The 127,331-nt window shown below is 42.1% G+C and overlaps 1 protein-coding gene across 2 annotated transcripts; it reads right to left on the bottom strand.

Annotated features, from left to right (window-relative positions):
- Positions 1-14,060: 14,060 nt before the first annotated feature.
- On the bottom strand, positions 14,061-103,416 carry LOC149278728 (protein sidekick-2-like). 2 transcript variants are annotated; one of them, XM_089501774.1, is made up of 44 exons: positions 103,337-103,416; positions 67,364-67,470; positions 57,545-57,692; positions 55,063-55,196; positions 52,859-52,970; positions 52,482-52,672; positions 49,282-49,365; positions 47,886-48,080; positions 47,096-47,212; positions 45,643-45,810; positions 43,304-43,406; positions 41,308-41,484; positions 40,608-40,744; positions 38,684-38,831; positions 37,670-37,810; positions 36,459-36,640; positions 36,209-36,324; positions 32,482-32,677; positions 32,172-32,270; positions 31,758-31,949; positions 31,314-31,435; positions 31,094-31,203; positions 30,777-30,927; positions 30,423-30,660; positions 30,086-30,201; positions 29,700-29,886; positions 29,389-29,487; positions 28,996-29,190; positions 27,976-28,177; positions 27,421-27,524; positions 27,122-27,192; positions 26,650-26,785; positions 26,141-26,197; positions 25,419-25,520; positions 25,177-25,292; positions 24,182-24,368; positions 22,827-22,964; positions 22,566-22,727; positions 22,212-22,337; positions 21,946-22,110; positions 21,319-21,459; positions 21,097-21,235; positions 19,206-19,332; positions 14,061-14,414 (listed from the first exon to the last, which is right to left on the bottom strand). In XM_089501774.1, the coding sequence occupies exons 1-44, from the start codon at positions 103,414-103,416 to the stop codon at positions 14,061-14,063; spliced, it is 6,372 nt and encodes a 2,123-aa protein (XP_089357900.1). The 2 variants fall into 2 exon arrangements, with proteins under 2 accessions (XP_089357900.1, XP_089357901.1); XM_089501775.1 differs by lacking the exons at positions 26,141-26,197; positions 103,337-103,416 and having other exon boundaries at positions 67,364-67,406.
- Positions 103,417-127,331: the final 23,915 nt, after the last annotated feature.

The raw sequence follows: 127,331 nt of genomic DNA, 5'->3' as shown, positions 1-127,331 counted from the left end.
ACACCACCACTCCCACTGGCTATTTAAATTTTTTTTAAAAAAAGCTCTTTCAGACAAAAACTGGGGTTTTGGTATAAAAACTGAACTTTTTGAAAGACTTGAATATCCCTATAAATGCTGTGCCCTCTCCGGGGTGTTATATTAAGCCGTACCACCTCCGCTGGGCTGCTCTTCCATGTTATGAAGGTAACATTGAGGGAAGGAGAGCCGTTTGTTGCATCTCTAGAAGCAGAGAATGATGTAATAGCGTTCCTCTGCAATGAGGCGAAGCCGACCCGGCTACAACATATCAATCCCCTGAGTCACGGCCCGCAGGAATAAACACTCTACCCGCGCAGGATACATCAGTACCGAGTAAAACCACCCCCCCACACACACCGACCCGCATTAATTAAACAAATCTGGAAAGGTTATACTCCAGAGCCCTCCCATAACGGATAATGTAAACACCGAGTGCAAGCTCTGGGGATCACAAAGGATTATTGAATTTAGTAGCCAGGCAGAAAAACACAGGAGCCAAACAAACAAAGGAGACCGAGGAAAAGAACGCATGTTTTTTTCCACCCCATTTAGGGGGGGGGAAAAGAGAATTCGGACCTTTAACGTAAAATATTTGATCTATACATCCCTATACAAATGTATAGGACCTTAATCCGTCTTAGAGTCAGGAGCCATATGCCTATCCCATGGATTTATTAGCCTCTACCACTTCTGCTGGGAGCCTGTTCCACCTATCTACTAGCTTCTCAGTAAAGTAAACCAACATTTCCGTTACATTTATAGTAAGTTTTTTTGGAGAAGGCGCGTAAGAAAGTGCGAGACGTCAATGCTTAGGTGATAGTGCCCCTTTAAAAAGGTCTCCCAAACGAGGCCTCCAGCTTAAAATAAAAGACAGAGGGGAGGCCTGTTCGCTCCGTACACCGACGCGCGCCCCACCTCCCAGCAGAATAGGTCTGGAGAGCATCAAATTCACGCGTCACGCGGAAACACGCCGGTGAAGCCTTAAGATTTTAGATCATGTGACCGTTCGGCGTGAAAGGAGTTTTTTTATACTCCGTATCCATCTAGCAAACCGCCGAAACCACCAAATACCTCGAACAACAACAATTCTACTACAAGAGCCCAGTGTGTGGGCAGAGGTGCCGGCCAAGGAAGGGTTAAGGATACCTCCTCAGGTGTGACGTGTGCCACGCCAACTGCGTGTAATAAACCGCGTGTTTCATGTCACCCTAATATTACATTAATGGTATTCATTTTACACGAAAAGCGCCTGATCTCCACGTGTCTGGCTTGGGGGAAAGGAGAGAGAGGGGAGAAATAGAGAGAGAGAGAGAGAGAGAGGGGGGAGAAAGAGAGAGGGGGGGGGGAGAAAGAGAGAGAGAGGGGGGGGAGAAAGAGAGAGAGAGGGGGGGGAGAAAGAGAGAGAGAGGGGGGAGAAAGAGAGAGAGAGGAGAGAGGGGAGAAAGAGAGGAGAGAGGGGAGAAAGAGAGAGAGAGAGGGGAGAAAGAGAGAGAGAGAGGGGAGAAAGAGAGAGAGAGAGAGGGGAGAAAGAGAGAGAGAGAGGGGAGAAAGAGAGAGAGAGAGGGGAGAGAGAGAGAGAGAGAGAGAGAGAGAGAGAGAGAGAGAGAGAGAGAGAGGGGGGGGGAGAGGGGAGAGAGGGGGGAGAAAGAGAGAGAGAGGGGAGAAAGAGAGAGAGGGGGGGGGAGAAAGAGAGAGAGAGGGGGGAGAAAGAGAGAGAGAGGGGGGAGAAAGAGAGAGAGAGGGGGGAGAAAGAGAGAGAGAGGGGGGGAGAAAGAGAGAGAGAGGGGGGAGAAAGAGAGAGAGAGGGGGGAGAAAGAGAGAGAGAGGGGGGAGAAAGAGAGAGAGAGGGGGGAGAAAGAGAGAGAGAGGGGGGAGAAAGAGAGAGGGGGGGGAGAAAGAGAGAGAGGAGAGAGGGGGAGAAAGAGAGAGAGAGGGGAGAAAGAGAGAGAAACAAGAGACCAGAACTAGTAGATCAGAGGCTTAGTCGTACTTTACTGAGAGGGTGGTAGATAAGTGGAACAGCCTCCCAGCAGAAGTGATAGAGGATAATACAGTGAGGGAATGTATAGATGCACAGGATAGGCATACGGCTCCTGAATCCGAGTTTACTGGGGGGGGGGGGGGTGTTTAGCCAGGTCTCTCTATGCACCCTTGGAGTTGCGGTTCCACAGCAGCAGCTCTACCTCTTAGCTGTTCCCGTCTTAGACCAAGTCGCCCAAACGCAGCGACGTACTTCATGAGGATTAAAAAAAAAAAATGTAAAAAAAAACCCTTTTTTTTACCTTAAATTTAAAATAATGCACATGACATCATTGTGAGGTAATTAGGCTTCCAAAAATACCATTCAGCCATCACTCTTCATCCAAAGAATTAAGTTGCTAAACACCGAAAGAAAGGGAATTACTGATCACGTTTTACCTTTGGAAGGCCAGAGTCCCCGAAACAATATTAAATATACCTGAAAACTCCCAAAAAAATTCTATATTAATTATATGCTGAGCCATAACAAATAAACACAACATAAGAGTTTTTGTCACCGCTGTTTAACGGGACAGTGTTTACCCATCTACCAACTCTGCTGGCAGGCCATTCCACGGGAGCACTGCCTTTATTTGCCCCGTACGCTGTAGTCTTTTGTTGGAACATGACCTTTTGTTGTAGAAAGCTTGGAATATTCTGTAGCTGACAGCTGATGGAAGGGATGACATCACACACAGAACAGAGCAGCAATTAAAAAAAGTCCCGTGTCTTCTCAACAGAGGAGGGGGTTTAGGTGATCTCCAAAAAAAGTTGTGAAACCCTTTACAGCTCATCCATACATCTGGAGGCAGAATCCCGACACCCTAACGTAAAGACAAGTCCCCAATTATCACTACCCCTGCACGCTACACATTCCCCACCGTTTCCGTAAATGCTTGAGGCTTGCCCAAGGGCCACATGATGTCACAACAATTTGAGCAACCAGGTGATGTCATCTTTTTGGAATCGTGTCAACTCCTGCAAAGCTTCACAAAAACTCAAGAAAAGCACCGTAGGAATCGTCGACCCGTAACATCTCTTACATCGATGATCCCATTTACGTGTCTGCATTGTGTCATCTAGAATAACTATTGTCCAAATCACCATCTGGAATCCAGGTGCTCCGAGAATCTGCCTAAATCTGGGCCTCCAAGGGTATCAAGCAATTTACCCATCAACGTCATCTTCCAGACCCTCAGACTCTTGAGGCCATCAACCAGAAGCTCCATGACCTCCACAGAACTAAACCCATTCTGGGTCAGGAAAAGCCATGACATCTTCTTGTAGGTCACCATGGGTTCTTCAGACCTTAGAGTACCGATGGACACCAATACCTACGCCAGACCTGCTGGGTTACATTACGTGCCGATACGTTGATGATGTATGTTTTAGGATGTGGCCTGTCCTTCTAATAAAGTCTACTTTGTCTCATCCCACCAGAAAGCGGACAAAGGTGGTGACAACATCTCAGGTGACAGATGGCTTATTCACAGTCTGTTCTAGATGGATCACCGCTAGGAGAAGCGATTTTAATTGACCTGCTCTACATTTACCGATATCATATCAGCCAGTCTAGAAAAAAAAACTTTGGACCCTGGGCCATAGAACATACATTCGCTTAACTCCGTGCCAATTCCACTATGAACAAGTCACAGGTAACCCTTTGATTGCCAACTATGCACAAAGCTTTCTCCTGTAGGGATAACAAGAAGCACTACATGATGGTAACTTCCATTATATTCTCCTTTTATAAAATAACATTTTTGTCCATTGCGATAAAATAGGATTTCCAGCGAAAATGCAACACATTCTAAAATCGACACTACTAGACTGAAAGATTAACCCTTTAATGTGTGCCTTTAACCCCCCCTTTTGGTCCCTAAGTGGTTAAAGATGCCGGATAGTCCCCTTGTCATCTTCAGTCTGCAAATCATGACTTTATTAGGGCATTTATATAAATATTTACAATTCCTGTTTGTTTTGTAGCAACACAAATCCATCAGGATACAAAGTAACGTGTGTTTTGCTTTCTTACTCCAGAACATGCCCCCTGATTCCATTCCATGATCACTCAATGTTAAAAATACACTTTATTTTTACACCCCCATCAAGATGCTCCTTACAAAATATTTAGCATTTGGAACAAAATCAGCAGAATAACCAAGATGCAGAAAGTGTTAAAAAAGAAAGAAAATGGTTAAAAAAAAAAAAAAAAAAAAAAAAAAAAAAAAAGAGAGAAGAAACCCCCCTGCAGGTCCCATTAGGAAACCTTGTACAGCAATCCTTGTGAATGGTTGGGAGAAGCCCCCCCTCCCCACACAATGAAGGAGACAGTTGGATGGAGAAGCTGGGAGGCCTTTTGTGTTCCTTCAAACACATGAGGACCTCATCTGGACCAATGGGGCACCATGAATAGCCCAGCCACTGCCCTGCCTCCCAACAACCCCCAGTACACCCAGCAGCCACCACTGCAGTGCTGATCAGTGCTTGGCACTGCTGCCATGTGTTATAACTGCCACCCCCACTGGATTTAACCTCTTAGCTGCCATGGGGTGAACACCACCCTGCCCAAAACAGAACCCTCAAAGGCAGATCCTTCTCAGCACAGCATAATGGAAAGGTTTGAGCTACTATTAACCCTTTGCAGCTGCTTGCCCCAAACCCATAGCATAAAAGGAGCACAGACACACATTGCTAGAGAACATGAGAAATCATGGGAAAAGTAGCTTTTGTCTTTGCATGGGGGGGGGGGGGGGATCCATGAGGATGTTTTTACTGACCTGCTCAGGAGTGCTGCTCCAGATTTACAGTCCACAGACGCCCAGCAGAGATCCCTAATCCCAGCAATCTGTGCCACACACATATACACCCTCCCTGCAGATCTCCCTGTGTGAGTCTGTGCCAGCCCAGCACACACAGTCACATAAAGACCTGCAGTACAATGCAAGCTCCTCCTACCCCAGCAAAACCCCGCCCTGCACGTGAAACCCCGCCCCCATCTGGACTTTAAATCTCTTTAAAGCAGCAGCAGTAGTACTAATGGCGTTAACATTGTATCTATAGCTACCTACTGTCTGGGGATCCGATAACAATAGAGCTGATACAATGTATCCAATTCAATTAGCGGCACAATAACTAGAGTTCTCTCTATAAAGCACTTTGTAAAGTGACTTTTAATGTTATCTCATCTAAGAAAAGAAAAACTCTGTGATAAAAGTGAAAAAAAGAAAGCCTCTTTTAAATAACCAAATTAAAGTATGTACAATGGTTTATATTTATTAAGAACAATGATGGGAGAAATTCCAAAAAAAGAGAAGAAAAAAAAAAAGCACTCAAATTGTCATGCTGATTGCATCACAGTTAGAATGTTGTGCAGTAATTGGTATGGTTAAACGCACTCTTTATAGTAATTGAGGGTTCTACAGCCCTGAAAGTCACAATAATGTGTATTAAAAACAGCAGAAAATGACATCATAATAAAAAAATACATCATTCTTCTAAATGTTGAGCCTTGTAAATGAGTCATAAGTCACATAAAAAAGTCCCCCACCCCTGCCATGACTGTAAAGCAAAAGTAGTCCTTGGGAAAGGGGGATTTCAGGCCCAAAGAGGGGCTGTCCCTGTGGAGATTACATAGAAATGTTCATGCAGATTAACCCCGTCTAGTCTGCCGGCTTCTCCTGCTGTAAAGATTCAAACCATAATCAGTTGTTGGTCTCGTCTTAGATTCAGGAGCCATTTGTTTCAATTTCTTCACCGTATTAGCCTCTACCACTTCTACTGGGAGGCTGTTCCACTTATCTACCACTCTGTCAGTAAAGTAAAACTTCCTTACATTACATCTAATCCTCTGACCCTCTAGTTTTAGATTATGGCATTTAGAAATAAACTTTCCTCCTGTGTTTTTTTAAATCCATTTACGCATTTAAATATCTCTCTCTCTTCTCTCTTATTTACTGATAGTAGTATGTGCTTTAATCCCCCCCCCCCCCCGAGTGGTAAAACATCAGGGGTAGAAAATGGGGGGGGCAGCTGCTACTGGATCTGAATCTGAAAGGCATCTCTATACTCTTTGAAGTCTGGTGTAGTGGAGACCTCTGTGTCCCTTACCTACCCTTAGCCGCTGAGTCACTGTGTGATGTCATACACTGGCATGGTGTGCTCATAGGGATAGTGAGAATTACCCCTATGGAGATCAGATTAATATATATATATATATATATATATGTATTCTGATTCAATAAAATGGGGAAAAGACTATTATAAAATCATCAACACAAAAAGCTCCAACCTGTCACCCATTCCAAACCCTAATGGCTGAGCCGCGTGTGTTCTGTATAATTAAATGCTTCAGGAGAACGCCCTGTAATTCAATCGCCCGCTGAACGCTGCATGTACTTGTTGTGTAAAGATTGCGGGGTGCGGGACACACAGACTAATCCAATTAACCCAAGAAACAATCAGATCCGGTCTCTTACCCCTTGAGCCAAGAACTGCTCGGCTTCACACCAGGTCATCTAGCACACCGCACACCGGGCACGTGCCGGGCCGACAGCGCCACACTCTCACCTGGTACGGCGCTTCGGGTGCTGCAGAGCGCTGCCGGCCGTCGACTGCACTAATGGCCCCAGTGCCAGGGTTTCCCCCTCGCCATCGCCTGCCTATGGATTGACTGGCTGTCCGGTACTTAGAGAGTTAAACTACCTGATTTGGATGTTCTGCGCTTGTTTTTATGTTGTTTTTATGAATGGATTTCAAGGACTTCAACGCTGAAGCTTCCTTCTCTCCCCCGGAATCTCCACGGAGTGTCACCGAGATCCACGAACATCACACAGGTCAGGAAGCGGAAGGATAATAAAGTTTAAAACTCCCCCATATACAAAACGAGTTTCTTTATTACAGAATTATAACCGGACGCAGGGGTTCTCCTCCCGAGCAGGAGACCAAACGCCTAACGCGTTTCACTCCCCGTAACCCAACATCCCCCCTATAGACTCCAGAACTGAAAAGGTTAAAGATTCTTGCACATATCTATAAATCCGGAATGAGCCGAAAGGAAAGCCTCGTCTTCCCGCAGGGATTCTGCCGAGATATAACGATGAGTCTGCAGGAGACGGGCCCGTCAGAACGATTTCCCCGACGGTTCTCCGATTCTCCGACGGGCTTCATCAGCGCCGAGCAGTCAAGTGTATAACCGGTACCAAATGTGTTACTAAGTCATCACGTCGGATGATATCTTGGGGAGGGAGGAAAATGTCTTCCACTTCTTAAATGTAATGATGGCAACCTTCAAAAATCCCGCTCAACGTCCAATCATTCCCCACGACCTATAATTATGTCGTACAAAGTTTATGGCGGTAATAAAACGTTTTGTTGTTATATAGATTTTTTTTTTTACTGTATACAGACAAGGGCCGGCCCTACAGACTCAGCCTGGCCGCGCACGAGTGTAAGATGTATCCGGCCTTCGGCATGTTGGGTAACCAAGCGGCCGCTGACCTTAAAGTGCCAGGCCCGCTCCGCGATTGCCAGGCCGTTGGCGTTCAGGCCGCCGAGACAAAATCCCTTGAACTAATCTGTCATTGAAAATGTCTACGACCCCAAACATGAGATACGGGAAAAACGCTACCGAGGCCAGCATCCTTTGAAGTTACTATGGTAACGCTTCAATTCAAGGCCGTGAGATCATCTCGTCTCGGAAAGAAATGGCATTTGGAAAAAACTCCCAAACAAGTCTTTCAAAATATTACTGGGAAGCATGATTACCCCCCCCCAAAAAAAATATAGGGAAAAAAAAGGGTTTTCTAACGATCGATTAGCCTTTTAAAGGAGTGATGGGAGTGATAAAGGGCCATTGGAACACAGGAGTGATGGGAGTGATAAAGGGCCATTGGAACACAGGAGTGATAAAGGAGTGATGGGAGTGATAAAGGAGTGATGGGAGTGATAAAGGGCCTCTGTACTCCTGTGAAGAGATTCCATTAAAAATCAGCCGTTTCCAGCTACAATGGTCATTTACAACATTAACCCCGTCTGCGCTGGACTTCTGACCCATTTCATGTTATTTTAATGGACAAAATTTGCTTTTCTTTCAAAAACAAGTGCATTTTTAACCCTAAACTTTTTTTGGTGGTGGAGTTAGAACAGTAGTGTATGTAGTATAAATATACAGTGTGTATATATATATATATATATATATATATATATATATATATATATATTTATATATATAATGTTACATTTCGCATTGTTACCTTCCGTCACAAAGTGTCAGTCATCTCTCGCTCTTCAGTCTCCACACAAATAACGCAATAAAAGAAAAGCGACACGTGGCGTTTTACAATTAATTTTTTTTTATTAAAAAACGTATAATTTTTTGCTCTTCAATTTCTTGCCCATCGTTTGGCAGATACATAGTTAATTTACATATCAGTTTATATGACCTGATATCGATAGTTTAACCCCTGATTGGATGCACAGGATACGAGCTGCAATGTATTTCTACGAAAATAACTGCAAGTCGTCTGCTGTTGCAAAGCAAGGGTTAAACATCAGCAGTTTGTGTTAGTAGGATTCCACCCCAGCAGCGTTTATCCCTCTAAGTGCCAGAGGGATGCTGGGTAAGGCCAACCCACGTGGCATAGTAGGGGTTAAACAAGTATAATGCTTTAATTCCTGTTTTTTAACACAAAAATAAAAGAAATCATCCTCCAAGAATAATTCATCTCATAGTTTGGCATATTTTTTAAATCATTTTCCTAAAGTTTCATATTTGGTGGGTAATAAAAAATATAGAACACTTTAGCATTTAATTAAAGGCAACTTTGTAACGTGGATATACGCCCCCTGCACCCCCTAACCAGACACGTACATGTTCTAGGTGCTCCATTTACTCCATGTTCTAGGCTTGTCAACTTTTTGTACTGCTTGGATGATCAGGTATTGTCTGACACTACAGGCGTGTACCCCAACTCCCATTATGCTCAGCTGCAGATCCCCGGGGCAATTCTAAGCTGATTGGAACACTTTGAATCAATAGTATCATAAACTCTGGTGTCTGTCACCAAAACATATGTGAATAGAGTGTTAGAAATAACCAAACAAAGGGTTACGAGGGGCAACCGCTTTTACTTAGTGACATCAGATGAGTAGCAGAGATTCGGCACCGGAACTGGCATAGCATATTTTTGTCACTTAATGGGTTAAATTAGCCTAGAAGATTTATACTTTAAGTTTTTACTTCTGGTTGCCATGGTTTTGTGCAAGAGACTTGCAATGTGATCTCTGAAGCTCATCCATAATTTGATCCGGGTATAAAGATCCAGAAGTGACCGGTGCCGGTGCAGCTACTGCTACGCCCTGGCGATGATGAGGAGCCCCTGGCCCCTTTGGCCAACGACCGCCCCGATGGCATAAGTGCAGCCAATTCCTGGATATTTATGATTTTATGCTCATGCAGCACATCCGGACGGTGGCGGAACGCTATAACACCCGATCTGCCCCTGGGGCATTTGCCCGCTGTGTCTGATGGCCAGTCTGGGCATGCGCTGGAGCACAGCGAGAAACCGCGTCCTCTACTGGAAAAACCGAGCCTATACCCTATAATTACCTATTATTGTTTTTTTTATTCTTTATGGCAACATTAATAAAAATAACTCTTGACTGTGAAATGTCGGCTTTACTCTAGAATGGTGTTAAAGTTCCTTTTAATGGATTTTGTTACAAAAATATTCATACGATTGGATTATGTTCTGCGTGACGCTCTTTTTCTAAAGCATTTCTTCTGAAAGCGACCGGTTTAGTAACGCCGGTAAAACCTTTTAAATAAAAAGGTCTCTATGAATTAGAAAGATGAATCTAGAACACGCTCGGGTACGTAGTTTCTTAGGTTATGTGGCAGGTAATTGCTACATTTCCTACTGAGTTAAAGCCTACTGAGACGCAACGTGGAGTAGGACAGAGTGCTTCTAATGACCAATTGGAATATTGTGTGCATTCTGTCCTCGTCACGTCATTAAGATCAAAATAAAACATATCGATTAACCACGTCCGCTCGCGATTCCATCCCCCCCCATCCGTAAAGAAACATACATCAACCCCGCCGTACTTTCATTATTCCACCTTTAGGCATCAATCTTTTTTACATTCTACGTTAATTTACCTTAAAAAATAAATACTATTTGGACTGTAAATTTGGAAAAATAAAAAAATAAAAAATAATAAAACAAAATGAAACAAAAACAAAGATTTTTTTTTTTTTGGTTTAGAAAACATTAAGGAGAAAAAAATGATTTGAAATTATACTTTGTGATGAGTTCAGATATCTCTAGCGTTACCGCCAAAATGTAGGCCTATGGGTCAGATAAAGTCACCAAGGGCCCCGTAGGCTCTTGAAGGTCCAGAATTTTAACCTATTTATGACCTGAGCCCCATCCCACCTGAAGACCACAGAGGTCTTCTTCTTCTACGATGATCACTATCGACCAACTCATCTCCAAAAATCTCCGGAGAACTCATGACAAATTCTGGGGATTTAATAGTGTCTGGGGCCCTGGTTTTTGGGGGTATGTGGCCCGCAACTTTAAAAAGATAAGTAACATTTCTTAAAACACTGATTAAAAAATGAGTGCCAACCCCCACCCCATCTCAGCTTTTGGTAACATCTTGGACACCATCGTTCTAGAGCAAGAGGAACCTAGAACACAATTTTTATCCATACAAAGGGTTGGGTCCTTATAGCGAAGTCATAGTGTCTGGGGCCCTAGCTAATATTTTTTTGGGGTATGTGGCCCTAAACTTTTAAAAAGATAAGTAACATATCTTAAAACACTGATTTAAACATGTCCCCCCCCTCCCCCACCCGAGATTCTGAGTGTTACGTAGATTTTGGTAACATTTTGGACAGTGTCGTTCTAGAGCAACAGGAATCTAGAACACGATTCTGATTCATACAAGCTCATTTCTGTTTTTTAACCCCTTAAGGACAATGGGCGGTCCCTAAACCCATTGAAAACAATGCATATTGAGCCTATGCATGTACGGGCTTTGTCATTAAGGGGTTAAAACTGTCAATGGCAGATTTGATCCAGACCTACGCACATGCGCATGTGCCGGCTCTAACCTCAGTAATGGGTTATGAATCACGCAGGATCCTGGGCAAGGATCCATCGGGATGCAGTTCTTACTCACGCCCTCCTACGAGACATCGGGTCTCATTAAAAGTTCAACAAATGTTTCACTAATTAAAATTCAAACAATTAACCCATTTAAGGACAATGGGCTTTGTCAGGAAGGGGTTAATATATATTGGGACCGGTATAGTCCTTAGCCATAACCAAAAAAACATCAAAATGTACAACCGGGGAGGACTTATTACCCCGGCGGAGTGTTTCACATAAAAAAAAATAAAAACACATTTAAAAAATTGACAATTTCAACAATAAGCAAGAATAAAGAATTAAAAAGAAAATGCACTTAGTATCCCAAATTATTTGTTAAATAACTCCCGGATATACAGTATTTATTTATATAAATGATTCCATGTCTGAACGGATTTTCGTGAATGCTGGACAATTTTTTTTTTATGTGCGGTTTAAAAAAAAACAAAAATGCAGCTTTAATACACTGCCCAATATGGGCAAGAAACACAATTTTTATATAAAAAGTCACACACTGCATATCACTTTGAGTACAAAAAGAAAAAAAAATCACAATGTGATGCATGCATAGAGGTGGAGAGGCTTCTACTAATGGTTACTCCACCTGTGCCGAAGCAGTGATCTGTATGGGGATTACGATCATTTCAACGCAGCACCTTTTATGCTTTCAATGTCAGGGAAGTTATGGTTATGGGGAGGAACATGCCCCCCCCATAATAATTTAGCCCCTAGACCCCATCGGTCACTGGTGACAAGGGGGGGGCGACAGGAATTCTCCTCTGGACACACGGATGGTGCGGCTGGTTGGGTTCTCCTGGTGGGGAGTTAAAGCCCCAGATTGTATTGTGGGGCGCTTTTATACCCTTGTTTTTAAATAATAATAAAGTAATTTTTAAAGGCTATGTATCCAAAGTTTAAGGATAAGGCTGTGGGGTAGAGATCTTTGACGCCAGTTACGGAATCCTCCCCAGTTGTTCTACAGAACCCAGATCGGTGGGATGTGAAGGCCCTCTATAATTCAATACATAATATCGACCTAAAAGCCAGAGAAATTCTCTCTACGGAGGGTCCATGGAACCAAAGGGGGTCCGGATTTTCACATCAAAGTAGATCCTTAGTGAGACTTTGTCAAAGCTAGGGGTCTACTTTTGGACAGCAAATGCCCCTAAGAGTGTCAACTCTGACACCTACAACCCCCCCCCCATGCTACTTTGCTAAACTGAGGCCGGTTTGGCCCTTTGTCCCCAAAAGACAATATAATCTGTAACAGACGGTGTTCTCTGATATAATTCACCAGGAACACAACGATACTTAACACTTATTTAAGTGCCGGAAGAATCGAGTGCCCTCCTGCTCTAACCCTATTACCCCTCCTTGCATTAGATAGAGATAATGGGGTATTTATGATTTAAATTTTTTGTTTAATTAAGCAAATTGTTCTTTAACAATATAGAATGGGAGTAATAAAAAAAAACCAACTCTACTAGTGCCCCAATGAGCGTCGCCCCCCTCTCTGGCGTCAAAGGGTTGAGTCCTTATAGTGAAGGAAGCCCCTTGCCGGGGAAGCCCCTGTATTGGAGTTCTAGGTAACCAAATGACCAGGACGGGACGCCCAATCTTACACAAAACCAACTTTTATAAAGAGACATCTTATTGTAGCCATTATCCTGTAGGACATAAGCCAAGTGACTCTTTAATGTGCCTCCTACACTCACCAGCCACTCAGATATCTAACAGTCTTCTTGGAGAGCGCGGCCACTTTGGTCATGTCTTGTTCCTCTTTAATAATGGTTCTTCTCAACCTATCTAGCATCACCATCAAAGCATCACTTCAACCCCTACAAACAAGGTTATGCATAATTTGGCAAGCAAAAACTAAATAAAAAAATAAAAAAATAAAAATACAAAATCAGTCATTTATTTTTACCTTTTTTTTTAACCAATGTGCTAAAAAATATATATATATATATATCAGCTCATTCTGATATGAAAACGCAACTTCCTATTCTCCATATTTTAATACTGCAAACTAGACCACCATTTTGATGGCCAAATTACACCTTGACCTCCATGATATCAAACTTTGCCCCGAATGGATCCAAACAATACTCTATATAATTACTATGAACTATTATAACTTCTGGCGGCCCTGCGCACCTTCAAGTTCTTAAATATGGTTAAAGAATATGGTGAGGTGACCTCCTCTTGCATGGGCCTCTTTGGTGGGCGAAGGTTTTTACGGATGATACCCTCTGTTGTGGTGGATATTTGGTGCCCAAGTTGGGATTGTTGAGTTGTGGACATCCTTAACCCAAGTAAATCCATGTCTGGGATATCTGTTGGCTGTCCTGGCTGTTCTGCTCCATGTTCTTCACATCAAAATTAAGGCTCCAGATCTACTCTGATCCACGTCCGTCCAATGATGACCTTTTTCTATTATCGTTCCAAGATCAGCTAGTTATGGCACCCGGTCTTTTAAAATGGAGGTTGCCGTCTTCCCAATCAATTTGTAGGAACAACAACTCTCCAGCCAAAATCATCCTCCTAACAGAAGCTTTGCTATATCAAAGTACCACCATTTGGCAGCCATTTTCCTTTTGGGGACTATTTCCATTATATGGAAATTTTTCTTTGTCCATCAAGTTTTTTTTTCAGTTTTGAATCCCAAAAACACCTTTGGAATAACGGAATTGAAGCAGCAAAAAAAGATCCCAATCCACAACTGATTGTCTCCCAAAACAGTATTATTTCTGTGTTTTCTCTCTTGATAGATTTATATCTGTATTTATTTGTATATATCTGCTCCTTTTTTTTTTTTTCTCCCCCCCCCCCCTGAATTATAAGTGGTGCGAACGTTTATTGTCAAACGAAGGAAGAAAACCCAGCGATGGGGGGGCGCGACACCGGGGCAAGACTGCTAGGGGGTCGGTAGATAGGGTTTGGTGGGGTCGGAAGGCTGGGGGGCTGTTGAGGTGTAGGAGTCCGGCTGGTTTTTGTTCTATACAGACTGCCTTGCTGGCTGCTGTTGCAGTTAGGAATAATACAATTTTCGGTGTCCTCGGGATCCGTCTCGCTGTAGTTGTAGGCGTGGGCCCGGGAAATCCCTTTCTGTTGTCGCCTCCAGGAGTTGTAGTAAGTCGGGTCACTGATGTAATGGTTGACGAATGAATGGGCTTTCGGTTGGGTTTGATCCACCTCATACTCGCTGTCACTTCCCTAAAGACAGAGGAAAGAACATTAGAACTCATTAGATACATCTCCAACACTCCAAATGATCAGACATCTTCCTTGTAACTGACCCATACACACTATAGAGCACTGTGCCTAACCTTACCCCACGTCAGGACATGACATCATATCCCGGCATGGTAGACGCTGGCCGTGGAGGTACTGTAAGCGGTAAGGGGTGGTTGGGGCAATGCCCCAGGTCAGGCTTAGGGGAACGCCCAGCCATTCTGGTCCGGTCAACCTGGTATTAGTATAACTCTTCATACACACGTGTGTTTAATTTGTTTTTAATGAGCATGACATGTAGTCCCGGGTATTCATGTAATTATATGAATTATTCGTGTCTGTTTATTAGAAGCGTGAGCTGTCACCAACCCGACAAGCAGATACCTGCAAACCGTAGATATTACATGTAAATGTCTTTTCTGGTCTCTCGGTGAAAAGCCAGGGATTAACTCTATGCAAAGGACTCCACTCAGGCTGCTCCCTATTTGCCTTGGAGAAGGTGCGGTCTGTTTACGCAGCCAGGCTGTAGAAAACATTGGTGTTCCTATGGCAACGGCATTTTGAACGGGCTGAAAAGTAGCGAGGGACCTGGGAGCCATGCCCACTGTCCGCTCTGCCGAATGCCTGTCGCTATGAGAAGAGCTCTTGTGAATTTTACTTTGTAGGACTTTTCCTCTACAACGTTCTTTGAAGACCGTAATTGGTTTCTCCCTGCGGTTGTTGTCAGATTTTATAGTCTTATCTGTTATGACAATGGTGGACACACTGGCGGTGGGAATAAAGAAAGTCTGTTTGTATGTGTGACCCAGAGCACCTCTCTTTACAGACATACACAGTCTCTATTTACATGTGCTGGGTCCATTGGCCATTGTGTGACTTCAGATTGCCAACCTACATTGTAAAGTCTTCCCCCAGAGATAATTGACCTTCTAGAAGGTGTGGACACCTACAACATTATGGTCTTCAAACCTCAGGGCTGGGTATTGAAGCCAACAGGAGCTGGGGTGCTGGAGGTTTTCCCATTTTGTCTTGGGGGTTCATCCCCTGTTGGTGCAGGACCATGGCCATTAAGGAAGTAAAGGAGGAAGATAGCACTTGGTAACCACCAGAAGGTATTTTTAATCTAGATTTGATGGGAAGCAGAAAAACTGCCTGGACAAAAATGAAGAGGAGAAAAAAGAGAGGACAGATGAAAGGAGAGAAAAGCAGAGACAGGGAAGAGAGACACACTTGCGGAGAAGGAGAAGACACGGGCTGACAGGGCCAAGGAGAAGAGACAGACACACAGACAACACGAAGAAAGATAAGACAGGAGACAGGGTCTAGCTGAGACAGAAACTGGCAAAAGCAAAGAGAGACACAGAGACAAGGGAGAGAGAGAGAGACAAAGAACACAACGGGAGATAATACTGGCAGAGACGAGACAGACTCTGACAGAACAGGGAGGACAGGCAGAGATTAGAGAGGACAGAGAGGGAGGGGATGAAAATGAAAGATATCAAGGCGAAGAAAGCAAAATCAGCAAAGAACACAGAACTCTACGACAATTTACATCATCCGGAGGAATCCCATTTATCCCAAGTAACAGGACAGGTCTAATGAAATCACGTCAGTTATGGAGAGCCTCGGCACCCTTCCACGGCAGGTTTATATACTGCGGAGCTACAGAACCGCCACAGATCCCCTAAAACCAAGTGCCATTCAGACTGTTACATTATTACCTCCGCCAAACACAGGGCTTCACAACCATGGCGGCATTTACTGCTTGCATTAATCCGCCAACCACTATATATTTATGAAGTTATTTAGTGTATAGAGTCCTGAGGTGTAAGGAGGCAGGTAAAGGGTCATGCGCTGCTTTACAATCTGAGCTCATACTCACTTTTGACATTTTTTTACTGAAACCTCCCCAAAAAAAAGTCACCGCAGGGTCACATTCCAGACACTTCAACCATGAAAAAAAAAGTGTCACGAACCCCATACCTCTTGGCGCATCAAAAGTCACTGTAAGCAATGGCATTCGCCACGTTTCCATTAACCCTTTCTCGGCTGGAAGAACACAATGCTGGCTCTTCTAGCAATAACCGGGTTAAGGCGTCTAACTGTACGAAGACAAAGCCCCGTTTCTCTATTCACCTCCTTTTGTATTGTCTGCGCAGAGTACACTGTCACCTACATAGAAGTACTTTGCCGGCAGCTGAAAGAGATGTCTGGCCCGTTTGTCCTGAGCATTCTTTGTCTAACTGGAATATCTGCGCGTTAAACCCTTTTATTTATTATCGTGTGACTTCGTATCACACCCCGTACAATGCGCTGTTATACGGGACACTCCCTATAAACTAAAAAGATTATCTTTCGCGGTGACAATCGCCTTGTTGGTGTCGCCCCGAGGACAGCCGGGTCTGTGTTTGGATACGTGAGAAAGCTTTGCAGACATCTTCATGGGATTCTACACATAAAGGAAGGAAATAAAAGACAAAACTACTTCTCTGCAGCCTTTAAAAAAAATATTTTAAACAATGAGATAGAATGGCTCAGTCTTAATCACCCAGTTGGGCACTGTAAATAATAAATAATGGAAGTCTATGAATGGACTTCATTAGTATTGCCATAAAGCATTAGCTCAGTGTGGTGTTTGAGCCGGAAAAGTCTTGAGGGTTCAGTGCTGGGGTCATCCTCACGAAGATTTTTTTCCCATGAGATGCCCCCTTTAAGACACACTAGCTGCCCTCTGAAGTTACCTTTCCAATGGGGACAGATAGAATGTAACACAAATCTGAACCCATTAGCACTTCAAAGGCACCTTGAAAATACACCCCCCCCCCATCTGTACAATAAAAAATAAAGAGAAGCAGCTGAGATTTTTAACCTTTTGTGCAAAAATGATTTCAGATCGCACACAGAGGTTCCGGAATCATTCCTGGCACTCGAGCGACCTCAACAGTACTTTATGATCCAATAAACATTACCAGAAGGATGTTAGAGAACCCGGCAGCCTCGCATTTTCATTGTGATTAGGCGTTTATTTCGTTATTATAGGGAAGTTATTTTGCTTAACTTTTGTCCTTTTCTAAAGAAAAAGCTGAAATGCTATTATTTTTAAGGGGGAAGTGTTGCCATGGCAGATTTTCTCATCACTAAATGGTGTTTTTTGGAACGGCCATACAGCCCGGGCTTTGTATTTCGCAATAAGTGTGACTGTTCTGGAGACACACGGCTGAAAATATCACGTAATAGCAGTTTAAATCCATGTGTGAATGTAGCAGAACCAGACGTTCTCTCCCTTCTTCTCCCCTCCTGCCCCTATGAAGGCTGCCTGAACCAATCAGCAACAATCAGCAACTTGACAGCAGCGGAGAGATAACTCAGTGGGGAGGAATAATCACGCAGATCCCGAGAACAGCTGCTCTTATGGTATACACAGGGCCGGCCTTAGGGGTGTGCGACCTGTGCGACCGCACAGGGCGCCATGGTAGCAGGGGCGCCTGCCCGGGACTTAAAACATCGGGGGTTTTTTTGTTTGTTTTTTTTTTAAACTTTATTTATCATTCATGTTAAATAAAGTTTAAAAAAAAAACAATTAAAAAACGATGCTTTAATCTAAGTCCCGGGCAGGGGCGCCGAGCGGTTTCTCGTGAAGTTCTCAGCAGCCGCTCGGCGCCCCTTACTCTCCGTGACTCCGTCACGTTGCCGGCATCTCATGTTGAGCGGCGGACTATCTCACCGCAGGACTCCGGCAACAAGGTAAGTGTGGGGGGGTGTAGTTTGAAGGGGCAGAGGGGAGGGTGTAGTTTGAAGGGGCAGAGGGGAGGGGTAGTTTGAAGGGGCAGTGGGGGGGGCGCCAGAGGAGTAGTCCGCACAGGGCGCCACAACGCCTAAGGCCGGCTCTGGGTATACAGATACAATGAGTGTCTTATACACAGGTATTGCTTATTTTAATACATAATCGGTCTTACATGGATTTATTAAGTGCATAAAACTGTAATATATATAGGATTTGGAAAGGTCATCCATACATCGTCACTCTGCGCTGTAGCCCGAGGCAAAATCCTTTCTGCTTCCTTTTATTTACTTGTTTACTGCTAATAACGCAAGCACGGTCTTGTGCCGTTGCATCACATGCCTGCATAGCCTTCGGTGATAGTACTAAAAACAACTGGGACTAATGAGATCAACTGGTGGTGGTTTCATATGTTTAGTCTGAAAATATGGAGATTTGAAGAGAAGAAATGGGTTCTTCATCAGCGAAATGTCCGCGGGCAGAAGACATAAGCTGATAAACAATGAAGTGTAAAATATCTTTGTTAACCTCTAATTAGTCCAGAATAAACCTAGTGGGCGAATGTTACCCGTAGGTTAGTCTAAATCAAAGGAGTAGTTGCTGGTGGGTCTGAAAGCTTCCACTAAAGGGAATGTTCCTTATCTAACTTTCCTAAAGTGTTTCCTTCCTCTGTATCAGTCTCGGGCTTCAGTTGTTACATTGTGACAGTCGGGCTGAAAGGTAACCTTTGGTACCAATCCAAGCCGACGACTTCTATGGAATATGAATACGTTTAGGACATCCCTTGTGGAGGTTCCTACAAGCCAGAGAGCTTCCTTGAGTGTCTTCCACACATGATGGAGATGATCGGTGGAGAGCGACAATGTCCTTTATTCTAGAGGTAGCAAGACTTTAGGTCTCTAAGCCTGGATTTAGTACATTTTGGGTGTTTTACCTGCAAACAGCGGTTGAGATCCCAACCCTTCAACAGTGACATGGATGGTGTGTCTCACCTGTGAGTCTGATACTTCGGAAGGTTTTTCGGTCAGGCTCCCGCTCTCCGTAGGAATCAGATCATTGTACTTGGCAACGTCCTCGTCAGAATAATGCAAGCTTCCCGGACTAGGGCGTGGGGGAGACCTGCGAGAAACGGACCCATCTCCATTAAAGCGGACTTGGTTCAGTTCAGATATGGCGTAATGGACAATGGATTTTTACTGGGAATGCCCTTTTATTATTGGGTTACAAACTGTGTTTATGTCTTTTATTGGTTTTACCCAATTTATAAAAACCATTCAAATCTTATCTTGCAAACAGCAGTAATCCAGAATATTCCAGTTATGTCTCTGTTGGAATACATTGTTTACGAGTCCCCGTTTACTACCTGTGATGAAGAATCTGTCTTCAAGGGAGACTGCCATGATTTCTCTTTTTTTATATAATTTTACGCTTGGATTAAATTGAATTCGCTTTCTAAGCAATATAGCCTGGTTGCCAGGACTGCCATGTCACATTTGGGACTGTTAGCTACTATGTAACCATACTGAGCTTTTCATTTTTTTATTAATATTTATATTAGCAGCTAAAACTTTTATATACCAGATTTATACCACCTTAGTACATATAGGGTTTGGACAGGAGGAGGCTAATTACAAAATCAACCTTGTTAACCCAAATACTCTTCATAAAGCTTTTATTATTATTATTATTATTATTATTATTATTATTGTAATTATTAATATTATTGTTATTATTATTATTATTATTATTATTGTTATTATTATTATTATACTGGAACACAAGCCTCTGTCGTTATTGTCTATAGCTCCTGGGCTTGTGGTTATGGGAGTTGTAGCTCCCAGCAGTGGCAGTAGTTGGTTAATCCCCGACGCGTTTTCAGTACTGTAATTCAATAACCTGACGTTGGCCGTGCCAGGACTGACCCCCCCCCCAGCTCCTGCACACAGTCTAATGAAGGCGATTATTTATATGTCCAATACAGGACTATTTCATCAGACATTGAAATCCCTCCCTATGCCAGCTTGTAACATTCAGCAAGCCACCTCCTTAGCCCTTCTCTCCCCCTTCCTTCAAAAGCTCCATAGAGAACTCCTTGTACTTCGGCGTAAGTAACAGAGCAACCTTTGTGATGCAGCCAACAGGAGAAGTGAATTGTAGTCAGCTGGAACGAGCAGGGAATATAAAAAAGCAGAAGGAGAGGCTTCTTTTCTTTTTGGTTTCTAATAAAAACAGTCACTTAGCAGTAAAGTGAAGGCTCTCGTCCCTAAAACCCTCTCTTCTACGGCCAATACTTGTGATTTTTTAAAACAGTCATAAAAAAGTTATAAAAGGGCAGGTTAGGTGCAAACTGATTAAGGTGTAAACTATTTTTTTTTTTTTTAAAAACTATCTTCTTTTTTTTAAAACTAAATTTTTTTAAAAAAATGGAATATTTAAAAAAAATAGATTATTGAAAAAAAAAACATTATTTTAAAAACATTATTTTTAATAATTTTAATAATGACATTATTATTTTAATTTTAATTAAATTATTTTTTCAATGTATACATTTTTTTTTTTTGCTATTTTAGAGGGCTACTTTTTTATTTTCACTTGATAAAAGTCCTAGTACATTGTGTCATGATGACAGATATAGCTCTTGATGAAACCAAATGACTAACAGGAAGCGAGGACAGCAAGGATCCCCATAAAACGTCGCTGCCTGGCAAAATAATTTCACAATTTAAAGGGGAAATCCCTCTATAAAATGTAAAATTACTAGTACGTCGTCACATACAGCCTTAAACAGTTCTGTCGAAGGTTGGAGCGATGATAACGCCTAGAGAACTATATCAAAAACAGTCATTTTCCAAGCCCATCGCGTTGGGTGCTTGCTCTCCTCACCGTGTGTAGATGCCGTTCTTCCTGCAGAAGGAGTTCTTGACTGACAGCCGTCGGTTGTTAAGTTCTAGAGCAGGGAATCGGCTTTCGTCCAGACTGACCATTTCGCCGTGCCCCAGAGCGGTGGTTTTGGGATTGCATCCTGCGTGGATATAAAGGTGAGGTTATCTGGTATCTGGGTAGGTTCCCGGCTGAAACCTGTGGTCACAGGACCTGGTATCTCACCTGAGTCCGACTTTTTGGCGTACTTCTTGCTTTGCCCGCGGATGATCAGGGCAAAAACCAGGAGAAGAATGAAGATGAGGCCGATGAGAGCAATGACGACGAGGAACCACCACTCCTCATAGAAAGGATTTGCCTTCTGAGCTGCAGTGTGGAACAGATACATGGGGTCAGACCCATCCCCTACAGGACCACAACCACCGGCCACCCATTTCAACCATACTGTGTCCAGCCCTGTCTGAAACTAGTTTGTCAAGAATAATTTAACCACCACACTGAAGACCTGGCCCGGTGAACAAATTGAGAATTAAAATAGTATTTATTTTTGGTCAAGCGCAGAGTGATTGGGACGGCTTTTCTGTAGCAGAACATTATTTTCTTATTTGTGAGAAGGTACGTTAGCTTAGAATGTCTGAATCATTCATCGTTTCAGCAAATGGGCCATAATGCAGAAGGTCACAGATCTACTGGGTCTACAGAAAGGATCAAGGATTGTGTGTGGCCCACCACAGTGGTCACAATTCCTTTAACCAGGAACAGCCCAGTGTGAAATACGCCAATCCTCACTTCATTAATACAATCAAGATCTTGAGCAAACGTTTGGAGGACTATTCTTGTACAGCGTCATACCTGAGACCGACGTAGTGGGCGCACTGGGAGTCCCGTATCCGTAGTCATTTACAGCAATCACTCGGAAGTCATAGTTCAATCCCTGTTTCAAGATGTCTATGCTGAACGTGTATGAAGTCGCCTCTTTGGGGATGTCTTTTATAAGAATGTCCCACAGCCCTTCATCTGTGGACGGCAGACACAACACTTCCTCACTCGTATTCGGAATATGAAGAGAAGACATTCACTGGAGCATGTAGGACACATCTTAGAATCACTTTACATACCCGACGGTCTTGCTTCTATGATGTATCTGGTGATAGGGCTCTTCCCTGGATCTCCGCTTGACCAGTGAATGGTGATCGCTGAGCTGTATCTAGTTATAAAAGGCTCTCCGGGAGGTCCTGGCGCACCTTGTAAGAACATTTTCATTGTTAAAGGTTACAGCAGTTTTAAAACTAGATGTAATACAGATTTAAAATAACAAAATGAGCATATTTGTCTCTTGTAGGCACCTTGAAAGTTCATTGTTATTGATATGGATGGAATTTCACTCAAGTGAGCTACATTAGAGAAACCCAACGTCAGGCTTATATTTACAGTAGATATGCTGCCCTTAGTGAAGACACATGGACACATACCTTCACCAGGCCCTGTGGTGACATTGGCTTCAAGCTCTGGACCATATGTGAAGGTCTTGGCCCGGATACGGAATCGATAAGTCACCCCTTCTGCCAGATCTTTCAGCTTCATCCAGAGGGGGCTATTAGCCTTCACATCCACGGTCACCACCTTGCTCACCCCTAAAGAACAGGAGGAATCAAAGAAATGCAGAATTATGGTGATTTAGAAGTGGGAACTCATCCATAGCAACACTTCAACCGGACCACGACTCCCCTTACCATCTACTGGAGTACAAGGCTCATAGACCAGCCGGTATCCCTCCAGTATGCCATTTGGGTAAAGAGGGGCTTCCCATGAGACGTTAACAGAAGTGGTGGTTAACTCGCTGAACCTGATGGATGCCGGAGCACTGGGTGCTGGGAAGGAGAAACAGTTTTGGTGATTTAGGATACTCAATGTAGACACAAAAGAAGAGAAAGATGGGGGTCTTCTCTGCTTTGAATTTACATCAAGCACAAACTTTGATACCCCCCATTAGATACTTGACTGTTGCGATTGCAAGGGTATGGCGGATATGGTCCTCTTTAAGGGTATATACCAAGTTGTTTTCAACTTAAGTTTTATCGCATCAATCAGCTACGACTTTAACTAAGACCCTGCAAGTGGTGAGAACAGCGTGCGAGAAGACATGTGCTAGAAGAAAGGAGGTGAAGATGGCGATGATGGGTAAGCAAAAGCATTTGCTGCTGTAAGCAACATCCTCGACTATTTGTCGGGTTACATTCTGCCTGTTCACGGTTAGACCGGCATGAACTACACCTTTCATCCAGTTGTTTGCACCTGGACTGTTTACATCCAACCGCATGCCTTCTACCGGGAAGGAATCCAGCCGAACCTGTTTGCCCTCAAAGAATCCGGTACTAAAACGACTCCATAACGAGCGAGACTGACGGCGGTGGCAGGGGATGTGACACACGCGGTCACGCTTGCATTCTATGTTTAGAAGTGTGAATTCTATGTGAAAACCTGATATGTCTCGGGTGGGTTATGGATGCCTGGTGCCACCACTTATCTGCTCCAAAATCCCCAAAGTGCATCTTTTTCCCTTAGCAACACGAAAAGGACTATTAAAAAGTGTTCAGAAAATAACCTGGCCTCGTGTAACCACTTTGACTGACCCAGTTGGAACTGGTAAGTGGGATAAACTGGGGAGGGGAGACTGGGTTGTCGCAAGGGATAAAATTCAAAGACTGTTAGGAGCAGCGAACAACATAATGTCACTTGGTGTTTTCAAACCAGAGACGTGATGGGGACGTTTTTCCCGAGGGGGCGCTCTCTGCTTTGTGGAAAACGAAGATCCTAAAAGTGCGGGGGTTAAAGAAATGTAACCATTTACAGGAACATCAACCAATGGGTTGATATTCGCCATCAATAGTAAAGAGCGACAGGGACCTCCATTTTTCAACAGCGTTGTAGGAGGGTCCTAGATGTAAATGGGAGGAGCTTGGATGAAAATGGGTTTGGTTCCGCACCCCACGGTACTGTACTCACTCCACACCCCACGGTGCTGTACCCACTCTGTACCCCAAAATCCTCATTAATAGTAATGGAAAGACGCGTCGTAGCAACTCACCAGCTTGCTGGGTCTGAGTGCGAATAGGCTCGCTCCGGGGCCCGTCTCCTGCGGTGTTAAATGCCACCACGCTAATCAGGTACGTGGTATATCCCGTTAGGTTCTTGAGTTTAACCCCACTCTCCGGCAGGAACAATGTTCTCACCTTCTCTGTCTCGTTCTTACGCATCGCTTCCCAGTAATATATCTGTAAGTATCATAAATCAGATTTAATTTAAGATCTGCATATATATATATATATATATATAATTACATATATAAGTCCGAAAACCACCGTATTCTTATGATATCCTTTCTTTAGTCTACTAGATATCACGCGGGTCATCTGTAGGATTATCCGTCCTTTGACTAATAGCAGAGAAATATTTATTAAATTCTGCCATACAACAATCGGCACAGTGAGGGTTAATGATAACTTAATTCATCGATTTATTCCATACTGTGGTTAATGGTTAGAAGAAGTCTTTTCCTCCTTTTTTATTATTAATCATCTAAGTGTAACGTTTTAACACACATTACATATTACACGGTGTACGGAATATGTATCCGCCGTATTTATGCGCCGTCGGAGATAACGGAATTCTATCGACGGCATAAAAGGAGAAGGGCTCCCTCTGCTGGTCATAGCCGGAATAACGTCTCACCCAATAACAGACGAATGGAGTATTGGAGAACTAGGAATATTTCACAAATTAATATGCAAAATTTTGTCAGAATAGGGTCTGCAATATGTCCTGAACAAAACGCTGATTTTTTTTTCATGAAAAAAGGGACTTTTAATGACAATAATTCCTTAATTGTCAAATTCTGCCTCATTCATGTTATTTTGTAGGGAAATGCTTAATTGTCATGTGACACGTAAGCAGCTGCTGATTGCTTGCTTCAGTTCTAATCATCCCAGGGATCTCATCTGTTGTTTCAATTATGTGCTACACCGTAACAAGCATATGGAAAGTCAAACATCTGTCTGGATGCGGTTTGGGTAATCTCGGTACCTTGTATCCCTGAATGTCTCCGTTCTGAGCCTCCAGAGGTGGGGGGTCCCACGTCACATCAAGTTGAAAAGCCGTGGCAGTCTGGATAGCCACGTTCTGTGGTGAAGCTGTGGGAACTAAAACACAAAGGAAAAAACCAAAAGTCAAAATAATTAAAGTCTGAAAAACCCCCACGCACATTTCAAGGAACGTAAAGAATATAAAGGTAGCAGAATCTACATTATGAACCTGTGAGGGCTCACCTGCCTCTCCGACAAACACCTCCTGGGGGGTACTGGTAGGCCCTTCTCCTGCTGCATTGTACACGCTCACCCGGATCTCATAACGTTTGTGTTTGGTCAGATCTAAAGAGGAAGAGAGAATTGAGATATTTTGGAGTCTACATTTTTTTGGCAAATATTCTTTGAAATCACATTAATTTCAATTTTATGGTCAGTTGTCAGCTTTAACATCACCATTCTGGAAGTTATCCAGTGTGTGTAAAACTTGCTGACTTAAATCACTCTATTCAGATGCATAGGAACCTCTGGATTTATCACTTTTGCCCAGTGTACATTGAAGTGACACCAAGTGCCTCGTTGACATGCCTCGGAGAGCAGACATTTAAACTGTGTGGTTCAGGTGCGAGCCACAAAAATGTTCCACGCTGTCCTAACAGTTTAATTGTGACTCGAGTACATGGCGGTCAGGTAGAAGAGATCCAGGGACTTCCTAACAATGCTCTGTCATCTGTAGTAACATAAGAGCCGCGCTCCTCTAACCAAGGAGAACCAAGCGCTCCATCTACTCCTTATTCATGCTCAGACATACTTGCCCTCAACTCAATATGCTGTATTTCATATAGTAGTCAAGTCGGGGGCGCCATGCTGACCTCCCTAATGTCATCAGGACAAAGATGAATGTGAAGGACGGATGAGTCTACCAAGCCAGAGGTTGGCCTCCAGGGTTAATGGTGCAAACTTACTGTCCAACTCGTACTGGGTGAGAGATGGTTCACTCAGGTTCCGGATCATGTAGCCAGCTATCCAGACAGGGAAGAGGAACAAGGGGAGGTGGTGGTGGGAGGAGAACAGTGAGGGACTGTTAGTATACGCAGAACAGGACGAACAGACAAACATAAGAAGGCCTACGTATCATCAGCCTGGCACCATGGAAGTGACGTTGACGCACGCAGCACAGACGCTGAGAAATCTAGCAAACTGGTCTGGGGTCTGTCTGTAAAATGGACAGAATTAACACTGACGTGATCTGAGATCAGATTGGTGGATTACTCCAGACAATAAGATCTATCCTGATTCTAGCTCGCAAGATGACGTTACAGCACAACCAGCATGCGCATCACGCAGACAAGCACGATATTAATTAACACAGCGTGGCAAACAACATTCACGCGTTTAAGAACTGCGAAGCACTTTTAAACTCTCTTTACAAAACCCTCACATCACAGAATTGTCCGATTTAATTGATACTTACAGTTTAACTCTGCCCATTTCGCACTTGGGTTATTGATGCTCCGTACGGTGAAACTACGCAGCCCATCGTATGCAAGTTCACGGTATCGGACGTGATAGCCTAGAAGAATCCCGTTTATCTTGTCTTCAGCCGGCGCCTGTGCAAAGAGAGGAGCATGGGTCAGATATTTTCCGCATTCTATTTTATATAGTATCAAGCCTGTATATACGCTTTAACTGTAATTCCTCATTTGACCACAGATGGTGCCCATTAATAATGTCACCAGCTCCATTCACGGCCCTCTCTATCCAGTCCTGCTTTGGCAAATTCTTGTCGACTTTGGCTTAGACTGGTCAGTCTGTATTGAACCTTTAGGGGTTATTCCGTCTCACATTGAATTATTAGGCTGCCGGATGCCATTTGTAGGGTTTGCCCGGGATGAACATTGCCAGTCGGCCGCCATTGTAAAAAAAAAAAAAAAAACACCCCTTACCTGCCACCGTATTAACACGGAGGTTGTTGTGTGAGGTGTCACAGAGACAATTGATGGTGCGTCATCAGGCGCTGCAATAAACCAGAACACAATGAGGTCGTAAATCTCCATTGTACAAAAAAAGTAGCAAAATAAAAAGAAACGGTAAAAGTCAACAGCGAAACCCCCAACCACAACATAAAAGAGCTTAGGTTTTTGCAAGTGAAACTTCGTCACATAGTCACGCTAAAGTCAGTGAGGAGTCGGGTCGGGTCACCGGTAGCGTTTACTAAAAGTATTTGTAAAAGGAAGCCACTCACCGGCCTGCAGGGTCGTTAACGACTCGGATTCCTCGCTGTATCTGCTGTCCCCGATGTCGTTAGTTGCCTTGGCGCGGAATTTATATGAAGTGAACGGCTTTAATCTAAGATGAAAGAATAGGCACAGGGTGATAAGAACAAAAAGATCAGAGGTAACCAGCATGATGGATGAGGAAGTTTTAAGTAAATCCGCAAGGTGAAGCTACCACGGAACCCGCCAACGAGTCAATGGGCTCCTTCCATACCTGAATATTAATGACAATGGCGAGGATTTTATCGACATCCTCCAAATTGGCTGGGATTAGGGGATTTACAATTTAAGGGGTCTACTGCCCCTATATTTTCGGGATGATTGTAAATAAGTAATTAGGCATTCGGTCTAAGGCTTTGTTGACTCTTAATCCAACACCAAGAGGACTACAACTCCAACAAACCTTTCCAAATCAAAAATATGAGAGTTATGAGAGTTGTAGTCCAATAATCGCGGGCAGGAGGTGTCTATATTTAATAAATCCCACCCCAAACTGAGTCTTTATCTTCCTCCAGCCCTCTTACCGATTAACAATGGTGGAGGTTGCGTTGTGGCTGACCGAGGCAGAATGTACCACCCAGTGCCCCTTGGGCAGTTCCCGTGTCTGGATGGTATAGTAACGTATAGGAGAGAGGCCATCGCTGCCTGGTTCCCATGACAACAGCACGCTACGTGATTTTACGTCTTCTTGTAGAACAAACGGCTTGCCCGGCGGCTGAGGACGATCTGTTAGTAGGGAGACAGCACATTAAGCAACTCGCTTCGGATACAATACCCCGCAAAATGCCAAAGGGGATCCCCTCTTAATACACAGTAATCCTCAAAAAGTGCCATCTACGGAAAGTGATTTTACACCATAAACTTTGATGGCAGCCACCTGCGAGGAAATTACTTGAAACGTGAATAGTTAATAGCCCAGAAATAGATGAATATAAAGTAAATTAACAGAAACTGTACAACAACGTCCCTCGTGGATATAAATCGCGTTAGTTTGTGAATAAACGGCGTTACTAATCAGCATGATATAGCAGCACCTGGAAAGTATCAGGAAGACGTTAAACAGGCTAATAAAATAAGCTGCTTCGGATAAAATAAAGCATATTTGTAAGGTGCCCATAACGGAAATTGTGTCCAATGTACAGATAACAGAGCCGCCAAATCTTAGAGGGACAAAAACTCAGCTGAGTGAAGCTGGCAAACTTTGTTTCCCAGTAGTCATTTGCTCGTAGGGAACACAACTTGGTCTGGGGATCAAAACAAGTGCTGAGAGGGTGCAAATATTACAACTCCTATCAAGGCTGGACAGCTGATGACAGGGCAGCTCTGGCACTTTAAGACCAGCAGCCGACGGAGGACAAAAGATGGCAGATGGCCAACCTGGGTCTGATTCCTACTGTCTTCAGGAGTGTGAGAAGAAGTTTCTCCTGCTGACTGTGATCATATTTGGAATGGGATAAGTGAAAAAAAAATCCATATCTCAGAACTAGAGCTGACTCCATATTCTATTTAAATGTAGGGATGGAGATTGAGACCACCCTACTGACCTCTCTTCTCTGTAGTCACTACCAGGGCTTCCGCGGCTTCTCCCCATCCCTTTCGCGTCTGGGCCGTGATGCGAAACAGGTAGACAGACTCTGGTCGGAGGCCGGCGGCCGTATACTGCCTCACACTGGGGTTCAGGACCTCCACCGTGGCTGTGTTAGCATTAGTAGTGTTGAGACGGTGAGTGATCTGATAAGCTGAGGGAGAAAGATTCAGGAGGGGAAATTATCACCAAAACTAAAGAGCATTTCCCAAGTTTAACCAACACGTTTTTTTTAATTGTCTTACAAGAACTTCCTTTGGAGGAAGAGGTTTTAAGGCTTAGCAGGAAGTGCTGTGTGCAAAGCATAATAGTTTCCCCCCAGTAACACCCAGTCAACCTTCACAAGTCTTACCTAAAATAATCCCGTTGGGATTTGCAGGTGGCTGCCAGATGAGACGCACAGATGTATTTCTCACCTCTGGAAAGAAAATTCCCACCGGGGCACCCGGGACTGAAAACAAAATACAAACAAGAATGCTTTATTTTCTCATAATACTGTCACTGACCGAGGTCTCTTTCCACCAGCGTTCTATAAATCCTTCACAAGGCAGAGGGTAAGGGGCAGTTTCACATCTCCTGAATACGTCGTCAATGTATCTTTTGAGCTCTGATCCCCTATTGGGGTTTGTGACAATAAAGCGCCTGATCGGCTGGCGTTCTCACCATCATCCAGGGTCCTTTCAAAGATAGCAGAACTGGCAGCTCCATCCCCGATTCTGGTGAAGGCCAGGACCTGGATCTCGTAGAGGACGTATTTTCCCAGGCCGGAAAGCTGGACGCTACGGGACGAGTTACCCTCTACCAGCCAGAACTGAGAGGGGCTGTCAGAGTCCTTTTCTTTATAGAGAACCTGAATAAGAGGTAGGTGATGGTAAAATGGTGAGAGGCATAAATACTGGGGATGCTGTGATGTTTCCACTATATAACCATGGGGCCAGGATCTCTGCATTATAATGGTTTCCCTGAAGTAGACTGTTGACGTGACCACATTTTTGCAATAATGGAAGGCCCATCAGGATTGCAATCATTAGAAAATCTGCCACACTCACCTTGTATCCCAATATGAGTCCGTTGCGTTCTGCCTCGGGGATCTCGCTCCAGCGCACCAGGATGCTGCTTGAAGTTGTTGCCAGAGCAGAGACATTTGTTGGACCAGAGGAAGGGACTGTCGACGAAGAAAAATATTTTTTTATGACCACAATATCTTCCATCAGATCCCACACAGATATGAAACCAGGGTCAAGATGCACTAAGATAGTAAGGGCCAATCTCTCCAATTAACCTCTTGTTCTATGGAGCCTGCTTCACCTGGTACTGGAGAACTTCTAAAATTTGGAACTCTTATATCCAAATACAAACTAAATTATATAATATATTTATATGCACCTGATTCTCGAGTCCTGGAAAGTGCGACAGGGCTCCAGGGTCCGGCTCCGATAGCATTGAAGGCTTGAACCTGCACCTTATACTCCGTCCACTCCTCCAGGTCTTCGATCGTGTACTCTCTCTCTATCCGGTCATGGATAACGTGAGTGAAGGATTTCCCTTTGCCATCAGACCGCAAACATCGGATCTTGTACCCCACAGACTCTGGATTGCCATTGTATGCCTGCTCGGGCAAGGGCTATGGAAGGAAGAAACAGTAATGTAGCCCACCGCTTAACATCTGATTCAGTCTATCTTCCATACAAAAGGAGAAAACTGATCATGCCTTGACAATTAAGGGAGGTTGGTACTCACCAGCCAGCGCACCCACAGGCTGGTCTGACTGGCCGTTCTTAGCGTCACATTGGCTGGGAACATATCCGGTGCAGCTTGTAATGTCTGTATTTTTCGGGATGGTGCACTTGGGGGACTGGTACCCACAATATTCACCTGTCTCATGCGGAAGCTGGGGGGAGACATCAGCCATCATCAGCGTCAGCAAATTTAACCGAGCCAATGTCAGAACATTTTGGTACTTCTTCTTCTGTACAAATCATCTCTCCACCACAGTCTGTCACCCACCCCTCATAGATCCCTATCATCAGGTTATAGTTAGAATGCCTTCTGCTTACCTGTAAAAGGTATAAGGGCTCAATCCTGGGACCACCAGGGATCTTGCGTTAGGTTCGTTTGCCACTTGATGTAAAAGGACCCAGTCCTCCGATTCTGCTGGTGTCCCGATCTACAACATCCACACCAGGAATGTTATGGCATTTTTATGGGGGAATCTTGAATATATTAACATTATCTTTCAAACAGTAACTCAAATTAAAAGTATCTCAGCAGTGTTACCTGGGCTTCCACTTGCCACCTGGAGATTGAGGTCTTTCCATCATATCCTGGTCGGAACTGAAGCGTAACAGAGCGGGCGCCAATATTAGTGATTCCCAAGTTAGTTGGAGCACCGGGTAGCTCTGAAAAAAAAAGAATATCATAAAAAAAACACTATAATATTATGCAAATGGAATGTTCCCCAAGAGAGCAAACAATATGCCTTCACATGAATACAGATGTAACAAACTGAGTTCATGAAAAGATCCTAAATTTTTGAGGTCAGACTTTGAAAAGTCTTTATCTGTCTTTATTTGACTTTTATCTGCAATGTCTTTAATGTTGTGGTTTGCTACAAAGTTTTCAGCATCAGTAAAGAGACCCGATACTTCCGTAACAAATGTCTACCGCTTCAACTGTTGCGCTGGGCTTCGTGGACCACTGGAGATCCTGTAATGTACTGACCTGGTGGAACTCCTGAAGAGATGGTGGATGAAGACACAGCTCCTTGACCTTTGGAGGTCATCCCGGCCACCTGGATGGTATATGTGGTGAGTGAAGTGAGCCCGGTGACTCGATACTCTAGGGTAAGGTTGGGTAGGTAGTGGGTGACTCTGGTGTTGGTCTGGTTAAACTCCTCCCAGGAGATCTTGTAACCTGGAAGGAAAGTCTTGAGGTGAGTCTGAGACCTTTGGTCAGGAATGAGTAGAACACTCAAGTCTGATTCTAAGAGTTAAGGTCAGTGCTTAACATCACCCGCTACACACTCCTTTATCCAAGACTCCACACACTACTACTCATTCCAATTTACCTTCCTATCATCTGAAACTACTAAGGCACAAACACTGACCATCGCAACCACAAGCCTTCAGGGCCTACCTGTCAGAATTCCATTCTTCTCTGTAGGTTCCTTCCAGGTCACCCTCAGAGACGTGTCCAAGATGTCATCAAAGCTGAGATCCCCCACTGGGCCGGGAACTGGCAAAGAAGAGATGAAATTTAATAAATCTAGACTGGATTCTTCTGAAAATGAGAATCATGGATCAAACCTCCTATTTTCTTGCCTCGTGTCTCTTAAACCATCATATGTCGCTGGTAAAAATGCATTTTATAGTAATTTTACTCTTCCCTAATTTAATGATATTGTGATTGCGATATTGTGATATTGAATGCGACAAAGTGTGTGTACCATCCTCGTGGGTCCAGACTGGCTGGGGGGTGCTGCCCGGCCCGTCTCCAGGGGTGGTAAAGCACAGGACAGATGCCATGTACTTGGTAAACTTCTTCATGCCGGGGATGAAGCCCTCGTGCACACTGTCTTGGAAGTTGGGGCGCACGGTCACAACAGTGACGTCGTCCTCCTGCGCCGGGTCCCACGTTATCAGCTGCGGAGAGAAGAGATGAGTGAGCGTTCCTGCTGCGTAGGAAAGGAAAAACTCTTCGGCGAGTGCTGTACTCGCTGTCTGAAATAGCTGCCATACTGCCGAGGGCATAACCGGGTCTGTGCTATACGCTGCTCTGCATTATACATTGGTCTGAATTATACTCTTCTCTGCATTATATATTGCACAACATTATACGCTGCTCTGCATTATATATTGCACAACATTATACGCTGCTCTGCATTATATATTGCACTACATTATACACTGCTCTGCATTATACATTGATCTGAATTATGCTCTGCTTTGTATTATATGCTGCTTTGCATTATATATTGTGCTGCATTACAGGATGCTCTGCATTACTTATCGATCTGATTTATACGCTGCTCTGCATTTTATATTGCGCTGCATTATATGCTGCTACATATTATATATAAATCTGAAGTATTCTCTTCTGTGCATTAAATGCTGATCTACATTATATATTGCGCTGCATTATAGTCTGCTCTGCATTATACGCTGCTCTGCATTATAGATTGTGCTCCATTATATGACCTTTTCCATTTTAAGACATCTCGGACAACTTGCTGAATAAATCATTTCAAACAGAACAAACGTAATCATTAAAAATGTATACCTTAACTTTAATCCTAAACTTTAAAGCCTTCTAATCATTGGAAAATCCCTATTAAGTCTTTTACATTATGACATCGTCTTCGCCTCTCTGTACTTTTATACAGCAAGTTTTTTTTTTATTATTAGAGCTCATGGCATATAATGAATAAAATAAACATCACTGTTGAGTATGTGGGCATTGGGGTAACTAGGGGTGGGTTAGAGGGGCACATGCCCAAAGAACAGGGTTGCAGAATAAAGGGTCTCGGTGCTTTTTTTTTTATAGCAGGGTAAAAGTTTGAAGGACTGCACGGCATTTCCTTTTTTTTTTTTAAATATACATTTTTCAAAAAGGCGCTGCAGCAAATCCGTTCCTGTTTCTTTTGCAAATCCCGGTGTATCCTTGAGCGCATGAGACGCGTGCTCGGCAAGCTCTGCTGCTCTCGCTATTACAGATTAGTGGCATTAGACGGATTGTTGGAGCTTATTATTATATTACAGGGACAAGTGACTACATCTGGTGAGGTTTCTCACAGTTCCTGTTTAATCCACCGGGTGGCAGTGCTGCGACAGGAAATGCAAACGCTCTACGGGGGAAGCAGCCAATGAAATTATATATATATATAAATATATAGATACAAAGTATAAGTAGGCCAATTAGCTCATGGGCCCCGTATTTAAAACAGAGTTTATTGCAGAAAAAGCATTTCAGATCTACATTGTATTGAAGACCCGAGAGTTCTCCATCAGCCGCCATTAAATAGCAGCCCCTCTGCATCGAATCGGCCCCTGGAGAACCTGACAGAAGACGTACTATGGAGAATGAGAAGACATAACTCTGACCTGTCTGGCCACGTGGATTTGCAATCCGAGGCGGTTCATATATCCAGGTTTATTTTGCATCGGGTTCACGCTCATTAAAATATATATATATGCCTCTGACATTTTGTGCGTAATGAAGATTCAAGAAAAGACAGTAATTTAAAGTTTGCTGCACTCGCGAAAGGGCACGGTGCTGTGTCTTCCATATCTCACAATGACGACACTTCCACAACTGTATCAACACTTAGAAATAGAGCAGTGGGATTATTGGCGTACCCTAGGTCCCCGGAGCCCATGATGGACCCCTAAGGCTTCTTGGTACACTCATAGGTCATTTGCCGCTTCCACCAATGACATCTGCTTCGAATGGCTTGTGTTTTATTGGAACGCATGCGCAAGGTGTGAATTATCATCTCACTGGCTTATTTTTGTGCAAAAGTGGCACCTAATTGACTCTGTAATATAACGGAATATCAGCGAGTATCAGTTGCACATGTTTCAAGATGCAGACGATTAGATCCAAAACAGGATTCAAGCATGGGGCCCTTAATATAACCTGAGGGCCCAACAGTTTGGGTCGGGAGTGCCACTTAGACCCCTTTACCTTGTGATCCCAATTACCCTAACTAGTTGGGCACCCATAAAATGTGGCCCTAAACAATGGTTTTGCAACGGAAGGGCCTCAAGAGAACAGCCCTCCCTTGGTTATGTGGCTCCTGCACCTTATGTATTTCCTTGAGAACCGGTGCAGGACTCAAGGAATACTACACCAGCGGCATAGCGAGTTCCAAGAGCTACATCCAAAACACCCTTTAAACTGGAGATACAAGAAGTGTTACTTTTTCTCTGGACACACAATGATCTAACTCCTCGGCTTCGCTGTTATCTCCTGATTTACGACAGGCATGAAGCTATATAACCGCCAGGACTCCAACAGGCCAAGAACATCTTAATTAGACAGCGATTTCAGAACAGAATTTCTTAATCAGAAATACTAATTAGAACTTAATATGGAAGTTAAATATCTCCATAGTTATCAAGCTCTTGGCCAATTAAAAGCACAGACTCCATTGTACAAGAGTCATGTAAATGAGTTTAATGTAGATTAATTGCAGCCAGAAGTAATCACGCGGCCATTAGGACAGCCCTGCCCTGTCTGTATTGAATAACAATAATTCTTTGTTGATGGCATCTAGAAATTAATTGGCACTAAAAAGTCAGAAGTGTAAAAAGCAGAGATGGAGGGGGTCGTCCAGTGCAATTAGGTCTTAGGGAAATATAAGAACTGAGCCACAGTGGCAATTGAGAAAGTGGACTGTGAAGGACCAGGCCCCTGGGAATCAGCGTAGCTAAATGGACAGGGAGCATGTATGTGTGTGGGTTAGTGCATGCTCGGGGCATGTGCGTGTTTTGATTGGGGTATGTTAATTGAGGGGCGGGAGACCCTAGGTGATATAAGGTGCCCTCTGGGTGACCCCGGTCACTGTCCTTTTTACAGACACGGCCAACAGTCTTACCTGCTTCCCACCCTCCCTCCCTATTTTATGTGTACTGACTTTCTTTTGTCGCAGCTGGCGGTTTGCGTGTCCTTGCCGGTCTGGTTTTGGTAAGTGATGGAGTTTGGATGCTGGTGGAATGGAAGGCTCAGTCCTCCCCTAACCTCTGGTGTTTTATTGGACGTGCCCACCGAGCCGATGGACGGCTGGTGGTTAGCATTGGTGGTGGGACAGCGAAAGGTAGCTGTCAATTTTGTTTGGACGAGGGGGAAGGTGAGTACCCGTGGTCTGGATTGTGCAGTGTGAGAGGCCGGCAAGGACGGGGTTAATTTGGTTCCTGTGTTGGTTATGTTTGAATATGTTATGGTAATGTGTTATGTATATTTGTATTTATTATTTATCGGTTATTGTATATTCTTGTTTATTGGTTTATGGTGTTTTGGGCCAACACAGTGTTTTATGGTTTATAATAAAATTGTGCTGTGGCCTGCTTTATCCAATTTCAGTCTCCGTCTCGTTATTTGGTGGGTTAAATGGTATCGGGTTTGCAATGCACGGTACACACTACCTACATACATGAGCAGCTTGTAGGTTATACCTTGTAACCTTGGTTAATCCCATTCACAAACTGCGGGCTTGGTGGAGTCCAGGTGAAGCGAATGGTGGTAGAATTCACAGCCTCGACCTTCACGTTCCCGGGGGGTACAGTGGGCACTGAAAGAGAAACATGAGGTCAAGCGCTAGACGTGGACAGCCCACATTTAACTGTGGTTTACGTTTATTTAAAACAGCCAAAATACCCCAATAGTATTAAATATCCAGTGTCCCTACATCCCACTGCAACCCACCTCCTTGCAGGGTCCACTCGGTGACCTTCGGGCTGTATACTCCCAGCCCAGCGTTGTTGAACGCAGCCACCTCAATTTCATAGTTGGTCCAGATGATGAGGTCCTCCAGCAGGAAGCTGGTAATGTCAGGACTGGACAAGTTTTTATACTGGTATCCGACAGGCAGACCAGAGAGACAGTACCTGGAAGACGGAGAGGGAAGAATAAGAAAGGTAGGAAAAAGAGGAGCCCTAGAGGAAGATCGGGAGAAAAATATCCAGGTTCTTCTCACAACCTATGGATGTGTATGTTTAATCACTTCTGTTTCCTTCTCACCATCATCCACTTTCTATTTACTAAACCTCTCTTTTTGACGATTAGGAGTCACTATGTGTAACACATCAGCTATGAGATGATCAGCCCTTTGGTGCCATGTAGGGTTTGTAAATTATTGTGATTTTATCTGCTGGCCGGTTTTATGAAATGACTCCGACATCCTGGTCTTTGACGATGGGACCTTTGATTTTGTAGCTGAGCACTGCTGAATACTTTGTTTCTCAGACTGATGAATGTTGCGGTTTGAGGACTGAGAATTGTCCTCCGTGTTTCTCTGCCAACACATGGCATTCGTTTGTTCTCTTTCTTGATGTCCCTCCCTATCTAGCTGCTATCATTGCCCTTGATATCCATTCTCAATTTACATTTTTCAATCCATGCCATTCGTGCTATCTCTGTCCTAATCCTATTCGTCATCTGTCTGCCCCTCACAAAGCCTTTCTCCATCTATCTCTAACCTACCCCCATCTATCTAACACTCTTCTCTCCTGTCCCTCAAAGTAAATACCCAATGCCCATTCTCACACCATGAGCTCTTACCTTCACCCCTTCATTCTTCTCATTATCCCATAACTCTTCCCCATTCCTTCACTAATCCCTCTATCCAATACACCACACCGCTTTCTCTCTCTGACCTTGTCCCCGATATGACTTTCACCTTTCCTCCTTTCGCTGTAACACTCTCAGTCACTAATCCCGTATCCACTTGCAATCCCTTTGTCTCCTGATAATCCTCTCTACACAAGCCCTGTATTACTCCTCTCGTTATGTCTGCACAGCACCGTGTACATGGCTGGAATGTAATGTAATGTAATGTAAAACGGCTGGAGACACCAGGACAAAAGTTTTCTCATGGCAAGTCTTTAGATTTATTCGCTTGCCTCTGTGGCTCTCACCTGATGACATATCCCTTCAGGATGCCATTTTGATGGTTTTCAGGGGGCGGCTGCCACTGGATCATAATGGACTGGTTAGTGCGGCCGTTGGCTATTACATTTTGGGGAGAAGCGCTAGGAGGCTCTTCGGGGAGGCCCACACTGCAGGGAGAAGGACATTTTATTGATCAAGACATAATGGGTCAAAGCCACCGACATGGCTACAAACATACTGTAGAAACCTCATAAATTAAAACATTTACCATACTTTCTGAACTCTGCAAGAAGCCTGCCATCTGGGATGTGATTAGGTAAAGCTAAGAATCTTAAGTGTATCTTGTAGTGCAGATAAATATAGAGTCTCGTCCAGCTGACAAATGACAGAGGAGCACATAAAGGGTCGCGTTTTTAAACTACTAAAAAAGAGACACATGATTTACCGTTGCCCGATTTAATATATGCGTCCCCTGACACCCTAACCATAGGCTCTAAAACTCACTGTGGCAGCCGCATGCAATCCGGGATAATCCACCGAGGGAACGCTTCAGTTACTGAATCTTTTACTCAAAAAAAAAAATACGCGAAAATAAAACGAGAGAGTTTGCGGAGAGGTAACCCAACTTCAAACACTCGTCAGAAAACGTATTTTTGCAGAATATGCTCATTTCTTGTCGCTGCAGCCGGTTAATTTGTCTGACAATTTCTATTTCCTTGAAATGGGAAACCCCAGATGTACTTGAAACAAATCCCGCTTCCCAGTTTAGCTTCCCTCATGAGAAATTAAAGAACAGGTGGAACTGATGCCCTGAATTTCGTTTCCTTACCGGCTTTGGACGCCTCGGCAGGGAAGCTCTGCCATGAAGCCCCCCAATCGCCAGCTTTTAGCAAGGGGTTCTCAGAGGACGCTTCCCTGATCCTGACAAGACACCAGAATGTTGGCGGTCAATCTATCCTTCGACCTGATCTGTTTTTTCGCCCCCCCCTGGGTAGAATCGGCTTTGTGTGCTCATGTATCCCAGTGACACCGGGTCTTACCGTTTGGTTTCTTTGCTGAACTGTCCTTTCCCAACATCGTTCGCTGCACAGAGACGGAACCGGTACGAGCGTGCGGGGGTGAGATTTCTAACCACGGTGGAGGTGAGATCCGGATCCACGTTGGCCAACAGGATGGTCCAGGGAGCATCTGTGAGGACACGGTGTACAGTCCATCAATCCCACCCAAGTAGCACCTCCTGCTACCCAACTCTTTCTCCAACCCGAACAAAAAAGAACCCCACCGTTTCACAATTACTTTTATCTCGGTATTTTCCACCATCCCATCACATGATTAACCCTTCTTCTCACCCCAAACCATTTCATACAATTCTCGATGTCTTGATATTTAAAGTGTTGCCCATAAAAGTATCCCTTTCCGTTCCCTCACGGGGGCATCAGGGGAGGAACAAGGGGAACCGGAATTTGGGTCCCAAATGGAGGAACTGGTCCTTCTAAACAAGGTCACTTAGACTGCATGAATCCCATGACTTTCAAGAAGTTGGGAGAAAAGACAGTCCACCCCATCTGTGACACCAATTCCCGTCCATCCCCGGTTATCATCACCTTCTTGTCTTACAGGGGACACTCCAATGACACAGGTAAAAACATCTTTGGGTTTTTTTTCACGCACAAGTTCGGAGAGAAGATAAATGAAGTCTACGGTGTATGGAAATCAGAGAGGGGTCTGCTCTAGGGGTTTGGTCCTTTGGGGTGTTAGATAGGATATAAGATCTGCATATGATATGCGCAGGCAGGCGAAAGACATGCTAAATCTCTCTGAAGGAGCCTCATAAATATGGAATAACAGCTTGCAAGGCAGAGATGCCTGCAAATAAGATAGGGTTTGGTTAACACCTTTGTGGCCATATAGAAGGAACACATCACTGGCCCTTCTGGTTGCAAAAGGGTTAATACACTATGGTAGTAACTGTTTCACCTGCTGCGGGGATCCTATATATATATATATATATATATATATATATATATAATATCATATTGTTAATAGACTCAATTGTATTAAAGAATCAGTATTTAAGTGCCAGGTTTGGATCTTGAGATACCGAGTCTTAAGGGGGAAAAAAAAAAGATAAAAAAAGAGAAAAGTGTCAGAATAAAGTAACAGTGGCATTGAAAGGGTTAGTGTCATGATCTGCTTTGCTATTCCGTGCCGCGTCTTGATGCTAAGCCATCTCCAGGACGTGCTTATCTGCACAATACAATGTAACCCGGTGCTGTGGTTTTCATACCAAGTAAGTTTGTGTGCCATAAAAATGGAAAAATTCAATTTGCAGGGAAAAAGGGAAGCAGGCGCGCGAGTGTGAGCGGGGGGGGCGCCTTAAAGGAGCAATGAGATAAAATAATATGGTTATTGCTGCTTTTCCATTACATTATGGGGAAAAGGTTTCTTTTAACTATTTCTGTGTGTGTGCAGTATAGAAAAAAACCTTCTAATTTAAGATACGTTGGGCTACAAAAAGAGGGAGAATTATGACCTAAATGCTGGTTTGAAAGGGACGATGTGTAATATTGACTAATCACACACACACACACACATATATATATATATATATATACACACATATATATAGGGGTAAGCCATTCCCGGACTCCACAATGCTTTCTATATCTCTAGATGGGACTCGGAGTCTCCGGGTGAAGCTCTATTCTCTGGATCACCTTTCTCTGGGCAGGGCAGTGGTGTTGGCCACACCCATTCCATGCCCACTCCTCAACACGAAAGGATATCAGGGCCTAGCCCCGCCTCTATGCATGATAAGTCCCGCCCACACACTGCTATTACCACCTGCAAGCATGATTAGCACCTTCACAAAGGCCAGCCATCAGAAGAGGGAGAGCTCCGGGAAGTCTCTCTTGGTAGGATCCCAGTTATGGATATCTTCCCCATGCTTAAAAGTCCACTTACTGTTCTCGGAGACTTCCAGAATATACCGGATTAGCGGGCTGTTCCCGTCAAAAGGCCTGGCCCATGTCAGATTAATGGCTCTTTGCTCAGTGGTGCTTAGCAGGGCCACTGGGTTCTCAGGAGCATGAGGGAGTTGCCTGCAAAAGCCATGAATTCAACCTTTAATGTATCTCTTCCTTTAACAAACCCCGGCTGATCACAAAAACTGTCATCGTTCACCCTGGAAGGGTAAATGACTATTATAGCTGGAAACGACTTATTTTTAACTAAATATCTTCACAGGTGTACAGAGGCCCTTTATCACTCCCATCACTCCTTAATCACTCCCATCACTCCTGTGTTCCAATGGCCCATTATCACTTTCCATGAAAACAGCTCAGTGACCCCAAACTTTTGAACGGTACTTTAAGTACAAACAGGACGTGGAGATATCACAATACACATATCTGGCACATCCCCAAAGTTGGGATATCAAGCAGCCAGCAACGAGTCCTAAAAATTAACATTTTAATAGATTTTTTGCAAATTTCCCTAGTGTTTTAGATCCCAACATTGAAGGTATTGTACTGACTCATGGAAAAAAAATTAGCATAATGCTCTCGAATGCTATTTTGTTTAATCGAGGCGGTATTTATGAAGCTGCACTTTAATTACATCTGACCCTCGCTGGAAAGTAGGAGTAAAAAAAGAATGCCTATACCTGACCCGCAGGTGCGCATTTCTGGAGTCATTTCCTCCCACGGATAGGACGCGGCAGGTATACGTTCCAATATCCCCGGACCACGTCTGCGAGATTTGCAGGGTGCCGTTCTTGTCCAGCTGGATCCTTGGAGAATTCTCTAAGTTAATAGGGACGCCATCTTTCTCCCATGAGTACCTGGGGTAAGACAGGAAAGGTCAGCGCATGGTGCCCATGGTGTTTACAAAGCCCTAACTGGACCAATACTGAGTCAAGGTGATACACCTAGAGGAACCTCTACTGCAACCAACGAGAGTGATAGCCATGTCAAGTGGCATCAGCCATGTTTTCCGTGTTATTGACGGGCACATGTCAAGTGCTGCCCCCTGCGATATGTGGCATCTTTAAACCAACAGACATGAACTTTCCATGAGCCATGTGTCAGTACCATGTGAAAAGTGTGTCCTGGAAAACATGGTCAATGTTGCCACCCTACAACTAATGGAATGATCAGAATTCTACATAAAAATGCCCATTTTGCCCAAAATATGGCCCAGTATCCCAGGATTTATACATAATGGTATACTGAGCTGTACATAATAACCAGTTTAGGTATATAAGAGTCTAGTATATAAGTGGAAGTTTATCTTCTGAGCTAAAGTAAGTGTGTGTTGAGTTTGTTTGGGTTACTTGTGGAACCGTTTGACTCTCATGCATGAGTTGACCTAAACGAGCCCCCCCCCCTCCATTTTACAGAACTCCAAAGATGGAATTAGCAGTTTTTGTGAAGTTCCACTTAATGTATCAGAATTTTCTCTTTAGGCTTCATTGCCACTTATAGGGGAAAAAAAGCAAATGCGTCACGTACTTAGTAATACTTAGCACTGGTGGGATGGGGGGGGGTGACATTCATTGTAAAAGAAAAAGATTTCAAAACAAGGGAAAAAATACCAAATTCGCACAGTGACAAGAAACCTTTTCTTCTACAGTAACTATTAAATAAAAAATTACAAAATAAAATATTAATAGCTTGAAGGAGGAGGTTTTGGGCAACAAAAGATAATGATGTATGATAATACAAAATAGGGTATTGCATAAAGAATAGGGTTCTCTCTGAAGATGTAAGGGTTACATTTATTCTGTCTGCCAGGATCCCTCGCCCACCCTTTCAATCACACCGACGTCCCGGAATGCACCGGGAGAAGTTTCTGCTTGAAATGATACATATGCTGTAGACATGGGAATTAATATCGACCAATAAAATATTCACCACGGATGAAGTTAAGTAAGATTAATTTTTTAACTCCTATTAAATTTTTCACGGAGTTCACTGTGGGTTTTCTCTCCCCTCCCGCTGTCAGCAACCAATTAGGAATGTTTAATTTTCTCTCGTTATTTAAGGGTGAAATAGAAAAAAAAAGAGAGATAAGATTGTGTTAATTAGGCTCGGGTCCTCTTGAGCTATGGTCTGGTTAAGGAATTCGTGACCCTAAATTACAGCTGATTTGAGCCCCCGTAGGAATCGTTGCTTCGTTCCTCTACAGAAAGATAAAAGCGATGGTGACGGGAGAGGAATGAAGTTGGGGATTCCTAAGAGTATTTGGCAGCCCTTACACCCCACTTTAAAATGGCATTCCCACTCACACTAACTCCCTTACACTCTGAACCACTTTTACTCACGCCCCCTCTCACTCACTCTTACGCACTTACTTACTCTCATTCTTGCACTCTTTCACTCTCATTCTCACTCACGCTCTTTCACTCTCATTCTCACTCACTCAAGCTCTCTCACTCTTTCTCTTAATGTCAACCTTTAATGCTTTTTCCTAATGAAAAGCTCTAAATCCGCCTAAATCTGACCTCTATGTAAAATTTCCTAAGATGCAAATTCATAAAGTGCCAGAAACAAGAGCAGTTTTGTACCAAAAGCTACAGAAGATATGAGACAAACTTTTTACAATGGCTACGCTATGCTATGGCTACGATGTAATAAAGGGGGCGACAAACTGTGACTTGCCTGATGGCCACGCTGGGATCATGTGACACGCCGCACGACATGGAAGCTTTGGTCCCTTTAATTACGCTCTGGTCTGTAGGAGGATTGATGATGCGCGTTCGAGCTGAAAGAATAAAGATAAAAATCTATAAACATTGACTATTTGGTCACCGCCAATCTGTAATGATAAATATGTATTTCTGCCCCCCCCCTTTTCTATCATAAATAGTCCTCTCCTCACTCCCAACGCAAAATTTGCTCATCTGCTTGCTCTTGATCATGAAACTTTCCGTCACCATCATCCACATCATCTCAACCCCACTTCTTGAGACTCACTCACTCACCCACTGGCTCCATGGACCATTAGCTTCCTCTCTACTCAACTACTGTCTTTTGTCCACTATATCCTCCCTCACCACCTTTCTCTCACACTCACCCCTCTTTACTGCCTCTCCCCCTCCCCTCCTGTCTCTTACGCTCCCCTTTACCATCTTTTAGACTCATATTTAACACCCATGTCCCAAGTTATTCCCTGTTTCCTTCTCATTTCTGTTTCCTTCCTCCATTACACTCGAATTAAATGACTCCTCTAATAGAAGCAGAACCACATTAAATAAGCAGTTTATTTGCAAGCGAGGCTGGCGGCAGATTAACGCATCCCCACCAAACCCCTTCCAGCTTTATGGCGGGTAATATCTGGACTGACCGCGCCACCTAACACTCATCAACATGTTCTTTTCACCAGAAACATGAAAGACGGGCTTGATGGGCTCCTAACTCGCCCTTGTATCTTGTGTTGTCTTGAAGATAAAGTCACAGGACAAGCTAATTTTCCTTCTGTCATCAGACACAATGTGCAAAGATCAGCTGAAGCATTGTGATTGTGAGAGGCTTGGGGAAGAAGACAATAGAACACAAAGAATCCAACGGCACATTGTATCCATGGCCAAGAAACAGCTCCCTGAGACTCGCTTAACCCTTTCTGGAGGACAACGGGGGGGGGGGGAGACTCGTATCGTGTGATTTATTGTCCAACGTTTACGGAGAAGGTCACAGCACTTTATCTCAAGACATGTAAAGCTCCATTTCTTTTGTCTCGCCTTCAAAACAATCATATTTCTGATCGAGACACTTCATTCCATCGTGGCTCGAGAAGTAGAAATTGTTCCGCAGTTGCTAGGCTGGGGAATAAAGAAGAAAACGCGCACCACCTGCTACCTGCATGTGTGAAATCTAAAAGCGGCGGCACTGTGACATCCTCCTGGGTTTGCGAGCAAAGCGCCGCGCCGCGTCGGAAAGGTTTGTTGGTTGTCTGTATGTAGCTCCAAAATGTGTCTGTCTTTAAATAAATATATACACGCAATAAAAAGATCTATTTAAAAGGAGTACTTCTATGAGCAGAACTACCGGCCACGCTACTTTCTATGGACTAACCAAATGTAGCTATGGAATCTGGAAAAAATGTCTTATAATCGAGGTTGTCTTTGATTCAGATCTCAGATCCGTGCTGCTGGTCCTTCCCCCGACTCCTACGATAGCCCCCCCGGACACACTATATGCCTGCGTTCATTCCAAGACTTGCCAAACTCTAAACTGCAAGCCAATGAGCGGACACACGTAGGCGCGGGTCACGTGAGTCATGCAGAGGTCAGGTGACCTGGCCGCCAAGGAACGCTCCTTCACGCGATCTCCCTGCCTATCAGTCTGCACTCTTTAGAGAGAGATTTATAGGTGACGGGTAGACAAAGGAGCCAAAATCCAAACAATTAAACGATGGTTATAAAACAGAGTGAAAAAAATATAAGGGTTAACAGTTAAAAAATCTTTCTGCAGCTTTAGAATGTACGAGTGTTTGTGATCGTGACTGCTCCTGACACCCAGTCTTTCCAATTTTGTGAAAGACAAATATCTCCGGACCCGTCACTCCTCGTGTGTTAAAATTGATGCTCCCCACAGGCTTCTGGTCTTTAGTTACTCGACATGACATGATATAATTACAGTTTTTCTCAAAGCCAAATTTAATCAGAACAGTTCTCGTACGAGGGACGGTTTCCAGAGTTGTCATGGTAACCTGGCAGCACCAAAATGGTCACCTGGCATCACTGACGTGGTCACTTGGCAACCACCAAGCGTATAACGTTCCACAGGACGATATTGATAAAGAGTGATTCTGAAGCAAAGTTCTCAATGTGGAGCAGTCGCCATGGAAACCACTTGGATGATTTTGTGACTGCTCTACATGTAGCACCATGACCCACAGTGGCTCCTAAGAAATATGTCTCAGTGTCCACCACCCTGCAGCGTCTGTCGTTTTCACCCAAACTAGAATCTTTCTTAGTCTGAGAAGGTTCATTTCTTACCCCACACGATAATGTCGGCGGACGCATCGTCGGCACCCCTGGAGTTGGTGGCGGTGCAGGTGTAGGTTCCCATGTCCGATATGTGAGTGGGGCTGATGAGCAGGCTTCCCGACTCTAAGAGGGTGAATCGTGGGATCTGGACTGATCCACTGGCCAGGATCTGATCACCTACAAGAGAGGACATGATATAACGAGGAAAAAGACCCCGGCCTCGCCATCACCAACTGGATGACCCCAGAAATCACAGGCAAACTGTATTTGTAACTTTTCTGCTAAAACATCATAGAACCACCAGCTCTTTAACGTATAATAATCCGCCATTTACTCAGAGATGACGACAGTCAATGTGCTGCAAAGAGTTTAAAGCTCTTATAGTCTCAATGTCACATCTTGGTTTTGGATGAAGAGGTTAAATTTTCCACGAATTTGGAAGGTTTAAAGATATTCCAGTTGCCATGGTTCCGATTACCGAAACACAGGCTGGTTACCACCCTTAGATGTATGTATCCGTGTGCATCTGTTTGTGTATACACACACACATATATATAATACGACCCGGAGTTCCGACTTTATTCCCGGAGTTCCGATGAAGCTCCCTGTCACCCCACCCCCACCTTGTGAATTTACAGCATCCATCCCGATCCTCGATCTCATTCTGAAGCCTTAAAAGGACTCGCGAACATACACAAGAGACATCAATAACGCAGACAGATCAGAACCGTTATCACATTTAGACATCTTTAGAGATGGGAAAAGGTTTATATATATTTGAGGCTGAATGGCCAGGAGTGTGTTAGCACTGACAAGCTGCACTTCTAAAACATCTTAACCCCTTCTCTGCCCATCCTGTCATTTATACAAACAGGGTCTGGGATTACCTGTTTACGATTCATCTACACAGGGTCTGGGATTAGATGCATATCATTCATACACACAAAATATGGGATTACCTGCATACCATTCATACACACAGGGTCTTGGATTACATGCATATGATTCATCCACACAAGATCTGGGATTACTTGCATACCATTCACACACACTGGGTCTGGGATTGCTGTACTTGTGTATTATCCATACACCGACTATTGTAGCAAAACATAATCATCATTTAGGTAAAGTCAAATAGTCTTTGGGGGTTTCATGTGGTTTCTAAGAGCCAGTGACAGGGGAGAACTGTGTACCGTTCACAGAGGCTTATATTATAAATCATTCACATGGTACCTATCATTCCCACACTGATTACCGCCCATAGTCCCTGAATATCATTCATAGACTGCAGCACATTATTCACATACTGTCTGAAACCGACAACCCCTCCACTTTATCCCCCCCCCTCTATAAATATAGCTGAGATTAGATAACACAACTGATATCTTTCCCAGCAATGACCATCCATCAGTGTCCAAAGTCATGCAAAAAATATGCCTGCTCTTTGATTTTGGTATCTTACCTTTCTGCCAGGTTATGGCTGGACGCGGGGCCCCTGACGTCTCGCACTGCAGAACCACGGCAGTGCCGTCAATCACTGTGCTGTCGAGGGGCCCTTTTGTGATGTTTGGAGCAATACCTATAGTTGGACACAAATGACAGCTTAGATACAAAGTGAACAAGCACATAAACAGAGCATAAAACAACTGTGTACGGGGGCCCAATAATTTTTTAGATAGAACATCAGAAACTCTTATCTTGGGGTATTTGAAATTTTAGAATTTTAAACCAACATATACCCTTCTTATAAACTGGGGTGAATACAACTCATTGGAGATTATTCGAGTTATTAGGAGAGAAGAGGCAGACGTTTATTGGTGATGGCCCTTCATAATATAGAGTGAAGTCAATAAATTGAAACATTGACTCCCCTGCTAACTCCCCCTTTAGTGAACAGATTCCAATGTCTCAGACCTATGTTTCCTCTTTAACTTGCAGCAGGAGAAATCATCATGGACCCAGTTGACGACAACTTGAAGCTGGGAGGAGGTCAGCAATTGGTTAAATCTCTGAGCATTTAATAAATGTATTAATGCGAGAGCATTTTTATGCTCTAATAATGAATGTAAAATTCTCATAAACAACAGTTTTTTGTTAAAATGAGATCTGCCTTAACAGCTTCGTTAATGACTAACTCTGATATTACCGTCCTTAACCATGAGCTTTCTGGCTCCGCGCTCATCTGTTCCAGAATATAGACTTTTAATAGCTTAGCGGTTACAGAATGAGGGAATCTGGAGGAATGGACTTACTGGTGACAGCCAGGTAAGTGGAAGTTTGCACCTCTCCGGCGTTATTACGGGCAAAGCACTGGAACATCCCCGTGTCTTCTGGCATCAACCCGCTTATCCTCAGGTTGCCCGGTCCGACCAGTCGGAATCGGGCGTCTTTACGGAGATCAATCAGAGCTGCGTCCTTGTACCATGATATGGTGGGTGGAGGAACACCTGGAACGTGGACAAGATAGCGGTGAAGTGTCATTAGGGAAAGGAAGATAAACTGAAAAGTAAAGATAGGTAGGATGATGTAAGAAGTTCTCCACTCATATGGAATCGGAAGGTCCTGTACGTCTTTTTTAGCTCCCACTTATTTCCGGTTTAGGGTAAGCAGGAGTGTCTAACAAAGCCTGAAACTCAATCTCCCTTAACACATGGCCCATTGGCAAAAAATATGAAGAACGTAAGTGAAAGTTTCATTGAAGGGGCCAGACTGGTAAATGAAACGTTTGAATGTTCTACTGCCTCTCCTTTTGATTTTGTCTTGATAGCTGCAATGATTTTTTTTTGTATTTTAGGATACCTGAAAATGTGATTGTTCAGGATGGGATTAAGGGCCACTCCATGGGTTCTGGATGGAGCCAACACAGACTCTTGGACAACTGATATCGAGTCACAAAATATTATTAGCTATGGAGACCTGGTCCTCTTTCCTATTCCTCCCTATACTCAACTCTAATGAATTCTGCCGAATCTATTACATTAAACCCACTGTCTTTATTAAATGCTAATCTAGAGTCAATATTTATTAGTGAGAGATGAATCAAGGGATATAACCTTTACAAGAAAGAGGTTAGACCCAAAGAGAGACAAATTAAGGAAAGAAAGATTGAGGGAATGCAATAATAGGAAAGTATGCAATGAAATTTGCCAGCTGAAGAGAAAAATCCACATGGTATCTAACAAGTAATGTCTCCTGGGTACTTAACATAGCGGAGCATATTAAATTATCTCTCAGAGACTAAGGCGTCCCTTCTATAGGAAAAGACAATTTATTTTTCTAACTGCTGGAGGGGCTGTCTCTCCCTTCTCAGAGTAATTATATATACAGCACCAGTAGCTAATTGCTACCTTGTACTTCGGAGATTATTACTGCCACGTGAACATATACTGTTATACAAATGGACTCACTAAAGAGTGGAATTATCTTTAGCACCCAAGAAGATCTAGATTAGAGGTTGACAAAAGCATCAACGAAGAGTGGGATTCTCTTCAAGAGCTGGAGGTCCTAGGAGGTCCTAGGTTAGAAGTTGGTGAGAGAATCAAGGAAAATGCTTGAAGTTCTATGTTCTACTTTCACCAGCTACCTGTGGCTTAGTAGCTACTATCAAACCAAATATTCCATGATTACCAGTCTATTCCGCAAACTTACCCTTGGCTTGGCAAGGAATCTCTACCACCTTCTCCATCTCGGCTGTTAGGTGTCTCTCTGGTTCCTTCACAAACTGAGGAGGCTCTGAAAAAAAAGAAAAAAGATTAGGTCAATAATTGTGACTAATATCAACATCGATGCTTCAGTTAGTAACAGATAATTACTGACATGTAGGGTTCTACTAAACTGCGTAACATTGTTTGATTAACGTTAAACAACATGTAATACATATAAAAATAATGCCCTTCGAAAAACAATATTATTTAACTGGACTGCTTGGTTTTTTTTTTGAGCCAGGCACAGCATCTTCTCCTTTAATAAATAATGCTACAGTATCACCTTGTAGATCAAGGGGTAAGCAACAGGGGAGCAACCCACAATGCTCTGCCAGTATAGAACATCACATTAATCCTATTTTAGACTGAGACGGTAATTACAAACCTGATATGGTGTCAAGATAAATACGATATAATAAAAAAAAACAACATAATATATAATAATAATAATAATAATAATAATAATAAACATAATATGATATATATACATATGTGAAAATATAATATATTTATTAAGAAAAAAATACAGGAAATGTTTATAATAATATATCGGCGAAAAGAAAACAAAGATATGATGAATACAGTATGTTGTATGTCATCTGGAATGTGGTAGTTCTCCTTTTAAAGTATGAAAATTATTTCACCCCTCAAAACATTTCCGAATCTATATTTTTTTTACTTATATAAATAATAAATAATAATTCATAATTAAAATGTATTTATATAAAAATCAACAATAAAGTATATTTAAACTGTAGCAAATTATATAAATTTAAATGAAAAAATAAATAAATGCAGCATAAATAAGGCACAAATCCACCTAAAATAGGTCCTGCAAGTGCTTGCCCCCCAGCTATAGCCCCCTTGGGAAAATAAAAATGCCTTTCCAGTTATGGATATGGAAGGTAGCAGCCGATATTATAAATACATTTTAAGTAAATGTAAAATCCTAAATGACATAAAGAACCACAATCACGTCAAGATAAATAATATTTAACATACGTACCTTTCGCCCCCCCCCCCAAAAAAAAGCCCAATAGTTTTGCCCTGTTTAATGTAACAATATTGCGATATAAATGTAGAAACATTCTATTTCTATAATGGGAATTAGGCGACAATAGTCGGTATTTTTCCTGATATGTGCAAAGGAAATAACGTTAAAGGGAAATCCGCAGAGGTTGGATGGTGGGGAGTCTGAATATATGACAAAAACCAATATTGACAAGTCCTGGCTGCTTAGCCAAATCTGTAAATATGCGCATACACAACATGCATATTACACGTGTAAATCAGATTAGCGGAGGGCTGTGTACATGTCATGCAAATATATATTTTTCTCCTCCATGATAATATTGTATTTTGTAATTCGGTAAGCAACAGGGATTTGCTAATTAGAAATGTGTCTCAATTACTGAGTTGTAATCAATTAAGAACCCAGCGGAGGCTGCCACGCGTCACTGACGGCATTGGGTTCTGTCCGCGCACGGATAATTGGAACGGACAGTAGCGGAATCCCTGGTGCATACAGAGAGGAAGCTCTGTGCATATTGGAAATGCTGCTTTCTACTTCTACAGTGCAGGATTTAAAGCCGCTATGGCTTTACTGAGAGGGTAGTAGACAAGCGGAACAGCCTCCCAGCAAATGGGGTAGAGCTAATACAGTGATGGAATTTTCGGATCATCTAGTCTGCTCGTTGCTGTAAAGACTCAAACCTTGTTGGTCTCATCTTATCGCCTATCCCATGCATGTTTAAATCCCCTCGCTGTATTACCCTCTACCACTTCTGCTGTGAGGCTGTCCCACGTATCCACCATCCTATGGGCTCTAGCACTATTTGGCGCTCTGCTTTAAATGCCCAGTTCAAATCAAGCTCTTATGCACCGTAAGCTTCAATAAGGCAAAATCCAACTGCTCGCTCTGCCCATTAGTAAAGCAAGCCCTCTGGCTCTCTGAGATGCGAGGAGCTGACGCTCGCTCAAGAGGACTTATCTGCTAAACCGTAACACGTACAATAACACAACCATTTACTCGTGGATGGCGGAACATAACCTCTCTTTCTCTAAGGGGTGCGTAGCTATTATCAGCCGCAGCCAAAAGGACAAACTGAATGCATCCGTACGAAATTTCGTTGGATCTGCTTATAATAGATTTTTCCTGCTTCAGCGCAGCCCGTGTGCCCAACGCGCCCCGTGAAGTGGTATTCGAAAATTTTAGTGTTATTATTCCCCGCGAACAGGGGGATTTAGAAGATGGAAAGAGTGTTTTCTTCGCAAAAAATGATTGGAATCTCATCAGGGCCGACTTCAAGAAATAAAACGGCGCTCGCAAATTGTGTGCCGGCGAAAAGAACGCTCGTATTTTCATCGAGAATGAGAACAAAAAAAAAGTGGAAACGGTAAAAAATTTATTAATGCAAGTGTGGGTAGATTAAAGAATGAATAATGTTTTTTCTCTCCCAAACAGGACTCCCAAAAAATATTGCTGCTAACAGACATCGCTAATGAACAGTCACAGGGCTTATCAACCAGGTCTTCAAGAGGTCCTCTTATGAAAATGTACAGATCTCCAAAACAAAACAAAATGCGAAAGTCTGGAAACTCGCACTGTCTACGGGATACGTCTCGTACATTAGTAAATCTGAGGTCCTGCATCATGTCATAATACCGCTACACAACTCAATCTGCCCTTTTTGCTCCCCTGATGCTCCTCTTTTTGAGGAGCTCGGAATGTTTGTTGGGTATGAGGGTCTCACAGGGTTCTACAGCCCTAAAAGCCCCGATAATGTGCATAGAAACAGCAGGAAATGGGTTTATAAATGAAATTGCGTAATTGTAATGTGTCGTTCTTCTAAATAAGTTGCAGAATTACCTAAATAGCTACCAGTTAGGCATAGTGTTGTAAAAAGTCTTGGTAAAGCTGCCTCCAGAGACATCTCCAACAAAACAAAAATCTGGAATGTCCTGTCACCATGTTTTTTGTAGAGGAGATGTAGTATGATTCTAAGCACCCCGAAACGTCTGAACCATATTTTTCTTTAGAAGAGACAGAAGAACCCTGGTTTGGGAAAACCTAATTATGTAATGGAGACCAAATCCCAGAGAAATGTAGCAAGTCATCATTGTGCGGATGGGTTTAATTCTCACCGAGAACGGTCAAGAAGGCCCCAGCGGTGACAGGTGGCACACTGCTGCTCCGAAGAGTTGCTTCACAAGAATAATACCCAGCGTCGCTCACAGTTGGGTTTAGGATTGTAAGACGCCGTCCGTATTCTCCCACCCCGCTGGAAATGAGAACTCCATCCTTCTTCCAGACAATGTTTAGTTTGATGAGTGGCCTGAAACGAGAAGACCATAGAAGAAGGACATTAAGGCAGAGTGAAAGAGAGAAGAATGGGGACGAGCAGAAAAGTTGTGAAGGCTTACACTTGGTTTAGTGAATACAGGTAAAGAGAACAAGGTTGAGATTAAAAAGGCACAAAAAGGGTGAAAGTATAAAGACGGAGAGTGGCAACCAAACTCACCTAGCGTTGGCCACACACTCCAATGTGACTTCAGAGGTTCCTGCCACAACGCTGGTATTCTGGGGCGATATGATGATGGTGGGAGCGATGGGATCAGCTGGACCTCCCACATCTGAAAGGCAAAAAGAGGGAACATTACATTAAAATATTTGGTTTCAGACATATAAGTGGTTAGCTCTAAGTGACTTGTGATGTAGAGTTCGGTCTTGGGGGGGTATTAATGTCCGTTTCTTCTTCTTAGGGATCAGGGAGGATTGTGAACAAGCTACAGTGCCAGGTTTAATGCATGTTTGTGTGCAACTAATACATTCTCCCCTAAAAGTAAAGCCGAAGGGTTGGCCCCTGCTGGAATCTGTCCATGGCTAATCAAGTTAAACGAGTAGGGTAAAGCTTCATGGGGAGGAATAACAGATTTCAGTTAAGGCAGAAGATATAGAAAATGGAAAGACTGTTCCTTTAAAAGAGAATAAAATCAGAAAAACCTGCGATAGTTACTGGTAACTGTTAAAGGGAAACTGCTGTTCACAGCAGACATATAGTAGGTTTGGCACCCGGATCTTAACCTTTTACTAAAAGCCATTGAATACATTTCTCTCCCTTTGACAGCACAAATAATGGAAATGATGCTTTTTTCAGACCTTTTGTCTGGATAGCGGACCCGCTCAATTTGCAGTAAATCCCATGGAGTATACTCTGCGTTTTGCTGACTCTGCGGTGCAACGAGTAGGAGATTAGTTTGGACTTCACGCCCCTCCACCGCCCTCCCTGTGTTTTTGGCCAGAACATGAACCCAAAGCCTCATTTCCCAACTTAACAGCCGGCCACTAAAAGATGGCAGTCGTATGATCAAGTACAAAACAACTAAGAAAGCGGTGACAACCTTCTGGCATAACACATGTCCTCCGGGAGGTTGTTGGTACCCCGTACCTGTTGCAGACAATTTTAATGAAATAATGTAAATATCTTTATTAAAAATGAAACAAGCTGTTACGCTCCGAGTCCTTCAGAACCTGAAATATTATTATATCCCGCAGGGTCATCGAATGCCATGTAGATTTTAGTCTTTGGTCTCTTGGACTTGGACCTCCTCGAAACATCCATCAAGATGCTACCATGACGTTCACCTCAACTCCAGCCTTATTAATAATATAATGGAATTCTGGGAAGGTTCCATCCTCAGCAATGGAAGAGGTTAACCCAGAGTGCATTATTACCATGGTTGCAAACCGAAAATTAAGATATACAAGTGGCATTAGGGGCCTCCATCACTGCAAAAGGAGGATTCTGGTTAATCAGATGCAAAAGTCCTACAGAGTCCTATCAATACTGGCTTCTACCGCTTCTGATTTCTTTAGACTTTGTGCCGGCTCTACAGCCCAGCGTGTAAACCTTGCCACAGGTTAGGAGAAGTGCGCAAATAAACTAAATTAGAGACAGAACTGCTGTCAGCCTCCATGCCCTCGGCTTCTCCCTCTCCAGCCCCTCAGGACTTATCGGTCTGCTAGATTACTGGAGGCGTCCGGCTACAGACCATTAATTTCTTTTTGCGCAGTTTCTCCCGGCCTGCGATAAACCAGTCACGGAATCGCTCCCCATGCTGGATCAGCAGCTTTTCTGCCTGCCTGGGAAAAAGTCAGGATTAAGGTTCCCCCCCACTTATTTGGCTGCCCCCCCCCCCTATCGATCTGATTCGAAATCACTCTGTCTCTCCGTAATACTCACTTTTTACCCTGGGGGAGCCATTAAGTCAAAACACTCACCTCTGTGTCAACCTCTACATGAGTCATGTTCCTATAGCTATATGGTAGAGATATTATATATATTGATATATTTATATATGTGACACAGGTGCCGGTCTAAAGATCCTGCTGGCTGAAATCATCTATAACCTGCAAAGCTTCCAACCTAATCACCGTGAGGAGGTCCCATGGAGTTGTTAGTCCCTCAGCTAGAAGGTTAGCTCGAATGAAAGACGTTTCTTAAATGATGCATTGTATTTCTGTGCCTTTTATACTTCTGTGAAGAACCTTGGCAAAAGGGATGCCGTAAACTGCCGTCGCTTCGATTTAAGCGGAAAGGTAGAAGACGGAGTTGATTTGATCGACAATAAAGCTTGTTGCATGGATGACATTGATTACTCTAGAGACCCACCTAGGTAGATAGTCCCTTAAGTAGCTCTCTACCCTAGATACTCTCTCACTTACTTTCCACTGTAAGGGTGATGGGTTGGCTGGTCTTGTTATCGCCGTTTTTGTCATTGACCGCCTGCACGTAGTATCGTCCGGTGTCAGGAGCCACACTGGATAGGATCACCAACGTGTTGTCCTTCGTGATGGCTCTGGACGGAGAGGAACAATGGAGGTTGAAAAATAAGATCAACACCGACATATTTTAGACGCAAAACTCTTTGCTGACTGCTTTACAAACTCCCAGGTGGAACGGACCACACTCTTCAATCAGGCAGAAGACTCGGCCAGGACCGATTAAATTGTGCCATAAAGCGATGAACACAGTGAAGCTTGGAGGCAGTGGGAGGCACCTAAATGTCACACGATCCAGCTCGAGGTCAGACCAAAATAATCACTTTCATTTCGCATACAATAGTCACTTAAAGCTTTGCTGTGTCCACAACAAGTACTTTGTGAAAGTTAATTTCCCAAGATTTACCCTTCAAATCATTCCTGAAATATTCAGCAGAACTTTTTTTTTTTGGCATCTATAATTAGCACATGGCTTTAATTGTCCTAAGCACCCTATGCACAAATCTCCAAACCCCTCTGTCCCGTTCACCCTTGCGTAGCATGTCCCTAAAGCGACTAGGATTTAATTCCGGGAGTTAGGATTATTTCTCATACAGAATAATAGAAAGGGGTTTTAAATGAGGACTCGGCAGGCCCCCACGCTTATCTCTGCCCCGGACTGTAGCTGCTGCTACCCAGATAAACTCAACTAATCTCAATCCAAGCTTCTGAAACCCACATTTCAAGCAGCCGGATATCAGACATTTCTGTCTCCATGCTCATTGCCCTGATCCCCTTCCTAGCGTGGACTCCTGGCTTCTCATTCTGCAGATATCTCCCTGCTCAGACTCATCCGCTGGGGATTTCTTGCCAGATCATCTGGATAATAATTCTCTGCAATTAGAGAGATAAGGCAGAATATTCTACCGGTTCATTCCTGCTCCTGCGCGCCTCGGATTCTGGCACAGGTGCTGGAGAGCTACAGATACCGGGTGCAGAACCCGAAGAAAGGACTCTCAAGATTCTCTAAAGATTAACTCTTTGTTTCACACGAAACGCCAGCATGCCCCTACGGTATCGGCAGCACGCACTCCTATAAAACTGGCTAACGCTAAGACATTTAACCCTTGGCATCACCTAGCAGAGGTTTGAAGGTCCCAAGGTGGTGAAACCCCTCTGACGGGATTTTTTTAAGTCGCTATTAGGGATACGTGGTTGCGATTGGTTGGAGATACTTTTCTATGACAGTTGGGTTAAAATTTAGACGTAAAAGCCAACCGTCATCGTGAAACCCGCTTCTGCCCTCTCTTGCTTATCCCCTGTGGCCTTTTGAAGTTCATTCACTAAACTAAGTTAAAATTGATTTGCAGAAGATTATCTGTACTGAAACTACTGAAAATCTATATAAAACTGCATTTATGGACCTAAAAAAAACATTCTTCCTCTAAATGCTTTACTCAGTATATATATGTGTAACTTTATCTTATGAATAGGTCACAAAGTCATGAAGAAAGCCAGTGGTGGCCACGGGGTGGCTTCTTAAACCATCGGGCTCCCTGTGGCGCCATTGTTCAATTGGCCGGTTAAAAGGAGATTGCTGATCTCCCCAAAAAGCCCATTAGGGCTAAGGAGGACCACATCCTCCATCATTCATTTCCACCCTACGCTGCATGCCCTTAAAAGGGGCGGAGAGGCGGGATATGACATCATATCCTGGCGCTCAACAGTAAGGCTATTGGTTCTGGTGCAGTGCAATCGCCATAGCAACCAATTGCTCCACTCTTAACACTTTATATCAGAATTACTCCTTATGAACAAATCCCATTAATATTTTTTTTTTTGAATTTACGTGCGGTACAAACGATTTGTCACGCCGTCTGTTACTACACAGTACAAGTTGTTTTTTTCTTTATTTTCACAAAGAAAGAGAACTTCAAAGAAAAAATACATTAAAAAAAAACAGTAATTAGACCGGTAAATAATAGCTTTTGTTTGTTTCTTTGTGATGGTGAAATGATTATTCATCTATGTCTTAATAATAAATTCCAAATTCCAATCAGAACACGGAAAACAAGGTCGACATCTCCCTGGAGCCACACATATATTGAACATTTATTCAAGCTTAATTTCTTGTCAGATTTGTTACAAACAAAAAGGTTGTTTTCGTAAAAAGGTAACAAAAAAAGGTTCTTTAAAGAGACAGTTTAATGTCTCTGACGCCACCTCTAAAGAAAAAATACACATTAACGTACTTTAATATGCTTTCTTCTAAAGAAAAAAAGAAAAAAAGCACTTATCTAAGCTTGAAACTGCAGCCCTGCTGCTGGCCTTCGTTGGCCGACGACTCCTGTCACTGATTGGCTTCTTGAATTTATACGTTTTAATATGTTTTGATGTTTTAAGGCCGGCATATTTCTCACCGTAAACGCCCAAACAGGACACTTACATGCGGCTGCTGGGGGGGATCTTCCTGCCGTCCCTGAACCACGTCACCTGGGGCTGTGGGAAGCTGGCGATGCTAGGTGCTACGATGACTGCGGCGTCCCCGTGAGAGATGGTCTGTGACGTGTCCCCATCCTCAAAGTTCCCCATATCTGAAATCGGAGCCGAGATGGAAATGTGAGCGCGACATCAAAACATATGTATTTTATACATAACACCAGACTTATGACCCAAACTGCCCTGGGGCGGTCAAACAGTCCCACCTTTTAACTCAATAACATACATGGGCAACTCATTGAGATAGCATTCAAGATATCTCCACACACAAAGTATACATTATGCAGGGCCAGCTCACTCCTTCTACAGGAGAAGCTCATCGGGGGTTGCTTCTTCAGCATCCAGACCTGAGTCATGGAGTCATTAATGTCCAACCAGCCTGCGCACCATCCTATTTATACCATAATGTCTTATAATAGACCCAGATTTGGGGGTACTAGACCCAGCTTTGGGGGTACTAGACCTAGCTTTGGGGTTTTACCAAGAATGCACCATACCCAATTTAAGCTGGTCTATACCTAAACATGGCTTTGGCAGCAACTTTGGATGGGGACAACTAAAAGCCCCAGATCTGTACGTGGTTGCACCTTAACAAGGAAGCCCAGGTTTGGCACCACATGTGGACCTCTTGGAGTGACATAGCTCAGTAAGTGGTGACACCTAAACAAGGAAGCCCAGGTTTGGCAGCATATGTGGACCTCTTGGAGTCACATAGCTCAGTAAGTGGTGACACCTAAACAAGGAAGCCCAGGTTTGGCACCACATGTGGACCTCTTGGAGTCACATAGCTCAGTAAGTGGTGACACCTAAACAAGGAAGCCCAGGTTTGGCAGCATATGTGGGCCCGTTGGAGCCACATGAAGCCACATAGCTCAGTACATGGTGACACCTAAACACGGAAGCCCAGGTTTGGCAGCATATGTGGACCTCTTGGAGCCACATAGCTCTGTACGTGGTGACTCCACCAGTATTCACTAACAAAAATGTAAAGTAATTGGCAAAAGCATACAAACACAATGCTTGTTATTAACTCCCTTTAATTGCTGTAATTAAATACATCCAAAGTATTTGGCTTTAACAACATCATCATTAAAGATACTCGTTAGCACAGCTGGTGTATTAATTCTCCATCAGCTTCCTGTTTTCCCATTTTCTACAAATAGAACTGCCTCTTTCCCCGCGTTAATGGCCCGGGGGGTAATTAAATACTACATTTTGCATTATCCCCAAACATTTACTCCTGAAAAAGAAAGTTAATTGTATTTATTAATGGGTTAAAGGAAACAGTCATCCCTTCTTCAATTGAAACAAAATATGTATTTTCATTGAATATTGTAGCAAAGACGTTCATATTTGTAAACAGAATAACAAAAAAAAACAAACAGTGGATTTATTTAAATAAACTTTTTCCCCCAAAAGAATATATGTAGTAATTGCTCCTTGACAACTCTCAGAGTCCAGCCGAAGATATTAAAAATTTCCCTGAAATTACCAGGTTTAAGGAAAAATCCTACTATATTCTCTTTTCCCTGCCAACAAATGGTAGTTTTCTTTTTAAATTAAAAAGTCCTATTTCGTACAATTTCCATTTATGTGACACTAATGCACCCCTTGATGATGAGTCATTAGTTGAAGTTAAATTTCATCTGAAGAAGAGACTTCTGAGGTCCTAAAAAGCTTCCATTGCTTTATTTTATGCTGCCCCACCATGAGTCACCTGCATTCAAGCAGGGATATCAACCAAAAATTGTGCTGTATATTATATATATATATATATATATATATATATATATATATATTAAGTAGTTAATGTAAGTTTTTGCTCGCTTTTAATACCCGGCGGGTTTTTTTGCAGCCAGGTTCCGTCTCTCAGAGCAGGGCATGCTGGGTAACGAGAGACTAATTAAAACCCCGACAATGTCACTGCCTTGGAACTCAGTGGGGTATTTGATGGAAGTGTGTGGCGTGTCCTGAGCGGAGTGTTTGATGCTGCCTGCCAGCATGTGGCAGGAACACGGAGATGATTCTGCGCATGGATCCTCGTTACTTTCCTGCCGCTGTCGGCGAGGCCGTGCGGGAAGGAATAATAAGACGCACTCCCTAGAAGTGACCTAATTTCAAAGCCAGCTTCGGGAGATGTCCTCGGAGCGGAATCTGAGCGATAATTCTGGCGTTTCTAAAATTCTACATTTTAAAAGTTTATAACCATACCCCGGAACTCTCAGGGTCTGACCCGGAGTCTCAGGGTTTTTGCCCCAATCTCAGGGTCTCAGGGTGAAGGGGTAGATTCTTGGGGTCACACAGTCTGGAGCCGACTCCTTCCTATTCTGCCCCCCCCCCTGAGATCGTACATAAGACTCCCAGTTGGGTGCTTTTGCTCCCAGTGTTCTATGGCTGTTATCCCTGCTTGAATGCAGGTGACTCGATTTAGTGAATAATGACAAGTCAAGGTTTCCACCTGGGCCGGTATTAGAGGCATTTGGGCAACACATCTGGCAAATGACTGCATGGAATCCTTATGACGGGTTATTAAAGGGTTAATATTAGCTATGTCCATGTTTTATATCATAGCATATTTGGATATAATGTGTGGATACCTTCCAACTGTCCTGGAGTTGGTGGGACAGTCTCAATGTGAAAGTCAGTTCCACAATGTCTAGTTTATTAGAGGTGAGATTCCAAAAAATTGAGTATTTCATCGGAATTTTCTTATTAACCCCTCTTCTGCCACGCTTCACTGGTCCTTCTAGCTGTGTGCGGTTTAACTGCCTTGGGGCCCGATCATAGTGAACTGCTTTCTGGCTGCTGCGATCAGGTGTGATGCCCCTCCGGGGTAGATGCCTGAGATGATTAATTCTTACCCAGAGGTGCCTATTACAGCGGGAATAAATAATCCGCTCCAGCGGTTTGGTCTCCGTATTCCTCCGGGGTACCCTGGCGTTAAACCCCTGCTGGTCAACCGACAAACATCCAATTCTAATGCTACGGGGGCAAATCAGCAACAAGTGGATGAATTCAGAGGCAGGTTGTTGCAGAACAGAAATGTAATACTTAAGATGCAGTGAAACACGCTTGGTAAACACCGCAAAGTGCCAACATATCATCAGCAAAGGAATTCAAACTCACGCGGGGTAGACATATGGATGCGGAATCTAAAACTAGATGGTCAGAGGCTTAGATGGAATAGAAGGAAGTTTTACATTACTGACAGGGTGGTAGACACAGGGCCGGCCCAAGGCAAAATGCCGCCTGGGGCGAATTTTAAAATGCCGCCCCCCCCTTTTTTACCCTTCCTCTCCCTCCGTCCCTGCCGCCCCCCCATTATCTACCCCCCCCATATTATCTACCCTTCCTCCCCCCCCTTGTACTTACCTTTCAGCAGTCCTGCGGCGAATCTTCCTGTTCAGTCTCGGTGCCGGCTATGAGGAAATCTTCCGGCACTCAGCATTACAAGCCGGCACCGAGACTGAACAGGAAGACTCGCCGCAGAGGAGAGAGAGAGGGGCCCCTTTCTCTCTCTTTCGCTTTAGAAAGAAATAAAAAAAAAAAGGGCTTGGAGCGGGGAAGTGCCGCCCCTTCAAAAGTGCCGCCTGGAGCGGCTGCCCCACTCGGCTCCATTGTCGGGCCGGCCCTGGGTAGACAGCAGAAGTGGCAGGGGGTAATACAGTGAAGGGATGGGATAGGCATACGGCTCCTGAATCTAAGACGAGACCAACGGCGGATTGAGTCTTTACAGCAGGAAAAACAGGCGACTAGATGAGGCCGAATGGGGATGATCTGGGGCAAATACTATGCTTCCATATTAGCCAAATAGGCTTAAGACATTGCATTGTGCCATATTCTAAAGGTAGAATGAACTTCTCATAAGCAGCCCCAAACAAAGAATGGGTCCATGATCTTCTTCTTCTAGGGCCAAAAGAGATAAGTAGCCCCTTACTTGGTCCCTTATCCTTACTTGTAATACAGTACGGCATTTCTTTGGCAACAGAAGAAAGATATAGTTTATGATCACCGTTTAATGTTTTAACCAATTCCTGCTGTTTCTATACACATTATCGGGGCTTTTACGGCTGTAGAACCCTGCGATACCCTCATACCCAGCAAAACATTCAGACCTCCTAGAAAAGAGGGGGCACCAGGGAGAACAGAGGGGGTAGAGGGAGGGACTGCGAATCCTGCACAGGGACACTCAGAAGGTATGTTGTTTAAACCGTAAGCTCCTATTGCTGAAGGGGTTAAACCCCCACTACTGCTTTCATCTCCTCTTCCTATTGTCTCTGTCTCCGAGCCACTTGTTATGATTCATTTCAGGGCAGTTGGAGCCGGTGTATGAAATGTCTCTCAGCGCACAGATCTGATTCATATGTATTCATATCTCTTTCAGAGCGGTGATAAAAAAACATCTAACAACCAAGTGTGAAGAATAAGCTCCCGGCAGCTCCTCGGCCTCGGCGCCTCTCTCCGGCATCATTTCTCACCGGGTCAAGTAGAAAAATATTGTCTGTTACACGACTGTTATTGGAAGAACATCATACCGCGTCTCCTCATTCTAAAATCACCCTCCGGAGGTGCAGATAGTGAATCTCTGCTCCGTTCATCTCCGGGCTCTTCAAATACTTTTGATCTCTGTGACTCGGTCCCACGGAATTTATCCCATTTGAAATGGATGTTTTCATCCCTATAGGCTTTTATGAAATCATCCTCAACGAGTCACCGCGATAAATTTCTTTGAAACACCCTCGGGTTTATATATATATATTATTGAAACCTCAGCAAAGGCGATAACTCCTAGTCATCTTGGGCAGCGCAGTATATCGACGATGTTTCCCGTTGTCAAAACGTTTGGTCAACGTTATAAATGGAGAAGTGCTTTTCCTGTTGTCAAAATCCGCACGATTATTCCTCCCCATTAACTTATCGCTCCCCCATTGCTCAGGCAGCCTTTGTAAAAGTGGAGAGTTGAAGGGAGAGGACTCCAGGAGAGAAGATCCATTAGATCATGCTAGGTACATTGATGCTTATGTTCACAATACTCTGTGAAATCCAGATTTTGGTAGGACATGTTGTCCATCATGGTCATGAAATTAGGTTTCCACGTGCCGAGGTGGTGGGATTTGGTTTTCTGGATCCTTTAAGGGTGGCACTTTTTTTGTAAATACCATTGGAAGTTGAGTCCTGGAGTTCTGAAGGACTCTTTTTTTGGGGGGGCAAAACAGACATGAGCCTAAGAGGGTTTTCTGGCTTCATCAAGTTCATCGCCATTAGCACCTCTTAGATATGTTGATTTGTTATGAATGAATGTCCTGTTCATTCATCTGGCGTACAAACAGTTACAGGGTTCTTGGTGTCCACCTAGATTTTAAGCCATCATTTGCTTGATTGGGGTTTTTGGCTATTTCTGCAAAATAACCATAAAGGCTGGATTTTGCTCCTTTAAAACCATGTTTTTACATTTGCCAAAATCCCCAAGAGAGCTTTATCTAAAGGAAATCAGCGACGTTTATATCCGTATTCAAGGCATTTAGCCAACAACCCCCCCCCTCCGAAAAGACTGCGCTTCCTCCATGTCATATAAAATAGCTATTAATTTTTTTTAAATTAATTCGAATATTCATTGTTTTGTCTAGAGGCCGATATCCTCGGTAAAATCCATCAGCTGTTATAATACAATACTGAGGGTACCCGTAACAAGAGAGAGGTGCTTTCCCACTGAGAGCTGGCGGTGCTAGCCGGAGCTCAGCGCATCTTAATGGACTCATTTAGGAGTCAATGTTGATCGTTTCCCCCGGTGCTTCCAACAGCCGTGCAATCTGGAGGAGCGTATGAATGGAGGTCCACTCTAAATGAAAGGACCAGAAAGCATTCATTTCCAGATAATGTCCCGCTGTCACCCGCGACTTATCCGTCCCTCACCGCCGTCACAGAAATTACTTGTTTTCTCATTGCTTTCGGATCTGGAGGCTGTGTCAAAATACTGATGACTCCTGATGACTTTCAAACAGACTCTTATGGGGAGACATCCATGAAATCACCTTTGTATATATATATATATATATATATATATATATATATATATATATATATATATATATATCGCTATAGGCAGCCCAGAACTGAAATGTTACCAACATGTCCTAATTAAAGAGTATCGGCACCCTACATACGACCTGCTTATCCCTTTAAGGGCAAGAAGTGTGAGAAACCCTTCCTTCTGTCCTTCAAATGGTTAATGGCAGATGGTAGTTAATGACCCCACTCAGAAATATACATTAACTTGGCTTCTATGCAGTGCGCTTAACCGTTATTACTAAACATTTTCAACGCGTACATCTCAAGGGTCTCGATCAGGCCCTAAAAAATTGTGTTTTGTACTTTCTATGAGCCTCCAAAAAAAAAAAAACCCCAGACATTCAAGAAAAAATTAGGCAGAAGATGAGTGTGGCGTCTAGTTAGCTCATGTGAGACACAGGTTTTCCCTGGCTGGAGAATAAGTCGGCGTTAGTAGATCTTAATACGCTAGAATGTTACTAAATTCTTGGTTTTGGGATGCTAGGTTACTGCACACAATCCTGGTGGGTAAAGCGTCTATACTGTACGGTGGGCAAAGCCTTTATTTCGGCAGTTAACGCTCAGACACATCCCCCACACTGATACATTACCACATTGTGATCTATGTAGTCATATATAATCTCGCAGTAACATATAGTATTACACATTTATGCGGATTGTTTCTTTAGATGTGATGTATGCGTCTAATTACAAAACAGGGAGCTAGATGTCAATAATGGATGTTCACCACCAGCTCCAGGACTCGGAGCATGCTGATTCCCATCCACCCATTTCCCTAAAGAGTGTGGAACTGTAATGGTGAATGTTTTAAATTCCTTATGAGTGTTCTTTCCCTGGTTTGTGCAGATCAATTTCCAGATTCAACAACTCCTCTTTGGGTCACAAGCTCACCATAGCAGACCAAAGGGTATTGTGCGTCAAGTGGATTTACACATTAAGACGTTGGCTCAACCGATCGTTGAGCTGCAGTTCTTGGGGTCTTTTTTTCCTCCAGTTGTAAATGTATCAATGGAACAAATTGTTTTCATTCCTAACATGGTCCTTCCCGCACCTACACTGTCTCTCTCTCTGGAACTAGCACCACAATCACGTGAAAACCCCGAGCCTGTTGGATACAGGTCACCTTTGACTAAGACCTCTTTTTTTATTCCTCACGTTCAATTTCTCACCAAGGACTTCCACTTTAACCTGTGGAACATCCACAGAATACATTTGTTTGCAACTCCTGATCTTAACACAGTCTCAACTCACACAAGGCACATATTTCGCCACCACCTCCTCCTGCTATCATTTCGGGAAATAATCACTGTTTCCTCATACTTCCATTCCCCGCTCTCATACGGATTGATGTATTTAACCTAAATAATGTATGTGTGGATTCTGAATGGAAACAACAGAATTCCAAGGTGATACATAAGGCAAGGTTTTGTTGTATGGTTCCTTGGCATGGTAAGGTTTTTTGATATGATCAACACATTCACTTTAGTGAGCAAACCGTGGACTTCTACCTAGACTTCTACCTAGAATTCTGTCCCTCTTCCCTACCATGCAAGTTGTCTTCTGCTCTGCACTTTAAGTCTACAGTCTACCCACCACATCAACAGAATTATCTGGACCTTAGTATTTCAATGAAAGGTCCATTATTTTCCCAGTAATAAGTGTGGTCTCACCTTGAGTGTGATGCTAGTTCCTAGACCCTATTTCATGTTTGTTCTCTAAATCTCAATTGCACCTGTTTACAGCTATGGTGTTATGAATAAAGACAAATTAGTAATTTTGTGAATTACACCATTTTTATCAACAGATTGTGCGGTTAACCAGCAGGGGCATTCATACTTCACTGAACAAGCTGTGTGTTCTTTGAGATGTTTGTTCTGTGTGTCTATATATTAACCCACTATTAAGCGGAGTGAAACAATATGGCACAATGAAGTCTTATTGATAAGCATGCAGGAGCAAAAAGGAACAAGGCAAAATGGTGATAGTTGGTGATGAGGAGAACCACGAAGCAGGAGATAGGAAGCAGGGAAAAAGGAAACTGGACAGAGAAAAGAGATGGGAAAAAGGAGGAACAATTGTTCTGGCTCAGTAGTGGGTTAACTTTGATGGAAAGAATGAAAGAAGATAGGAAAATGGAAGAGAAGAGAGATAAGGAACTAGAAATAGAAGGGAGGTAGGAAAATGAAAGAGAAAGGAAAGGGGAAAAGGAGAACAGAAAATGAAAGAGAAAAGGAGAAAGAAAACTGGAAAGAGACGAGCTAAAGCGAGAAAAGGAAGCAAAGTCGATGGTAAACAGGGAGGCGAAAGGGGATAAGAAACACGAAAGAGACAGTAAAAATGAAAAAAAGTAAGATAGAAAAAGGAAAGTGAAAGGCTACAGGAAATGGGGAAGGGAAAGAAGAAAGCAAAAAGGAAGAGAAAGGCAATAAGAAACAGGGGAAAGAATGGAGATAAGAAGCAGGCAAAAAAAAAGATAGAAATTGGGAAGCAAATTGGGATAGGAAATAGGGAAGCAAAAGGAGACAGGGAACAGGGAAGAGAATGGAGACGAGAAAGTTGAAAATATACAAGATATGTAAAGAGCAAGAAGAAGTAATAGAGATGTGAAACGAAACAAGATGCGAAAGAGAAAGGAGCCAAGTACTGGGGATGCCAAAAAGATGGGAACCGAACACAGACACAGAAGATGGTCTAAGGAGACTTGGGGGGTACATAGGTAGACAGATCGATAGACAGATAGACTGTACTCTATATATAGGGTTAATATTTAATATAATATTTCATTGCATGAATTTCTTTTAAAATAAGTATTATGACCTCCTGACTCTGTTAAGTAGTAGGAATGAATGCAAGCTGTAATACTGATTGCTCGTCGGGCTGAGGGAAAACCAACTTGGCTGTAATTGGTTATTTCTTTTAATGGGCCAGCATAATAGTTCTTTATATAATAGCGGACTGATCGCGGAAAAAATTCTGTTCCTGAGATAGAACTTGCAAAAGAGGCATTGATCTAACAGGGTGCCGACTATGGGATTAGCTGCGATAACACTTTGGAGAGTGACTGTAGCTATAAATGTGGCATTGAAACCGTCATAAATCATTGATACTGCTGCCTACTGATGGTGGGTCACTGAAGGGGCAGACGCAATGTTGATATTGATATTGAATAACTCCATTAATAAGTGTATTCCGACATTGCACGGTGCGTCTCTTTTTTTTAGCTGGTTGACGGTGCTTCTGCTGCCAACTTTAGGGTTTAGCAGAATTGATGCAGGGCAAAGGTGTGAAGAGTTCAAAACAGACATTTTTACTATAACCCAATTTAGTTATGGTAAAATGTACCTATATTTGGCAACAGTCTGGGTACGGTATCCTCCCAACAGCGTCCCACCTATCTTGAATTTCCACCAGTTCTGAAACTTACAGGACAGGTCCAAATTTAGGTAGTCTGTCCATGTCCTATATAGCTGTGACAATTCAGATGTACCACTCTCAGCCACGCACACACACCGCTCTCAGCCAACACACCACTCTCGGCCACACGATCCACACACACCATTCTTGGCCATGTAAAACACTCTACTACATACACCGATCTACCGCACTCTACCACATACAACAGACACCCCAAGTTTATAATACATTTGTTTTATGACTGATATTTAATAACCAGGGAGTTTGGATGATATTAACTTACATGCCACTTGGACTTCAGTTTGCCTCTGCAATAATGCTCCCATACGATTCCGCACAATACATCGGTAATTCCCAGCGTGGGTTCTGTCCAGAGATGTTATCATGTACCTGCGGAAGAAAAAAGCAGAGACAAAGATAAAGCAAAGAATAAAAGTTAGGTAAAGGGAGAGTGTATGATCACACGTGTGTTAAGGATGTCTCTTGGGGCAGGCTCGGGCCTCTGATTGTTCTTGGAATATATATTTCCCACCATGCTTGAGATGTTACAATATGGCTTAAAAATTCAGGCAAGAGAAGTCGAAGAACTGGTGGTGAGCCAAAGTTTCTTACGGCTGAGGCCCAAGATGCATAATTCATTTACAACAGGGTGGAGGAATGGAGCCTACCCTTGTCCATGTTATGGTCACTTAGGACCACAGCCATCACAAACGATCTTGGCGCCTGGGGCAAAATTAGTGCCAGATGTGTATTGAAGCACCATCACATCTAGTGCGAAGACGGAGGTTGTGCCCCATGCCGCTGGCACATCTGCATCCAATGGGATCAACAATGGGGAAGTTGCCATGGGGCACCTGGTGGCAAGGGCCCCCATCTGCTGCCAACTTTCTCTTGTGTAATTTTGTGTCCGCGCTGCACATGACGAATACTGCCCTTGTTTTGATGGGTGATGTGGAGTCCCAGATAGAGTATTTGCAGAGTGATATACACCATTATGGGCATCAGCGATAGCAGAGTCAGCTTCTTACTTCCTGTCATGTGACAGAATCAACTAGTATATATATGTATGTGTGTGTGTCTGTGTATGGGTCTGTGTGTGCGTGGTTTGTGTATGTGCAGTATGCCTTTGTGTGTCTCTGTATAGCCTGGTTGTCTCTTTGTTGCCTCTCTTATGGCCCTGCTTAGGACTTCAATAGTTAGGAAAAATGAGTCCTCTCAAACATGGCATGTTCCTCCAAAAGGATGCTGGGAAGCGTGACCCACAATTGTTGTGAAATCCAAGGTTTTTTCCGATCCCCGGTTATGCACTTCACGGCAAGCCACTCTTAGTGCTATAGGATTATATAATTACGTACCAATTAAACCAAAATGCAAGATTGTTGTTTATTTTGTGAAGCATGAATCGCTCTAAAAAAATCCCTAATTAGAGCAAATAACATTCATTCACTGAGCAGAAAATGCATTTCACCTGCTCCACGCTCAAGATTAGTTTGACACAGAGATAGGAGCAATATCTATATTCCAATTCACAATATTACACTTAAAATGCCCCTAGTACCTTTGATACAGAACACACAGACAAGATTGATGTTCTAAATCCCCCCTGTTCTTCTGGACCCAGTCCCTTGCCAATTTTGCTGTGTAGTCACCATCAATCATTCCTTTCCCGGGACGGACGCGCTATCAGTAGAGAAATGAGTTGCAGAGCTTACAATTATAACATTCTAAATAACAATGCATATGAATATGTAAAAGGTTGTTTAATAGTTACAATACAGGCACAAAACTAACACAGTTTTGGTTTCTACTGTTATGAATGTGAAGAATATGCAGTCTTTTTTTTCTCCACTAAAATATATTTGCTGATACCTAAGAAAATAAATACAAAAAGCTCACTTAAGCTATTTTCAAATGAGATATTTCCCAAGATGAATAGACTTTGTGGCAAGAGAATAGTTCTTCAATTTAAATATATACATTTCTAAGGAGTAGTGAATTTTAAGAAGAAAATTTATATTCTGCTTCTGTGTGTTTCTAATAAATGGTAAAAAAAAATCTTTTGTTTTCTAATAATAAACAACCTTATATAGCATATTGTCAATTAATTTTATTAGCCAAATGCGTAACCTTACATTTTTGCATGTTGAAACTCTTTTATACAATGCATCTATTTAATGTAACTTTTTAATATTAAATTACATTTTTTTCTCCAGAATTAAGACAGATTGTCCTGTACAATTTATATCTTTTTTTTTATTATTATTATTCCTGTTCTTAATTGAGTTTAAATAAAGATCCTTCTTTTTCTCCCAGGCGAAATGATGTACTTAAAAAAAACAAAAGCAACAGAACACCTAAAATTATTCATCTGAACATCCCTCCCAGAATGCTCTGCTTCCTCAGATACAGAACAATGCCTGCTCTTGGCATTGACCCTAATTGTATCGAGTGCCATCTGTTTTTAGCAGTAAGGGGGGGCTTTTTTCTGGCACGGATGGCAGGATTGAGTAGTTCCAGTGGTCTGGCTGCCTGTGTAGAAATCTCACTCGTCATTTTTCCGCAGCTGGGTTTCACAGGGGGACGCCTGAACACAGGCGGCACATACACAATGTCTTAGCCGTTCCCGCATGCAGAATGAGAACACCGCTGGTTTAATGTAGTCCTCTTTGGGAAGCACAGACTTTAATTTCCAACGGAACACAGACATCTACTGTTAAAATCCCAAAGTTGGTCCAGAGAACATGGATAGAAGTCATACTTTGTTAAAACGGTGACGAAATGTACATTAATCCAATGAATTCCTTGTTTTGTTGGGTATGAGGGTATCGCAAGGTTCTACAGCCCTAAAAGCCCCGATAATGTGTATAGAAACTGTTCTTACTTCCTTACAAAAATTATACCAATAAATCATTAAGTCTCGCAAAAAAATGTCCATCGTTGGCTAGTTACATTTTTTTCTTTGTGGGGGGGGGGTGAAGGGTGAAGACTCCATGAAGAATGGACTGGAAATAATCATTAAAGCACCAGGCTTGAGAAATATACGAAACTGCCCTGCTAAATATGCATTCATTGAACGTAAATAATAGATTTTCTGACCCTGGGACTCTTCAAATATTAAGCCTTTTCAGTCCATCACAATTATTATTTTATAGCAAACTGTTAATGAATGCCAAAGTGTTCCACCAACATTCCATGTGAAAATAATTTATTGCCAGAAGGTTAGGATATTCTGAATCCACCTGTGTTTAATCTCAAGCATAACAATCTGCCTATTTACCCCGAGACTGGGTTAGAAAGCGTGGCAAACCGTGACCTTTTCCAAGTCAACTCCGAGGAACATCCAAAGAGAGAAAATATAAGTTGTTTAGGGGTTGGAATATTAATGTGTATTGCCCTTAAGCAGAGAAGAGCCCTGGGCTGGACCATACCATCCGGGCTATTACATCGCTTTAGTAATTCTGCTAGCAGAGTGTATTAACGGGAATAATTCATCATTCGGCATATGGTTAGGATAAGGAGGATAAGTATCGGCCGATATGAACTAGTCAGTAATTAGCAACTTATTTCTTTTCCCGGGAGATATAATTTGTGGGCTTGATGTTGAAAGAAAAATAAAAGTTGATCTCTTAATCGGAATTCCATCATCACCGGTCAGACCACACGACGAGCAGACTTTAAATTGAAAATGATTATTATTTAGCAAAGCAAATTACGCACAAAGTGGGGTCATGTCCCCCCCTTCTTCTGTCTATCAACGCTGTAAGGATGTCCGGGTTAATTATTAGCAAGAGGCCTCTTCTAGCCAAGCTTCTGTGCTCCTCTTATCTGCCTGTCAGTGATTTGGACCCCAGAGTGCCTGAATTATTGGCCCGGAGAGATACCAGGATTACAGACTGCAAGTGTAAGCTTATTAAAGAGCCCTAATAAACAGGAGAGGCTGAACCCAAACAGGAAAACAGTCCGGAGGATAAACTCGGATTAGTTGCTCGAAGCTGCGGATCTTCCCTAAATGACCTATTTTGCAAACCGCACTATTTTAACCCTCATGCAACAAAACACCGAGATATAACAAGCGGGGACTGTCTTCTTCCTTGGGTTTATAGCCTACTTAAGATAAAAATAAACGTAATACCAGGGGCCGGACCATTTATCACGAGGCGGCTCTGGCACTAAGTCCAGCGGCCGCCAGATGACGTAGGTGCGACCGACGGCTTGATATGCGCATCCACTTGTTTGGGGGCCATCGTAATATGCGGCAGATCAGATCTATTCAGCACCACCCTTTTCCTGCTGTAAAGACTCAAACCTTAATCAGTCGTTGGTCTTGTCTTACATTCAGGAGCCATATGCCTATCCCATGCATGTTTAATACCCTCTAGCACGTTTGCTGGGAGGCTGTTCCACGTATCTACCACTCTCTCAGTAGAATAGTAAAAAAGAATGACATATCCCCGCTCCAGAATACTAAAAAAGGACTTTGAAGGGGTCTGCATGGCATAATATTCCTATATCGCTTTAACACAGACCAAAAACCCTGCACACTACATAAAAGCCGCAGAGCTATTATTACCAAAGCAGATTCTAGAGGTCACCGCGTGTTTTGGAGCCTCTAATTTCACACACATTATGGATCAGCTCTGGGCTCTTTTTTCTTGCGTTTGATTGAATTTCATCCTCTTGTTCCAAGTAGTTTTTTTTATTTTTATTTTTTTAAGATGGTCCCTTCATGTGATTGGCTGCGGACCCCCGAGGCTCTTCATAAAAGGCTAAGATACTAAGGTGCTAGTGTTAATAAGACACTCATTGAAATACTACATCAAGAGAAGGAGAAAAAAAAGAGAACAAAAAATCATTTGTATCTTGTGTATCTAGGATACTGAAAGAAGAATCGAGACACAGAAAAAGTGTAAAAAAAAATGGATTATTTGTTCCAGCTCAGAAAATAAATGGAAGATGTACTAAATGAAATGTTCATTTTAGAGGCAGAGAGACGTACAAATCCCATTTTCACATACTGTTGAAACATACTTTGCTCGCTTGTTGAGTATCTATGGAACAAATGGGATTTTTCTTTTTATACATTTTTTATTACCCTTTTTTGACGTTTCGTAGTATCCAAACACACTGAAAAATGAAGAGGACACGGCATATAAAAGGACAGATAACACGCAGACACTCCTTGTGTGGACAGGCGTATACGTTATATGCATACCTACCTGTTTAGGATGGGAAACCCTTAGGGGGCATAACTAGAAACCACAGGGCCTTGGTGCAAAAATTGCCCCAGGGCCCCCCAACTTCAACAGCTGGTCTGTGCCATCATTGCCCCTAATCAACTTGTCTGTGCCTCCTTTGCCCCTTGCCCCCTTCCGACATACACTCTGGCACACATATGTAAACTCGAGCAGCCTCGGTTTCACCGCGGGGTCATGTGACGTAGCATGACCCACGATACGTTCCCCTGGCTCCACTGCCAGTTGTGGTGGATCGTAGCTCCCACATAGCGGGAGATGTGGTGTTATGTTGTCGTATGACATGGGTGATGCTGTGTGATGTCATGCATTCATGACATCGGCCATGAATGCAAACTACAAATTTCAATATTTGCCAAATCAGAGAAATAAAAAAAAAAAAAGTTAGTTTAGCTCAGTTTTAACAGGTGTTAATGCTCAGAGACCTGCGATTGTTTGCATGGTAATTAGTTACGAAGCAACATATGTTTTACCGGCTCTATTTGTAGACCGAGAAATGCAAATGAATTTGCTTGATACTGCGGAGCGGTGATTGGGATAATGACAACGTCTCTTCGTGTGAATTGTTCATTGAGTGTCAATGGATCAATAGGTGTACAGCAACGACCCAACAAATAAAAAATCAGAAATATGGAAAACGAAGGGTTAATAATTTGCGTCTCTTTAGGAAGGGTCCCTGTAGTTCCCAAAGCAGACTGTAGATGGCGCTGCTGCCTACCTCAGTTGCGATTTCTTTTTCCGGAGTTACGTCAGGCAGGAGAACTTTACGTTGTCTCCATTGATGGCTTCAACACCCACCTTTCCTAACAGGCGCAGGCCACGGAGCTTGCAGCCGCCAAGTCGAGCAAACAAGATCACGACTCCATCTCTACGTAGATCTAATGGAAAGGGCAGAAAACTGCCACCAACAAACACATATGTCTCTTGACACCAGTTACGATATCATGAAATGTGTTTGAGCGTCCTTACGTTGTTAGCTGCTACCGTCTTTGGCTGGGGGCTATACCAAATATCCACTACTTTTAGTATGGAGTAAAGTAGAGAAAAGACCCCAAAAATGGCCAAACTTTATCACAGCAGCACAACTGTTGGAAAGAAAGCAGGTCGTATACTTATTACATGTTGGAGAATACAGAATAATTTGGAGCGAGAAATGAAACTAGCTTGATAGGATAATGATGTTATCTAAGTTGGGTTTACAATGTGAGAAAAGGGGTATCTGGAGCATCGAGAGTTCTCGTCGGACAGGTAGGAGTTAAAACACAACAGGTGGGAATCATCGAGCCGTGGAGGGCTTTGAGAAAAAAGGCCGCGCTCAGGGAGAGATGTGTGGAAATCTATAAAACGCTTTATTGAAAGTGAAAGATTTGTGAGCAGTGAAGCAGGGCGCCCCGAGGGCAGACAGTTGTGTGAAGCTTGTAACGGGATGAAGACTAAGTGACAGTTCCTATGTTCTAATACTCATCTTCAGAACAGCCTCTCCCTTATTACCTCGATCAAAAAACAAACGCTCGCCAGACTCTCTTTTTAGGCCGTTGTTAAAAATGACGAAACAGAAAATGTTGCGTCGTGGGAGGAAGCTCGAAAGAAGTGGTGGGATTTTGGGTTTGGATGGCACGGAGAAGAAAAAAAGGAGAACTGGTAGGGAGATAACATCAAAGAAATTTAACAAAGTTGGGATTGGAGATAAAGGAAGAGAACATCTGTGCATAGAGCTAGAGTTGGGTCTCCCTGACGATGACTTCCTGGCCCTTTATTAAATATGTATTACTTTTTTTGTTTAAAAAAAAATCTTAACCTGCTTATCTAAAATTCTTGGCACAGGAGGTAGTGGAGTCTCAACCCTTGAAGGTGAAGTCCGTGTCATGGGTCATCTTCACTGTTACTTATTGTGCTTCTGAACACAGCTGGCAAATGAGATAAAAAAAGCCAACATATGACATCACGTTTTGACAAGCAGCACACAGAAGTGCAAGAGAAACCCAGACCTCCTGTTGCATCCCCCATGGAGGACAATGTGGTGACCAAGGCTCACAAGAAGAACTTATGGCTCCTATTCCTCTCGACAAACTTGCTAGAGATAGGCTTTTTCTACTATAGTGGGTCAATTTTATGCTGGTGGCTGGACCCAGACATGACCCAAAAACCCTACAAGTTTAAATTTATGCAAACCAAGGGACTCAACATAAATGTCCATCTGTCTTTTTTAATTCATCGGCAAACATGTAGCTGCTTAATTTGCTTACACGGCAGGGTAGCCAATAACTATACAGCCGTGATTAGCTCTCAGAGAAGGAACTCAGGCCAGTGAATGACACACATGGGGAGAACCTCAAGCAGTCAACTGCATCGATACCCAGGAAGAAATTGTCCCGAGACGGACAGTCCCTGGCAGTAAGTAATATGAAGAGCAGATGATGGCACATCATAGGGACAACCCTGGCTGTAAATGCCTACGTATCGTTTATTATATGCATTATATATATGTATATACTTTCCTGCCCTTGTCATTGCGTGCATTGAGGCAGCTAACACGACAGGCACTGACCCCTACCCTTTAACACCTGTGTGATGCTGCCTGCCTGCATTTGAGCAAAGTGACAAACAGGAAGCTGTGAATGTCAGCCAGGTGTCAATTATATCAGCCATCATCACTGTCACAAACATCTCTTCCTCCCACACTCTGCCTTCTTTTCCTCTCCTACGCTTCTTTCAATCTCTTGCCTCTTAGTTGATCTCACGTGCTACCTTTATCTTTGTTTCCTTTATTCTTTAAGCCGCAGAGATCAATGGTAGTGGATACACAAAACGGTCTTCCACCAGAGAAGGGAAAGACACAAAACAGTCTTCCACCAGAGAAGGGAAAGGCTAATACACTCTCATTAGCCTTTCTCTGAGGTCTCTTCCCACTGATCTCTCTTGGCGTTGTCACAGTGGGTAAAAAAATCTGACCGGATTTACAGCTCTTTTTTCTCCTCTACCTGTAGACCAAATGACGCAACCTAGTGGTCAAGTGAGAGATAGCAGGTGATTTGCGCTATGTAAAGATACATTGTAGCGACCGAAATACCAAAGGGACAGGGGGATAGAAGTGAGACTAGGGGTAAGGATTTACCAAAACTCTCTATGTGGCATTGTGGCCAATGAAGAACTAAGAGGAAATTTAAAAGGATGTATTTTATTTTCAAAGTTAAATGTATAGAGTGGTTTTCTGCTGTTTCTATACATTAGGGCTGTAAAACTCCCAGGACACAGGCATATATCTCTTCTTATCCCTCGTCGGTGACCTGCATTAGCTGCCAGTGGATGACATCCCCAGGGAATTCTCTCCATCATCTGTTTTTATTCCCTTCCTTAAGCGACTTTGGTTTTTTTGGCTTTGGTTTCCATGCTGTTTACTGAGCTAAGAAAGCATCCCCTTTCGCAGCCAAGAAATGCATCCTTCGCTAGCTTTCTGATGAGAAATCCAGATCCTGTTCATTAATGGGGTGTAGAGAGAGAGAGGGAGAAGGTACAACAGAATTCCATTAGATGAACAGGACTTTTGGCTCACGGGTCTGATCCACAATATTCCATCAGAAACCACTTTCCAGCGCTACAAACCACTTTATCAAGCAGCTTACATAATCTTTATTAAACATGCAGACCTGAAATATAAGAGTCCGTAAAAGATATACCAACTGCTAAACTAAGTAACTGATTTTATTACTGACTGTTTGTCAACTCGGAGAAGTTCTACGCTTTCACAACAGCTAATTTCCAGAGGGGTCATGTCAGGTTATCAACACAGTTCTTTAAAGGACAACTTAAATCCTCTTTGGAAGAACCTGTCAATACCTGCATTTAAGGTACAGAAATGTCCCCCTGTAAGGTTTTACTGTGGGCTCTTCATTATATGACAGACCTTGCATGGGACATGAGTGAAGAAGCAGGCAGTGAAGCTCAAACAGAAGTCCAGAATATGTTGGCCAACCTGGCTTTTAAGGGCTCTATAACCCTGAGATACTTTCATACCCTTGAAACATTCTGAGCTCCTAGAAAAGAGGGGCATCAGTAGGAGGAAAGAGGGACATCAGTGGGAGGAAAGAGGGACATCAGTGGGAGGAAAGAGGGACACATAGATTTGGGTTACAAAGAGGGACGGTCCTTCATATACATAGACAACTGGAAGCTGTCATAATCTACTACATCTGCCTGTATTCCAAACATTCTTAATCAGGATCATTTTTTGAGCTCTGCGATTAGGTGATAACATTGTGTGACGATTAGTTAATATCTACAGGTAGCCCCAGGCGATATTAGCTGGGTGGTAATAATATAATTAATTATTCGATCACTTGCCATTTTCAGGTGATAATACCAAGCAGACAACATTTATCAAGGAGATACATAGAAACATATTTTGTGTCATGATACCAGGGGATAAATATTTGTTAGAAAACATTAAAAAATGCGTCTAACTCTTGTCAGATAATAATTTCAGGTGTTGAACAATTGTCAGCCACTAAACCAAGGTGGTATGAAGAGATCTCAGATATTAGCGTTTATCGTGTATCTAACATGGTAATTGACGATGGTTGTTGATCACCTGATAACGGCACCTGGAAAATATTTCACACCTGGTAGTGTCAAGTGATAAGCACATGTCACAATAATATCAGGTGAAAGATACAGTATATTCCAGGTGTTACTTTCAGAAAGCTGTACATTTTTTTTCAAGATATGAGAATATCGTACAAATATTTCAGCTTCTAGAAAATAGAAGTATCAGGGGTATCAGAGGAGGAAAGAGGGACAACAAGATTTGGGTCACAAAGAGGTGACTGGCCAGACAAAACAGGGACACGGTATGAAGTGGGAGCCAACACCCCTGTTGTTTTAGGAGATTGCCATGGTCTCTCCGTTGACTGGTGGTGGGAGCCATGATGCTAACCCTCTGTACCTTTGTTATTTATTACCATAAATGGAATGTGATGTCACCAACCACGGAATGTCCCTGCATTAGTATGACCTTAGGGTGAAAGTATTATGACATCATAACATTGTCAAGTGTAGACACTTGACATAGACATACTGTCCCAGTTCCCATACCAACAGGTAGGGGTGGCAGAGAAAAAACACTTATGGATCCGTAAATTCTATACAATTTGCCCTGGCTGCCTACTTTTATGACTGATGATAAGGAAACATGCCCGGAAAGAAGTAAGTCAGAGCTTTACGTGACTACACTTTACTTCCACCTTTGCTGTTCCTTTAAAGCCTATCTGTCAAACATAAGAAACAAGTTTAATGGTAAGTTAAAAATAAAATTTCCTGCCCGACACAGAGGCAGGTCTGAGGGACACTCCATTGGGAGATGCTTCATGTCCCTGTCTCATTTTACATTTATCTGCAGCATTATTCATCTATGACTTATGTCCCATGATGATTCTTTGCAAGAAGAAGATGAGCCAACGTGTAGATCCTGAAGCATTCCTCAGCCCCCAATACACAGGGGCTTTCTCTCTATCATTATTTATACTTGGATTGGTTCTGCTAGAACTGCTTATATGTATTTAAGGATGGATATTGTGAGATAATCCCATTTCTGGTAAGAAATACCACATTAAAGTGACACTCTGGTGCTCGATGTAGACTTTTAAGCAAAGAATACACATTAATGGACTTTAATATGCTGTTTTTAAAGCTGAAAGGAAAAAAAAAGAATAACAAGTTACATTAGATGTTTTAGCTCTGTGGTTTCCCGGGTATTCAATATATTAGCATACCTGGGAGCTTTATCTTCGGGTGAAGCTCCGCTTCCCTGGGTCTCCAAGCCACTTTCTGCTTTTTCCAAGCAGGGGAGTGGAGTTTGGCCATGCCCACTCACTACTCATCACCCCTCCTACTCCCTGCACACTAAAGACTCCGTAGGGCATCCCGCTAGCCCCACCCCCATGCACAACAAGCCACGCCCTCAGCTAGCCATGTCCCCTTGCGAAGCCACCACGCCAGAAGTGGGAAAGCTCCAGGTACCCTGCCCTAGGAAGTTTGCAGGTTATCCATACGAGCCCTACGGCCGGCCTAGCTTTGTGAATAGAGTCTCTAATTATTTCCGTCCAACATTACTCTTTGCCTTTTGAAATTGTCAGCTTATTGTATATTTTGGCACCGGGGAGACTGGAAGGAATCCCCGTCACTTTAAAGGCTTTTTCTTTTTGAATATGGTACTTGGCTGCATCCAAATCCTGGCAAGCAGTCCTTTGTAGACAGTGTTAAATCATATTTTTAAATCTGATGAAAGTTAACAGAGAGAGCAATCCAAAAATCTGGCAAAAAAGGATAAATATATTCTAATATTACACTGATACTATAACGCAAAACACATTTCCAGACAAAGCAATGAGCCTGCACAGAAAAGTGCATATCAAGATGTTTCACGCTATTATCCATCACTTAAGAAATCATAAAACTACTTAGTAGCACAGGCCAAATTTATTTTCTGCTTTTGTGGATTCTTTGCCTTTTTTTCATTCCCTGTTGACCTTCCCAAAAAAGTAGATGATGAACAATATGAACATGTTTGCTCTCCATAGGCATTCTTTAGCAGCAACTTTTAGACAATTGCAAGAACTGTTATTCTGAAGACCAGTAAGTTAGAACATATGCATGTTATAGATATTTATATTCAATCTGTCGTTTTTCTCACTTTCAGGAAACCATAAGGTTGTAAGTGGATAACTGAAGCCAAAAACTTTAATTTATACACGGAATGCACAAAAGCTAATTATCCGAATGTGTCCCGTATCCCATTATTTCAATGAGGGGCATACAATTAAAACTAAGGATTCCATTGTTGGAATAATGACAACAGAAGATTCTTCTCCAGTTTGTAATGGGTATGAAAGCCTACAGAGATACAGTTCAACTTAGTGTCTAAAGGTCTAGCCTAATGGCCTAAACATTCAGCAAGTGTAGACTATTTAATAAATTGACCCGTTGAGTCCTAACAAGTACTTTATATTAGGTAAACGTTCATAAATAATTCCAAATCCTGTATCACGAGAAATCCTCTCTAGATGACAAACATATTATCTCATGTATATATATTATACCTTTTGGCCCATGAGAGCTGCCCCTTTAGTTCTACAGAAAAGACAGGCTCGGCAATGGGTGTAAAAGTTGGTAACAGGGGATACTTCTGGGCGGTTAAGCTATGGGGTCCTAAAGTCCTCTGCTGACCCTGAAATACTTCAACTGAGATTTGACCTTCACCCCTCACCAATAACGACCAACATTTGGCCAACCTGCTTCTTGAGCATCGTGGCAGCTGTAGATAGAAGCAGCTGGATACAAAAGGTCCACCATTATTCTTCTAGTCTATGCCTGCCATACTTCCAGGTCCTGTAATAAAGCACCCTCCATTTTTTTTAACCAACGATCCTCTGGTTTTTCCTTAAAACAAAATGCATTCTTCTGAAGAGATGCATTAGAAAGAAAAAGAGGTTTTCGAAGCCAAGTTTCTTTTTGACCTTGAACAAAAGGGAACCCAACCTTTCTGCAGTAAGGCACCAGGATCGTCGGATATTGTAAAGCGTAGGTCTGTCCCCAGATGAGAAATACAGCCCTTTTCCACGGCAGTCCTTGAAAACTGCATCTGATATTTAAAAGGATTCATCTTGGCACTAAATAAGATATTTCACTTGCATCAATCTGTCAAGGATGGAAACAGACAGCAGAGAAATGACAAACCTCTCTTTGCATTTTCATTCTTTCAAAATGCATCTATCACCTCTCCGCGTCTCTATGTTGCCCGACTCTCCTCTATTTTAACACAACCCTTCACTTCCCGAGTCTGTCACCATGTCTCGTTCTCCTGCCGCCCCCCCCCCTTCCTTCGTCACCTTTGACTGTTTTTTTTGTCACCTGCTTCCTGCCTCGGTAAGTGAAAAAAAACCTAAATATAAATAATAAAATAAAATAGTATGATGTGCGTCAGCCGAAAAACAAAATAAGCGAATGTACAGCTCACTGTAACCAAATGAAAGGGTTGAGATGGAGTACTGCGGAGGTATAGTAATAATGTTCTCTATGGGTCATAATAAACCGTAGACTCGGACAGTTATGGCTTTGGACAAGAACATTGCTGCTGACTATTCGTTTCTACTTGTGTTTCTCAACCTCTATGAAAAAACTCTGTAGAGCTCTGCCTTAAACCCTATAAAATGCTTTTGAGTAAAGAGGGGGGGGTATTAAAACATACTAGGTTTATATTCGTCAAGACTAAACACGTCAGTTCTAGTAGAAGCGATATATTTGGAGCAACCAGCAGATACGGTTTCATTTTTTTTTATAGTAATTGCACAATTTGTAGCTCTTCACAGGGAATTAATTTTTGGGATTTGCCTCTGTAAAAAAAATTCCCAGTCACATTAAAGGCAAAACTGGATCAATTAGAAGAGATTAAAATAGAACAGAGCATGCTATAGGGAGCGTTTACATGACGTGATTCATAAAGGTATATTGAGAGGTTTTATAGAGAGTCCGTAGTTCTAATACATGTGGAATACATACATTCTAGAAAGACCAATTCATTTTTATTGAGGATCAATGTAAATTATTCTGTTCTTATACACCTGGGGTAGATATTCCAGGCTATAAATACCTAGGTCTCTACGGCAATCCAATTAACCACACAAAGGATACAGAAATAATCGTTGCAATTGAAGGGCAACTCCAGAAGCGGCGCACAAAATAAGAATTAACACCTTTATTTCATAAACATAGTTTTAAAAAAAATTGGAATATTTTTATGCAAACACAAACAAAAACTTAAAATATGTATCTTTTCTCACCCTTTATCATAGAAGATGTATTTTTTTCAGGTTGCTCATCAATATTGATATCTTTTACATACCATACTGTATACCATATACCGACGATTCTAGATTTGCTTGGGTAGCCCCATCAACCATGTCCTAAAACGTTCCCCCTTTATTTGGAGTACTGTCAGTTTAGCATGTGAAATAGGGGTGCAAATGGAATGTTTTTTAGGGCTCAATGTGCAGTGACACAAGGTTCCTGCCACCACATCCCACAATCATGAGACCTCCGTTTAGTGTACTTTTTGGCCAGTTCCTTCTTTTTAAATAATTTCCACCTAAATGAAGAAGGAAAACAACTATAGTGGTCATGGCCCTTCCTCCCTTGTACCGATCGACTTTGATGATTTCGTCTGACATGCGAAACCAAAAAAGGTCCTTACTATAAAAAAAATACTTCCAAACTTCTCACACGTGAGTTCTCCCGACAACCTGTACGAATTGTTACAATACAGACCCCCCCCCAGAGTCCTCTCCCCTTCTCTGGATTCCGCATGACAAGCTGAATTGCTACTTTGGATTTCTATGTCACCGCTAAGTACGGATTTTGTAAAATTAGACGGTAATTAGAGACTTGGCTCTGACAGCTTCAAAATCACAGGAACAGGAGAGAGAAAGCATGTTAACTGCAGCCAAAGGGTATAGCTTTCTAACTGGAGGAGAAGTCGATGCAGTGTACTGGACCAAGCAACCAAGGGTTAATGGCGCACCATACCCCCCAACCTGTTATACTTGATGAATTCTATTCCCCCAAATTCTCCAAATTTAGTACTTTAAGATAGACAGAGGACATTTCCTGGCAGTAATAGATGCTAAACGTTGATGTGATAAAACGTCTACGTATCTACTTGTGGGTGACTTCACAAAAGATAAATTCTCTTATTCTATAGTTTTAGTGAGTATTACTATGAGCTCAGGGGATCCCTGCCCCCAGTCTCCAACTAATCCACTTCCCATTGCGGCTTTAGAAAGTCCCTTTTATGTTCCGGTACTGGAGAAGATCTGTCTGTAACCTTCAAGGGGTCATTGATGGAAGGACCTCTGCCAAGTCTAAGCATTATGATAATATCCATTTTGGCAAGAATACCCCTCCATTGAATTATTCCGAGAGACAGAACAAGAGGTTGAGACGACTTAAGGTCCTCTGGATAGTATAAACACCAATCTGAACAGCAATGTATAAGACGTGGAAATAGACCAGAAGCTCTTTAATGCCACCGATAAGAGGACCAGGCCTGAAACGCGGAAGTGGTGTTTTTTTATTTTTTTATGACTAATGGAATTTATCTGGTGCTAAGTGGTACGGGCAAATACAAATATAAAGCTTAAAAACATTTGCTAGAAAAGTTTTGTCTTATCTGTGAAGGCGAAAACTGAGGTCTTCTCCAAGACAAAAGGGACAGGATGAGATCTTCTTATTATCTATCATCTTTGGTGACCCACGCAAAATAGAAGTGAAATTATTGCTTGTAATCAAATTCTTGCATACAGCAATGTGTAGGAACATTCTGTCAGTTGCTATGGTAACTGCAACAAACTTTGTTCACATCTTCCATACATTCTAACAGGAAAACAAGCTCTTTGGAGTTATGTATCCAAAAGTGATCCAACACCCTGTAATCTTTTAAAATCCTTGGTTGTAAACGTTATGAAATCCATCCATCTAAGAAGTTACAGGAGCCTGTATCCAGGTAACTGCCTATTTGCCTCTCCGTACCGTCTCTGCTTGCACCTGCACAGATCAGACATGTCTGCCAAAAAAAAAAAATCAATTTCCCATTCCAGCCTAGTCTGAAGGTCATTTACTAACTCTGTGAAATTCCGATGTATCACAAGACAGCGAGGAGTCTGACAGTCTCCTACAAACCTTTTGCGCCTTCATAGAAAAATCTACACTATTAGAGAATGTTCTTTGTGATTAAACAGAAACGGTGCCGTGTTCTCTGCAAAATTACCGAATGTTCTGCACAGTCACGGAATGTCAAGGAACAGGTCCCAAAAACAAGGGATGTTCTGCATCATCGGAATATGTTATGCATGCTCATTGAAGGGTTTGAGCTCCGTTAGAAATGAGAAGACCTCAAGATGTTCTTCAGATCATAGAATGTTTTTTTGTACTTTTAAGCTGGAGTCCGCATGAGAGTTATGGTTTCAGTCCATATATCTGTCTCAGAAGAGCTGAGCTGGCCAAGCGCCATGCATAGTTTAATCAGTGAGGTGACCTTCAAGAAATCTCTCTTTATATACACTTTTTATAGGGCCATCCAAACTGTTCTGGAGCAGATGCTAACTGGGGTTGTGTCCTGGTTTTCAAGGAGCAGACCATATTTTTGGGTTGATTTGGACCCCAATAAAAGTTAAGTGTATAGGCTTGGCCCTTCACAACATGAGGTCAGTGACATGAAATGGCAACTCTCCTGCAAACCCCAAAATGTATGGTTGTGAACACAACCACAAAAAGCTAAGACTGAGTCCCCCCACTGGAACACACTGGCAGAATGTTTCAGTTCTGTTCATTTATCATGGTCATGCTTTTTCACGCCCAGATAGCCGAGCAGACCATGGTCATATCATGGAACAGTGGCCTGGAGTTCTAACTTATAGGATCAGGGTCAGAATAGTGAGTATAGAAGAATCAGGCAGGTACAAAAAGGTCATACAGGGAAAATGTCATGCCACTTACTGTCACAGGTGCTGATGTCTCATTTTAGAGTGATTGTGTCAACTATAACAACTTGGCATCAAGCAATTCCTATGTTTTATGCTTCTAGAGTTCTGCAAGGGTACACACAACGTCTAATGGAGTTCAGGTACAAGTTGGGGAACATCATGGGAGCCAAAGAGTCATGGTAGAATACAAACCTCTATGGCGGAAATGCATCATTAACTAAAATTCTAAAGCTGTTACAAAAAGTTCACACAATATAAACAGATTTTACGCCGTAATGATTAATGTAATGTTGTATTTACATGACAGGTCCACTCTGCTCCTCAGTCTGTAGTTTTCCACGCACAGGTGTGTAAAGGAATTATTGTAATTCTGTTGGCAGCGAACGAGTTGGAGGAATTTGCTTAGATTAAGGAACGCTAATTGTCAAATGCAAAGAAATGTAATATATCCAACAGGCAAATCCCTCGCGCTGTCCTGATCCAATCCTCTGTGTATTCGCTAATAAACGAGACTGAGAGCTAATTACATTTCCGCGTTCTGGAGGCAGAGCGTGAGAGGCACTTGCGTCCCAGCCAGATGTTCTGGGAGGGGGGCGGCGGAGGACTTAAAATGCTCCCAGACAGCGTCAGCGTCCCCTAGTAGACACGACGCTTATCAAAATTCACGGCAAAAGCTTCGGCTAAGAATCACCTGCTTATTAATATGTAAAAGTGGGATAGGTACCGGATCTAACATGATCTCTATAAACTTAAAAGATAACCCTAACTATATGATCTTTCATAGATATCCTTTAGTCACCTGTTTTCAAGCAAGGAATCCAAAACCAACATGTGTGTAACCAGCTTGGAGGCTCATTCATTACTAGGTCAATGTAGCAAATTTGGACACCTGTGTTGGGGGGTGACAAGGGACAGAGGTTTGCAACAAGGGACAGGGGGATGACAAGGGACAAGGGGGTATGAGAAGGGGTGGGAAGGGTGGGACCAGCACTAAGAAATGGATGAGTCCACCCCAAAAGTGGGCGGAGCCAGAGGCATTGTCACCCACACACTTTACCTGAAAAGCCACCATGAACATCAAAAGGTGGCCACATGGGAGCTGCTGTGGACACACCGCCATTAATTTTACAGCTCCCCCAGCAGTCAGGGAAGATCAGAGGATCTCCCACCTTTGCCCTTGATCCCCTTTCCCGAAAAGCGAAACAGCATGGGGCAACTACTCGGGACAGTAGGACAACGCCCACAAATACTGTCCCATGAAAAAAGTTGGGACTGTTGGGAGATATGGTGTAGGATTTGAAATTGCATAGATGCCAACAGTCCCTAATGCAAGGGGACAGTCCACTGTATAGTAGGCTTATGTCCAGACTGCCAGGATCTGCACATGTGCAATGCCAATTTCAATTATTACATACACTCAAAATGGAGGGGGATGGAAACTTTCCTCGGTGGAGCAAGTTGTGACATCATATGTCCATTCTGGAACAAAGTTTTAAATATAGAACAACCATGAAAATTCCACTGGTTTCCATGGTGAGTGTTCCACATTTAACTCTTCGGCAGGCAATACCCTGTTGTTCAATTTACTGTCGCGCGTCTGTTTTTTTAATCTATAAAATATCCATAAAAATCCCTTTTTTAAAAAAAAATAAAAAAATGTTTAGTTGAACTTTATTTTAATGTATTGTCCCTATTTTCAGCTCCATTGTCGCTTTACTTTTTTCTCTATTATTTCCTCATGTCTGTGTTCTTAGCTCTCCATATGTTTATTCCTTTCTCATCAATAGGCCCAGTGAAGTTTTGTCTTTTCTTCCTTTTATTGTATTTTTGCGCGTTACATCACCTATGGCGCTGCTTTTTCTTATGCCGGATGTTTCTATGACAACATTTTACTTTTTTTTTTTCTCACCAAAACACAGGTGGTATATCATTGTTTTATTCGGTTCAGGTGTTTTCACAAAGGTCTTACACCAGAGCGAAAAAAAATACATAAATCTTCGATGTGTAAATTCCATAATATGCATTATCGCGCGTCCGCTCCCCTAGAGTACCTATTACTTGGAAGGGTATTTAAGCGTAGCTCCTTGGGGCGCAGGCCTACCTTTTTTGCTAGGTATAGACAAACATACAAATTGTCAGCAAATTTTAATTAATTTATGAGGCACCCAACACAACACAGTTAATAAGTAGCTAACATATGACATAGCGCCGTACGAAGTGGGTTTCAAACCAACCTAAACACCAAAATTCCAAGGAATAACAGAAGATGACGCCCTATGATTATATCATAAAATATAACAACTTGTGTTAAAGTGGACCCATAAATGGCCAGATTCCAGCGTAAATCTCTACAGTGCCAGGCAGAGGGGTACTTATCGTTGCAATTTGATTGGTAGGTAGTGAATCTAGGTAAAGAGCTGATTGGTCAGTGCATGAGTTATACCATAAGCCAAGCCCAATATGAATTCCAAATCGAATTATGGATTAAATGGTCTTCCATCAGCATACCTGGGAACTCTCAGGGTTTTCACCCCAATCTCAGTATGTAGGGGCAAATTCTGAGAGTCACATAGTACGACGATGACTTCTGGGTATGATCATCAGTAGCCAAAACTGCCCCATCCACCACCATGAACATTACAATTAACTCCGAGCCCTGCGTCGACTTTCACATATACAGAGTGACATAAAAACCTTTATATACATTAACAGCATACGGCGGTTAAAGCCTAAGTTTAATTGCCTGTTTTGACTGTAAATCCCCACAATATTTACCATTTTAAATAAATTTAATACGGGCAGATGACTCGCTTGACCTATGTTTGCAGAGGACTTTCTGATGCCGAGGATTCTTAGAACTATTTAAAATACATCACAGAACTCCGAGTTCATACGCTGTGTACGGGTGCCTGGAATAATAATATGTCCAAAACCCTGATAACTCTAACCCAATTAACACCTTACCTACCAAAACGAGAGGCAATATCATACTCACATCACTTGGTGTTGAATATTTTGGGAAAAAAGAAAGAGACATGTAACGCTCTGAGAAACTGAGTAAAAATAATTTAACGTGTTGGTAAAAAAATCAGAGGCTGTCAAGGGGAGGAAAATGCCTCAAGACAAATCTGAGGAAGTACTAACTGATAGCAAGAGTAGTGAATTTATGGAACGGTCTCCCAGAAGAGACAGATGAGGCAAATTCAGAGCGAGAATTACACTAGTTTTAATACTTTGCTTTTTTAAGTTATGATTGTTTTTTGGGTAAACCTTTTGTGACAAAGAGTGTGTTCTCATTAGTCAAGCGTTGTGGATTCTGGCCCCAAGATGAGTTTTCATAATGACCAAACCTTATGAACCGGGTCAGTCTCTTCTTTCTCCAGGCAAGAAAGTGGTGTGTGGCCAAGCCCACTCCCCACCCACTTTTTCCTGCTCCCCGCCCAGTTAACGCCCACTAAAATCTATTTGTTGCTACCCCTGTCCTATGTACAGCTAGCCACACCCCCCAGATAAGAGGTATGCTTATAAAATTATATCCACACTAGGGCATGATAAAAATTCTATACATTTATATATTTAAATTATTTTTATAAATTATATTTATAAATTATATTTACATACATAAATTATATGTCTACATTATATTTACATATATCAATTATATTTATGAATTATATTTACATATATAAATTATGTGTCTAAATTATACTTACATATAACAATTATATTTATAAATTATAAAAATAATTTCAAATAAACAAATTTTTGATCCCTCTTGCTAAGCAACATTTTAGAAAGAAAACCTTTTCTGGAGTAATCCATTAAAAACATTGATAGAGACTGCTTTGAGAAGACACATTTATAATGAGTGTAAGTTATTTTTCGGGTTGGAGAGGTGCCCTCGCTGTGAGAGGGAGCTGTAATTAGTAAACTATGCGGAATATATTTTTTTGAAAAAACATGCAAGGTGGGGGTACCATGTTAGGCTCACCCTCACGATGACCTTGAGTTTGTATAGGGGTCTCTTGGTGGGGCAAGAACAGCAATTAGACTGTGCTAGGCTCTGCAGGTCAGGAACATGGCATTGTCTAGGTCCATGTTCATTGTCAGAGGGATATGTGAAATGCGGTATTATGATAAGGTCAGGATTCTCTTGTCTGTAGCCACATTCCATGTTTCGATGGCCAATTAAAAAATCTCCAGCTGGTTCATTCAAAGGAACCACTGCTTGTAACTAAATAAAAAAACGAAAAAGACAGACCCCATGCCCTTAACCTCCGGAATTAGTACAAGAGAATCGCTCTACCTTACTCTCATACTCTGGTTTTATTGGGGCAGAGGTTGAGAATTTTATGTCAAAACACCGGCGCTCTGATATGACAAGAGCGTTCACTTTATGGGTATTTAATCATGACAATGAAGTTTTATGAAGATGTGATTAAACCAAAGAACTGTAGAAGCCGGGAGGTCTGAGACGAGTGAATTACAGACACACGCTGAACACAGCGAATGGCCGACGATAGGATCGAGGAAATGTTTTCCTTAATCATTTAAAATTATTTGCTCAATTTTGAATGTATCTAACCAATTATTACAGAAAGAATGAATTCGGCAAAGTAACCATAAAGCTCTGAACTGGAGAGATAGACAGCGTCTGATGAATAACCTTGCCCTTAACCTGCTATGGATGTGCATCATTCCCATATCATTTCCCGCTCTAGTTACTGCAACCTTCGACTTCTTGGCTGTTTCCAGTTCTTCATGACAACCGTTTCATGGTGGGAGGGGGTGGCTGAACAACGTGTTGAGGAGAGACTTGTGTCTTAATGAAGAGGTTCCGAATATGAATTGCTATTAATTCGGCATCTAACAAGGCGCTGGTCCAACGCATATAGTGGAGTTAGCGTGTGGAAGTGTGAGGTGTGTGTGTTCTAGTGCATATGCTATTTACTCAGGGGGGAAGGAAGGGGCTGAGGGGGACACTTGGCTTTACCTGGTCCCTGAGCCAGAAGGTGCCAGCCCTCCCCTGGCCATAGCAACCCACAAACTATATAGGTATTGTGCCTGTTCACTCACAAAATAAGTACTCTATGGGTGGAGCCATGTGCAAAGAAGGTGGAGCAGGAATGCCTTAGCCAATGAAAAACAGGCTTAAGTCTGCCTCATCTTACAACACGGTTCAGTGTTGCCCTTTCATCATGAATATCTTCTTTGTAATTCTGTTAAAGAGTCCTTCCTTGTATGAGATAGACAACACGTGTCATCAGTGATACACGCCTAGGAACTTCAGGGAATACTCCTGACACAGCAATAATCAACACTCCCATCTGGCAGTGCAGAGGTTAATGTGCCTCTAAGTGACTACCAGACAAATTGACCTGAGCTAAATGGAGGAGCAGGAGAGGGCCTGCCACCCATTACTGCTTCCCCGCGTCCCAACCCTCAAATATTGACCTCCAAGGGTCTGCAATCCCCTGTGTCCGTGACAGTCCAGTAATTGCATTTCTCCACTAATTTAACTGGGGAAAATATATAAAAAAAAGGGTTACCATGGCAACATTTCCTCCGAAAGTCAAAAGTCTCCATTGAACCCCCCCCATCTACTAGCATCCTCCCCGTCTAACTCCAGGGGACTGATTAGCAGTAAAGATAAAATTGAATGTGAAGCAGATCAAAGTGCAGTCACACCTTTATAACGAACGACATTACCGGCCACCCTGCGATGTGACATGCTGACCGGCCCCAGGAAATGAACGAATGCCACATTTTGTCTACCCCCATGAAACAGGCATGTCTTCTCTACTCTGACATAAGATTCATACCGCAAGTTAAAAGGTCATATGAAATATATATATATATATTATAACCATTAGTGGTCACCATCACTCAAGGAAGTGGTTCCTAGTTCTTTTCCTCAAAATCCTCTAGATTTCAGGTCTTCGGGATCTCCTCACCTGCACTTTGGCATTCCTATCACTTTTTTCTTAACATATTTTTAACAATATAGACCACATCGGATTATAACAGATTTACTCGGATGGTCCCTTTACGTTGGGAATTAAGTGTATACTTTGTATATACACAAGAAACTGAATTTTGGTTCCTTTCCTGAGATTCTATGATTTATTATCTGATTCCGCTTGTGACATTGTAACATTTCCTAATCAGTTCTAAACTTTTATATATATTCTATGTGATTAGATTTGGATCCAGAAACAAAAAACATTCTATATATCCATCCCTGGTAGGAAATAGTTTATAGTTCTCTGTTCAGCCATTCTGTTTAAAGCAGGTCCAGAAGAAAATCACTTATTGACAGTTTTAGCCTAATAGACACCCCCAAGTCATATCGAAATTGACATTCTGGAGAGAGTTCAGAGGAGGGCAATTACAATGGGGAACGGTTTGGAGGATAAAAATTATCAGCAAAGACTAATGGATCTCAATGTGTCCGGCTTGGAGGAGAGAAGAGAGAGAGGGGATGGGAGAGAGAGAGATTTCAATACACAAAGGGATTTAAGAAAGTGCAGGAGGGAAGTTTATTTCAAAGGAGGAGAAATGTTAGAAGATGAGACCATAATCCAAAACTAGAGGGTCAGAGGCTTAGATGAACGGGATAGACATACAGCTCCTGAATCTAAGACGAGACCGACGACTGATGAAGGTTTGAGTCTTTACAGCAGGAGAACTCAGAAGCACCGGTAAGTTGGGGAGGGGGCATAAAACAGGAGGATCCAGGTCCCCTGCATCTGAGTCCCCGGTGCTTAGTCCGGGCAGAGTGTAGAGCTCTACATGATTCGCGTAGAGCTCTACACGCTGCCCGGACTAAGCACCGGGGACTCAGAAGCACCGGTAAGTTGGGGGGGGAATAACACAGGAGGATCCAGGTCCCCTGCATCGCTGCGGGGGATCTGGATCTTAGTCTCATAGTCAGACCTATTTGAGGTCTGATTATAAGACGACCCCGATTATAAGACGAGGGCTATTTTTCAGAGCATTTGCTCTGGAAAAAAACTTTGTCTTATAATCGAGCAAATACGGTAAGTTTTCCCAGCAAAATTATACGTGAAGCACATTCTAAAATGACTAAAGACTTATTTCTGGGAAAGGTTTGGACATTCAACAAAACTGGGAACTTTGTTTGTATTATTGCATTGAGTTCCAAGACTGTGAATGGCATCTTTAAGAGCATGATGCTGGTTGCTGAAAGTTGCTACAATGTTGCTTAGGTATGAAACAATTATCAATTTTTAATAGCATCTGTACTTTTTGAAGGCAGGTAACGTTCCCTGGCACCATGCCCAACGGCCTCGCATACCATGACCTCCCTTACATGCCAAATGAGACGCCATTACCCCGTAGACTAAGACCCCCTGTCTGGAATTTGAAAGCTGCGACAGAAAAATGCCAAGGAGTAAGAATTAGTAACCGCTGAATTGTAATGTTGCTTAGCGTGGCGTGCGGCCAGTTTATCCAGCCAGTGAGAAGGTACTAATTAAAAGTTAACGAGTTTAGACGCGGACGATTCTCTTGGGAAAGTGAAAAGAAAAACGGCGGGGGAGGCCGGACCACTTACTTTTAACCAGACATTTCCTTGTTTTACAGGAAGGATCTTAACACCTTCTTTTCCAAATCAGAACTTTGAGAGCTATTCCTCTATTCATATGTGAGCGCAAATGTAAAATAGACACACGCCAATCACAGGTGGATTGATATACAAATACGGAACTGGTCTGGACTTGAATGACAGGGTTCTAGGGTTCTAAAAAAGAGGAGCCAATGGGCTGTTGAACAAAGATTCCAGTACTTTGTAAAGGTGCAGTACTGACCTTTTTCATGGATTAGTGACTCAAACTGGGCAACTTTTTTCCCTTGTAGCTGTCTCCTGATATTATCGACTTACCTGAAACCCTCCTGGACTTTACCAAGCAACATGTATTGCAGTGCTAGCTATGTCAATGCCAACTTTGTCCCTAAACACCTTGTCAGTGCCAACTTTGTACTCAAATTGATTATCAATGCCATTTTAGCCCCCAAATAGCTTGTCAGTGCCATCTTAGCCCCCAAACAGCCTGTCTGTGCCATCTTAGCCCCAAACAGCTTGCTTGTGTCTCTCTCTCCATGCAGACTGATCCAGCATGCTGAATCAGACAATATGCAAGGAGAGAGTGTGAGAGGTCTCTATACTCTCCATGCCACCAACTGCTGGTGTTGCCTGCAGCCAGCGATTGTGCAACCATGATTGTTCTCCCAGTGGCACAAAAGCTTGTATTCTATGCAGAACCCTCCATCCATTCTCTCCTGGTTTATACATTCACCCGGCATCTTTGCTGGAAGGTGAATCAGCCGCGGTTAGCATTCCTCACAGCTGTGGATCTGCACTAAATGAAGGAGTTGTTAAATCAGACGCTGTTTTATTGGATGTAAAATTGAGCTTGTTTGAGTCTCCGTGTAAATTAGGTGATTCAAACACGTTGGTTATTACCATGGTAGCATGTTGCAAATAATCAATTAACCCATATGGTGCTGCGCTGCTATTTATACATGCTATTTATACTGAAGGTGGAGAAGGGGGGGGCATTGCTATATCATTTAAAAATGTACTTTAATTCTGCGAAAAAAATACATAGCAGGTGTTCTATATAAATAACAGGTAGCAGTAGAAAACCAGTCTTTGAATAGGTCAGCCTAGGTGATTGCCTAATATATTACGGTGCAGCTGCTCGGTCACAGCTCTCAGTGTTCAGTAATATTCTCAAAACAACATTAAAGTTGTATAATATAAGTTTGGCTTCTCTAATAGAAGCCAAAGATTATTTGAGAAAAGGTATAGTTCCAAACTAACCCTGTCTATTGGGACCCATATCTCTGTGTTGCCTTTTCCTACCTTGACACTTGTCTAGGGGTGCTTTACATGTGTCCCGGATAGAAATGACTGATGGGGTCAACCTATGAAAATTGCTGCCTGCAAGCAGGCAGTGTCGTCCACCCAGAGAAAGCAGCCTGCAACTGCTAAACTGCAGGCTGCTTTCTTAAAAATCCATAGTGCGCTGGATAAATTAAGTTGGCCTCTTAACAGGAAGATTATGTTATCTTAAAGGTTTAGTGGCACGTTAAAGACAGTAGGGAGAGGAAGTTGACTTTTGCTAGCATGATGTCACAAGTCCCACACAGCAGAGCACAAAGACGTCTCAGCTGGACAGCCATCAGTGCTAGCTTCCAGACAATCGGCACTTACTTAGGAGGAACTTTTAATGGGAAATCAAAGAGAAGTTGGTGTTCCAGCATTGGCATATTTGCCATTCAACCTTAAACCAATTACATGTCCAAACTTTACATAGAGTCTTTAGTTTAAGATGATACCTTTTATTGGGGCCACATAGAAAAATATGTAAAGTTAGCATTCAGAACCTCAGACGTCTCATCTTCAAATGAAGATTGATTGTGCGCCAAATGGTATTTAGGAGTGAATTCCATTTGGAAAAAAACTTCTGGCTTCTCTTTCAAGCAAAAGTTAAGTATACAAGATGGGGTCTACGGGTGGGTTTCTAATGAAAGCATAAGCAGAGAGATTTCAAGGATAAATTATTTCTCCACTGGAGAAAAAAAATAATTCTTTTGTTAACAAATCCCACACATTATCGGTAATTAGGTGTCACTGTAATAATGTGAGTGTAACATTCTTGACAGTCTCTCTCTCCTGTTGTCTGTTTCACCCCACATAAGTAATTGCTACAGACGTCACAAAACACTTGATGTTCTTGTTTGTCTCATTTGGATTCCATTTTTTCAGTTTAATTATTTTTCCATTATGTATACATGTTTAGGGACCAGAATTATTAATACCCGGGGACTTTCAGAACTTGACTTATATCTTCCTATATCAGTTTAAAGAACATACAAGAACATTCTAAATTTCTTGTTTGAGAGGTCCCCAGTAGAAGTGGTAGAGGCTACTACTGAATCCAAGACAAGACTAATGACCGATTAAGTCTTTACAGCTGGAAAAACGGGCAGACTAGATGGGACGAAAGGGGCCGTCGGATTCTATGTTTTGTCTCGTCCAGTTTCTCCAATTCGCTATCGACACCCTACTTAAACTTTTCCTGTCCATGGGTGTCCACACTGGGGGGGGAGTTTTGCTTATGCCCCAGTCCTTGAATAGAGGTAATCTTCCCACCCCACATCCAAAAAAATCTGTGGACGCTCATGTTCTTATCCTTTCCATCACGTAAACTCCACCAACACAACCTGATGATCACCCACCCGAGCCTGGGCGCCCACTTCCAACACCAAGAAATGGAGACTATAATGGAAACCCACACAAGGTCAAGAGAAGCCATATATACCAAAAGTAGAGCAGCTTCCTGTGGCTTTGCAAGGGTTAACCTGCACTTATCGGGAAATAGCGGATTCATTTGCAGGAGATTAATATAAAATGTATTGTGCGAGGCATCAAATCCTGGAAGGCTTATTGTATTAGCCACTTGTACAGAATTCTGTAATGCATTGTTATGCAGATTTTGGAGAGGCATTAGAACATTAACCATTCTTAACCAACAGAGGTTTGAGTCAAAGACAATGGATGGTTACTCTATTCATGCTGACAACAAACCTCCCGATATTTCAAAGTGCCAAAAAGGGACACTTCCCCCCCAGAACTGGCGACACAACCCGCACCTTCCAGCCTTCGTGAAAAGAGCCTCTCTGTTCTGCTCCCCTTCCTTACAGTTTCTAACAATTTCTACATTTTGGAATCCAATTTTCTTTAAGAAAAATAATGGATACAGCCACACTAGCCCAAGAGAAAATGGACCAACATTGGAAAATATATCAAGTAACATTAACTCTCAGGTCCTCAGAGGTCTCTTCTTCAGATGGAAAGAAGAAGAGACCTGTGAGGAACCGCAAGCTTATCTAACTACATCTTATTTCTATGTGGGCCAAATAAGAGGTATGAACTTTGCTATAGACTACATTTGCTCTTATTGTAGATTCTCTTGCAATTCTGTTCCTAATTTCTCTCTCTTTCTTGGGGTCAGTTCACTGCCTTTGTGTCTGTTCCTTCCCAAACATTCTGGTTTTCTTATATAAAAAAATATTGATCTCCACCCAACAACGTGCTCCCCCGTTTAGTACTGGGTAGGGTTTTTTTTCCCGTGGAACGGCTGGAAGAGAACATCTCGTCACTGATCTTTGGAGGCAACTACAATTGGTCTGCATTGTGCATCAATGGTGGACTTATGTGGATTACTGTCTTAGGCCTTACCCAGGATATCGACCACGGCCACCTAGAAATGGGTCAACCAATCTACTCTTACACTACTGGTCTTCTTGTGCATATGACATCATAACTTCACATTAGTTCATTTGGAACCTTCTTAGTTGGTTTCAGGGGAGAATTCTGATCCATCAGACGTATAACAATGTATTCAATTTTATTATGAACAGTGTTTTAACGTTTTTTTTTAACACTAATGTAACTTTTAGGGCCATGGAACCCTGTGATACCCTAATACCAGCATCCATTCTGAGCTCCTAGAAAAGAGGGGCATCAGGGGAGGAAAGAGGGGCAGATGTATCACCTGCTTACCCTGGTAACCCAACCTAACAGTTATCCGTGCTTGTTATTTGCCACTTTTGCCACCATTACCCATCATGCAAGCAGACAGGCAGTCTGATATTTGCTTAAGGTATCCCCTCTCTCTCTCTGGATGATGGAACTTGCGGTGCCCAACCAGATACATAACTCCAACCTTCCAAACAGTGAATTAAGCAAGCTGCCCACGTTATTACCAAGTGCAGACAATTTTCCGTTCCTTCGTTCTATCCTTTCCGGATAATTAAGCTGTCCTGTGAGTGTGTGTCAGCTTTCTATAACCCAGGCACTTATTAAAACTTCTCCCGGATTTAATTAGCCTGCAAGTTTAAGCAGCGTGTAAATGGTCACTAATGATACGCTGTGTTTGTCCCTGTTATTTCTTTGCCTCCTTATATGAAAGCTATAACAGCAGCCCAGTGGGTTTCATTCCTTACCCCGTATCGCCCCTCTCCCCTTCATTTTCCCTCTCCCTCCCCTGCAAATCTCACCTCGCTTTCCCCCTCCACTTTTACCTCTCCATCCTCTCTGCCACGATGTGTTACCTTCTTCCTCCCAGCAGATATTTCTGAATCTGCAGATCACACGGTTTTAATCCTGAAAGTGAGTGGGTAGAGGGCATTGGAAGTTTTGTGTGCGAGGGCACATGAATACATCCTAGGAAGGTTTTTTGAAAAGACCATGGGCTCTAATCACTAAACTGAGAGTTGCGGCTGTATTTTTCCTTAATTGCCGTATAAACCTGCCTCCTCCGTGGTCCGATGATTTGTGCCACTTGAAGAAGTCAATCAATGTCAGGAAAGAGCTCCCGTTGAAATCAATGGGAGCGCTTTCCACGCAAGCACACGGGTTCTCGTTTACACCCCTCGCCGCGCTGGAGCTGTATATCATGTGGCAGGAGACGTATTCGGTCGAAGACGTCTCCAGCATGGACCTCACAGTTATCTCTACTGCCACAAACCTTTTATTAGCAAATACTCCCAAAGTGCTCCTGCTATGTGATATAGACGTAGGCCATATCACCATACCCCATAGCGCCCCCCTACTGCTAGACGCTGTTGCTCCGCCTAGGGACCACTACCCTAACAATGTGGTGTCTCACGTGCCGTCACGCCAAGTGAAGTAGCAGATAGGAATCAGCGCGCTACATGAATACTGCAGATACTTCACACAGGTCCTGTCTGAACAGCCTCATTCCGAGGCTTGCCAGACACAATGACAAGGGGCATTGTATCTGGGAAATAATACACTGAATTATGCTGACGCTTTTACGCTTCCAGTAGCCCCAGTCTATTATAATGAGCCACAACAAACAGCGAGATCTGTCACAGGAATGCAGTGTGCGCATGATGATGGTGGGGGGGAGAGAGCCACCCCATAAAAACATCAAACAGGAGACCATTTTCAAAGCTTAATAGGAGCTTCAATTAGTCCCTCCGCAACCTCTTATATCCATAGCCTCCAGAGACGGGGAAGAGTGCTTTTGTGACGATTTATAACCTGCCACACTGAAACAACTTGACACTGCTGGATTAACCCCTGCGCTGCTGGGATCAGCAACAGCTCCTGTGCGGCGGCAGGGGTGTTAATTAAAACAAATTTCGAGTGTCGGTGGAGTGGTTATCTGCGAAAACAAAGAGCGTTAATTCATTGTGGCACACAGCGTTCTCCATATGCCTAGATCTGCTTTTAATGATGTGTTGGCTGCTCGGATAAGTATTTCCTGCATGTGGTTATGGGTAACTAAAACGCCAATGACTTGGAGGCCACACTTCATAGAGATCAGCCCATAATGTACCTTTTAACCAACCATTTAAGTGTCTTACCTCCCAAGTTGCCCATTTTCTGGAGGAAAGTACACTTTTTAGGGGCAGTGGGGATAATGGACCAGTTAGTGAGATCCTCTGATCGGCCCAGGGAGCTGTAAAATCAATCGTGGTCTGTGCTGTCAGATCAGAGACCTCAATTTAAGACCCCCTATTTGTAGTGAAGCTGCATGATGAAAACAATGTCATATGCCAGTTTTCACGTTCATTATCTCGTGAGGAGCAAGGTTGTTGCCATTGGCCCTACTTGACCCCTCCATACTTCCTGACTCTAGCTGTACCCTCACCTACCAACAGCGCTGACTCCCCCACCAACAAAAGCGTACTTCTGGAATTTTGAGGTGGGGGTACTTAATCCCTTAATTCTAGAGGAGAAGTAGACCTTGTTTTCTCCTTTTGTCCAAATGGGAGGTAGAAAGGAACAGATGCAGGTAGCAAAATGCAGCCATGGGGGTATTGCAAGCGATACAACATCGGAAAGAGGGCACGTTGTTGTCAGAACGGGACAACCATGGCGGGGATCAGAATTCAGCTGTGACACCCAGAACTAATGTATTGTCTTTATGGCATTACGTTAATAGAGAACAATAAACAATCTACCTAAATGTGGACCTCCTTTCCCATTTAAAGTTCCCGTAGACCTCATCAGCCACAAAGAAGTAAACATCGTATGCAGATATAGGTAACATAAATAAAAAAAAATCAAGGCAGGCTGAGGTTCTTCTACCAAAAGTCCTATAAATCTTGGTTCCAGTATCCGACGTGTATGTCGTACAAACATCCGTTATCATTATGTCTACTCATATAGAAATATGCGTACATGTCTGTATGCATATGAAAAATGCACGTTTGCCCCGTACCAAGACAGACGTGTGCGTTCTTAAGAACATCTGAGACTCTCAATCACTCTCTGCCTTTTATTTGATTTTCTTATCTTAGTAACATAAGGATTTTTCTCTCTTTGCTACGGCAGCCAAAAGCATTAATCCGTACTTTTGATGTGCGCTAATCACCTGTGTATTCATTTCAACGATAATTGCCCCATGCCGCTGACAAATCCCCTCTCTCGTCGTCGGCGTATCCGTGCCTTTAACTCCTCTCGTGCCAACCTTAATGTCTAACAATCCCACGTCGTTATACCCCCTCCAGTAACCCGGCATCGAAAAGGTTAACCGTCGGTGACTGACACCTTTTCAGAAGGCACACGCTACCGGCGATCAAAAGGAAATGTCTTTTTTTTATGTCCCACAGGCTGCGAGATACAGTCTTTATCGGAGGGATAAAACTCTTTATAAAATCTGCCTTTCCGTTAATTTTGTGCAGACGCTGCACTCTGCGGAAATCCCCTCTTACTGTGGAATTATGTCGCTATCATTAACTGAGACTGGATGAGCAGAGGGGGGGAAAAGTGAAATGTTTCACTTTATGGTTGATTAAATCCTTATAAAGAGGCTACTACATCGATAAGTTACTTAAAATGGTGTTTTTCTGTCTCTTGATGTTTCCAGAACTCCAAATAACTGAATGTTCATAAACACACATAGGTATATATTACATTATAATATATATATATATATATATGTGTGTGTATATATGTGTATATATATATGTGTGTGTGTATATATATATATATGTGTGTGTATATATATATATATATATATACACACACTGTATATATATGTGTGTGTATATATATATATACACACACACACACACACACATATATATATACATATATATTTATATATATACACACACACACACATATATATATATATACACATATGTATATATATATATACACACATATATATATATATATATGCACACACACACACATATATATTTATATATATATATATATATATATATATATATATATATATATATATATATATATATATATTTATATGTATTTTGAACTTTGGCACCTGGTGACAGTGACAGGCTGGGTGGTCATGTGACTAATTAATCCTATGAGGAGACCCCTGAGCTGAAACTTTCCAGAACAGTGTGGGACACAGAGGGAGAAGGAGATGCTGCAGGGAGGTTCTGCAACAGCATCCCTCTGATCTATGATCCAGTGTAAGCTGTGAATCCAGTGTGAAACCAGTGTGCATCCAGTGTGAATCCAGTGAGAATCCAGTGAGAATCCAGTGTGTGCTGCCAGCTGGTCCCTGATAGAGAGACAGATGAGGGAGCAGGAACCAGACACAGCAAATGGCTGACAGACCCTGGAACTCCCACCGGGCCTACACGGCTGAATACTTCTGAGGGGTAGGGAGTATCCTCTCCCCTGTCACACTGATAGGGCATCCTGTCTCTCACACACACAATAATAAAGATTTACACAGCTTTCTTTGTGGATTTCATTAATATTTGCTTTAAACGTGTGCATTATGTTAAAAGGGCCCCAACAGGCCTGTGCACCAACTGGTACCCATCAGCCATGATGGTGAAGCCTGAGGGTGGGCCGGGGTAGACAGATCTTGGTATGTCTAGTGAGCCCCTGTGTTACCTGTGTTACCTGTTTGTTTATTCCTTAATACATCCTCATACTGTGTTACCTGTTTATTCCTTAATACATCCTCATACTGTGTTACCTGTTTATTCCTTAATACATCCTCATACTGTGTTACCTGTTTATTCCTTAATACATCCTCATACTGTGTTACCTGTTTATTCCTTAATACATCCTCATACTGTGTTACCTGTTTATTCCTTAATACATCCTCATACTGTGTTACCTGTTTATTCCTTAATACATCCTCATACTGTGTTTCTGTTATTACTGTGTGTTGTAGTCATTTATTATGTTCCTGTCTGGGGAACCCTTCCCTGTTCTGGATGCCGAGTCAGGTGGAGGAACTGCCAGTGCTATGTACCCCAACTCCCATATAGCCATACCTGGGAACTCTCAATGTTCCGCCTGGTGCCTCTTCTCCCAAATCCTCCGTGTCCTGACATGCCCCACTACCTGCCCATTGGTTCCTTAAATGGGGTGTGTGTCCCATTACATCAGCGGGAAAGCCTACCAACCTCCCGCAGGTAGTCCCGGCCGCATCCCCCAAGAGGGGGCTCCAGGTAGCCAGAAGGTTCTTAGGTACGCTTACAGCAGGAGATCAGGATCCCCATGTAAAGCAGGAAGAGGTAGGCTCAGGTTGAGGGTCAGGGGGGTGTCAGCCACCTGGGGCAAAAGTCTGTTACATTATATAGATAGACAGGTAGATAGATATATAAACTTTCTTTTCTATGGTCTCAGGTGGCTTCAGAAATATACCTGAATGAGCAGAACTGTGCAGTTCCACCTAATTAGCACGTACAGAGTGACCTCTATGCATGATATATATCTTTTCACCAAGTTTAGCAAATTTGCAAGGTCTCCTTCCATGCGTGGGAAGTCTGCACTGATTTCAAAGGGAACTTGAGTTTTCAGGGGAATTGGAAGGATGGGGGCAGGTGTCTGACTTTACTGGGGACAAATCAGGCTCCCTGCTGAAAAACAGGTCTGTGGGACAGTCGTGAGTGTGATGAGATGTTTTTTGGGTTGCGACTATATGACACCAAGATTCCAGGATGACCCTGGGAATCTGGAACACCTGTCCGGAATCAGAAGAGTTCACATCGTCAGATATTTTAGGCTGGAAGTAAGTGAAGTATATTTTAGCATATTACGCTCACACAAACACAAAACTGAGTTAGAGCCATCTTGTTTGCTTTAAATCTTCTAAGGATTTTTTTCTTTCTGTCTATATTGAGAACAAAGAAGCTTTGATACAAATAGCTGCTTCGTTAAATCTTCCTAATGAAATAAATGGTTAGTTTCAATAGTATGAGAAATTTTAGGTAGTAGAAGCTACTTATCTCTGCGAATGTAAATCCCATCATGTAGCTACACTGCAAGACCATTGAAACCAATTTTACCAAGAAGGTATTCTCTTTTAGAGACACGCTACCTGGTCAAAGGTAAACACAAGATGTTTTCTTAAAATGATTCCTTAGACCGGAGCATATCAGCGGTGAAGAATGTAAATAATATTGTGCAAATATGCTATGAAATTTCTAATTATAATGAGTAATATCCATAATTCTGATTGGAGGATTTCAATCAATAGGTGGAGATTATGGTAATAAGCACAGTCTTTAAAAGTTTCCGTTTAGACAAAACCGGGGAGAGAAATAATTGATTTTGTGCTTCCCAGATCTCGGATCATATATTTATTTATATCAACAGGGACCAGTTGGACCACAGCAACAACTGGTGATAAATATAAAGGTGTTCTATTATTCTGAATAGAAGTGAATTTTGTCTGCTTCGATATAGAAGAATGTATCCCTGTTTTTGGTGGAAATAATATATTTCATTTTTGCATATGACGGCTTGTGAGACTGCAGCTTATAAACCGTGATAATGGCAATGATTTAAAAGGTATTTTTACCTGTAATTAAGTATATTCTTCTGAAGTTTGACATTATTTGCATCTATCTATGTTCTGAGTACTTGTCTTTTTACATTTCTACAGACTAATATAGTGAGATATAGTGATCTTTACCACACTAATAATTGCCTTTTCTTTTATTTGTGGTTGCTGAGTGGACTGGAAATTAACTGGTTTGATATTAACACATGCTGTTCATATAAAGCGATATCATTCTGATAAATCCGAAATGTTTATGCAATGTGCTGCTTCACCTGTTGCATTTTTGTATGTGTTCGATCCATAAGCCACTATTCTGAAGGTCGTTTTTTTCTGTTTTATCTTTTTCACTGCACAGATCATATAGATATAATATCTTGATTAACTATCGTGGTGATAGAATATCCCATTTTGAGATAAAATATAGGGTATCTCTTTAATTTCATATTGTGGGCGCGATCCTAAAATAATTAAAATAATTTTGTGTATGTGATAAGAATATTGGTTTTGCCTATCTTATCTCATTAATATCCCTAACAACCTACATATTACAATATTCTAAGTATTCTAACTCTCTTTGATAAGACAAAAGGAAATCGAATGGCATTCCGGCCAATAAGCTGATTCTTGCGCAATTAGCCCAATAGCAAGATTTATCTAAATATAGCAAAAGCTCATTTAGTATTTGTACTGCTGGACAATGATGTTTGCAATGCAGGGGGTTTATGAGTTAATCTGTATTCTTTGCCTTGTACGTGTATGGATTTATACTTTCATACTTGAGAGGTGAGAAGGGATTGTGTGGCTTAAGCTAGACAGCTGAGCGACAAGGCGAGGAGAAATGATAATATTACGGCACAATGTTCTACCATGGTGCTGAGGATAGCCGGTACTGGGGATGAGCTTCTACACCGTGGGATTAACAATTTGAGCACCAAGTAGAAGTACAATGTACTTGTGTCTATCCTCCCACACTAAACCAACAAGGAGTTAAAAAAAATAAAACTTTTGTCTCATTTTCCTCCTCCCCTGCCTGCTTCTACTGAAGGAGGAAGCATACTTAAGTACACACAGTGTACATCCCATGAAATTAATGGGGGTTCAACTTCCACACTTGCTTGTGGAGAAGCAGGCATGTGCAAGTTTGCAAGTTAAACTTGTGCTTTTTCAGTACAAAGCATGCGTAGATAGTATACTCAACTAACAATTGAGTACAAGGGAAGAAGGAAAATGAGACAGAAGTCCGATTTTCCTGCTTGGATAAAATACTAACACGTGCATCAATAAACTGGCAGTTTGTTCCCACTGATGCCATGCTGATGTTTCCTGAAGCATAATGTACTTTGTGATGTCATGGGCAGTCATATGACATATGCAGTGGCAGAAACTAATACAGAGGACAATGTTTTTCCTCTATGAGAGTTTCCTCTGCGCAGAAAGTGCTACTTTCTTTATATTTTTATAAGTGGGCAATTTGATGTGCCCCGTTCTACGGACAAAACAAGCTCAACCCTCTAAGTAACCTTCTAAGACATACAAAAGCTTCTGAAAGACGTTGGTTGTCGCTGGTAGAAGTCATCAATGTATTCTTTATTCTTTTCACATCTCCAAAATACAAAAAAACACTGACCTGTATTCCAGGGAAAATTTGGTGAGCTCCTTCTGATCGTGCAGCCATTTGAATTCAAGGGGCCAGCTGCCCTCGGCCATGCAGGTCAGGACTAGACGGTTCCCCTCCAAGTGTACCTGGCTGCGCACTGGCTCAGTCATAAAATATGGAGGTACGTCATCTGAAAAATAGAGGAGGAGCATGTAAGAACCATCTGCTATAAGGACAGAGTTCAGAAATAACCACCTGATAATTCACAGTAGGGCACCAACCTGGGAGAGTGCCCAAAATCCAGACTTTCCTGTAAGAACCAGGACAGATGTCATACCCTGTGGATGTTTTGTGGTATAGTAACAGACTCTTGTCCACGTGAATGTATTGTATAATGGAATCCCAACAGGCAAAGGGATAATAAATGCATTTACTGGTGGATGGGAGCCAGGTGGATACAAGTTGTAGTCAGCTCTGTGCCAAACAGTTTTTAATATACTTCTTTATGGAAGTTAAGGCGAGCAGTAGATATAAAAACATTAACAAAATCTTAAGGTAATTGAGTTGGGGAAAGATGTGGCATCCACAACCAGAGAAGTAAAATATGAGATCCAGGAATCCATGTTGGGTAAAAACATCTGATACTCCAACTCCCATCATCATCCACTCCCAGCAATCCAAATGTGGCAAACATTCTGAGCTCCAAGAAAAGAGGGACATGTGGGGAGACAATTGGTATTTTGGGTCCCAACGAGGGACTCTTGGGAGGTGGGCTCCAAGCTGAGCTTGGTGAGAGTTGGAGTGGTGTGGTGGAGGCCGCCTGCCTCTATTCTCTGATGAATACATCACAGAAACTCCAGCGGCTAAACCGATTTCTTATTAATCAAGCAAAAAAGGCAAATTCACACCAAGGCTGCTCTCCTACGCTTTCTCTTCTCATGCTACATATAATTTACACCTCATCTGTGGCTTTGCTCAGACTGATATTAGACCATGTTTCATTTTATATTTTCTCTAACCTCTTACCAGGATATATTGGTTGCAATAATATGATACACTGCCGGTTCCTGCCCCATGTTCAGCCGCTACATAATACCAGGGCAGCGTGTAACGAGGTGGGAACCGCATCATCTTACTAGATGAACGCTGTCCAATTATGTTGTCCTCTAAAGAATAAATCAGTTTATCTCGGTTTAACTTATTAAGTGCCAGCTCAATGCACGACTGAACTTGCTACAATACCAGCCAAGCATTGTTCTTCAGGAGGAATGGTCCCTCTCCTTTTTTTCTCCCCTGATTCTCTGCCTTCTAGGAGCTCAGAATGTTATTTAGGTGAATGGCAGCAAAAATAATATCCTAATCCTCTTGTAACTGTTTCATTGCTGGTTTGCGCACCCTAGAGGGAACAGGATATATTCTTTCATTTGATACCATATGTCGGCTTACTTGAACACCGTTCAAGCTGTGTAAATATCACTGTTATGTTTTATTTGTCTTCTCGTCATAAAAAAGCCAAACTAAGCCCCTGGGGTCAGACATGGAAACAATCAAAGATTCCACGGGGAAGGTATTAGAAGCACATATGAAATAGGAGAAATGTACTACAGTAGGAGGTCAGACTCCAGGGAAATGCCAGACACCCCGACCGGGGAGGGAGGGTTAGATGTCAATTCAAATCTGGGTATCGGTTTCAGGTTTAATGACAAATTTATATGATTCATTAAAAAGCAGACTCTGTTGAGAATTGGTTCACTGGCTGCTCATATGTTTTGGAGACCATATTACCTTAGAGATAGTAAATCACCCTGATCTATTATTATTCTCTTTAATATTATCATCATCATTATTTATAATAGTAATTGTATTATTATTATTATAGTTCTATTTTACTTATATAGCATCAACAGTTTCCGCAGCGCTTCTTACAGTCCCTACATTCAAAAGCCCCTTAAAATGTAGCAATTGTACAAAATATGTAGGTAAAATATGATCTTGTGCTGCAAAACACAACCATACTGTAATAATTCAATGTTAACAGTTGTGTTCCAACTTTGTCCATTGCCAAAAAAAAGTAAGCTCTTGGGATTAGGGATGGAGGTTTGTTTCTGCTCTCATACATAATAACCCCAGCATTCCATGCAATCGGAAAACCATTCACAAAATCTACGACGACTCTAATAAAAACCCTTTCTTCACCAGAGCTGTCACGGTATAAGATTCATACGCAGACTGTATGTATATTTGATGAGCTCAGGCTGGCCTCGGAGCGGATCTCAGCCGAGCAAACTCTAAATTGTCAACTTAAACGTTTTAAATGTTTGATGTTGCTCTCTACACTTCAGGAAACCAATCACCCACGGCTTATACATTCAGGGCCCCACCAGGAATTATTAATCAGAGGCGAGATATTTCATGGGGGCTAGAGAGGAAGGTACAGTTGCTCAAAGGGTTATCTATATTATAACAAATCTTACAGGTACATAGCTGGAATCTGTCGCTACCGAGATAGTACAAGAGACGTTAGGGACAAAATATTTTACTCTGCTCTGTGTACACATCAACAAAACAAAAGTTTTATGATAGCCAATAGAGTATTAAAACCTATCCATATGCTGTTTTACTTAAAAATTCAATGGATTCCAAGCTATTCCTACTTAAAGACTTCTTCACTCCAGCCAACATATACACTTAATACATATGAAAGTATTTATGTTGTACCGTTGCAAAACCATGGGGGATTCTGCAGAACGTTGGGGGCAAGGGTCTGTTCAAACTCCATACGTATATGCAGAAAGTGCTCCTACTGATTTCAATGGGGAGGGGGGAAGCTGTTGCAGCTAAAAAGCTGCAGCTTCTACCTCAGTGCTTGAATTTTATTTTTTGCATATTAAAGTACTCACAGAGAGTTGGGGTTGCAATCCCTTCACTCTGAGCACATAAAGCAGGGGGCATTTCACCTCTTCACGTGGTTTCTATGTACATATTCACTAATATTCACATCACTTTTTCAGCTCACCCTAAGGTGAGAGAGGTCATATTGACAGCCTTTTCATTCCTTAATGATTAGTACAACTTAAAGTAACAGCTTCAAATAAAAAGTAGCACTTTTTTTTTTTCCGTCTGTGCCGGTGAAAATGTATCAGGTTCACTTGCAACCTATCCAGAGTTTCACACCTACTTCCTACTTTCTTCCCTAAGACAAATATAGATCTCGCTATTGGGGACAGAACTCAAAGGCCACGTTAACACCTCTGCTGGCTGCAGATGGAGAGGGACAGAGATTAGCCATTAGAAAGATCTCGTTTAGATAGCAAGCTTTGCAGGGCAGGGACTGATTCCTTCCTGTTATCTGATATAGGGCTACTTGCAACATACAAGCGTTATCGTTGCTCTGAATTACATGCCCGGGTTATTTGTTGCTGTTTTTCTAAGTAAGCATATATATCTATCAATCCTGAAGGCGTTCTGCAACAAGAGGCCATGTTTTGAAAGCTGAGGATGTCAGGTTTAGAGAAAACGCGAGCAAACGCTGAACTGAAAAGGAATGGAAGCTTTTAAAGCTACTTAAAGCAGATCTGTCACTTGTCCCAAACCATTACAGTTCCATGTAATAAACAATCACATATACATCACAGGGAAGGGTAAATTTCTGTAAGAGTTTGGGGTGGTAATATATTAGATGGTGCTGGCTCTGCCAAAGACTTCCACTGATCTCAGCTTAGATTATTATTTATTATTAATTATTGATTTATATAGAAATATAGAATCTGATGGAAGATCAGACCCATTTGGCCCAATCCAGTTGGTCATTTTTCCTGTTCTAAAGACTCAAATCTTAATCAGTCGTTGGTCTTGTCTTAGATTCAGGAGCCGTATGCCTATCCCATCTTGTAAATTATTTTTTTTTTAATGGATACTCTTGTACTTTAAAAGCCAGCTTTGCAACAAAGTGACAAACAAATCCATACTAAATGTCATACACATTAATTAAAAGACACATGAAAAAATCTTAACGCTAATTAAGATGATCTGATGCCGATAATTTCTTCTGTTTCGTCTGATGTGCAAACAGCATTTCGAGAATCCACTGGTCTAATAGGTACAACTAAATGCATATTATTATTTATTGTTTTATATAGCACTTTCATATTCCTCAGCGCTGTTGACTGGGTATATATGATTCTACAACAGATAATTGAACAGCAATAAGCAGACCCTTCTCTTGCCAAGCATGCTTTGGTATCACATTCCAATAGATGCAAAACTTGTCAGGGTTTCTCTGTTAACAACTGTTTGATGTGTAATTTCACGTGTGTTAGCGTCTCTCTGTAACACCAACATGCAAACACTAAACTTCCTTGTAGTTAATCCCTACTGCTTGCATGCAGAGAATTTTTAATCCTGTTTATGTGCAAGGAGAGGAAAAATAAATGAAAAAGGATGAAATGAAAAGGAGGAGGGGGAAAGAAAACTCTATTTTATTGCCCTGGCACAGAGTCAAGATCTTCTGGGGGGGGAAGGATACTGAATGTTTCTTGAGTTGAGCTTATTACATAGAGAAGGAACAAGACTAAGAAGAGCTAACAGGATTTCTAGACATGTCAGGGTGCAGTGTTTTGGAGATTACTGCATCAAGGGGTTCTCCAAAGAGCATGAGGCAAGGGATGCTTGTAGCATCAGGCATATAGAGTTTATGGGGGCAAGGGGATGTGTCAATATATCCTTTATTAAAGGGGTATGAACAGGGCCGGCCGAAGACTTAACGCCGCCTGGGGCGAAGTTTAAAACGCCGCCCCCCCCCCCCCCCGCCGACGCCGGGGGGGGGGGGGGGCGGCATTTTAAACTTCGCCGACGGCATAATCTACGACCCCCCCCCGGTACTTACCTTTAAACAGTCCTGCGGCGAGTCTCCCTGCTCTGCCACGGTGCCGGCTTGTAATGCTGAGCGCCGGAAATTGACGTCACTTCCGGCGCTCTGCATTACAAGCCGGCACCGGGACCGAACAGGGAGACTCGCCGCAGAGGAGAGAGAGAGAGGGGCGCCGAGCGGGTAAGCTAAAACCACTCGGTGCCCCTCTCTCTCTCCTCCGCTTCAAAAAAAAAAAAGCGCTTGGGGCGGCAAAGTGCCGCCCCTTCTAAAGTGCCGCCTGGGGCAATTGCCCCAGTCTGCCCCATTATAGGGCCGGCCCTGGGTATGAAAATATTCAGCAGAGCTAAAAAAAAAAAGGTAAAAGCAACAAGATGTTCAGTAGTTTGATAATTGGCATCCTTCCCGGCCTGGCTCAGCTACAACTCTTTATACCCTGTTCCACATGGACATTGGGAAGGGAAGGAGGCAAGAGGTATGGATAACGGCACATGTGCATGTGTTGTGCCCATACTACAGTGGATAGGTGGCAGGGAGACGACAGGACATGTTTTTTCAGGTAAATAATGAGCTGAAGAACTGAGCATATGCGTATATAATCTATATATGGACAATGTGGCATTAAACCTGTTAGGACCACTCATTTCCCACCCCTGTATGAGACCTTGATGCAGCTACCCATGCAACCAGGACATGGGTCATCCATAGGTGAGAAGCCCAGGGGCCCCCACAGCGACTCCCAAGATTATGTAATGTTAACATTTTCATGCAAAAGCTTGCCACTTTAACCCTGAGTGTCAAGGTGAAATGCTGCTTCCCTGTGGACTTTGTGTATGTTTTTACCCCAGTGGGATATTCTTGTCAGCAGTTCTGCGACCATCTTATTGGCTCATCATGGACATAATTTTTCCTTAAGGTCCTAAGATGGTTGTTCAATGGACTAGTTGGTGGTGCAGAGCAACAAGGTATGAAGTCATATCCGAGTGCACAGCGGGAGGCGGTACCCAGACTGCGATCACAGAAATGTTTGTGTCCTAGTCCATTAGATATAACCATAGTCCCGTGTTCATAGAGGTGTGTGGAGCCTTCCCAATTTTCCTTACAGCCAAAACTAGCCCTGCGTCCATCTGCAGCTCCCACAAAAAGAGGATCAAGACCTCTAGATCGGTGTTTGCGGGGTGTTCCCTTGCATAGACACCCTGGCTATAGAGCTAGGTAGAGGAGGGCTATTTTCGTGCTCACATTCTATAACTGTTCTGCAGGAGCAAACATTAAATTAATTGCATCTGAACCTCAAACGTCACCGGTTTACAGAAAAGGGTTGTCATTTTAAATGTGGGTATAATTTATTGGGCATTTTGCATAAAATGGGCAAGTTTCCGATTTATTAGGTCACTTTTTCGGATACAGTTATTACATTATGTTTAGGCTCCGTGGCCCCTCCGGCCAATAAAATGTTAGCGGATTTAAGGAACTTAATATTTCATGCTGGCTCTGCAATGCACTTGGTGGAGATGGCTTTCCCCTGTACTGAAACACGCACATAGACCTCTCACTCAATCAAACATAATTCTTACACCTTCCATCTATTCCCTCAAGGTGAACAGGCTTGAGGCTGGCTTTCTAACCGCCTTTTACTTTTTTTTCCACAATGTGATCAATTGTTAAACACTATCCCCTAACATTCCTCTGCTCTGAACATTCTCAATCTAATATTTTCTACATTTAGTAGATAGGAACAGAAAACGAACATTCTGATGGTTATTATCCAAGGCTAGAAAAAACACCAGAGGAAAGCTAGTGTCCTCATAAGAGCTACAGAGACAATTATTGTGTTATATATAGTTCTATCGTAAATAAAAACTGTCACCTAAAACATAACAATAATCAACACTACACTAATGTAATTAGGAAGGAAATTTGCAGTTGTAAGCAAAAGTCCACAGTTTATTTCTTTATTATTATAATAGCTGCATAAATATGCTCAACAGAATATTTACCTAAGGCCTGGAGGGTTCTTTAAACAATGCAGTTCCTTGGTAATCTTTGGTAACCTTCCAAACTAGTGCATACAGACTTTTTTCTGTATGCATGCAAGAAAAAAAAAACTGAACAAGTTTGGACCTCAAGGGTACCCTGAAAATTTACAGGGAAGGTTTGTTTCAATGTTTCCTCTTCCTGTACGAAGGTGTAGTTTCACTTTCAAAAAAGTGTTAATAAAACTTCAAACTGTATCATAATCATAATTGTTTCACATTTTTAAAATGCCTGTGAGGTACCTCCTTGTTCTAGTTTCTTTCAGACAACCTCTGCATACCTACCTTAATAAACCGTTAGTCTGTCTTTACTAGACTCAAGGTTCAGGCTGAACTATCCCTTTAAGATACTTGCACCACTGCAGCTTTCTGCCAATCTTCTTGGAGCCTCTCTTTTGGTGAAAGTTTTACCAACCACCTGTCAGATGCAGCCCAATTTGCGTTAGTAAATTCGCACTGGTGATTAGCGTGACATTTAGTGCATGCTACGGCTTTTCTTAAGGGACTAATATTTCACATGGTGTTAACTCCTCTGGTCCCCATCCAAAATCACGCACTCAATCAGCCAGTGAAAAGGGCAATTCAACCGCCTGCGCATAAAAGATCTACAGATGTCTACAGAAACCACTAAAAACACTTTCTGTCAGTAACATTTTTAGCGCCATGACTCCTAAAGCTGCTTGCCCTGATATTAATATTTACTAGATCAGGATTGGCCATCTTGGACCCAAATTTTACCCTTTAGGACCCAAAGTGAGACTGCCCCTTCCCTAAGTAATTGTGTTTTGGTATAAATAGAATAGTAAATTCAGAAGTGAATGGCAAAAAAATAAGCACATAGCTGGATCAGAAATGTGCATGAAAATCACAGTATATGTGAAATATCCAATGTTTGGAAATCAGGTCTAACAAGCTGCACACAGAAGAACCAACCTGTGCTTCGGCAGATTCAACTGGCGGAGATCACTCTAGAGGGCGATTGTATTTGTCCTGAGAGCCTATGATGAAGACTCTGCATAAAGCAGCAGAAATGTATGCTTGTGTCACTTGTACATACCATGCTGATGCAGAATGTGTATTTCAGCATCAATTGAAACTCTACTTATATTATTTTGACAGGAGAAATATTTCCTAGCGACGACCCCTTCTTTCTGCTTTAATTCAAGGCCACTTGGCCGCTCTCGTGGGTCCTTGGATAATCTTTTCGGGGTCATGGAGGTTACAGCAAGACAGCAGAGTCATATCTCACTACGCTTCGCACAAAGCTTTAGAGTGCTGTAGGAATGTTGCTGGTCTGGGAGGGATGGGCAGGTGTTTGTGCGTGCATTGGCATACAAATCTACAATCAGGCTTAAGAACAAAGCGAGAAGTATGCGATGCCGTTAGGTCGGGGACTTAGTCTGTGGGACCACAAACGTATCCAAGAAGTGTTCAATTATTAAAGGGACCCTGTGACATAAATGGGGCTGAGCTACTAATAGGTAAAATGTTGAAAAAATAACCTATACTACTATACTTTACAAGAACATCAAGAAAACGTACCAATCTGGATGGGGCAAAGAAGACCCATTGAAAGGTCTTATCTAGCTGATGGTAAAGAGAGTAGTCTTCACTCATCGGTATTGTTTGCTAAAGCCTTGTGTAGATTAAACAAGGTGGCCACAGAAATCATTTTAAAGCAGGAGAAAATGTTTGCCCTTCACTCATTGCAAGACGACCTTCATAATAATCCAGCCTCACTCACTAATAATCCAGTCTGACTCACTGAAGGCCATCTTAAATCACTGGAAGCAAGTCTGACTAATTAAAAGTCAGCCTCAGCCAAGACTTACAGTCTCACTCACTTTATGCCAGTTTTAACATTAAAGGTGAGTCTTACGTATTAAAACTTAAGCCTCAACCAAGACTTACAGTATCACTCATTGAAGGCCATCCTGGTTGTTAGAGGCCAGTCTCACTAATAAGTCAGAAGACTCACAGTCTCACTCGCTAGAAGCCAGCTTGTTCATTGGAGATAAGTCTCAGTAACTGAAAGCCAATAAACTCCATGCTCATTCACTGGAGGCTGCTTTTAATCATTTTAAGACCGATTAAAAAACAGCCTTAACCAACAGACTCCAGTCTGATTTACCAAATAACAGAGTTACTCCTTAAAATACAGTACAATTCACTGCCCAACTCTTCGGTGCTGAAGAGGTAAAAAAAGAAAACAAAGCATGACGAGATGAAACCTAAAAAGACGCTGGAGTTTTGACGAGACCCCCGACAGCAGATCAGAAAACCAATTCCTTCATCTTGCCCCCTCCTTCTCCTGCTCTTCCAACTCCTATCGCTTTTGAAATGACTTTCAGACGAGCATCTTCTTGACGGGTGTTGTTTTTGATGAAGGGAGGACGCGCGAGGGAAGGAGGGAGATAAAAATAAAGAGGTGTCTCTGGGCCCAAGAGCCGGAGCTTCGGAAATAAATGATTCTCTCTCTCCCGGAGCGTGGGATTGAAATGGCCAGCAATGCTCTCTCTCTCCATCAATCACACCTAGGACTGGTTAAGTTTCTAGCTGACAAGCTGTCAATCATCCCTGTCATGAACTAAGGACAACGCATAAGTATGTCACCCGACAATCCACCTCCTTAACCCTTCCACCACCATTGATGTATAAATTCATAAATTCATTTCGCAAGATTATGACAATTCACCCTGAAATAATTAGGCGCTCCACTACCAAATGCCCACCACCTTCTCTTTGGTTTCAAATTTAAGGTAGATCTTTACCTTTTCCTAAACATTTCCCAATATAAATCACAAATCTATACACTACATAAACCTATGTAATTGTGTTTACAAATTCCAAATAGCACCTTAAGCATATACTATACGAAAAGCCATCTTAACGTCCTGATCTCAGGATCTGCAAATTATTCCTCTCCACTGTTAGCTCTCTCCTACTGTTAAGTTGTTGAACCGAACAGACATTTTAAAGGACAAATGAGGACATATAGCTTCCTTGAGACATAGTCTTCTACTTTTAAACTAAATATCTCCAAACCAATTGCGCATATTGAAAACATAAACAGCAAGCTATAGGTAGTTTTGAGTATTACGTAGTATTAAGAAATGCTTTTGGCATGGGATTCATCTATGAGACCCATGTGGGAAAACTTATTTCCAGAAAAATTAATATATGCATTACTCTAAAGAGCCAAGCTGGCAGCTTTACTTGTGAATCTATGGAATGCTGTTTATTTGCAGTTTACCCTCAATATGGCATATGTTAGCCCTAACTGTACTCATTCATTGACTTAAAGGCAACTCCAACCATGGAAGGTCTAGCAGTGGAATATGACCTGTTGTTAAAGACCTTTTGAGCTCAAGAAGTTCATTGAGTTTGAATGAGTTCCCCGGGTGCTCAGTTGCAGCAGACTCACAAATGTTTTAGCCACGAATTTCCGAGGCCATAGGGGAAAAATCATGTAGCCAACAAGGCAAAGATCTAAACAGGTGGACTTCTCAACCCATCTTTGAGAAACTCAGAGAGAAGGAATGATTTTCTTAGAATATTGTATAATAATTTTACACTACTATCCTTGAACAGGGTCAGAGATACTTAACTTGAACTATGAATGCTAAGCTTATCTAGATACAATGAATTTACTTCTTGTAAGGTTGCATCCCACTGAAAAGGAAAAATTCCTCACATTCTGAGGCTTTTTTTCCTGCTTGTCATTAAGCTATTTTATCTTTTTTCTTGTTCTGTATTATGCTTAAAGAGAATGCGCCCAAAATTAGGTAGTCACCTCATTCTATGGGGTATTTCCAGCACTGAAGAAGATTTATGTCCCCATCTCCCATTATTGCATAGACTTGCTCCCTAACATAAGAGAAAATGTCATGGCAACATCTCCCACCTCCTCAGCTAACTAGTCACCTAAGCATCCTATACAGTAGAGCTGGCCCTCTTCATTGGTAGCAAATATATCTTCAAAAAAGTTTTTTGTTTTTTCAGCCTGTATGGAACCTTAATAATTACTGATTCATCAAATCCATGTAAAAGGAACGCGTTCTCTTCTTTATTCCCCATTCTCTATTGTGATTTTGTATTACACCAAAAGGTGAACATTCTATAAAAATGTACATTACCAATAATATATGATTAAAAGGGTGGGTGCAGGGGCAAATGCTATTTTTTACTAATGGATGAGCAAGAAAATATACCTTCAACAAAAAAAAGTTTCAAGAATGTAACAAAAGCACCTAATTGTATTTGCAGAAATTACTGCATTGCCCCTGGCCTTTGCAAATTAAGAGACAGATTCTCGATGTGCAGAAGTGACCCTCGTTCGATGCTTGTTCATTAATATTACAATAAAAAGCCAAATCAGGTCTATGATTATAACCTCCTTGAAGATCTGTTTGTCCTCTGGCTGTCCCCCTCCTCCCTCTTTTCTCTCCTGCTCTCCGTATCCTTCCCCAGATCAGCTCTCAAAATCAGATTAAAGCTTTCCTCAAACAAAATTGAAGATTTGCATCTCTCCTGAATTTCAAAGGTGATTTTATTTTTTGGTACGTCCCCCCCCCCACCAATGGCCTGGACAAGACTCCATCTTCCGGTGAAAAATCCATGTCTGCTGCAAAGCTAATTGACTACAAATGACTTTCAGAGCTCACCAAGGGCAATCCGTAAATATGGACTGGCAGGCACGGTTAACCTCTTCACTGACAGGGGTCTTCAATTCATAGGAAGTGTGTGGGCTTTTTTTTTTTGAAAGGGCAAATTCATCTATAATACAGTGCCTTGGGAGACTGACTGATACATAATACCAAAAGACGGATAATTCAGAGTGATATATTATGCAGCAGGATAATGGACAGATAATGTAAGCCGATAGAGAACGAAAGTGATGATAGAAAGACAGAAAGGTGGACAGAGGGGCTGCAGAAGGGTATTCTGTTCTTATAGCCAAGCAAGAGCTCAAAAATGCTCATGTTAAATGATCAACATCAAAGAACATCAATGTTTCTGTAGGACATCTTGTCTCTGCCTGCTACAGTAGCAGATGAGACCAAGTTTTTTGGGCACCTATTCCAAAAAAGGCCAAAATAGTTTGTGGGTAATTAATGGCTTGTATTAAAAAGGGGTTTGTTTTTGTGACCCCTAACAATCTAGATAAGGTGGATGAGTTAATATTAATGTAATTAGGCTAATGGATGCATGCCTCACCCATTGACCTTCCCCTCAATTTCTTATAAATAACCAAACTGGGGTAAATAGGACACACAAGTAACTATCGCAGGGGGAACAGACACTCAACTTCTAGAGACACAAACAGAAATATGTAGGCAATAACATATCTCCCAATATTTAAGATGGCCAACAGTTTTTGCTAGTGTGGAACCCTCATTCTCGCCAAACATCCTGAGCGCCTAGCTTGATCCTAGATTCCGAGCTTGAGAGGAATGAGGGACATAGAGATTGGGTCCCAAACAGGGACTAACTATCCTAATCAGGGTCAGTTGGGAGGCATAACATAGACAGAAAGACAAAAACACATACCAAGCTAGACATTGATGGCAATTGAAAATCCACCACTGCAGAAACAAAGCTAAAGACAGGCTTATCAATAAGTCATCTAATTATCTAACTTTTTTGCACTTTTATAAGAAATATTAATTCCAAAAATCTGATAAAGCATAAAAGTACCGGGTATGGTAACAGCACAAGAACTATAGGGTAACAAAAAAGGGGCATTTGGACATCATTGCCAGCTTCACATTCAAACATAAAAAGATCTGTCAGAAAATGCAAAAAAAGTTACTAAAATTGTTAAAATTTCCCAAACTCCAGACTTTTAACCTATGAAAATACCGCAGCCTTAACAAACGATGTTGACACAGTCCTGTCTGGGTAGATTGGGGCGGTAAGTAGCATTAATGAATCAGGTGGCATTTCGGAGAGACTGCCCTCGGCACAGGGGTGATATGGGATCATTAACATATCAAAAAAATATGCAAATCTTTTTCTGACATGACTGGTGGGTCGTGGTTCCCCCTCCTCAGATATAAATGGCACTGTCTGCAAATATGGTAAGCAGGAAATTGCTATGACAAAAACTGTACTGGAGTATCAGGTTTATTTGTCACTAATGGCATTAGTAGTGATGCTGCAGAATTAGACATATTATAGGGGGGAATTATGCAGCTGCATAAGACCAAAGCCACAAGGGGGCAGTGTAGCAATATCATCCACTACATATATAGGAGATTTTATAGAGGGCAGTTGGATGGGGTACCAAAATTACATGTCACACAGACCACTATCACCCTCCATTATTCCAACCCAAAAAACCCACGGACCTGAAGCAAGAACCCAAAATGTACTTTTTGCAGTACATAATAAGCTACACGTACCCCATGATAAATGTATAAGACCTCGAAAAAAGCCATTTGGGTGAAAAGGATCGCATGTGCTTATGGTAAGCGCATGTGAGCATTTTCGCCTTTAGATGGCAACATAACAGTATGCCAGTTTGGGTGGAGAAACCACAAATTTGGGGAGAATTAGCAGGATACACAACATGCAGGCTTATATTTCAGTATATATATATATATATATACCTGTAATAATTTGGTGTTTATATACTTTTTTAAGATTCCACACGAAAAAGTTCTAAATACTTATGGTTTGCATAGTTAGAAATCCCCTTTTGTCCTATAATGTTCCATCTTTTGTCAAACTGCCGATTTTCTCAGTTGTTTGTTTTGCAGACCCTGAAAAACCATATCATTCCTCCTCCCTTGTGCGGTAACATTCTAAATAAGCTTCCAGCCCTCAACGATATTCCAATTTTCTCTCCCCGATCCCTCTCGCAGTCTCACAATTACCCGACAATTGCTACCCTGCTTTTTCACACGGGCAGCGGTAATGGAGGCCTGAATTGTTTTTGATTAACTGCGGTTTTATGCTGCACGCTGAGCGAATGGAGCAGCTATCTACTTAGGTCAAAATAACAGTTTCGTTAGGAGTGGGCTTAATTGGTTTTTGGAAGGAGGGGACAGAATACAGGTAAGACAACAGAATTCCGTATGTATAATGATTAGGCTAGAATGAATTACCACTGATGGTTGCCTTGTATGTGGTGAATTTGAGCTCTGTGAACAAGAAACAAGTTTTATCAATCAACGGGAGGATTGAGGGTGAACTTCAGGTTTTAACAATTAATGTAGGAAGCAAATCACACACACAATTAAAACTCTTGTCTTATTTCAAATAGATTATTAATCAACTGGACATGTAAGCATTCCATTCATGTAGGCAGTGCTAGCCATGCATGACGCTAAACCAGAAGTGCATACAGGAGGGGCAAGCTGCAGACAACCTGAAATGGGTGGGGAGTAGGAGGGGAATGGGCATGGCCAAGCACTGCTCCCCTGCCAGAAAAAAGGGAAAGCAACCCGGAGACCCAGGGAAGTAGCTCTTTAGACGGAGTTCCTAGGTATGCATGGAAGTTTTTAACCACAGAAGTGTCTTTTTCTAATCTTAAATATGTAGATACCACTATTTCTTATACAGAAACATTAAAGTATAAAGTAGCGGGGAATGATTTAAGCTGCAAATTTTAAATATCAAAAAGTTAGACCAAAAAGACCACATTAGCAACCAAAGAAAAGTCAGCTGCAAGATGTGTAATCCTGATATTTTGGCATTCACTTCGAGATCATGTGATTGGAGTGAAAACACTAAGAGACAGGGTCAAACCCTATTTATTAGTCCTGATGTGTAAACAATCCTGTTAACATACCTTCCTACCATCCCACTTTTTTCGGGCACTGTGGGGGTCACGGACCAGCTTGAGAGATCCTATGATCTCCCTTGACTGCCTCAGCAAGCTGTGACATTGATATAGATTCCCGCATTTGCAGTATTGACCCCATTGACAGCTCACATGTGGCAGGATTAGTAAGGTTGGCAGTTTGGCCTGCAGTCTCTAAACACAACCCCAATGAAGGTGTCCCAATATTTTAGAAGAGGCTCGCTGGCCCACCCTGGGACAAAGGCTTTATGCCCCAAAATCAGTCTGCTATCAACTCTTTTAAATTCAATTTATTTGCCTCTTGGGCAGAGAGAGATATTTAAATGTCTTTCATATTTTGTAAAAGACAAATATACATGCCCATAGGGATTAGGATTCACTGTCTCATAAAGGACACTAGATATCTTTCACTAAAAGGCAGGGATAAATGTAATCTCTTATAATACGGCAGGATCGTGGAATATAGGAAACCGTCAGAAAGACTCTCAATCCGCCATAATGAGATAAAGCTCTCGTTGTATATGATGGTTTATTTACACGGCAGCTATTAAAGCAACCCATGCCTTAAAAAGATTTAAGTCTATTACCTGCCTTTGGATGACAAATGGGCAGTCGGCATGTTACCAGAAAAATACGATGGGCAGTCAAGCAGAAATGCCATTAACTCTGGTACGATGCATCTTTTTTGTAATGTTACCATTTGGTTAAAACAAAACAAGTATATAAGTAATAACAATGTACATGTCTACATGTTGGGTCACTTAAAAAGCCTACCCCCTTAGGACCAGTAGGATGCAAGCCTGGTGGGCACATATGGGTCCGATCATGCGTAGCTTGGTAAACCAAGCCAGGAGATTAGCTTTGTCTGCATGTATATTCTTATTATAAAAAAGTATATAATTACATGTGTGTTTGATAAATATTAACAATCATCCTTAGCAATTACCTGTTTAAATTATAGCAAAAATGTAGAAGTGAAAAAACTTTATAAAAGTAAAACATATATAAATGAGACACTCAGATCACAAACGCACACATAGTCCCCAACATTTTAGGTGTCCAAACCAGCACTGTTGGGAGGTATGCAATATTACATGGTTACTGCCGTTTAAACATCGAGTTCTATGATGGTTAAAATGAGAGGCACTTGGGAGGTCTGCCTATACAAACTTTCACCATGAAGCTAAAGAAATGGACAAACACAAGTATGAGAACAGACTTTTAGTTCTGTGGAGTCAAGTTGACCCAAGGATTAAGAGCAATTCAAGTCAAATGATAGCCATTTGTGTAACTGAGTAAGGCATATAGAGTAAAAATGATGTGTTTTATTTTTCAATAATTCATCTCTAAGCACATCCTCTGCTTTTTCTATACACAATATTGGGGCTCTTAGGGCTGTAGAACCCTGTGATACCCTCATACCCAGCAAACATTCCGATCTCCTAGAAAAGAGGGGCATAAGAGAGAACAAGATGAAATAGACTGGAGTTTACAGTTAGCTCTGGCACTTTATGGACAGCGGGTGATAAATGGTACATTTGTAGCTGCCGTCAGGATAAACCTGGCTCCATGCTAAACTCTTAAACCTTTGTTGTGTGCAGCTGCGTGCATTCTGCATGACATGATTGACCGCACATATGGCAATAAAGTATGGTGCTATCGGGGAACCAGCCTACCAGGCATTTGCTTAGTGTGCCAAATGGCCACTCTGAACTCGAACACAGTGATCTGGGGCCCAAAGATAGTCTGATCTTAACCAGGGACACCTGATAGGTGAGGTTTCAGCAAAGTCTTTTGTCCAATGGAGTTGCTAATGCAGAGCTCAACTGAACACATATATTTATCCAATGCAAACTCCATTATTATAAGTCTTAACCAATTCTTGATTTCTTGATTGTTCACCTTAGGGGTTACACTATATGCACTCACAAGGCTAGCCTTGCCTGTGTCTGTAGTCTCTTAAAATTCTCATGATTAAAATTTTCAGAGGAACAGTACGAAACCATAACTGGTTATTTCTATAGTAGAGCTGTAGAAAACATCAAATTGACAAGAAGAAAAAATCTGTAAGCCTCTCTCGTTCATCCTTTTTATTTCATAAACACAGGCTGCTATTCTAACGCTCTGCCAAGAGTTTATAATGTGCTGTGTATTCCTGTAGGGATGTAGCTGTGATAAAGGCTTTTTCCGCTAGGTTTTCAGAGAGAGGATAAATATATCTCTAGTTCCAAATAGGGATTCCGCTTTCATTGGCGCATCACAGTGATGTCATTCTCCATGCAAATAAACACTTAACGTCTCATTATAAATTACATTGCTATGTACTACCAACAGATAAGCTGTTTAAACCTGCGCTTATCTCCTTCTGGAGGGCGGCATTAAGCCTCTTTCGAAATAATCGCCAAAGAGATTTAATTAAAACATTTAAGAGCTGGTTAGAAGTGGAACTTTCCATATGACACAAAGCGTTAAATCTGAATATACGTCATAAATTGATATGTAATATCATAACGGGACACAGAGATGCCAAGAACAAATAGCTACCCATAGATGGCTACCCTGCTATTCCATTAGGTACTTTAGAACAGAAGTGACGTTTATCTAGAGTGTATTCTCTAGTATTCTGGTTGCTAAAAAAGAGTAAACTATTTACTTTTGAGAAGTAAAATAAACACATTGATCTTACATTCTAAAAGAACAGGTTCAGCCTTTTAAAGAAGTCTACTTGGTTTTGAAAATGTCCAAGTTCCCTGGTAACACTTCTCACCATGGGGGAAATGTACCAAACCTTAGTGATTCCATAAAATATTATTAATGAAGCATACTGGAAGGGGATGTAAAATGATGGGTGTAAATAATCTGTGTATCGAAACAAACAAATCCATGATTAAAATAAATAGAATCATATTATATTTTTATATCACTTACTGTCACTAATGTTTTATTAGTACAATCCTTCCAATTTGTAGAATATACATGTTTGGAACTTGTTTAACAACCAGTGATGTTCATTATTCACTATAATAAAGCTATTTTTAAATATTTGTAACCCTTCATATCGTCATATCCCTACACTTGTTCCCCTGACCAACAACAGCAAGAAACAATACACAGATGCATACTGCAAAGGGTTAATGCATACACAACAATCACTTTTATAATTTAGTCACTATTAAAGTTCCGCTTTATCTCCATGGCAACTTTAATTGTGTTCTTCTCGGGTCATCTGCAACCGTATATCTTAGCTCTTGAGAATAAGAAACCTCTTCGCACACCCTGAGACTTTCCAAATATGCCAAAGGGTTATATAAAGCTCACTCGTATGCCATGTTTCAAATGAAATCAAACTCTAATATTTTCTCCTCCAACCCTCATCTCCATATAGGGTCAGGAAGAGGTGGAACAAATGAGAAGGGGTTACTAAAGGCACTTCTCTTCCCAAACCTTAATACACTGCATGAGAATAGGTGTCCATATTGGGTGCATCCCAAATACTCAGTGGTCCTCATATGCTAATTATTTTCAAAAAGGACAAGTTATGCATAAACACACACTGTCATTTTAGAACAATTTGTTTCTCTTTAAATTTTGACCAAAGTTGGTTGTAACCTTGGCATCACTGTCATTCTCTTAATGGAAGTTCTTACAAATTTGACCTATGGACCTGCTAGTCTATGGTCCCATTATCTATTGTTCCTTTCCCTTCCCAGAACTACTCTTCCCGACGATACTCTATTAACTTATAAGCAGTTATTAAGTGCATTAATATTATTGGATGTTGATAATCCTGGACCATACAGAATAAAGAAAGTGTAGATGTGGTGTTCTGCATTCCAAAAGGATAGTGCACTCATTAGAGGGGATTCTTTATCCTCCTGCCACATTCTGTGCCAAATGGACTTTTCCATTAGAAGCCTAAACTCCAGAGCTACAGAAAAAAGCAGTTAATCTATTGATTGCTCTGTGTGTCCTTTGCAACCTCCCGATGCCTCCTAATGGAGCTTTTATCCTGTGGGTCACTGCTATCTCCAGGGCTGAGAGGATATACTCTGGGCTAATGGCCTAGCTTGCTGTGTGCCAAGCATCAGACCCAGAGCAGAGGTAGATGAAAAGGTTCAGAACTTACTTTGCTTCTGATGTTACATTTTTATTATTTGTGCGCTTTTTTCGTTTCTAGACTTCCAAAAAAAAAAACAGGGAAAACCAAATTTCTTCTACATTCCAGTATTTCTTCTTTAAGTTCTTCTTTTGGAGCTCTTTTTCCTATAGCAAAGCATACTTTATCCTAAATTCCCACTGCCTTATTGATGTGGGACCCTAGCATCTTTCAAAGGTTTGTGTATCCATAATCTGGTCCTCCTGGGATTACCATAGAACCCAACTTCAAAAAAAATATCAGGATCATCATGCGGTAACTTCAAGTGAAAAGATACTTGGATTTCAGAAGGACACAACTGCTACTTAACTATTTAAGTGTCCCAACAAAGTGGCCCATGTTACTACCTCAAAGAATGCCTACACTGGCAAATAGTTAATAACAAGGCATATTTTTTAAATCTTGAACAAAGCTGTTTAACTTAGATTCTTAAATCAAACCCCGCTGCCGAAACTGAAAGGGCTCGGTAAATGAAATCTAGCCCCTGTACTAATGGAGTAGAATTCATTCCCAAGAGATGATCAGCGAGTCAAAATTTATTCAATTAAAACTGGAAAGGGGAAGCAGGAAAAATTATATCCGTCCGTTGTTTCTCAGGAGCCTGGGTGTCTCTGAAGACAAGGTGACTTTAGAGACATCACCATGACATGTGCAAGAGCTGCCAACATAGGCTGCCAGCATCACACGTCACTGCAGGATAACCGAAGCAAAGATCCATTTTTCTAGGACTCAACAGAATCTTAAGGAACAGATGAGGACCCATGAGATGCAGTTGGTGGGGGTGCAATAATAATGAATTAAATGTCAAGAACCACTAATGGAATGGGGGTTTCATGGATGTTAGCATTGGTGGCAAGCCCTTAAGTGCCCACAGACAGACATTGGTTGGCCATTGAGAGCAGAAAGCTAGGCGTGCTGTTCCTTCAATTGACATTGCTTAGTTTTGTCTTAAGCAATTTCCCTTATACAACTATAAAGAATAAATCCATTTTTGCAAGAACTGGGCAAGCCAGGAGCTGGTGGGACATGAACTAAGTTGGGGCATACCAGGTCTTTTCCTCATCAAACCTGTCTGACTTGAGCTGTACTCATCCACAGTTTAATAATCCAACACAAAAGGTCTTATTGTTTTGCTCAAAGGTGTTTGAGCTACCTTGTCTTTGTCTCCCATTCTTCCCGGTCTTTGCATACGCTCTTAAGGCAACATCAATTGAAAGGACAGGCAAAAACGTAATGCTCTGTTATGGTGAACATCTAAAGTTCTTAGCCATCCCTTCTCTATAGTACCCCGTTATACGCTATTCCATTATGTCTTCTTTAGTATGAAGGTGCTAGTAGCTGATTAGAATACTACCTTCGTAAAAAGGAAAGTTCACTTAGGCTCCGCACAGGGTTAAGGAAACAAGCAAGTTAATAGCGATTTTGTCTCTTCAGCTGTAACTAGTTTAAACCCCGCGCTGTAAATTTTCACATCAAAACAGCGTTTCTGCTGCAATAGGGAGAAATTGGACTAAATTTCCTGTAGCCGAGCTGGATGTGAAAACAAGATCATTCCGTTGCGGATTTATACCCATAAGTACGCAGTATATCACCCGCTCTCTGCGGCTGCCAGCTTGGAGCTCTGTGCAGAGGGGCACAGCATCTGGAGGCAAAAGAAAAATTTAGCAATACACAAAAACTAAATAAAGAAGTCTCTTTCTAACAAAACCAAGTTATGTAGGATTGTTAACTGCTTCAGTTCAAAATGCCCAAGATTATGGCAGGATTTAAATACAAAGTGCCATGGGGAGCTTTAACAAAGCCTTAACCCACAAAGTGACTTTATCTTGCAAAGCCCAAAATGGTGAGGTACAGGAAGTTGTGTGTTACCCTGCTTTCTCATTGGCTGTATATATAAACAAGTAGCCAATGAGATAGGAGAGCTGGAAAGTAAGTAAATTGGACAGGTTGCAATTTTGGAGGCCACACTGACTATGCGCTATGCGCTATGAGTGTGGTTACAATAGCCTACTCATCCCATCTATGCTCCACTCACTTCTCACATATTTTACCCCTTTTCAAGTACAATCTCCCGTTATGTGTACGTCCTACCTAAATCGCTATTTATTTGTTTTAGAAAGTTGAGGGCATAAGTGTTCTTTATTTCTATGCATCATGTATCTGCACTAGCTTTGCCAAATTGGTTCGTGTCCACTTAAATTAAGCGCCATATAGTTAAACAGTTGGTAAGGCTGGAGTAAGTCCATCAAGCCAAACCTTACCAACCTTAGAATTGAACCTTTATATAGTTTCCTGGTTTGCCTAATGGAAATTCCAGCTCCTGCTCGGATAATAAACACATCAGGGGCAGTTTCTGAGCATGAACTACCGCATGCCTGCACAGATAGGAGCGCCAAAAAATAGCTTTCACACTTTTAATAATATATACATATACAGTATTTCCTTTTTTTTAAACAAATCTGTTCTGGAACACCAATGTTCAAAATAACATCTTTTGCCCTTTTCTTTGGCTATAAAGTTGGTTCTAAATTTAGAATAGATACTATACAAAAGTGAATATTGCGCTGAAGAATTTTAAAACACGATACAAAGACCAAAAGGTCTATTTTAAAAATGTTGTAAACAAAATCAACATTAGTCTACATCACCATATACAGTAATGTTCTTTTATTAGTAGAAATATCTTTCCATCAATGCGAATAACACCATTATTTATATAGAAATGGAAAGGCTGATTTTTATATATACTTGCCATAAAACGAACAAGCTGTTTTTTATCAGTACAAAAGACAGAATATTCTAATACCAGTGAAGATATGCGATCCTATTATATTTTTTATTGCCCTTCAAATAGAAAATAGATTTGCAGTGGGAATGAGAGTGACCCAGTCTCTTTGGATTTTTAGTGAGGTTTAATAAAACTGTCCAGGACTGTCCATTGAATGACATAAGAAACGAGGAGTCTTCTAGCCATGGGGAAGAGGGTAGAGCAGAACAGTTAAAAGAGATGAGCTGGAGAGGTTAAGAAGAAAGCTTAAAATATTACCCTGAGCTCCTGGGATTCCTGGACAAATGTAACAAGGTTTACTTAGCCAAATACAATTTATTAGGGTCATATCAGGAGCAGTGGCACGAGCTAGAAATCAATCTATATCACATTAGGGATTTTTAAATGTAAATTTAAATCAACACAATGAATTTCTGTGATCTGTAGTCCATTCTTTCTCTTTACATGCCTCTCTGTTCCATTAAAAGCAGTCTTGATTTTCTGTTTTTGAGAGGCATTGACACATTAGGTTTGTTGAATGGTACGTCAGCACATTGCCCAGTAATACATAAGGCTAACATTAATAAAAATGTCCTTGATCTATAGATGGATTTTGATACAACTGTTTTATAATCACCCAGTAACTAGTTGTTTAGTAAATTATCAAGATCTAATAATATACCAGGTAGTAAGATGATTTCAGTTTTCAGTTTTAGTATCCCTTAAAAGTTTCTGAAGATCCTTCTTGTCATCATAGTAACATAGTAACATAGTAACATAGTTCATAAGGTTGAAAAAAGACCAAAGTCCATCAAGTTCAACCTATATACATATTGTGTCCCTACTGTGTTGATCCAGAGGAAGGCAAAAAACCCTTATGAAGCAGATGCCAATTGCCCCATACCAGGGGGAAAATTCCTTCCCGACTCCAAATATGGCAATCAGAATAAATCCCTGGATCAACGTTCTGTCCCTATTAATCTAATATCCATAACTTGTAATATTATTGCTTTCAAGAAACACGTCCAGGCTCCTTTTGAACTCTTTTATTGAGTTTACCATCACCACTTCCTCTGGCAGAGAGTTCCATAATCTCACCGCTCTTACTGTAAAGAACCCCCGTCTGTGCTGGTGTAGAAACCTTCTTTCCTCCAGCCGTAGAGGATGTCCTTGTTATAGATACAGTCCTGGGTATAAATAGGTCCTGGGAGTGATCTCTGTACTGTCCCCTTATATATTTATACATAGTTATTAAGTCCCCCCTAAGCCGTCTTTTTTCCAAACTAAATAACCCCAATTCTGATAATCTTTCTGGGTACTGTAGTCCTCCCATTCCCCTTATTACTCTGGTTGCCCGTCTTTGAACCCTCTCCAGCTCCACTATATCTTTCTTGTACACTGGTGCCCAGTACTGTACACAGTATTCCATGTGTGGTCTGACTAGTGACTTGTACAGGGGTAGAATTATTTCCTTGTCGTGGGCATCTATGTTAGTGATTTGAGCTTCTTTGAGTCGATGTATATGTCCACCTATATGATCCAGCGCACTGAACAGTCATTAGTTAAAGCCTTAGCACACCACTGAAGGTTTAGTCCACCACAGGTGGCCTTTTCCAAATTACGGGGTAAGATCACACCCAACAGTGTGTATTAACAGGTATGGCCAGCATATTTTTAAACATTCCTTTCTAATAAATTATGCTCAGAGTGAGGCCCCTTTAATACAGAGGAATCAGTGTTCTTCTCGTTTGAAGAACAACAATACAACAGTCTACAATGGTGCCACCTGTCATTTAGCTTTGAACCAGTAAAAATTAGGCTACACCCAATACGATTCTGGTGTGAGTAAAAGGATGACCTTGCTTCCAAAAAGACTTCTTGGTTTAATATAGGAAATGTATCATGTCAAAATATGAAGCTTCATATCTTCCATTAGGTCCTAGCAAATTTCACATTCTGTTTCTGGCTTGGCTAATTGGGTTCTGTTGTCCCCAAAAAAACTCCTTCAGCCTCCTTCAACTATGTTCAGTCTTCTTTCATCTATCTTATGTTCCTGATTTCTCTCTCTTCATATATCATGCACCATCATGTCTCCTTGCCATTAATCCATCAATCACCCCCTGCACCATCATTTAGTCTTGATATCTCCCCTTCCTTTGTTTTCTCACTTGTTTTTTTTCTCTCTTTGCTTCCTTTTCTCTATCTTTCTCTCTGCCTCAGCACTAAGACTTCATACTTACTTGAAGGAATTGTAAAAATAAAGCTGGGGGCGTTGTTTCAGTTTTCATCAGAGCACAATACATTTTCTTTTCAAATCCAACAATCAGAACCCCCCCCCGTCTGTTTCTAGTTTAGCAAAACAATGACTTTTAGCGAAGAGGCGACTGGACTG

This window comes from Sceloporus occidentalis, unplaced genomic scaffold (assembly GCF_023333645.1).
Source record: "Sceloporus occidentalis isolate IW3139 unplaced genomic scaffold, rSceOcc1.0.p SCAF_182, whole genome shotgun sequence".
Classification (NCBI taxonomy): domain Eukaryota; kingdom Metazoa; phylum Chordata; class Lepidosauria; order Squamata; family Phrynosomatidae; genus Sceloporus; species Sceloporus occidentalis.
The sequence above is the reverse complement of the archived record's forward strand: the minus strand, read 5'-3'. Positions and strand labels throughout refer to the sequence as shown.

Excerpts from the sequence above, each read along its gene's own strand:
- LOC149278728 (XM_089501774.1), bottom strand. The coding sequence starts at position 103,416 with ATGGCCGAGGGCAGCTGGCCCCTTGAATTCAAATGGCTGCACGATCAG. Across the intron at positions 52,971-55,062 it reads CATCACCCTTACAGTGGAAA|ATGTGGGAGGTCCAGCTGAT; the intron begins GTAAGTGAGAGA and ends TTTGCCTTTCAG. Across the intron at positions 19,333-21,096 it reads AAGAACGGCATCTACACACG|GTCTCCCCCACGCCCTAGTC; the intron begins GTGAGGAGAGCA and ends CGTTTCTCGCAG.